Raw genomic sequence first — 144,179 nt, 5'->3', positions numbered from 1 at the left:
GCTGCGCATTACCTTTTACACAATAACTGTGGGGTCAAAATGCTCACTACACCACTAGATGAATGTCTTAAGGGGTGTAGTTTTTAAAATGGGGTCACTTCTCGGGGGTTTCAACTGTACTGGTACCTCAGGAGTTCTGCCTACATGACTTAGCACCAGAAAAGCTCCAGTAGGCTAAATGGTGGTCCTTCCCTTCTGAGCCCTGTCGTGTGCCCAGGCAGCTAATAACAGCCACATGTAGGGTATTGCTGTACCCGGGAGAACCCACATTACAATTTATGGGGTGTATGTCTCCAGTGGCACATGCTGGGCACAATATATCAGACACTGAAATGGCATATATGTATAGGAAATTGCAAATCTCACTTTGCACCATCTGCTGCGCATTACCTTTTACACAATAACTGTGGGGTCAAAATGCTCACTACACCACTAGATGAATGTCTTAAGGGGTGTAGTTTTTAAAATGGGGTCACTTCTCGGGGGTTTCAACTGTACTGGTACCTCAGGGGCTTCTGCATACATGACTTAGCACAAGAAAAGCTCCAGTAGGCCAAATGGTGGTCCTTTCCTTCTGAGTCCTGCCATGGGCCCAAACATCAGTTTATCACCACAAATGGGGTATTGCCGCACTCAGGACAAATTGGGCAACAAAATGGGGTGTTTTATTCCTTGTGAAAATAAGAAATTTTGAACAAAAATTACATCTTAATGGAAAAAATATCATTTTTTTAATTTCACAGCCCAATTCAAATAGGTGCTGTGAAAAAACGGTGTGGTCAAAATGATAACAACAACCATAAATGAATTCCTTGAGGGGTCTAGTTTCCAAAATGGGGTCACTTTTGGTGGGTTTCCATTGCTTTCATACCTCTGGGGCTCTGCAAATGCGACATGGAACCCGAAAACCAATCCAGCAAAATTTGGACTCCAACAAACACATAGCGCTCCTTTCCTTCTGAGTCCTCCCATGGGCCCAAACGGCAGTTTATCACCACAAATGGGGTATTGCCGCACTAAGGACAAATTGGGCAACAAAATGGGGTGTTTTATTCCTTGTGAAAATAAGAAATTTTGAACAAAAATTACATCTTAATGGAAAAAATATCATTTTTTTAATTTCACAGCCCAATTCAAATAGGTGCTGTGAAAAAACGGTGTGGTCAAAATGATAACAACAACCATAAATGAATTCCTTGAGGGGTCTAGTTTCCAAAATGGGGTCACTTTTGGTGGGTTTCCATTGCTTTCATACCTCTGGGGCTCTGCAAATGCGACATGGAACCCGAAAACCAATCCAGCAAAATTTGGACTCCAACAAACACATAGCGCTCCTTTCCTTCTGAGTCCTCCCATGGGCCCAAACGGCAGTTTATCACCACAAATGGGGTATTGCCGCACTAAGGACAAATTGGGCAACAAAATGGGGTGTTTTATTCCTTGTGAAAATAAGAAATTTTGAACAAAAATTACATCTTAATGGAAAAAATATCATTTTTTTAATTTCACAGCCCAATTCAAATAGGTGCTGTGAAAAAACGGTGTGGTCAAAATGATAACAACAACCATAAATGAATTCCTTGAGGGGTCTAGTTTCCAAAATGGGGTCACTTTTGGTGGGTTTCCATTGCTTTCATACCTCTGGGGCTCTGCAAATGCGACATGGAACCCGAAAACCAATCCAGCAAAATTTGGACTCCAACAAACACATAGCGCTCCTTTCCTTCTGAGTCCTCCCATGGGCCCAAACGGCAGTTTATCACCACAAATGGGGTATTGCCGCACTAAGGACAAATTGGGCAACAAAATGGGGTGTTTTATTCCTTGTGAAAATAAGAAATTTTGAACAAAAATTACATCTTAATGGAAAAAATATCATTTTTTTAATTTCACAGCCCAATTCAAATAGGTGCTGTGAAAAAACGGTGTGGTCAAAATGATAACAACAACCATAAATGAATTCCTTGAGGGGTCTAGTTTCCAAAATGGGGTCACTTTTGGTGGGTTTCCATTGCTTTCATACCTCTGGGGCTCTGCAAATGCGACATGGAACCCGAAAACCAATCCAGCAAAATCTGGACTCCAACAAACACATAGCGCTCCTTTCCTTCTGAGTCCTCCCATGGGCCCAAACGGCAGTTTATCACCACAAATGGGGTATTGCCGCACTAAGGACAAATTGGGCAACAAAATGGGGTGTTTTATTCCTTGTGAAAATAAGAAATTTTGAACAAAAATTACATCTTAATGGAAAAAATATCATTTTTTTAATTTCACAGCCCAATTCAAATAGGTGCTGTGAAAAAACGGTGTGGTCAAAATGATAACAACAACCATAAATGAATTCCTTGAGGGGTCTAGTTTCCAAAATGGGGTCACTTTTGGTGGGTTTCCATTGCTTTCATACCTCTGGGGCTCTGCAAATGCGACATGGAACCCGAAAACCAATCCAGCAAAATCTGGACTCCAACAAACACATAGCGCTCCTTTCCTTCTGAGTCCTCCCATGGGCCCAAACGGCAGTTTATCACCACAAATGGGGTATTGCCGCACTAAGGACAAATTGGGCAACAAAATGGGGTGTTTTATTCCTTGTGAAAATAAGAAATTTTGAACAAAAATTACATCTTAATGGAAAAAATATCATTTTTTTAATTTCACAGCCCAATTCAAATAGGTGCGGTGAAAAAACGGTGTGGTCAAAATGATAACAACAACCATAAATGAATTCCTTGAGGGGTCTAGTTTCCAAAATGGGGTCACTTCTGGTGGGTTTCCATTGCTTTCATACCTCAACACCTCTTCAAACCTGGCATGCTGCCTAAAATATATTCTAATAAAAAAGAGGCCTCAAAATGCACTAGGTGCTTCTTTGCTTCTGGGGCTTGTGTTTTATTCCACGAGCGCACTAGAGCCACATGTGGGACATTTCTAAAAACTGCAGAATCTGGACAATACATATTTAGTAGTATTTCTCTGGTAAAACCTTCTGTGTTACAGAAAAAAATGGAATAATATTGAAATTCAGCAAGAAAAATGAAATTTTCAAATTTCACCTCCACTTTGCTTTAATTCCTGTGAAATGCCTGAAGGGTTAAAAAACTTTCTAAATGCTGTTTTGAATACTTTGAGGGGTCTAGTTTTTAAAATGGGGTGTTTTATGGGGGTTTCTAATACATAGGCCCCTCAAAGCCACTTCAGAACTCAAGAGGTACCTTAAAAAAAAGGCTTTTGAAATTTTCTTAAAAATATGAGAAATTGCTGTTTATGTTCTAAGCCTTGCAACGTCCAAGAAAAATAAAATAATGTTCAAAAAACGATGCCAATCTAAAGTAGACATATGGGAAATGTGAACTAGTAACTATTTTGGGTGGTATAACCGTCTGTTTTACAAGCAGATGCATTTAAATTCTGAAAAATGCAATTTTTTCTAAATTTTCTCTAAATTTTGCAATTTTTCACCAATAAACACTGAATATATCGACCAAATTTTACCACGAACATGAAGCCCAAAGTGTCACGAGAAAACAATCTCAGAATCGCTTGGATAGGTTTAAGCATTCCGACGTTATTACCACATAAAGTGAAATATGTCAGATTTGAAAAATGGGCTCTGAGCCTTAAGGCCAAAACTAGGCTGCGTCCTTAAGGGGTTAAAGCTTTAAAACTAGACTTCTAAAAAAAACTTATGACATGTCATAGTGAAATGTCAGAAGTTTTGATCGGTGGGGGTCCGAGCACTGAGAACCCCATGGATCGCTAAAACAAAGTGGCAGAAGCGCTGTGACCGCTGTGCCGCTTAGTTTCTGATCTGTTTCGGATGTACACCACTCCTAGGAATGCCGATCAGAAGCGAAGCGGCGCAGCATTCAATCGTGCCCTTCTGCAGCTTCACTTTAGCAATCGGTGGGGGTCTCAGTGCTCGAACCCTCCACCGATTAAAAGTTTTGACATATCGCTATGACACGTTAAAAGTTTAGTTACACTTTAAAGAGAGGTGTTATAATTTTTTTATTATTATTATTTTTTCTTTAATAAAACAGTGTATCAGTGTGTTTGGTGCAACTTTCTAAATACTTTTTATTAAAAATGATTTGTACTTTTTGAGATACAGCTGCTTTATATCCTGAATACAGAGCAGCTGTATCTAGTGCTAAAACCTGTAAAGGATCTGCCAGGCACAGCTTCGGGGTTAACGCCCATAGGTAATCAGTCGGTACCTGAGTCTATGTCTCTGAGACTGACTCCAGCTTCCACCACTCAGGCTGGCAGGCTTAGGAGTGGGAGAGCCTATCGCAGCCTGGCCAGACTCAGCTAGCTCCCGCCCTCGGTCTATTTATACCTGCCTTTCCTGTTCCTCCTTTGCTTGTGATTCTTCTCATGTGTTTCCTGGCCCAGCTACAGCTTCTGACTATTTGATCCTGCTCCATACTGACCCTGGCTTACTGACTACTCTCCTGCTCTGTGTTTGGTACCTCGTACACTCCTGGTTTGACTCGGCTCGTTCACCTCTCTTGTTGCTCACGGTGTTGCCGTGGGCAACTGCCCCATTTCCCTTAGCTTTGTGTACCCTTGTCTGTTTGTCTCGTGCACTTACTGAGCGTAGGGACCGCCGCCCAGTTGTACCCCTTCGCCTAGGGCGGGTCGTTGCAAGTAGGCAGGGACAGAGTGGCGGGTAGATTAGGGCTCACTTGTCCGTTTCCCTACCCCTATCATTACAAAACCTGTATTCGTCAGGTCAGTGACACTGACGGGTACAGTGTCAGCAGGTTGGGGGGTTGAATTCGGTGTGAGAAGGAAGGAGGGGGCCCAAGTTGTGTCAACAGCCCAGTGGCCCATGGTACACTTAATCCACCACTGTGTATGATGCTGATTGGACAGCGTCATACAGAAAACATTACACTGCCCAGAGTTAAAAGAAAGAGTCACCTCCTGTTTGAAAAGTATAGCCACTTTAGCATATTTAGAAAAATGCTCATAACTTTGGAAATAATAAACGCTTTTGAAAACTCTGTAGTTATCAGCAGCATAGCACCTATTGGATTAGTTAGGAGATAGGGAATTAATAAACTAGTCATAGATCCTCTTTAAGGTGGTTTTACACTGGCAGACATTGCCCATGTTTACAACCTCTAATCAGCGCGATCAACAATACAGCTTGTAGATTAGCGCTTGTTTTCTCCCTTCAAACAGAGCAATGATAGTTTAATATGGGGACGATTGATCATTACTACGATCGTTCGCTCCCATGCTTTTGCATCATGTTCGCAGCACTTTATACAGGGTCATGTGCTGCCGATTAGCAATCGTTTTTGGCTGCATAAAAGATGCGATCAGCCGAAATACGAGAATTTGATCATTCATTGGTGGATTTTTGCCCTGTTTACACAAGGCAATGATCGGAAACAAGCCTGTAAAAGGGATATTAAACATTCAGTCTCTATTTACTGTGCAGTTCAAGGTTATCTTTTGCTGACTGAGGAGACTGACTATAGTGTTCCTCCATTCATATGACAGGTTCTTAGTGTCGGCCGATAAAAGCGGCAGTTTTGGTCCGTTTTTCTTGGCCGTTTTGCATCCGTTCCGTTTCCGTTATATGTTTCCGTTTTTAACGTCTGATTTTGACACGTTTTGCATCCGTTTTTTCCCTGTCCGTTTTAAAAACGGATGAATTTTATTTGTATATTTTCTGCCACACACTTCCCTCTGTAGATAATGCCACATTTCGGGCCATTCTTTACAGGGCCCCATAGACTTCTATGGGAACCGTGCAGCCGAGAGAACGGCCCAAAATAAGGCATGCTCCATTTTTGGATGGCCTGGTTTACCGGGACGTCAAAAAATCAGCTGTGTGAATATCCCCATTTGGGGTATATTGGTCACACGGCCGAGAATCCCTGTCATGTGAATAGGGCCTAACAGCAAGTCCAGACGAATGTCTGCCCTCATCATTCACTATTTTATATTACATATCTCCAATTCTGAAAACCACCAAAAACCATTACAAGCGTACAGTAGCTAGACTTTCCTTCATCTGAGGCAGAGTCAGTTTACTACTCAAGTCCTGTATCTAAATTCACTGACCAAGGCAGAGTGGTTTGTTGGCGCCCCCTGGCACCCATAACCCAGGGCATATGCCCTGCAAGCCCCTCCCCTAGCTGTGCCCCTGCATTCTTATATGTAAATTATAGAAGCAATTCTTTCATTAGCTTTACTTATATAAGATACTGACCTTATATTTAGTGTTATTTTAACCCTTTCCTGGCTTGCGAGCTGCGCCAGCACCATTATTTGCAAGTTTTGACTGTATTAACAAGAAAAAAGTTAATCATTAAAAAAGTTATTCAATAAATTATATGTACCCTAAAATGGTGACAATGAACACCACAGCTCATCCCGCAAAGTAAACTATGTATGGCAAATCGAAGCAAATCTTGTTCAGAAAATTATTGTGTTCTGAAGGCTTAAATTGCTGCCCCCCTGAGGGGGTGATGCCACTGAAACCAGCCATTGCCACCCCAGCTTGCACTATAATCTCAGAAGAGAGCAGGTCTGCATTGCAAGAGAACGGCGTGGGAACGGGCTCAGGTGAGTATGTAAAGTTTTTATTTTTCAGGTAAAAGTGTCAGGGGCTCTATCTACAGGGGGGCTATAGGTGGGGCACTATCTACAGGTGGGGGCTATATGTGCAGCACTATCTACAGGTGGGGGCTATATGTGGGGCCACTAACTACAGGGGGCACTATCTACCAGGGCTCTATGGGGGCAGTATCTACAGGAGGCTCTATAGGGGGCACTATGTATGTGGGGCACGGTCCACAGGGGGCTCAATGTGGGGTACTGTCTACAGGGGGCAGTGCGTGTGTGTGTGTGTGTGTGTGTGTGTGTGTGTGTGTGTGTGTGTATGTGTGTGTGTGTCACAGTGTATGGTGCTATTATAATCAGGGACACAGTGTATGGTTTTCTTATAATTAGAGGTGCAGTGTATGGCACAATTATATTTAGGGGTTGTAGTGTGTGGCACCATGAGAATTTTATCTCATTTATAGCTGCAGAAATGTTTGAAAAGTGAGAAGCTGAAGACATCTGAGAGGAAAACTGCAGAAATGGGCTGTAGCCGGGAGAAGTCATCGTAGAGGTCTGTACCCGATGGAGAAGAATAGAGAATAAGAATCTGAGAAGATGTCACATGTGAGTCACTTAATGTAAATGTTTATTCTGCCCCTAATCAGTACTGTAGTCACTGTATGATCTGCAGCGAGATGATGAGTGGTATTATTTTTTTTTGTTGGTGAAAAAGCAACTCCCAGCCTATCTTTACCATTGTTCTGGCCATGCTGGGAGCTCTAGTTTTACGCCATATAAACCTATACAGCAGGGGTTGCACTGAATTGACCTGTATTTGTGCTGGTGCTGTATTTATGTACTGAGCTTTGTTCTGGTGCTGTATTTATGTGCTGAGCTTAGCTCTGGTGCTATATTTATGTACTCAGATTCGTTTTGGTGCTGTATTTATGTACTAAGCTTGGTTCTGGTGCTATATTTATGTAGAGAGCTTGGTTCTGGTGTTGTATTTATGTCCTGAGCTTGGTTCTGGTGTTGTGTTTATGTACTGAGCTTGGTTCTGGAGCTGTATATATGTACTGAGTTTTTATTTCATTTTTTGTGGGAGATTAGGTGACCAAAAAGTAGACATTCTGGCGTTTACAATTTTTTTTTTTACGGCGTTCACCGTGCGTGTTAAATAATGATATATTGTAATAGTTCAGACTGTTTTGGACGCGGCAATACCAACTATGTTTATTTAAAAAAAATGTGACTATGCTCTAGGGGGAAAATGGGAAAAGGGGGGTTTTTTGAACTTTTAATTCTTAAATTTTTTTTTTACACAAAAAAAACCTTCATTTAACTCATTTTTACTTTTTTTAATTAGTCCCCCTAGGGGACTTCAACCAGCAATTATTAGATCGCTTGCACGATATACTGCAATACTAATGTATTGCAGTATATCGCGATTCTGACAGCCATTTATTAAGCCCTGCCGGAGGCAAGGCTTAATAGGTGTACAAAGATGGCAGGGGGGGCGCGATGAGCTGTTAGAGTGGGTCGCCCCCCACTTTCTGATGATTTAAATGCTGCGGTCGGTATTGACCGCAGCATTTAACGAGTTAAGCTAGCAGGATCGCACTCGAGCTAGTTAATCTGAAGTGTCGGCTGTAACATACAGCTGACACCAGCATCGTATGGAGCAAGCTCACTCCGTGAGCTCGCTCCATACTTCCCCTACCCGACTTTGGCATATGGATATGTCGGGAAGGGGTTAAATGTATGAGCTTGGTTCTGGAGCTGTAATTATATAGAATATAATATTTATAATAACAAAATTGCAAAATTGCTATCTAAAGGGGGATATATGGGGATCACTATCTACAGGTGGCATTATCTACTAGGGCTCTATGGGGCAGTATCTACAGAAGGCTTTATAGGGGGCACTATGTGGGGCTCTGTATTTGTGCTGGTGCTGTATTTATGTACTGAGCTTTGTTCTGGTGCTGTACTTATGTACTGAGCTTTGTTCTGGTGCTGTATTTATGTACTGAGCTTTGTTCCGGTGCTGTATTTATGTACTGAGCTTTGTTCCAGTGCTGTATTTATGTACTGAGCTTTGTTCCGGTGCTGTATTTACGTAGAGAGCTTGGTTCTGATGTTGTATTTATGTACTGAGCTTGGTTCTGGTGTTTTATTTATGTACTGAGCTTGGTTCTGGAGCTGTATATATGTACTGAGCTTTGTTCTGGAGCTGTATATAAGTACTGTGCTTTGTTCCAGAACTATATATATGTACTGATTTTGTTCTGGAGCTTTTTTCTGGTGTATTTATGTACTGAGCTAGGTTCTGGTACTGTATATATGTATGAGCTTGGTTCTGGAGCTGTAATTATATAAAATAGAATATTTATAATAACAAAATTGCAGGGCAGATGGAATTGTTTTCAATTCATTGTATATTTAATGGGAACCTATCAGGCAGTTTTAACCCCTTGAACTGCCACCATGCAGTAATACATGACCTGCCAATATTTCCAAACATTCCCTTGTATGTTTTTTTGATACAGCAAAAATCTATAAAATATATATGCCGCTATCCTGAAGAGTCACATACTCCTGCCTCCAACCCCACCTTTCCATGATTGATTGGCATCCCCCTGGCTGTTATACATCGCTACCAGTCTTCTACAACTTTCTTGGATGCGCCATTGCCTTCTACTACTTGGGCACGCACCTCGCAGCGAGGCATACTCTGCCCGGCTTCATCGCTGCACCGCACATGCCAGGAGAGTACAAGGCAACAGCGCATGCGCAAGAGTTGGAGGAGGCTGCTAGTGATGAGACATGGGGGGCGCCATTTCAATTTTCGCCTCAGGCAGCAGAAAAGCTAGAAACGGCCATGGGTGTCAGGTATAGTGAGGGATATAGCACTGACCACATATAGACACATTTACCACATTATACAGATAACCTAAATCTATAATGTTTATTATACCATATATATTTATACGCATCAGAAATAATTATTTTTATTTGAAATAATAATTTTCTCCTTCGAACTTTGCTTTCGTCAAAGAATTCTCCATTTGCAGCAATTACAGCATTGCAGACCTTTGGCATTCTAGCTGTTAATTTGCTGAGGTAATCGGGAGAAATTTCACCCCATGCTTCCAGAAGGCCCTCCCACAAGTTGGATTGGCTTGATGGGCACTTCTTGCGTACCATACGGTCAAGCTGCTCCCACAACAGCTCTATGGGGTTGAGATCTGGTGACTGCGCTGGTCACTCCATTACAGATAGAATACCAGCTGCCTGCTTCTTCCCTAAATAGATCTTGCATAATTTGGAGGTGTGCTTTGGGTCATTGTCCTGTTGTAGGATGAAATTGGCTCCAATCAAGCGCTGTCCACAGGGTATGGCATGGTGTTGCAAAATGGAGCGATAGCCTTCTTTATTCAAAATCCCTTTTACCTTGTACAAATCTCCCACTTTACCAGCACCAAAGCAACCCCAGACCATCACATTACCTCCACCATGCTTGACAGATGGCGTCAGGCACTCTTCCAGCATCTTTTCAGTTGTTCTGCGTCTCACAAATGTTCTTCTGTGTGATCCAAACACCTCAAACTTCGATTTGTCTGTCTAGAACACTTTTTTCCAATCTTCCTCTGTCCAATGTCTGTGTGCTTTTGCCCATATTAATCTTTTCCTTTTATTAGCCAGTCTCAGATATGGCTTTTTCTTTGCCACTCTGCCCTGAAGGCCAGCATCCCGGAGTCGCCTCCTCACTGTAGACGTTGACACTGGCATTTTGCGGGTACTATTTAATGAAGCTGCCAGTTGAGGACCTGTGAGGCGTCTATTTCTCAAACTAGAGACTCTAATGTACTTGTCTTGTTGCTCAGTTATGCAGCGGGGCCTCCCACTTCTCTTTCTACTCTGGTTAGAGCCTGTGTGTGCTGTCCTCTGAAGGGAGTAGTACACACCATTGTAGGAAATCTTCAGTTTCTTGGCAATTTCTCGCATGGAATAGCCTTCATTTCTAAGAACAAGAATAGACTGTCGAGTTTCACATGAAAGCTCTCTTTTTCTAGCTATTTTGAGAGTTTAATCGAACCCACAAATGTAATGCTCCAGATTCTCAACTAGCTCAAAGGAAGGTCAGTTTTATAGCTCCTCTAAACAGCAAAACTGTTCACAGCGGTGCTAACATAATTGCACAAGGGTTTTCAAGTGTTTTCTAATCATCCATTAGCCTTCTAACACAGTTAGCAAACACATAGTGTACCATTAGAACACTGGAGTGATGGTTGCTGGAAATGGGCCTCTATACACCTATGTAGATATTGCATTAAAAACCAGACGTTTGCAGCTAGAATAGTCATTTAGCACATTAACAATGTATAGAGTGTATTTCTGATTAATTAAATGTTATCTTCATTGAACAAAACTGTGCTTCTCTTTCAAAAATAAGGAAATTTCTAAGTGACCCTAAACTTTTGAACGGTAGTATATATATATATATATATATATATATATATATACATACACACACACACACACACACACATATATACATATATATATATATATATATATATATATATATACAGAAGCATGTGTTGTACTGGAGGCTATAAAACCTACTAGGAAAATCCAGTTCTATCATTTTAATGCACAGCTGCGTGGTCCATTACCATGGATTATTTCTGGTCTGTTGAGTTCTAATACAGCTAATCTGCAGCTACAAGTGCTGCGGTGAGCACAGATCCTATAATATAACCATCTGCAAACACATGAACCTAACTTGTTTATGTTTTTTGCAAGCATGCAGGCCACCCTGCTGAATGCTGACTGCATTTATTTGCATTGTTGATTTCTATTAGATAACATTAGGTACACAATAATTATTATAATTATGTACAAAGCTTAGAATACCCTGCGAATTAACAATCGCATTTTTATTCTCAGTGTATAATTGCTGTAGCTTCACGGTAAAACTAAATCTAATTAGATTTAAAAATCTGACAGTTTTTCTGTTTTGAGCAGAGAGAATATGGAAGGGTTTATTTATTTAGTATTTTAACTAAGCAAATACATTTTATGACGATGTGTGATGATTATAACAGGTAAAATTAGATCATGGTTCACGTACAGCAAAATTCCTTTAATCTGGCATTATAAATATTTGATACGTACTGGATTATCAATTAATCTGGATTATTGGATGGCCATAAAAACAATTCTAAAATGTACATGTCAGGGTAGAGAACCTTCAGGAAGAAAGCCAAAGGCCTCACGCGCACGGCCGTATTATAGCTCTTATGGAGGAGCATGGGACCTTCTGCTTTCATACGGCACATTCTGAGGTGGCATGCTTCATCATATATCATATGCATGGAGCTTCCCCCATACGGCATCGGATGGAGCATGGTACCGCAGCACACAGGTTCCCTGTGACGATTTAGTCTGAGGACTCATTGTGACAGGAACCCGTGTTTAACAGCCCATATTCCGATTAGAACACCTGGGGGTTCCCCCCACGGTTCAACTGAGCCAAGTTTGCAGCATAATTTTAATTCAGTTGGGGAGATGTATCAAAAATAATGCAAAAAAAAAAAAAGTAGAGCAAACACTCTGATTACAAATCTAACTTTTCAGAGGCTCTTTTGGTAGATATTGGAACTCTTGAACTTCCCTTTTCACCAGTTTTCCTTGCTTAAGCGCCCTCTATAAGGAGCTTTAACTGAGTACCCCATTTACAGCCTTTGGCCGATCAATATATACTTTTTTTTTATAGATCGTTGCTTGTCACTTTAAATGGACTGCAAAGTTTTGCTGAGAGACTGCTCACGTGTTTTTGTTCATGCCATGTATATGTTATGTTGCACTGTTTACAGATGTATCCTTCCTTACCTTTACTCTTATGTCAACATATGAGATGGGTGGCACGAGATGAAACAGATTTTAAAAAAACAAACAAATATGATTTCTTGATACTTTGTTACGAGATGCCTATGATATGCTATATTTGTCTATGTGTGGACACCCAGTGGTTGTGATGCTCATTACAGCATTTCAAGGGTTTTAATACTGTGTCACAACATTGTATTCAAATGGTTTCATCAATAATTGGAGTCCGCTTCCGGGGGGCACCGTTCGACCCTCCTATGCTAGGATATAACCGCAAAAGCAAAGCCCCTGAACCAGCCATCTTGCTCTAGACTCCTTGCATACAGTATGTGTGCAACTTCCAAGGGGCAGAACTGATCCAACAGAAAATCCTCCTGTTTGGTTCCATCCGGGTCGACCTCCCTTCTGCTGTCCTCCAACTCGCTCTCCCACCTTCCTTCATGGGACAGCTTGCCCCGATGACTAAATGTTTTGCTTCCCATTGGCTCTCCTCCAGGACTGTTTACATTTGTGGTCTATGCACCAAGAACTCTACCTCTATTCCAGTTGGAAGAAAATGGGGGGACCTAAACATTTCCCATGTCTAAGTTCAGACCTAAGTAAGAATACCTCCCCAGAGGTCTCTGGCAACTTGATGAATTCATAGCCGCTATGAACATTGAACCACCTTATATTTTCTCACTTGATGCAAGCCATCCAATGGTTCTTGGGCTGACTTTCATCCAACAGTTCCATCATAAGCTGCTGTTTACTAGCCTCACCTCTCTTGGGGCCTAAGATAATCAAAGTTGAGTCAACTTTAACATTTCCTTCTGCTCAGCCCCCAGCAATTGGCTACAGATATCCACAGAGCCAATAAAGTCAGGGCGCTGAAGGGGAGGAGCATATCAGCGTATCTGATTGCACCAGTGATGGCAGCTGGGCACAAGGTTAGCAGTCAACTTAATATTATCAGAGTGCAGGATTACAATAATAGGTAGAACCTCATATTATAAAGCTTTAGGCAGAGATCACCAGATCGTAAGTGTAATAATAAATTATATAGACAAAACTCCTAGGCCCTCCGCCTACCTGTATAGTGATTACTTCACTAGTCAAAGAGCATGCTCACAACATTGTCCCATATAAGTCAATGCATCATTCTGCATTATTTTTCGTATTGCTGTAAAGCAAATCACTGCAGCTGCTGTTTATAGCTAAGGCAAGATGTCTGCGTTCACGATCATGTAAAGAATATGGAAAAAAATATGTAATCAAATGAAAACACCACAGTAAAAAAATTATTGTGTTTTAGAATATATTTTTAATTAGTTAAAAAAAAATCTCTTTAAGGTGGCTAAAGGCATTCTATTTTATTTTGCAGATCCTCAAATTTTGACTGGACCTGCTAACAATCTAAGGCTTTGTTCACATCTGCGCCAGGGTCCTGTTCCGACTGAGCTTTCCTTCGGAACGGGACCCTGACTGACACAAACGGAAACCAAAGGTGTGTGTGTGTATGTATGCATATATATATATATATATATATATATGTATATATTGCATCGACTATTTAGGAAAATCAGCTAAAAATAACATTTGCATAATAATTTGGAACGCGGTGTATATGTATATATATATATATATATTTATATATATATATATATATATATATATTGAAAGTTGAAAAAATCTGTCATCGAAGTAATCCTCAAATCAGACACAGTCCAATAACTGAACCTGTAAAAAAACACAAATATATAAAAAAAAACATTAGTAACACAGGCGTAGATACAGGGCCCATGTGTAATACGGTCTGTTAGACCATGTATCTAAGCCTACCACAAGGCAGGCTTAGATACAGGACCCCGGTAGACAGTAATTAAACTGTATTAGATTACGGTCTGCTGGGGCCCTGTATCTAAGCCTATTATGTGGTAGGTTTAGATACAGGGTCCATCAGACAGGATCACACATGGGCCATGTATCTAAGCCTACCATATGGTAGGCTTAGATAAAGGGCCCAGTAGACAGAATCACACCATGTGTGATCATGTCTGATGGGCCCTGTATCTAAGCCTACCACATGTAGGACTGGGGCACTGTATCTAAGCCTACAATGTGGTAGGCTTAGATACAGGGCCCATCAGACAGCATCATACATGGCCATGTATTTAAGCCCACCATGTGGTAGGCTTTGTTACAAGGGTCCATATGTGATACTGTCTATTATACCTTGTATCTAAGTCTATCACAAGGCAGGCTTAGATACAGGATCTCAGTAGGCATAATGTTACTTTTACCCTCCTCTTCGGCTCCGGGTGCAACTGATGTCCCGACACCATTCAGCATCGTAACGTCATGTGCGGCGCAAAGCATCGTGACGCGAGAAGACGTCAGAACTTCTACTGTGCTCTAAAAGGAGGGTAAGTATAGTGGTATTACTATAGTAACAGGGGCCCGTGTATTTTATGATGGGCCCCAGTTACTATAGTAAATATTTATAGACGCAGTGCAGAGGGCCACGGCCCGGTCGCAATTGTGACCGCTGCGACTCCTGTCGCCTGGGGATCCGGGGCTGCGAGCCAGCGATGCCCCTGCTGAACTGTATGAAATTGTAACTTGAAGTTGGGTGGTTTCCCCTTTAAGAAAAACATAATCGCAAACAAATAAACATTGAGAAACACTTTCTAAATTCTCAACTGATTAGCCAGTTGTATAAAAGAATATACTTACTTCCTCTTCATGATGCACAACAAGCGTAATGGTTACAACACTTTCAGCAGCACAGTGCTAAAATGTTACTGAACCCCACCTGAGCTATATTACCTCACAAATATTACTCCGCTCTCATGTCCAGACATCTGTCCCCTTACTATTCGCACTGTCTAGCGCCTCTCTACACCCTTTTGGCCCTTTTCATCCAGGCCTACGCTACCTAGTCTCTTCTGTCCACCCCTCTGGGCCATCTTTTCTAGGAAACCGTAGTCCACTTATTTACAGTACACACCTGATGTGCACTACTTTTTGCTCGGTCACCAGACTTCACCCAGGTCTTCTTAGTACACCTCCTGTCACTCCAGGAAGCTAACTATCCAGGGCCTTATTCTCAAGGGACAACCCCCCTTCTACCTATTTCAGTACCTTCCCCGTAGCCAAGCCTTTCCCAGGACTACAAGCACTAGGCAACGTTTAAGCCCTCCAGGGAACCTAGAACCACTGCAGCTTCCTTATAGACACACCTATAAGGGAACATCTTATCTCCTTTACCAGGCCCGCTACTCTCCCGGGTTTGAATACTGTACCGCTTACTACCAACTGGTTCCCTTTCCTGGGATGAAAATTCCCACAATCATAAATGACTTTTCCAGAATTACCTCGCCAGCAAGGTAATTACTCTACCACAGGCACTACTTCCGGGACCTGTCAGCTCCACTCTCTTCCTCTGACGCTGCTCAATTCATCTTACGCCTGATGATAGCACTGCTGATCACGGCACCGTGGAGGATTGCAGCCCGCTCCTCTGAGATCTGCAAGACAAAACTACTACACAAAAACATATCTAAATCACACCTGGCATTCGGACAGCATCTTAAAGGGCCAGGCCACCAATTTCAAATAATATTTTGTTGTGTAAAGGCTGAATTAGGGGAAAGGGGGCACTTAGTTCACCCTCCCTACAAAATAATTCTCCAAAATCTAATTAAAGCATACAGAACCTATTAGTATATACACCGCAGGGTGTACATTCAAGTTTATAATATTGAATGAAAAAATTTGTTTACTTGCTTCATTCACTTGCACACTCCATTCATTTCAATATAGTGCAGAGTAGGTAGAGACTTGAATTACTGCAGCTCTTTACTTCATTCTAGCTGTGAGAGAGATAGAGCGAGTTACATAAAATAATTTGAATATTTTATCTAAACAGGAAATTGCAAACTGTATGTGCGTGTCTGTAGGGGGAACTTACTAGCCAATAAAGTCTTGTGTTCATATCAACATTGGTATTGATTCAAGCAGGCAGTCTCTTTCTCTCTCTCTCTCTCTCTCTCTCTTTCTCTCTCTCTCTCTCTTTCTCTCTCTCTCTCTTTCTCTCTCTCTTTCTCTCTCTCTCTCTCTCTCTCTCTCTCGCTTTCTCTCTCTCTCTCTCTCTCTTCTGTGTGTTAGGGAACGAGGTGTAATGTAATGTAAGCCAGTAGGATTGTATAAACAGTGACCGTGACCGGGCTTCAGCTCCACTTCAACATGGCAGACAATGATAACTATTTACTGTTTGTGCCACAAGCCTCTCTTTCTTCCTTTCACTAACGGCTGAGCTTTGAAAGAAAAAGCTCCAAAATGTGTAGTACATGGGGATCTAAAAGCACTATACAGTTTTAACTTTTCACTTGAGGTACACTTTAAGAAAGTTAAGTCTTTTTACTACTATACTGGACATATAGTACAGCTATAATATCCAAGTCAGAAGCTAACAAGTACAAGATAACATGTTATATAATATTATATTTTTTGTCATCTTGTGCTTAACTGGTAGGATGTGGATTTTCATCAGCACATCTGTATGAAGTTACCATGTGTAAGTAAACTTAGCATTTTATTAGCACTCCATCTTACTATCAGTTCGATGATGTAATCATTTTGGGATTCATTTTAACATTATCAGCAGATCACTTCCAAATCCAGACAATAACATTCATGTACTGCTGGCTAATCCCACTGACAAAATCAGCTTCAGTATATAACTTATTAACTTTTCCTTAAACTGAAAATTATTAATTGGTTTCAGTATTGAGATGTAGTTCAGTGTGAGCTAAAAGTATTAAAGTAATTTTTTTTTATTCACCCTGAGGATTACATTATTTGAGAAACGATTTCTTCTAGTATACTACACAATCCAGTAGATATAGAAGGGAAGAAAAAAAGAAGACAAAGTGGCGCTCCTCTAAGGTGATATTGTTTCGTGCATGGCATATACATTATGAAGAATCCTCAATAAAATTGACTCACCTAGTGCAGTTGTGTTGTAGTAGGAACAACACCACTGCATTGCATCCGTAAGTATATGTAGTAACAATGATAGCCGGCTGCCATCCACTGCAGTCCCTTGGAGGATAAGTCCTTGGTTCAGGGATGAAGATATATTTACATAGTTAGTACGGTTGAAAAAAGACACATGTCCATCAAGTTCAACCAAGGGATTTGAAAAGGGATGGGAAAAATTTCTACAGATAGGAGCTGAAATTTTTTCGTTCTATGAAATGACCTAAGCCTTTTTTAAAGCGATCTACTGGCCCTGCTGTGACCAGCTTCTGCGGTGACTATTCCATAGATTCACAGTTCTCACAGTAAAGAAGGCTTGTCGTCTCTGCAGACTGAACCTTTTTTTCTCCAGACGGAGGGAGTGCCCCCTTGTTTTTTTAGGGGGTTTTACATGGAACAGGATTTCACCATATTTTTTGTATGTGCCATTCATATATTTATATAGGTTAATCATGTCCCCCCTTAGTCGTCTTTCTTCAAGACTAAATAGGTTTAGTTCTTTTAATCTTTCCTCATAATTTAGATTCTCCATGCCCCTTATTAGCTTTGTTGTTCTTCTTTTTATTTTTTCCAACTCCAGGGCATCCTTTCTATGAACTGGAGCCCAGAACCGAACTGCATATTCTAGATGAGGCCTCACTAATGCTTTGTAAGGAGGTAATATTATATCCCTGTCCCGCGAGTCCATGCCTCTTTTAATACACAACATTATCTTGCTGGCCTTTGAAGCAGCTGATTGACATTGCATGCTGTTATTTAGTTTATGATCTACAAGTACACCCAGATCCTTCTCAACAAGTGACTCTCACAATATAGCTCCCCCTAGGAAATATAATGCATGCAGATTGTTGATACCCAGATGCATAACTTTACATTTATCTACATTAACCCCTTACCGCACCAGGACGCAATGGTACGTCCTGCATTGAAGTGCTTTAAGGCACAGGGACGTACCGGTGCGTCCTGGCTAAAAACTGTCACCCTGTCAAAGGACAAGGTGACAGAACTGTGCCGTCAACTGTTTATGACAGTTGATCGGCACATTAAGATGGCAGGGGACCATTCACAGCGGTCTCCTGCCGGCGATCGCTGTGATTGGTCAGTCAAAGCAGACTGACCAATCACAGCTCCATGACTTAGTGTATGTGATGGCGCTGGCTCAGAAGCTGAGCCAGCGCTATCACCGCCAGGTATCGGCTGTGCAACACCCCGCTGTAACTGCCAGGACCGGAGCTAGGTTCCGATCCGGCCGATTAACCCCTTCGATGCATCGATCAACGCGATCGATGCATCGAAGTGTCTTGTAGCCTGTCGGCAACCACGATGGTTGCCACGGGTGCGGGTGTCAGCTGTTTGTCACAGCTGACATCGTGCCCTAATGGCCAGGAAGGGAGCTAGGCTCCGATCCGGCCGATTAACCCCTTAGATGTAGCTTTGGCTGCATCTAAGTGATTAGATCGTACCCTATGGTTGCTAATGACAACCATCGGCACCCGCGGGTGTTCCGATGGTTGCTATGGCAACCGTAGCCTAACAATCGCTTCCTAGTACGGAAGCCTATTAGGCCCCGCCGGGAGGCGAAGCCTAATAGGCTTGCTGTCAGTGAATAGCTGACAGCTCTAATACACTGCACTATGCAGGTAGTGCAGTGTATTAGAATAGCGATCAGGTCTTCATGCCTTCAAGTTCCCTAGTGGGACAAAAAAAAAGTTAAAATAAGTTAAGAAAAATGTTGTAAAAAAGTAAAAAAAAATACGTTTCATGTTAAAAAACACTATAAGGCCCCATGCACACGACCGTGCCCGCAATCACGGCCCGCGATTGCGGGCACGGCCGGCCGCCGACTGACAGACGCATTTTCGGGCCGTGCTCCCATGCAAAGTATGGGAGCACGGCCCGCAAAATGCAAAAGAACGGACATGTTCCATAATTCCAGGAACATTTCCACGGCACGGACACCCTTCCGTAGTGCTACGGAAAGGTGTCCGCTTTCAATGAAAGTGAATGGGGCCGAACAGCCTTTTTTCCTATAAGTCTTTTATTATAGGAAAAATCAAAAAACATAAAAAAGTACACATATGTGGTATCCCCGTGTCCGTAACGACCCAAACTATAAAAATATCATGCTATTTTACCCGTACGGTGAACACCGTAAAAAAATTAAATAAAGAACTATTCCAGAATCGCTGTTTGTTAGTCACTACCCCTCGCAAAACAGAATAAAAAAAAGGATCTAAAAGTTGCATGTACCCCAAAATTATACCATTAAAAACTGCAGCCCGTCCCGCAAAAAACAAGCCCTTCCACCGCTTTTTTGACGGAAAAATAAAAATTTTTATGGCTCTCAGAATATGGTGACACCAAAAATAAATTATTTGAAACAAAATTGATTTTATCGTGCAGACGCTGCAAAACATAAGAAAAACTATATACATATGGTATCGCCGTAATCGTACTGACCCGCAGAATACATTAAAATTGTCATTAATAGCGCATGGCGAACGCCGTAAAAAAAACAAAAAAAAAACATTAGAATTGCAGGTTTTTGGTCACCTTGCTTGCCCAAAAAATGAAATACAAAGTGATCAAAAAATCGCATGTACCCCAAAATGGTACCAATGAAATCTACGGATTGTCCCGCAACAAATAAGCTCTCACCCAGATCCGGTGGAGAAAAAATAAAGAAGTTTTGGCTCTCAAAATATGCAGAGTGTCCAAAAGCAGATAAGATTGGGCACCATTTATCAGTGCGACACCGGCCACACATCTGTGGATAATTATTATACCCTCTTATTATACCCTGATGTTCTCCGCACAGATTACATGTACCCCCACATCATAAACTGAAATACCAGTAATACCCCAAACAGAACAACTAGCGATCAAAATCCACGCTCAAAAGCCAAATGGCGCTCCCTCCCTTCTGAGCCCTGCAGCGTGCCCAAGCAGCAGTGTACGTCCACATATATGGCATCGCCATACCCGGGAGAACCCGCTTAACAGTTTGAGGTATTTGTCTTCAGTGGCACGAATTGGGCACAAAATATTGTGCACTAAAATGGCACATACCTGTGGAAATTTGCAATTTTCACTTTTCACCATCCACTGAGCATTCATTTCTAATAGAAAAAAACCCTGTGTGGTCAAAATTACTTCAGGGATGCAGTTTACAAACTGGGGGTCACTACTTGGGGGTTTGTTTTACTATTTGACCCCAGAGCTCTGCCATTGTGGGCTAATGCTGTGAAAATCACCAAAATAGGCCTCACATGCGCCTTTCACTCCTAAGCCCTGTCATATGTCCAGGCAAATGATAAATGCCTTTTGGGGTGTAGTTTACAAAATGGGGTCACTACTCATGGTTTTACACTCTACTCTGGTACCTAAGGGCACTCTGCAAATGCGACATGGCGCCCCTACACCAGTCCAGCAAAATCTGTGCTCTAAAAGCCACATGGCACTCCTTCCATTTTGAGCTCTGCCATGTGCCCAAACAGCAGTTTAGGGCCACACATGGGGTATTGCCGTACTCGGGAGAAATTGGGTAACAAATTACGTGTTGTTTTTTCTGCTATTACCACTTGTGGGGAAAAAATGGGTGCAAAACTACATATTTTTGGGAAAAAAAATAATTTTTCATTTTTACTGCATCATTCTAATACAATCTATGAAACACCTGTGGGATCAAAATGCTCAGTACACCTCTATATGATTACCCTAGGGGTAAAGTTTCCAAAATGGAGTCACTTCTCAGGGGTTTCTACTGTACTTCAGGGGCTCTGCAAATGCGACATGGCGCCCAAAAAACAATCAACCAAAATCTACATGCCAAGTAGCAGTCCTTCCTTTCTGAGCCCTGCGGTGTATCCAAGCAGCAGTTTATGACCATATATGGGGTATTGCCGGACTCGGAAGAAATTGCTTTACAATTGTTGGGGCGCTTTTTTTCCTTTATTCCTTGTGAAAATGAAAAAAATGCAACATTTTAGTGGAAAGAATATAGATTTTCATTTTCACTGCATAATCCCAATAATTCAGCAAAAAAACTGTGAGGTCAAAATGCTCACTATACCGCTAAATAAATTCCACGAGGGGTATAGTTTCCCAAATGGGGTCACTTTTGCCAGGTTTGCACTATTTTGGCCCCTCAGTGGCTTTGCAAATGTGACATGGGGCCGCAAACCATTCCAGCAAAATTTGAGCTCCATAAGTCAAATGGCGCCCCCTCCTTTCTAACTTCTGCCATGTGTCCAAACAGCAGTTTATTACCACATATGGGGTATTGCTGTGCTCAGAAGAGTTTGCTTTACAAATATTGGGGTGTTTTTTCTCCTTTATCTGTTGTAAAAATGAAAAAATCTGAGCTAAAACTACATTATATTAGAAAAAATGTAGATTTTCAATTTCACTGCATAATTCCCATAAATTCAGCAAAAACCGTGTAGGGTCAAAATGCTAACTATACCCCTAGAAAAATTCCTTGAGGCGAGTAGTTTCCAAAATGGGGACACTTTTGGGGAGTTTCCACTGTTATGGTCCCTCCAGGGCTTTGCAAACACGACATGGCACCGAAAACCATTCCAGCAAAATCTGTGCTCCAAAATCCAAATAGCCCTCGTTCCCTTCTGAGCCCTGCCGTGGGTCCAAACAGAAGTTTATTACCACATATGGGGTATTGCCGTAATCGTGAGACATTGCTTTACAAATGTTGGGGTGCTTTTTCTCCTTTATTCCTTGTAAAAACTAAAACATTGTATGTTTTTTCAGAAAAAAAGTAGATTTTCATTTTCACAGACCAGTTCCAATAAATTTAGCAAAAAACCTGTGGGCTAAAAATGCTAACTATACCTCTTGAAAAATTCCTTGAGGGGTGTAGTTTCCAAAATTGGGTAACTTTTGGGGGGTTTCCACTGTTTTGGCACCACAAGACCTCTTCAAACCTGACATGGTGCCTAAAATATATTCTAATAAAAAAGAGGCCCCAAAATCCACTGGGTGCTCCTTTGCTTCTGAGGCCTGTGTATCAGTCCATTACCACACTAGGGCCACATGTGGGATATTTCTAAAAATTTCAGAATCTGGGCAATAAATATTGAGTTGCGTTTCTCTGGTAAAACCTTCTGTGTTACAGAAAAAACTGTATTACAAATGAATTTCGTAAAAGAAAATTTGAAAATTGTATATTTCCCCTCTACTTTGCTTTATTTCCTGTGAAATGCCTAAAGGGTTAAAATAATTTCTGAATGCTGTTTTGAATACCTTGAAGTGTGCAGTTTTTAAAATGGGGTGTTTTATAGGGGTTTCTAATATATAAGGCCTTCAAAGCCACTTCAGAACTGAACTGGCCCCTGAAAAAATAGCCTTTTGAAATTTTATTGAAAATGCGAAAAATTGCAGCTAAAGTTCTAAGCCTTGTAACGTCCTAGAAAAATAAAAGCACGTAAAAAAAAGATGCAAACATAAAGTAGACATATAGGAAATGTTAACTAGTAAATATTTTGTGTGGTTTTACAATCAGATACATTACAATTTAGAAAAATGCTGATTTTTGCAAATTTTCACAAAATTTTGGTGTTTTTTACAAATAAATATTGAATTTAACGGCAAAATTTTTTCAGTATCATAAAGTACAACATGTCACGAGAAAACAATCTCAGAATCGCTTGGATAGGCAAAAGCATTCTGGAGTTATTGCCACATAAAGTGACAGATTTCAGATTTGCAAAAATCAGCTGTGTCCACAAGACCAAAATAGGCTGTGTCCTTAAGGGGTTAAACCTTATTTGCCAAGTGGATGCCCAAACACTTAGTTTGTTTAAATCCGCTTGCAAGTTATGAACATCTTCTAAAGACTGAACAATACTACATAGTTTGATGTCATCTGCAAAAATAGAAATAGTGCTATTAATCCCATCCCCTATATCATTAATAAATAAGTTGAATAGCACGGAACCCTGGGGTAAACCACTTATAACCGGGGACCATTCAGAGTAGGAATCATTGACCACAACTCTCAGGATAGGGCCCTTGAGCCAATTCTCAATCCAATTACAAATATACTTTCTAAACCTATATTCCTTAATTTACCCATTAGACGTCTATGAGGGACAGTGTCAAATGCTTTTTCAAAGTCCAAAAACTCTATATCCACAGCGTCGCCTCTGTCTAGGCTTCTACTCACCTCTTCATAAAAACAAATCAGGTTGGTTTGACAACTTGTGTCCTTAGTAAAACCGTGCTGGCAGTCACTTATAATACTATTTTTTGTCACATAATCCTGTATATAGCCCCTCAAACATTTTTCCCCCGATTGATGTAAAGCTTACTGGTCTATAATTACCCAGGGAAGACCTAGAGCCCTTTTTGAAATTAGGGACTACATTTGCCCTGCGCCAGTCCCTTGGCACTATACCAGTCACTAGAGAATCTCTAAATATTATGAACAGGGGGACAGAAATAACTGAACAAAGCTCTTTAAGAACTCTAGGGTGTAACCCACCTGGTCCCGGGGCCTTGTGTACATTTATTTTATGTAACTTGGCATGGACCATATCTACATTCAGCCAATTCAGTATATTAATTGATATATTAACAGCACTGGCATCGGCTACATCAGCTGCTCTTTCTTCTGTTGTATATACAGAGCTAAGGAACCCATTTATTAACTCTGCCTTCTCTTGATCCCCTGTGACCATCTCCCCATTACCACTATCTAGGGGTCCTACATGTTCAGGCCTTGGCTGTTTTGCATTAACATACTTGAATAATTTTTTGGGATTTGTTTTACTATCCTTGGCCACCTGCCTTTCATTTTGTTTTTTTGCTGATTTTATTACTTTTCTGCAGATTTTTATTAAGCTCTTTATAATTTACAAAGGCTACAGCTGTACCCTCAGATTTGTATTTTTCAAATACCCATGGAGAAGGAGACAAATACATGCAGTGTTCTGGTCACGGCACCTGGCTGGTAAGTATTGATTAGACGTAGATTATCATAAACTCGTTTTTTTTACAGACCACTCGTTTTAGGACCGAACTGGTACCTTCATCAGGTCAAAGCAGCTCTTTGACTTAATGAAGGGAACACTTCGGTCCTGAAACTCGTAGTCTGTAAAAATAAACTCTTATGATAATCTAGGTCTAATCAATACTTACCAGCCAGGCGCCGTGACCAGAACACGGCATGCATTTTTCTCCTCTTCTCCGAACTACACTATCCAAGACATTTATATACTACAGTTGTCAGCTCTCATTGTCAATCTATAGGTCATCACATTCTGGATCGCCATTCTAGATTAACCATTGTACTTTAAAGGCAGCATTGATCCTACCAAATATCAAGTTGGATATCTTCTGGACTTCCTATTTCAAACTTGGCCAAGTTAATCTTCACACTGTACGTATAATCCCCCATACCTAGCATACAACTTCCTCCTAACTCCCCAACATTATAGCTGTGACAGGGTGAAGAGAACCCAGAGATGCTTTGTATGTAACTTCGTACTTAATGACTGCCTCTTTTTATCAGAGCTTGTTTCAATTACTTACTGAAAAAGTATGCCTTGGAAATGACTATTCTTGTCCCACTGACGCTGCACTCCAGGGAATGACTTACGGAGTACGGAAACAGCTGAGATCACTGAGCTACTCTGTTTATGTAACTCTCATAGAAGTCAATAGAAGTTACGGAAACAGCGTAGCACTAAAAGCTATGCTTTTCCCGTAGCTCCCAAATTCTGTGCTACGCTGTTTTAGTAACTTCCATTCACCTCTTTGGGAGTTGCAGAAACAGCGTAGCTCAGCAAACTTGTCTGTTTCTGTACTCCCAGACACCTCGTATCTCAGTGGCCAGAAAGCAGGGACAACAGGGCAAGGTAGGATGGGAGTCAGGGGGCCCCATTCTAGAGATAGGTGCGGGTTCCAGAGGTGGGACTTGCATCCATCAGACATTTATAATATATTCTGTCGATATGCCATAAATGTCCGAGATGGGAAGACCCCTTTAAGCCCTATAGTAGACCAACATTTATAGATCTCCACTATTAAGATATAACCAGTTTCCCCAAAGTTTAATATCTGCCACAGAAGTATATAGATTATCAAGTGGCCTAATGCATCACAGTCTCAATGGTTTGCTCTTTTATATAAACCTCCTTAGAATGACATTGTAAAATGCTATATTTGTCACCTAAAGCAGTTAAAAGAACTTATCACAAAGTACTTGTCTAGAAGACTAGAATTTCCTACTGCATCTACCGTACTGCATCTACTTTCTGTAACTGATTTCTTGATTTTCATCATTTATAAAGGGGGAGATTGATTTTATATATATATATATATATATATATATATATATATATATATATACATACAGCGAAGAAAAACAGCAGCACTCACTTCAGGAGGGAAATGTAAATGTATCTGGGTGCCCAGCAAGTAGTCCCGATCATTGGACTAAGTATAGATATGAATAAAGAAAGTCTTGCAGCACTCCAATAAGAAAAATCGTGACGTTTATTCAGTCCACATCAAGCAAAGGTGCAACGTTTCTGTCCTACAATAGGACCTTTCTCAACCATGGTATGATATATATATTTGCTGAGTGTCACAGAGAATGCAATAAAGAAATAACTGCAAAGTAGAATTTTGACCGTATCTCCTATCATAATAAAATGTACAGAGATGTGCTTAAAGGTGTTCTCCAGGACATTAACATTAATGGGCTATACTTAGTGTTTGATTGTTGAGCTACAACTTTTTGGGCCCCGGTCAATGAGCACAGTGAAGGGGCCGCAATGCTGGCATGAATGGGACAAGCTGCAGTACCTATGTAAACAATTAACTGCTGTGCCTATGTAAACAATGAATGGAACCAGAGGTCGAGCCCCCACCAATCAACTATCCAAAGGCCATATTTAATCTCCTTATTCACTACTGATTTACCGTAGCTGTTACAACAGGTATTTGGTGTTTTTCAGCCTTGCTCCTTACTTTTGCTACAGTATCTCTGTCTCTATCGCTGTAATTTCTAGTCTCATCTCTTAATGTGCCCATTCACTCAGGTAGCTGTCGGCCGGAGGGTAATAAGCCGCTGCCAGACACCTATCTCCCAAGGGAACAAAGGATCGGGGATGTTGAAATGTTGAGTTTTACCCAGATATCTGCCATCAGGGGAGAGTCGGGAGACCACTATACACATTAGATAATCGACCAGTCTTGTTAAAAATTGTTAGTTTCAGACGACTTCTAGCTAATGTGTATGGGTGCCTCTACTCTCTACTTCTCACATTTCTTCTGCAGCCATTAACACCAATTTCAGTAGGCACAGACCCTTTACACTATGCTTGCAAGTCACATGACTCAAAAACTATTCCAGTCCGGTTTCCAAGTGGGCAAGCCGGCACTCACTACAATAATCCCTAAGTAATACTGTATCTTAGAACTAATCACTTGGATGTATAAAGCGGCTTGTTCTAAGGTGGTAGAAGGCTACACATTTTTCTTGTTTTTAATAAGTCAAATTTCTCTATAGACACAGTAGGCTTGTGCCTAAAGGCGGCCCTGGGGGAAGGGTGTCTGCTAAAAGAAAGATGTACATATGAATACACTGCACAGTTTGTATCTATATGTAATTTATGTACATGTACAGGTTAGACACTGTGGGGAGGAGGTGGGATGTTGAACATTTTGATTGTCTCATAACTTTTCATGATATTGTTGGAAGGATAAAAGGACATTTTTCCTGTGGGGAGGGGAGGAGGACAACCAGGGAGAGACAAGGGGAAGGCTGCCAGTGGTTCTGGATGTTGTAAGAAATACACCACAATGTTCTAACACTCATGACTTAGAGGTTGTGACAACTTTACATTCATGGCCCATTGCCCTCAAAATTAAATACCAAGAGTATTCACTGCACATGTACACGTACAGTGGTAGTTCCCTATCTAAGTGGTCAGGCATGAAAAGTAAGAGGGGAACTTGGAACAACCCCTTTAAAGTTTTGAAAACATTTTGTAGTGGTAGTGGTGTTTGTTTTTTGTTGTTTTTTTTTTTGTTTTTTTGTGACTATCCACAAGAAAAAGTTAGAAAAATTGAAATTTTCATACTGGCCACGGAAGAGTTGAGTTTATAGCCAGAGACTCACTTGTAAGCTTTGTGGTGTACACTGGGACAGGATGATCATAATAATTGTATTATCATTGATCGGCGCTCGTTTGCTCCTTTCACAGGGAGCTATGATCGGTAATGTATTGGGACGAGCGATCATTACTACGATCGCTCATCCTTATGCATTTCCATCATGTTGGTTACACAGGGAGATCTGCTGCCGACAACAATAATATTTTGTGCTGCACAAACGATGTGATCAGCCAATGAACAAGCAAACGCTCATTCATCGACTGATCGTTGCCCTGTTTACACAGAGCAATGATTGGAAACGAGCATTCATTTGAATGCTCGTTTACCCGATCATTGGCCCGTGTAAAGGGCCTTAATACTATACACAAAGATAAAATGATATGTATATCTTCTGTCATTCTTTTATTTTAAAAATATATGAATACATTTTTAACAGAATTTACAACAAAAGAATGAAGAACAAAAATCTAGTGAACAATAATAAACGCAAGAGCTGTTCCGATGATATCTAATTAATGTACATCCAACCCCCAAAGGACACAGGGAACTATCTGACAATATTTGACACGCTTCCTATTCTGGATACTATAAGAAAATACTACACTTATTCTGGAGATCATTATAATAAAAGATAACACAGTGTGGAGACTACATTTTGTGCTCTATGATAGGTATACAAGAAAAACTGCAGTTTTTTTATCTTCTGTGTCAAGCTCTGCTTAGGCTACATGCACACGTTGCGTATTTTGCTGCAGAAAATACACACCAAAACCGCAGCAATACGGAGGAAATTTGCAGGTAAAAACCACACCAGATCGCGCATTTTTCTTCATAACTTAAGACAAATCCCTTCTTCTTTATTCAAGGCAGACCAGTGGTGTGATAGATGATAGATAGAGAGAGAGAGAGAGAGAGAGAGAGGGAGAGAGAGAGAGAGAGAGAGAGAGAGAGAGAGATAGATAGATAGATAGATAGATAGATAGATAGATAGATAGATAGATAGATAGATAGATAGATAGATAGATAGATAGATAGATAGATAGATGTTAATCACTATGTACATGAAAAGTTCTACAACTTTCTAATATAAATTGGGTTTGAATTTCTCGCCATTTTCAATATATTTGTTTGCGGTCAGTAAATGAGAACACTTGTTTACATTCACGGGCAGCACCCCAATATATACCTAGTCCTGCTCTCAGTTGAGAAATGGATACAACTGCATCCAATCTCAGCAATTATCTGTGGGCTAAAGAGCCTTGGCTCCAGATTGATACATTGTTGCAAACTCCCAGAGATGTTTGTGCAGCTGATGCTAATGTATTTAGCTCACAGAGCAATGCCTAGACTGGATACCAAATGGATAATTGTACCTAATGGATCATTCTTCTCAGCTGAGAGCAGTACTGGGTTTGTATGGGGTTTGCAGCCTGTAAACAAGAGGGTTCTTATTCACTCACAGCAAACTAATATCCTGAAAATGGTTAGGGAATGAAACATAAAAGGGTACAGTATATCAGAAAGTTGTCTATCTTTTCATTTATATAATAATTAAGAATTAATAACCTAAAACTGGAAAACCCCTTTAAAATATATAAAATTATTACGCAACAAGAACCAGTCAAATCCATTAACTCTACCTTGACCAATATAATGACTTAAATTTGGCTCACAAAAATCTGGTATTGTCATTCTTTGAAGGGTTTGTTTAATCAGATTTGCTTCCTTTGACTCACCACATAAGGTTTGTATTAAAATAATCACAGTTTTAGTTTATGGCTCTCTTGCACTGTAATGCAGTTATTTGCTTGATGTTGACTAACCAGTTATTTTGTTAACACTTGGCTGGTCTCTAGTTATTATAGTTTGATTTCTATGGGACCCAATATTGATTCTCAACATGTTGAACCATACAGACTAGAAATCTTCCACCTCAGGTCACACCAGCTCATTTACTCGTGCATGGCGTAGCAGGAACAGCAGCAGTGACTGGGCACTGGGCTACTCCGTCGTGATGAAGTAGCTGCTGGCCAGACAGGTGCAAGACAGTCACTGGCAGATGGTACCTTGGTGGCAGCCAGACACAGTCATGTAGCAGGTAGCGGATTACTGGAAGCAGGTTGGTGCCAAATGTTAATTAATCGCAAGAGGAGCTTTCCCACAATTTACGAGCAGAAAATGTCCAATTGAGAAGTAACTGAAAAGGACTTAAAGGGAATGTGTCGCTAGAATTTTTTTTTTTTTTTGTTAAACTGTTAGTATATAAATGATTACACATTGTTCTAATTTTTTTAATTTTTTCACAAGTCAGGAAATATAAATTAGATTCAAATTTATAACATTTCCATGTGCAGGTCACTAGAGGGAGCAATTCCCAAAATTGCAGCATTGGCATGTGGTAAAGCAACCTCATTGCTTTATGCTGCAAAATTAGAGAAGACACACTCGCTCTAGTGTACTCAAACAATCCCCCCTCCTTTCTCCTGGCTAGTGCCAGGAGAAAGGAGGGGATTGAATGTTCAAACCTCCTACACTGTGTGCCGCCATTTTTTGAGCGAATGCACAGTGTAGGAAGATTGGATACAGTGGTAATCACACAGTATAACACGAACATACACAAACATAACTTACCTGCTCCTGCCGCCGCCTCCGCTCCCTCCGCTCCTAGTCCTTGCTTCTGGACATATGAACGGAAGCCGCGACCGGAAGTAGTCATCTTACTGTCCGGCCGCGGCTTCCGGTCCACATGAGAATGGCGCCGGATGTCGCTCAGCCGAAGACCTTCCGTTTGGACTGTGTGGGAGCGGCGCATGTAAAAGAAAGAAAAAAGTAAAACACAAAAACACAAATAAATTAAATTAATTTTAATAACATACTAAAAGCAAAAACATATAAAAAAAAATTTTTCGTGACACCTTCCCTTTGGAAGAGAACCTGTCACTAGGTCTTATAAGTTGAACTGGTAAGTGACCTGAATAGCACTGTCTTCCTTATTCCAGCACTGTTTTTTATTTCCTGGACCCCCATTCCAGAGATATGGCTCCCTCTATGCTATTTTGTTCTATTAGCCAACAGGGTGTGAATTACCCTCAAGCTGCCTCGCACTGATTAGTCAGCATCAGAGGAAGGGAAACTAGCTCCACCCCGTTGGCTAACTACAGCCAATTAGCATGTGGGGAGCCAACACAACAGTGAAAAGAAAAAAACTTAGCTGGAATCAGGGAGACAGCGCTATTCAGGTCGGTTAACCAGTTCAACTTAAATGACCTAGTGACAGGTCCTATTTTAAATAAGAGTAGGGGAACTCTAGTAATAAAAATAGCCATCATGATAATATAAAAACAAAGAATTTATATTTTCACACAATGCAAGCACTCTGGCACTGAACTGGTAGCCGGTCAGCAGGATACAGGAATCTCACTCCTAAGAGAACTTGTGCCTGCTGATTGGCTGCATAGAATCCATAGCAAATTTTATTTCCATCGTTGTATTACCCTTTTAACACACAAATCTCATTTACAATTTACAGTGTCGTTTTTGTTTTTTCTTACTGGCTTCAAGTTCATTGCTTGGATTCTACCAACTCTTCAGTGGGAGTAAATTTTCATCATGAATTTTAAAATGTATTTTCGAACTAAAATGAAATTGCAAAAATTAAATGGCATTTCCAGTGATCTCGACCAAAGAGATTGATAGTGTCATAGGGTCTCCAAAATAATTTCTATGTTTTGGGTTCTTTTATCTTTTTGGGAATGTCTCATGTACTTATTTCTAGTTTACATGCTTAAATTTAGTTAATGAAACAAAAAAAATGAAAAAAACACATTGTTTTTAATGTTGTAGCTTTTTTATTTTTATGAACTTCTTTGGGGGCAGTCATATTAGATGCACACACTTTCTTTCTGTATTGTCTGTATAGACCACGCAGCAGGGGGTGTGCGCTTTATGGCAGATGAAATGAATGGGAGTTAAAGGGAACTGTCTTCTCTGCAAGCAGCATGTTTTTAGAGCATTGATTGACAGCCTTCCCTGTATAAGTGTGAATACAAATAACCATCAATCACTGAGTAGGACCGACCAATAGAAACTTAAACCCCGACTGAGCAAGGATTTAAATCAGTAAATTACAGGTTATGCTAAATTTCTCACACAACTGGATATTTCTCTATCTACTTAGCTCCTCCTGCTATATAAACATGCTGCCACAGATCACACTGAATGTTTGAGACGACAAGTTCCCTTTAAAACAAAAGCTGTGCCCACGCGATCGACAGCCGGATCCCGGTAGTTTAACTCCTTAGATGCTGCTGTCAAATGCAACTGTGGCATTTAACCCCTTAACACACCATGACGCAACTGTACGTCATTGTTTGGACTGTCCTAAGGCACCATGAAGTACAGTTGCATCATGGTTTAGTTCTGTCACCACGTCAAAAGAAATTGTAATGACGGGGTAGGGAGACAGACAGGTGAGCCCTAATCTACCCGCCACTCAGTCCCTGCCTACTTGCAACGGCCCATCCTAGGCGACTGCGTACAACTGGGCGACGGTCCCTATGCTCAATAAGTGCACGACAGACAAGGGTACACAGAAGGGAAATGGGGCAGTTGCCCACGGCAACACAGTGAGCAACAAGATTAGTGAATGAGCCGAGTCAAACCAGGAGTGCACGAGGTACAAATCGCAGAGCAGGAGCGTAGTCAGTAAAGCCAGGGTAAAAAATGAAGCAAGGCGAATAATCATAGCAGGAGCAGCAGAGCCAGGAAACAGAAAAGAATCACAGGCAAAGGAGGAGCAGGAAATGCAGGTATAAATAGACAGAGGGCGTGAGCTAGCTCTGTCTGGCCAGGCTGTGATAGGCTCTCCCACTCCTCAGCCTCCCAGCCTGACTGGTAGAAGATCGTGCCACTCTCTCAGACTTAGGAGCAGGTGCAGACTGATTACCCACGGGCATCGACACAGAAGCTGTGTCTGGCAGATCCTTTACAGAAATGCTGACAGAACAGTGAATAGTCATTATGATGCGGCGGGGGACCAATCACAGTGCTGCGCTGCCCACGATCGCTGTGATTGGTCAGCCAATAGTGACTGACCAATCAAAGCAATGCAGCATGGTTACCCAACAAAAAGAGCCTGGGAGCAAATTTGATAGCCGATTGGCTGTTTTGGCCTCAGAAGGCCTAGCAATGGCCTCCTGTCTGCCAAGTACAGAGGCCTGTTAGGCTCCGCCCGGAGGTTGGGCCTAAAATGCTTCCATCCGCAAATGGAAGATGGCGGCGGGGTTTAAAAGCTGAGCCTGCGCCATCAGTTTCGGGTGTCTGCTGTGTTACAGCTGACACCCTGCTGTAATGACAGGGAATGGAGCTAGCTCCGATCCCTGCCATTAACCCCTTAGATTCCAGGATCAAAAGCGATCGTGGCATCTTAGTGGTTTCTAGCCGATCAGCATCACTGTGATGTGATCGTGGGGGTGATGATCGTTGCTATAACAACTGGAGGACAACAGTGGCCTCCAGTTCTGCCACGTACGAAAACCTCATTACGCCCCGCTCAGAGGCAGAACCATATGCTTACGGTCAGTGAATAGCTGACAGTTCTAATACATTGCACTACCCGGGTAGTGCAATGTATTTGGACTTGTCCATACGTGACAGAATTTCTTCAGCAATTCACTTGAAAGTAGCAGACATTCCACAGCGGAAACAACGCACCATTTCCTACATTTTTTACTGCAGAAAATGGTGCGTATTTTGCTGCGTTCTTCTCAATGCTGGGAGATATTGACATTTCCTTTGAAAAACGCAGCAATTCAGTCCACTTTCCACAGCAGGAAAGGACATGCTACGGTAGTAAAAATACGCACCACAGGTGAATGCCTGATCGGAAGTTTACGCAGCGCGTGGATGAGATTTGTTAAATCTCACCCACTTTGCTGCTACTGTATTCTGCTGCGTATTTCCTGTCCGCTATTCCGCTACGTGTGGAAAAACCCTTATAAGAAAACGATCAGAGGTGGAGTCCTTTAACTAAAAAAAGTTCTAAAAATGTTGTACAAAAAAAAAAAAGGGTGTAAAAATGAAAGTTCTAAGTTAAAAAAATAAAAATGTCATTTATTATAGGAAAAAAATTTACACATATTTGGTATCACCGCATCCGTAACGACCCAAACCATAAAACTATAATGTTATTTTTTTCCCGCACAGTGAACACCGAAAAAAAACAAAAAACAAATGCCAGAATTGCTATTTTTTTTGGTCACCTCCCCTTAGGGGTGAACCTAGCCCCTCTGCTGCCTGAGGCGAACTATAAAAAGGCACCCCCCCCCAAAACTATCTGAGTTTTCTCATTACTAGCTTTACACATCAAGCACGCAATATATACATTTTTAAATAGGAAAACATTTGATGTTTATTTGTTAAAGTGCTGTTTGAAGTATAGAAAAGATTTCAAGAATTAGTCTTACTACCAATCAGTGCACTGCAAACAGTACAGTCTGCACTGCACAGCCCAATAGCTTTCCTCGGCAGCCAGTCTCATTTGCGGCGTCACTCTCTGCAATTACATTCAGGCCAGTGCAGGACGGATCGCGCTTAGCGCTGTTTTGAAGCGGCACGTCCTGGGCTGGTTTCTTTGCTCTACCTTCTGTATTGTTGTGGTCTGCTTGTGCTGGCTCGATGCCAGTGGTGGATTATTATGATCTTAGGCCCTGGGCTGTACACAAGTTATGGGCCCACATACCACACGTAAGTATCACCTACATGTCAAAGTACATCACATGCCACTCCGCAGACTGTCTCTTAGCCTGATCATCTCACACTTCCCCACAGCCCACACCACAGTAATTTAAATAGATTGTAAGACCAACATTACCAATAATACCCCATACTTTTACTGAATAATACCCCCACACCATAACCATATAGTGGCTTAAAGGGAATGTGTTACTAGAAAAACATGTTGTTTTTTTTTTAGTTAAACAATTAGTGTGTAGGTGATTAAACATTGTTCTAATTTTTTTTATTTTTTCCACGAGTCAGGAAATATTATAAATTGGATTCATTTTATAATATTTCCCAGCACTGGTCACTAGATGGAGCAATTCCAAAAATTGCAGCATTGCATGTGGTAAAGCAACCACATTGCTTTATGCTGCAAAATTGGGAAAAAATCCCTCGCTCTAGTGAGCTCTCAGAATCCCCCCCTCCTTTATCCTGGCTAGTGCCGGGAGAAACGAGGGGTTTGAACGGTCTAGCCTCCTACACTGTGTGTCGCCATTTTTTGAGCTAACACACAGTGTAGAAGGTTTACATACACTAGTAAAACACACTGAAACACGAACATACATAGAAATCACTTACCTGCTCCAGTCGCCGCCGGTCCGTCCGCTCCGTCTGCTGTCGCTGCTCCATGTGCACAAGTCCGGAAGCCGCGACCGGAAGTAGTAATCTTACTGCCCGGCCGCGACTTCCGGTCCACAGGAAAATGGCGCCGGACGGCGCGCATTTCAAATCGGACTGTGTGGGAGCGGCGCATGCGCCGTTCCCACACACACGGCGTACACCAAAGTGGATGGAACGGGTCCCGTTCGCAGTCCCTATGGGACTGGAGCTGCCGTATTCCATGTCTGTATGTGTCGTTAATCGACACATACAAAAATGGAAAAAAAAATGGCAGCCCCCATAGGGAAGAAAAAGTGTAAAAATAGAAAAAAGTAACACACAAACACACAAATAAATATAAACGTTTTTAATAAAACCCTAACATAAAACTGATATTAAAAAAAAAATTTTGGTGACACTGTTCCTTTAATAATACTTCCACACCATGACTGCATATTACCACCACATAGTGTCTGAATAATACCACCACACCATAACCACATAGTGACTGAATAATACCACCACACCATAACCACATAGTGACTGAATAATACCCCCATACTGTTACTGAATAATACCACCACACCATAACCACATAGTGACTGAATAATACCACCATAGTGTTAATGAATAATACCACCACACCATAACCACATAGTGACTGAATAATACCCCCATACTGTTACTGAATAATACCACCACACCATAACCACATAGTGACTGAATAATACCACCATAGTGTTAATGAATAATACCTCCACTCCATAAGAACATATTACTACCACATAGTGACTGAATAATACTCCCATACTGTTTCTGAATAATACCGACACACCATAACCACATAGTGACTGAATAATACCCCCATACTGTTACTGATTAATACCACCACACCATAACCATATAGTGACTGAATAAAACCCCCATATTGATAACGGAAAAAAACAAGATCACATATTACTACAACACAGTGTCAGAAAAAACCCACGATACTGTTAGTGAATAAAACACACTATATATAGACCAATATTACCACCATACAGTGACCATATGAAGGTAGATGCCAGTTATACACAGGAAATCTGCAGACCATATAAGTGATTACAGTATAGTTAAATTTAGTGACTCACAGGTGACGTCTTCTCAGACTGAAGTCGCACACTTTCACCTTTTCTTCTTCATCCAGCCAAGACCGCAATGACAACTTCTCCCGGACACGATTTCCTAAGCCCTGCAGAATATGACACAAATATCTTTGGCTCCTTGCTTTTCCAGCTCACTCCCTAACTATTCTCTACCTCTACACAATCTCCCTATACATACTATACTAGGTGCCCCATACAGTAATAGTACACACATCCGTTTGTTCCCCCAAAGGCCCCACACAGTAAGTGCTACGTTTGTTCCCCTACACAGTGTTAGTGTCCCCTTTATACCTTACTCAGTGATAGAGCCACTTTTAGGGCCCTCACCCAGTAATAGAATTCCCACTCAGTACTAATATCCCCTTTATGTCCCCACAGAAATAATGTCTCCACTCAGTAGTAATGCGGCCTTTTATGTCCCCATGAATTTTAACGGAGTTCAGTGGCCCGGCGTGGACGGCATGATGCAGTGATGTCATCGTGCCGGGCAGTTGACGTCATCAGCGTGCTCCCAATCTCTTGTATGCCTCAGGTCTAAACCAGGCTGTGGCCTAGAAGAGCAAACGGCGGAGTAGGGAACCAATTGCCAGGGGTTGGCTGGCAAAATTTAGTCTGCGGGGCAAGCACACAGCACTGGCCCAAGAGTAGCGGCTCATTCTGGGGGCACTGGGCAATTGGCGAGTTTGCCCCCTAACAAGGCTGCGGAAGAACTCTGCTACCTGTCAACGGAAAGATCATCCGCCAGGAGGAAAAATGTTTCTTGATGGCGGAGTACAAGAAAGCCTGACCTGGGAATTACACTTTTTTGTACTTCGCCATGGGGAAATATTTTTCCCTCTGGCGGATGACTTTTCAGTTGACAGGAAGCCGAGTTACATGAAGGGGAATTATTTTTCCTTGACCTCTAGTTTCTAATGTGGCAAATTTAAGTTTTTAAAATGTTTATATTGCTAACTTTTTTTTGGTAGGTTCCGCTGGACCGTTTGGACTATGTCGTAGATTCATTGGACTGCTTTGATGATCTACTTTTTAAAAAAAATAAATAGTGAAAGAGTGTTGCATGGGGGAGTTTAGATTTCAATAAAAAAATTTTTTCTTATGTCTGTTTTTTTTTAATACTTTATTATCTGGCTGGTTATGAAAAAAAGCGGGAACCCCATTTAAAAAAAAAAAATAATAGAAAAAAAATTACGTAAGATCCCCTCCATTTTTCATAACCAGCCAGATACAATAAAGCAGCATCAGCCTAGCATTACCAGGGTGGGAAGGGCCACTGTTTTTGGCCATTCCAAGCCTGATATTACCAGCCTGCCGCCACCCCAGTACCCGCCCTTCTCTTCAGACAGTCGGGTGCTGGATCGACACTCCAGGTGGCGGTGGGTATGGGGTAATAATAGGGGTTAGTCATAGCCTTATTACTGGCTAACACTAAGCCCTTTCTTAGTAATGGACGCTCTCAATCAGATAGCTGCCATTACTAAGGCGGCAATGAAGTATTAAAAAACAGAGACATAAAGAAATTTATTTTATTGAAATAACTCTTCCACACAATCCACTTTAACCATTTTATTGAAAAAAAAGCTTAAATCAGCAAAGTAGTCCAACGAATCTACGACGTAGTCCAAATGGTCCAGCGGATACTGCAAAACAAAAATGAGCAGTATGAAAAATAAAAATAAAGATGGCTGCCCCTACAAAAGTACAAACATATGAATAAATAGCTACCTTCGGGAACATATTAAAATAATCAGAAAAATTAGGCCCATAAAATAAAACATATCAAATAAAAAATAAAAAAAATTATAACACCTTTCTTTTAAAGAGAACCTTTCACCTCCCCATACATGTGCAGCTGAGTGCAGCATGTAATGGGGAGGGCTGCACAAACTCCGGGGCACTTTACATTTTTTTCCTAGCCTCCTTCGTTATTTAGATATCGGTGCTGTAATATTTGACGCCTGATATTTAAATAAACCCATGAACTGTCAATGGGGAGGTAATTGGCAAGGGGCGTGTAACATTGCTGTGACACTGTCCAATCAGCTACGGACATCGTCACAGCAAGTGTAACAACTTTTTTAAAAACTTTTGACATGTCAAAAGTTTTGATCAGTGGGGTCCGAACACTGAGACCCCCCACTAGTCGCTAAAACTAAGCAGCAGAAGTGCTCTGGTGAGCGGTGTGCCACTTCAATTCTGTTTGGCTTTCCTTGGAGCAGTGAACAGGCTCAATAGAAAGTCTATGAGTCCGTACCCCGCTCACTTGGCTGAAAGTCGATTATAAATGAAGCGGCACATCGCTCACCCGAGCACTTCTGCTGCTTAGTTTTAGCGATCAGTGGGGGTCTCAGTACTCGGTCCCCCACCGATGAAAACTTCGTACATGTCACTATGACATGATAACAGTTTAGTTACAGTTTAAAAGCTATGTACACCTTTAAAAACGTATATAGATATATAGATAGATAGATAGATAGATAGATAGATAGATAGATAGATAGATAGATAGATAGATAGATAGATAGATAGATAGATAGATAGATAGATAGATAGATAGATAGATAGATAGATAGATACCTATCATTGCGATTGGTGCAAGTTTTAATTACTTTTTAATGAAAATTATTGTTACTTTTTGAGATATGGCTGCTTTGTATCCTGTATACAGAGCAGCTGTATATAGCGCTGAGACCTGAATTCATTAGGTCGCCTATTATCGATCACATCTAAGTTATGAACTTAGATGTGATTGGTAACAGCTCGATCCTGCAGGACCTGCTGACACTGAATCAGTCAGTCCCGCTGACCTGACGGATACAGCGCTATATACATTATATATATATATTTGAATTAGCGGGGGCAGGTTTATGGGGAAGGATTAGGGCCTGTTCACATCAGCGTTGGCTTTCTTTTCCGGGGTTCCGTCTGAGGTTTCCGTCGGGTGAACCCCGCAATGGAAAGTCAAACTGAAACCACAGCTTCCGTTTCCGTCACCATTGATATCAATGGTGATGGAAACATTTAGTCACCATTCCGTCAGGTTTCCGTTTTTCAGACGGAATCAAAGGCGCAGTCGACTGCGCTAATGGTGACGGAAACGGAAGCTTTGGTTTCAGTTTGACTTTCCGTTGCGGAGTTCACCTGACGGAAACCTCCGATGGAACCCCGGAACGGAAAGCCAAAGCTGATGTGAACAGGCCCTTATACTGCGCTCAGCTTCCTGCCCCTACTAATTCAAAAGGGGTCGGCCAACGCTGGGGGGCTGGGAGTATACTGCAAGGGGGGGTCTGGGCGTTTTACTGACAGCAGAGAGCTCTATAGGGGGGAATTATCCCCCCACAGAGCCCTGACTAGTTACTATACTGCAAGGTTAAGGGGGTCTGAGCATCTGACTGACTGCTCTAAAGGGGGGGGCAGAATCCCCCCCTATAGAGCCCTCTGCAGCAAGTCAGACGCCCCTATCCTTCCATTATAGTGATGTGAGGGCTCTATGGGGTGGATTATTCCAGCCCCATGGAGCCGTTTGCTGTCGGTAAAATGCCCAGAGCCCCCCCTTGCAGTATACTCCCGGGTCCCAGTCCCAGCATCTTGGGCCAACTGAGTTAAGGCAGGAACGTACCTCGTGCGTCTCGTCACTTCTCGTCGCTCGACCGCTCCTCCTACAGTCCTGCTCCTCTCTGGCGGCACACGCTGCGTACAGCGAGGAGGACGAGTGTTACACACGTTCCCATCATGCGGCACGTCTGCTATGTCTGTATGGCCCCTACACCCGGTTCAGTCCATCCCTGGCTGAAAATGCCGCCCCCCCCGTTTTCGGGTAGGTGGCACCGCCTGAGGCTGTCGGCTCACCTCGCCTCATGGCAGGTGCGGCACTGCCTCCCCTCTCAAAACATAAAATAAAAAGTGATCAGAAAGTCATATGTACCCCAAAATAGTACCAATAAAAACTGCAACCTGTCCCGCAAAAAATAAGCCCTTACACAGCCTTGTCGACACAAAAATAAAAAAAAATTATGGCTCTCAGAATACGGTGACACAAAAAAGAAATGTAAAATAAAAAGTATTTTATTGTGCAAACGCTGCAAAACATGAAAAAACTATATTACACATGGTATCGTCGTAATCGTATCGACCTGCAGAATAAAGTAAAAATTACATTTATAGACCACGGTGAACACTGTAAAAAAAGACAAACATTTTTTTTTTTAAAACGCTGGTTTTTGGTCACTTTGCTTGCCAAAAAAATGGAACAAAAAAATGATCAAAAAATAAAATTAATTAATTTAAAAAAAATCGCATGTACTCCAAAATGGTACCAATAAAAACTACAGATTGTCCCGCAACAATAAGCCCTCACACAGCTCCGGTGGAGAAAAAAATAAAAAAAAGTTCAGGCTCTCAGAATATGGCGACGCATAATGTGCAGAGCGTTCCAAACGCGGATAAGATCGGGCACCATTTATCGGTACGAAACTGGCCACACATATGCGGGTTATTATTTATTTGCCGCATTATTATACATTATTATACATTATTATTATGCCCTGATATACGCCGCACAGCTTACATATAACCTGATGTACTATGCCCAGCTTACATATACAGTGAAGGAAATAAGTATTTGATCCCTTGCTGATTTTGTAAGTTTGCCCACTGTCAAAGACGTGAACAGTCTAGAATTTTTAGGCTAGGTTAATTTTACCAGTGAGAGATAGATTATATTAAAAAAAACAACTGAAAATCACATTGTCAAAATGATATATATTTATTTGCATTGTGCACAGAGAAATAAGTATTTGATCCCTTTGGCAAACAAGACTTAATACTTGGTGGCAAAACCCTTGTTGGCAAGCACAGCAGTCAAACGTTTTTTGTAGTTGATGATGAAGTTTGCACACATGTTAGATGGAATTTTGGCCCACTCCTCTTTGCAGATCATCTGTAAATCATTAAGATTTTGAGGCTGTCGCTTGGCAACTCGGATCTTCAGCTCCCTCCATAAGTTTTCGATGGGATTAAGGTCTGGAGACTGGCTAGGCCACTCCATGACCTTAATGTGCTTCTTTTTGAGCCACTCCTTTGTTGCCTTGGCTGTATGTTTCGGGTCATTGTCGTGCTGGAAGACCCAGCAACGAGCCATTTTTAATGTCCTGGTGGAGGGAAGGAGGTTGTCACTCAGGATTTGACGGTACATGGCTCCATCCATTCTCCCATTGATGTGGTGAAGTAGTCCTGTGCCCTTAGCAGAGAAACACCCCCAAAACATAATGTTTCCACCTCCATGCTTGACAGTGGGGATGGTGTTCTTTGGGTCATAGGCAGCATTTCTCTTCCTCCAAACACGGCGAGTAGAGTTAATGCCAAAGAGCTCAATTTTAGTCTCATCTGACCACAGCACCTTCTCCCAATCACTCTCAGAATCATCCAGATGTTCATTTGCAAACTTCAGACGGGCCTGTACATGTGCCTTCTTGAGCAGGGGGACCTTGCGGGCACTGCAGGATTTTAATCCATTATGGCGTAATGTGTTACCAATGGTTTTCTTGGTGACTGTGGTCCCAGCTGCCTTGAGATCATTAACAAGTTCCCCCCGTGTAGTTTTCGGCTGAGCTCTCACCTTCCTCAGGATCAAGGATACCCCACGAGGTGAGATTTTGCATGGAGCCCCAGATCGATGTCGATTGACAGTCATTTTGTATGTCTTCCATTTTCTTACTATTGCACCAACAGTTGTCTCCTTCTCACCCAGCATCTTACTTATGGTTTTGTAGCCCATTTCAGCCTTGTGCAGGTCTATCATCTTGTCCGTGACATCCTTAGAAAGCTCTTTGGTCTTGCCCATGTTGTAGAGGTTAGAGTCAGACTGATTAATTGAGTCTGTGGACAGGAGTCTTTTATACAGGTGACCATTTAAGACAGCTGTCTTTAATGCAGGCACCAAGTTGATTTGGAGCGTGTAACTGGTCTGGAGGAGGCTGAACTCTTAATGGTTGGTAGGGGATGAAATACTTATTTCTCTGTGCACAATGCAAATAAATATATATAATTTTGACTATGTGATTTTCTTTTTTTTTAAATAAAATCTGTCTCTCACTGGTAAAATTAACCTAGCCTAAAAATTCTAGACTGTTCATGTATTTGACAGTGGGCAAACTTACAAAATCAGCAAGGGATCAAATACTTATTTCCTTCACTGTACCCTGATGTACTCCGCACAGCTTACATATACCCTGATGTACTCCGCACAGCTTACATATACCCTGATTTACTCCGCACAGCTTACATATACCTTGATGTACTCCTCACAGCTTACATATACCCTGATGTACTCTGCACAGCTTACATATTCCTTGATGTACTCCGCACAGCTTACATATGCCCCCACATTATAAACTGAAACACCAATAAAAACCCAAACCGGACTGCTGCCATGCAAAATTTGCGCTCCAAAAGCCAAATGGTGCTCCCTCCTTTCTAATCACTACAGTGTGCCCAAACAGCAGTTTACGTCCACATATATGGCATTCTCATAACCGGGAGAATACGCTTAACAGTTTGAGGTATTTGTCTTCAGTGGCACAAACTGGGCACAAAGTATTGTGCACTAAATCGCATATCAGTGGAAAATTGAAATTTTCACTTTGCACCATCCGCTGCGCATTAATTTCTAACGAAGAAACACTTGTGGGGTAAAAATGCTCACTACACCCCTTAAAATGCCCAAAGCGGTGTAGTTGCCAAAATAGGGGTCACTGCTTGGGGGTATGTTTTACTAATTGCCCTGCAATTGTGGGCCAATGCTGTGAAAATCACCAAAATAGACCTCAAATGTGCATGCTACCCTTCACTTCTGAGCCCTGTCATATGTCCAGGCAAATGATAAATGTCTTGAGGGGTGTAAATTCCAAAATCTGTTTACTTCTTGGGGCTTTCACTGTACTTTGGTACCTCAGGGGTTTTGCAAATGCGACATGGCGCCCAAAAACCAATCCAGCAAAATCTGATTGCCAAATTGAGCTCCTGCCTTTGAGCCCTGCCGTGTGTCCAAACAGCAGTTTATGACGGGGTATTGTCGGGAGAAATTGCTTTACAACTGCTGGGGTGCTTTTTCTCCTTTATCCCTGGTGAAAATTAAAAAATGTTTATAATTTAGTGGAAAAAACTTTAGATTTTAATTTTCACGGCCTAACAGCAGTTTATGACCACATCCCCGTATGTGGTCATAAACTGCTGTTAGGCCGTGAAAATTTAAATTATTGCCGTGCTCAGAAGAGTTTGCTTTACAGATTTTGGGGTAGTTTTTCTCCTTTATCTATTGTGAAAATTGAAAAATCTGAGCTAAAACTACATTATACATATGGGGTACTGCCGTAATTGGTAGAAATTACTTTTCAATTGTTCGGGTGCTTTTTCTACTTTATGCCCTGTAAAAATTTAAAATGTCGACGTTTTATTGGAAAAAAATGTAGATTCCACGGTCTAATTCCACTAAGTTCAGCAAAATACCTCTGGGGTCAAATTCTTACTATACCCCTTGATAAATTACTTGAGGGGTGTAGTATACCAAATATTGTATTTTTGGGGGATTTCCACTGTTTTGGCACCACAAGACCTCTTCAAACCAGACATGGTGCCTAAAATATATTCTAATAAAAAGAAGCCCCCAAACCCACTATGTGCTCCTTTGCTACTGAGGCCTGTGTTTGAGTCCATTACCTCACTAGGGCCACATATGGAATATTTCTAAAACTGCAGAATCTGGGCAATAAATATTGAGTTGTGTTTCTCTAGTAAAACCTTCTGTGTTACAGAAAAAAAATGCATTAAAATAGATTTTTTGCAAAAAAAAAAATGAAATTTGTAAGTTTCACCCCTACTTTGCTTTAATTCATGTGAAACACCCAAAGGGTTAAGAAACTTTCTAAATGCTGTTTTGAATACTTTGAGGGGTTCCGTTTCTAATATTGAGTGATTTATGGGGGTTTCTAATATATAAGGCCCTTAACCCCTTCCCGCTCCTGGACGTACTATTAGGTCATGGTAACCATAGCGTTCGCGCTCCATGACCTAATAGTACGTCACGGGAGTAACGGCCATTTCGGCCGTCCTCCCGACACATACAAGAGCTGTGACAGCTGCTGTCTCGTACAGCGGCTGTCACAGCTCCTACAGCGGGGACCGATCGCTGTGTCCCCGCTGATTAACCCCTGAAAAGCCGCGTTCAATAGCGATCACGGCTTTTTAGGGGTTAAGCTACAATCGCCAGCCTGCTATACGATAGCGGCTGGCGATGGTGACTATGGCAACCGGACACCAAACCATGGCGGCCGGCTATGCCGTCGACGGAAGCCTAGTGGACCCACTATGCTTGCTGTCAGTGAGTAGCTGACAGCTCTAATACACTAATACTAGTGCAGTGTATTAGAATAGCGATCAGGGACTCCTGCCCTCAAGTCCCCTAATGGGACAAAGTAATAAAGTTAAAAAAAAGTTAAAAAATGATGTGTAACAATAAGAAAATAAAAGATTTCAAAGTAATAAAAGTAAAAATCCCCCCTTTTCCCTTATCAGTCCTTTATTATTAATAAAAATATGTAAACAAACAAATAAACTATACATAATTGGTATCGCCGCGTCCGTAACGGCCTGAACTACAAAATAATTTTGTTAACTATTCCGCGCGTTGAACGCCGTAAAAGAAAATAATAATAAACCGTACCAGAATCACAATTTTTTGGTCACTTCACCTCCCAAAAAATGGAATAAAAAGAGATAAAAAAGATGCATGTACCTAAAAATGGTACTGATGGAAACTACAGTTCGTTACGCAAAAAATAAGTCCTCGCACGGCTTTATTGATGGAAAAAATAAAAAAGTTCTGGCTCTTAGAATAAAGTAACACAAAAAGTAAATTATTTTTTACAAAACGTATTTTATTGTGCAAACGCCATAAGACATAAAAAACTATAAACATCTGGTATCGCCGTAATCGTATCGCCCCGCAGAATAAAGTGAATATGTCATTTATAGCGCACGGTGAACGCTGTAAAAAATTTAATAAAAAAACAATGGTAGAATTGCTGTTTTTTAGTCACCGCGTCACTTAAAAATAGAATAAAAACTGATCAAAAAGTCGCATGCAACCCATGAAAACTACAATGAATTCCTCAAGGGGTCTAGTTTTCAAAATGGGGTCACTTTTGGGATGTTTCCACTGTTTTGGCACCACAAGACCTCTTCAAACCGGACATGGTGCCTAATAAAAAGGAGGGCTCAGAATCCACTAGGTGCTCCTTTGCTTCGGAGGCCGGTGCTTCAGTCCATTACCACACTAGGGCCACATGTGGGATATTTCTCAAAACTGCAGTATCTGGGTAATAAGTACTAAGTTGCGTTTCTCTGGTAAAACCTTTTGTGTTATAAAAAAAATGGTATAAAAAGGATTTTCCGACAAAAAAAAATGAACATTTCACCTCTACTTTGCTCTCAATTCCCGTGAAACACCTAAAGGGTTCATAAACTTTCTAAATGCTGTTGTGAATACTTTGAGGGGTCTAGTTTCTAAAATGGGGTGTTTCATAGGGGTTTCTAATATATAGGCCCCTCAAAGCAACTTCAGAACTGAACTGGAACCTAAAAAAATAAATAAATTAGGCAATACTTCGAATATACGAACCTAAAAAAATAAATAAATTAGGCAATACTTCGAATATACGAATAATGAGCCGTGCCCACTCCGAGATGACCCCAGTTTTGACCGTTTGTATAAACGGAGACCCCTATTAGACCGTTTCAGTGCCCGGTTTTCCCAATCATACACCCCCTGGAATTGTATTTCTATTGATGAGTCCTTGGTAGATTTTAAAGGGAGGGTTCAATTCCGCCAGTACCTGCCGGGTAGGAGGGAAAGATATGGCGTGAAGACGTATAAGCTGTGCGAGAGTGCATCAGGGTATACCTACAAATTTAGGATATATGAAGGGAAGGACAGCAGTATTCAGCCCCCAGAATGCTGTCCCCCCCCCCCCTTTACTGGGAGTTAATGCAAAAATTGTGTGGGATTTGGTGCACCCACTGCTGGACCAGGGTTACCAACTCTACCTAGATAATTTTTATACCAGCGTCCCACTTTTCAACTGCCTCGCTTCCAGTCCTGCGGCATGCGGCACTGCTAGTAGTAATCTGAGAGGCCTCCTTAAGACTCTGCAGGGCAAGCACTCAGAAGGAGTGAGAGCAGGGCACATTCTACCAGCAACATATTGTAGGTCAAGTACAAGACAAGAGAGATGCCACACCAGTACCCATGTACCTGTACGAGGTACCAGTACAGAGACCCCCAAACCAGACTGCATCCTGGACTACAATAGGTACATGGGAGGGGTGGACTTGTCAGATCAAGTCCTGAAGCCCTACAGCGCCATGTGGTGTGGTATAAGAAGCTAGCCGGGCACATCATACAGATGGCATTGTACAATGCGTACGTGCTACATCGATGTACAGGCCAGATGGGAACTTTCCTGGAATTTTAAGAGGTGGTTATCAATAAACAAATTTTTAGGGACCAAGAAGGGGGGGCACCCAGTACTTCTGGAAGTGGGGCCACACGCATCGTACCAGGGCAACACTTTCCATGAGAAGTTCCCCAAACTGGCAAGAAGGGCAAAAGTCAAAAGAGTTACAAGGTCTGCTATGAGAGGGGGATAAGGAAGGACACAATATATCAATGTGACACGTGTCCTGAAAAACTAAGGCTCCGTATGAAAGAGTGCTTCAAAATTTATCATAGATCCCTTGATTTTTAATCTACCCCAGTTTTACTTACCCTGATGCCCTCCGCACAGCTTATCCCCCCTCGTCTTTCCCTTCTGAGCCCTGCTGCGTGCCTAGGCAGCTGATAACAGCCACATGTAGGGTATTGATGTACCCGTGAGAACCCACATTACAGTTTATGGGGTGTATGTCTCCGGTCAAAATGCTCACTACACCTCTAGATGAATGCTTCAAGGGTGTAGTTTTTAAAACGGGGTCACTTCTTGGGGGTTTCAACTGTACTGGTACCTCAGGGGCTTCTGCATACATGACTTCGCACCAAAAAATCCCCAGTAGGCCAAATGGTGGTCCTTTCCTTCTGAGCCCTCCCATGGGCTCAAACGGCAGTTTATCACCACAAATGGGGTACTGCTGCACTCAGGACAAATTGGGCAACAAAATTGAGTTTTTTATTTCTTGTGAAAATAAGAAATTTTGAGCTAAAACTACATATTATTGGAAAAAAAAATTTTTTTGTAAATTCCCAGCCCAATTCAAATAAGTTCTGTGAAGAAACTATGGGGTCTAAATAGTCACATTACCAATAAATGAATTGTTTGAAGGGTGTAGTTTCCAAAATGGGGTCACTTCTGGTGGGTTTCCATTGCTTTGATGCCTCTGGGGCTCTGCAAATGCGACATGGCCCCCGAAAACCAATCCAGCAAAATCTGGACTCCAACAAACACATAGCGCTCCTTTCCTTCTGAGCCCTCCCATGGACCCAAACGGCAGTTTATCACCACAAATGGGGTATTGACGCACTCAGGACAAATTGGGCAACAAAATGGGGTATTTTCTTTCCTGTGAAAATAGGAAATTTTGATCACAAATTACATCTTATTGGAAAAAATGAAATGTTTTTCATTTCACAGCCCAATTAAAATAGGGGCTGTGAAAAAACTGTGCGGTCAAAATGATAACAACAACCATAAATTAATTCCTTGAGCGGTGTAGTTTCCAAAGTGGGGTCACTATTGGGGGATTCCTACTGTTTTGGCACCTCAACACCTCTTCAAACCTGGCATGCTGCCTAAAATATATTCTAATAAAAAAGAGGCCTCAAAATGCACTAGGTGCTTCTTTGATTCTGGGGCTTGTGTTTTAGTCCACAAGCGCACTAGAGCCACATGTGGGACATTTCTAAAAACTGCAGAATATGGACAATACATATTTAGTAGTGTTTCTCTGGTAAAACCTTCTGTGTTACACAAAAATATTTTAATAAAATTGAAATTCAGCAAGAAAAATTACATTTGCAAATTTCACCTCCACTTTGCTTTAATTCCTGTGAAATGCCTGAAGGGTTAAAAAACTTTCTAAATGCTGTTTTGAATACTTTGAGGGGTCTAGTTTTTAAAATGGGGTGTTTTATCAGGGTTTCTAATACATAGGCCCCTCAAAGCCACTTCAGAACTGAACAGGTACCTTAAAAATAAGGCTTTTGAAATTTTCTTTAAAAAAAGAGAAATTGCTGCTTATGTTCTAAGCCTTGTAACGTCCAAGAAAAATAAAATAATGTTCAAAAACGATGCCAATCTAAAGTAGACATATGGGAAATGTGAACTAGTAACTATTTTGGGTGGTATAACCGTCTGTTTTACAAGCAGATGCATTAAAATTCTGAAAAATTCTATTTTTTCTAAATTTTCTCTAAATTTTGCAATTTTTCACCAATAAACACTGAATATATCAACCAAATTTTACCACGAACATGAAGCCCAAAGAGTCACGAGAAAACAATCTCAGAATCACTTGGATAGGTTTAAGCATTCCGACGTTATAACCACATAAAGTGAAATATGTCAGATTTCAAAAATGGGCTCTGAGCCTTAAAGAGGCTCTGTCACCATATTTTCAAACTCCTATCTCGTATTGCAGCAGATCGGCGCTGCAATGTAGATAACAGTAACGTTTCTTTTTTTCAAAAACGAGCATTTTTGGCCAAGTTATGACCATTTTTATATTTATGCAAATTAGCCTTTCTTAAGTACAACTGGGTGTGTTTAAAGTTAAGTACAAGTGGGCGTGTATTGTGTGTGTACATCTGGGTGTTTTTACTTGTTTTACTAGCTGGGTGTTGTGAATAGAAGTGTATGATGCTGACGAATCAGCATCATCCACTTCTCTTCGTCAACACCCAGCTTCTGGCAGTGCACAGACACACAGCGTGTTCTCGAGAGATCACGCTGTGACGTCACTTCCTGCCCCAGGTCCTGCATCTTGTCGGACGAGCGAGGACATATCGGCACCAGGCGACAGAAGCTACATCGACTTACCTGCAAACGCCGATGCTGCTGCAGAATCAACTGTAGCCTCTGTCGCCTGGTGCCGATGTGTCCTCGTTCGTCCGACACGATGCAGGACTTGGGGCAGGAAGTGACGTCACAGCGTGATCTCGAGAACACGCTGTGTGTCTGTGCACTGCCAGAAGCTGGGTGTTAACGAAGTGAAGTGGATGATGCTGATTCGTCAGCATCATACACTTCCATTCACAACGCCCAGCTAGTAAAACAAGTAAAAACGCCCAGATGTACACACACAAGACACGCCCACTTGTACTTAACTTTAAACACGCCCAGTTGTACTTAAGAAAGGCTAATTTGCATAAATATAAAAATGCTCATAACTTGGCCAAAAATGCTCGTTTTTGAAAAAAAAAAACGTTACTGTAATCTACATTGCAGCGCCGATCTGCTGCAATACGAGATAGGGGTTTGAAAATCTGGTGACAGAGCCTCTTTAAGGCCCAAACTAGGCTGCATCCTTATGGGGTTAAAGCCACTTCGCAACTGAACTGGTCCCTAATAAAAAGGCTTTTGACATTTTCTTGAAAATGGGAGAAATTGCTGCTAAAGTTCTAAGCCTTGTAACGTCCTAGAAAAATACAAGTATGTTCAAGAAACGATGCCAACATAAAGTAGACATATGGGAAATGTAAACATGTAACTATTTTGTGTGGTATTACTATCTATTTTACAAGCAGATACATGTAAGGGTATGTGCACACACACTAATTACGTCCGTAATTGACGGACGTATTTCGGCCGCAAGTCCCGGACCGAACACAGTGCAGGGAGCTTTTCAGTACGGGACAGTTATCCTGCAGCGAGGCAGGGACTCCTAGCATCGTACATAAGTATGATGCTAGGAGCCCGGCTCCCTGCACTGTGTTCGGTCCGGGACTTGCGGCCGAAATACGTCCGTCAATTACGGACGTAATTAGTGTGTGTGCACATACCCTAAATGTATAAAAATGCAAATTTTTGCACATTTTTTCTAAATGTTCGTGTTTTTCACAAATAAACACTGAATATATTGACCACATTTTTCCACTAACATAGGCCTTATTCACACAAATGTTTCCATTAGGTGCCCGAAAAAAACGGACACGCATTTTATGCGCTGCAGTTCCGTGTGCCATCAGTGTTTCTTCCGTGTGGCATCAGTTGTTGATGTCAGTGTTTCTTTACTTTTATTTTTTTTTCTCTGCATTTCAAGTAACTGGTGCGTGAATCACAGACAGCACACGGATGTGTGTCCGTGTGCTGTCCGTGATTTTCACACACCCATTGACTTCAATGGGTGCATGATCTGCAAAAAGCCTTTAAATACACTCCTGAAAGAAGTTACGAGTCCCAGAGTTGGTCTTGTGGATATGCCATAAATATCTACGATTTAAATACCCAGTTATGGAAACATTAGGGCTAAAAAAAAATAAAAAAAAATAAAAAAAAACGGTCAATGAGAATTTTTGTTGTGAACAATATTAGGTGTTGCAGCATTTTAAAATATTCCTGTAGTGTGGGTAATTACTTTCTCTCTAGTGCATGAGGGACTGGTCATGCTTTTCTTTGCACTGAACTAACCAATGTGTTAAAATGGCACTTGCTAGGCTTGGTTGATGACTGGGTGACCGAGATAAAAGCCCCATGGTAGCCAATATAATGAACAGGAAGTGGCTTCTGTTTCAGAAACTGAAGGCAGTAGAAATCTGTAATATAATGAGTTAAAGAGGCTCTGTCACCAGATTTTGCAGCTATTGTTCTCGAGAGATCACGCTGTGTCGTCACTCACAGGTCCTGCATCGTGTCAGACGAGCGAGGACACCGGCACCAGAGGCTTCAGTTGGTTCTGCAGCAGCATCGGCGTTTGCAGGTAAGTCGATGTAACTACTTACCTGCTAACGCTGATGCTGCTGCAGAATCAACTGAAGCCTCTGGTGCCGGTGTCCTCGCTCGTCTGACACGATGCAGGACCTGTGAGTGACGACACAGCGTGATCTCTAGAGAACACGGCTGTGTCTGCACTGCCAGAAGCTGGGCGTTCTGAAGAGAAGTGGATGATACTTCTCATCAGAACGCCCAGCTAGTAAAAGTATTAAAAACGCCCCGATGTACGCACATAATACACGCCCACTTGTACTTTTACTTTAAACACACCCACTTGGACTTTTGCAAGCCTCATTTGCATAACTACAAAAATGGTCATAACTTGGCCAAAAATGCTCGTTTTTTAAAAATAAAAACGTTACTGTAATCTACATTGCAGCGCCGATCTGCTGCAATAGCAGATAGGGTTTGCAAAATCTGGTGACAGAGCCTCTTTAAGTTAAGTTAAACACAATGTCACTGTTGCCTTGTAGTGCTGGGGTCCTGGTTTCAAATCCAACCAAGGACAACATCTACATGGAGTTGGTATGTTCTCCCTGTGTTTGCATGGCTTTTCCTCCAGGTACTCAGATTTCCTCCATCTCTGTACAGTGCTGCGGAATACGTTGGCATAATATAATTAACAGAAATAAATAATAATACTTCTGGCATGAGATATGCTTTAAATACAGCTTTAATTATCAAGATGTCAAATTCATTCACACGTCTATACAGTGGTTACCCAGGTAAAAGTTTCTGTCCTAAAATGTAAAGAGAACTTTGTGTCTTCTGCACATTTTTGAAGGAAAGTTCCTTAGGGAGTTTTGTTTGTTGACCTTGAGTTTGCTTGTTTGAAGTTGCCATGTTTTCTCAATGGTCGCTCTTTTTTTTAGTGTAAGCAGCGCTTGTATGAAAAGCTTGTTATCGTATGTAAAATCTTACCGTTAATGCATTAGTTTTGTGTCCCGTCTCTGAACTCATTCCAGTTTCAAAATTTATTTTTGTGAGCCTGTGCCCAAAACCATGCTGCATATTAAAAGGGAGGCCTTACTGAGGGCTTAGAGACTAAACATGTTTTTCCCAGGAGTCTGTACCCATTTTGCCAATCATACAAATATCTTCCAGGTTTGGTACTACACGGATCAGAGAACATAGACAGTGCAAGGAAACCTGTAATCCTACTAAATTAATTGTATTATAATCCACCAAACGTTATCAGGATAGTAGTTCTGATGACTACGGCAGAGGTCTACAAACAATAGTACATCAAATACAATATTTAGGGTATGCAAAGACTCAAAAACGAGATGGTAGCCGAGAGAGGATCTGTCCGCTCTCCTGACATGTCTGTTTTCAGTAGAGATAAGGGGGGAAATTTATTAGGGGCTGTGCACCAGAATTGTGGTGGGAAAAAAAAAAAGAAAATAAATTTTTGCGTACGCCTAAAGCTTTGTTCACATCTGTGTAGGGGCCTCCGTCGCAGATCCGGCATGGATTATTGGATATTACAGGAGACAATAGCGTAGCCCGACTGAAAGCCAATGGAACCCATTGAAGTCAATTGGTTACGTCGGCCGCCGACTGGGTCCGTTGTGCAACGGAACCGTTGCTTCCGTTATTCCCTTGTTCTGCTCCTCCGATGGAGCAGAACAAAGGAATGTCACAACGCAGGTGTGAACGAAGCCTTATTTGTGCAAAGATAGGTGACTTTTTTCTTTATACAAAGAGGGAGAGAGAAAAACTTGGACCGCACATTTATATATTGATTTATTGCGGCTAGGCAAAATTTATAAATATAAACACGAGGTTCTTAGTAAACATTTTGATCAAACTGTATAAGCCCACTTGCCACATCACGCCAACCTCTTTTAAATGGTTCCCTACATTATTACGTGAAATATTGCTTAGCCACCAGTCCTGCCGCAACACAGTAACTGCAGGGGGAGCAACCATGGGGCCCAACAGCACCCATGTTGCCACCTTGGCTCTGGGCCACGTCCCCCTACAGGTACAGCACCGCAGCAATGAAAACGACCACACAACAACACAACCAAGTGAACAGATACAAGGATATTTCCATTTGACCTCAATGAACAAACAGAGCAAAACAGGTTGAAAAACGTATGCAGTCTCCTGCTTTTTCATTGCACTCGATACTTTCTATAAAAAAAAAGTGGGTAGGGCTTAGTGGAGGGTGCGTGATCTTTCCATGCCCCAACAAATTCACGATCATTTATACCAGAGAATGGCATAAGTTTTAGGTGTGGAACTACACCAGCTTTCTGGAGCAAAGACTGCTAGAGTTGTGTCTTATTTATTAGGAGACATGCCCCTCTTAATAAAGTAGCAACTCTTACTCCAGTGGGCTTCATACTAAGGCCGAATTTACACGAGCGTGTGCACTTTGCGCGCGCAAAAGACACGGGCGTTTTGCACGCGCAAAAGGTACATAACAGCTCCGTGTGGCAGCAGCATATGATGCGTGGCTGCGTGTTTTTCGCGCAGCCGCCATCATTATGACACTCTGTTTTCATGTTTGTAAACATAAAAGCACGTGGTGCTTTTCTGTTCTCATTCATAGTTTTTACTGCTGTTGTGCGAATCACGCTTCCGTGTGCTGCGCGTGATTTTCACTCACCCATTGACTTCAATGGGTGCGTGATGCACGAAAAACGCACAAATATAGGACATGTCGTGAGTTTTATGCAGCGGACACACGCTGCGTGAAAATCACGGACTATGAACGGCCCCATAGACTAACATAGGTCCGTGCGAGGTGCGTGAAAATCACGCGCGTTGCACGGACAGACGTATTATACGTTCGTCTGAATAAGCCCTAAGACTGGCGAGTCTTTGTGAACACGGAGGTCAGATTTTCTGTGTCAGACTGTGTAAGGATAACTAAAGGTTTATTCTTATAGTAGTCACTGGCACTGCAATACCATTTATGATTAATATTGTAATTCTTGTACATTTTCCCAGTATAAAAGCATTTTAAATGTGAAAAATATTTTTTTGCTTTTTCTTCTTAGGATATTTTATTATTTTTCTTTAAACTTTCTTTAAAATTTTTTTTTTAGACCTTCTATGGGATTTGAAGATCTTATCACTTGTATAATACTTTGCAATTCTTCTGTATTACAATGTATTATGTCTATCTGACAGGGCGGCTAATAGGCTCTCATACATGTCAGAGTTGGGGGTTATTGTTAGGCTGGGTTCACACGACCTATTTTCAGGCGTAAACGAGGCGTATTATGCCTCGATTTATGCCTGAAAACACGGCTCCAATAAGTCGGCAAACATCTGCCCATTCATTTGAATGGGTTTTCCGACGTACTGTGCCGACGACCTGTCATTTACGCGTCGTCGTTTGACAGCTGTCAAACGACGACGTGTAAAATGACTGCCTCGTCAAAGAAGTGCAGGACACTTCTTTGGACGTAATTTGAGCCGTTTTTCATTGAATTCAATGAAGAACAGCTCAAATTTACGGCCGTCAAAGACGCCTCGCATAATGCGAGGAGGAGCAATTACGTCTGAAACGACGGAGCTGTTTTCTCCTGAAAACAGTCTGTAATTTCAGACGTAAAAGGCAGCTATCGTGTGCACATACCCTTAGGCATCGACACCCTGCGATCACATCGTAAGGATATTGACGGGAACAGAGAGAGCCCCCTCCCTTTAAGAAGCCACTTTGGTGCTGTGGTCAAGTCCACAACAAAATCCACATGTAAAACATGCAGATTTTGCCGTGGCTTTGTTTAGAATTTGCAGCAGAATCCACAGACGAAAATATCCAAGTCTGGCTTTATCCTTATGGCGGGAAATATATAGTTTAAAAAAAGAAAAAAAGACATGTGCAAAATGTCCCTCAAAAGGCATTTGTTTAAAAATAAAAAATATAAAAAATTGTAAAAAAGAAAATCTATGAGAAAGCCTCTAATAACCCCCCCTCCCCTCCACATTGTGTCTGAAGCCCAAGACCTGACACAGGTCCTCTAACTAGGCCATGTTATAGGATAACAAACGGTAGACTTGAAATCAAAAGTTATATTTCTGTGTTTCTGTATGTGATTAAAAAACACATTCGCATTTAGGGGGGATTCACACGAGCGTGTATTGGGTCCGTGCGGGCCGCGTGGTTTTCACGCGCCACGCACAGACCAATACAAGTCTATGGGGCAGTACAGACAGTCCGTGCTTTTTGCGCAACGTTTGTCTGCTGCGCAAAAAGCGCGACATGCTCAATATCTCCGCGTATTTCGCGCATCACGCACCCATTGAAGTCGATGGGTGCATGAAAACCACGCAGGTCGCACGGAAGCACTTCTGTGCGAACCGACTGAAACAGCGCACCAGCTGTCAAAAGGATGAATGTAAACAGAAAAGCACCACGTGCTTTTCTGTTTCCAAACATCCAAACGGAGTGTCTTTGAGATGAGCGAACCCGGACAACCGAACCGAACTTCACCGGGTTCGGCCGAACTCGTTTTGGCCGAACCCGGCAAAAAAATTTCCGGTACGCGACGTCAGGAGATAGTCACTGTCCAGGGTGCTGAAAGAGTTAAACTGTTTCAGCACCATGGACAGTGACTTCCGATCCCAATATACATGAACCTGTAAAAAAAAAACGAAGTTCTGACTTACCGATAACTCCCGGCTTCTTCCTCCAGTCTGACCTCCCGGGATGACAATTCAGTCCAAGTGACAGCTCCAGCCAATCACAGGCCAAGCACAGGCTGCAGCGGTCACATGGACTGCCGCGTCATCCAGGGAGGTGGGGCCCGATGTCAAGAGAGGCGCGTCACCAAGGACGCGTCACCAAGGCAACGGCCGGGAGGGAAGTTCTCGGTAAGTACGAACTTTTTCTTTTTTTTTAACAGGTTTCTTGATATTGTGTTCGGCATTCACTGTCGAGGGTGCTGAAAGAGTTACTGCCGATCAGTTAGCTCTTTCAGCACCTTGGACAGTGACGGGCGTCGACTAGCCTCATCTCTATGATGGCGGCTGCGCGAAAATCACGCAGCCGCGCATCATACACGGATGACACACGCAGCTGTCAAGTGGTTTTTGCTAGCGCAAAACGCCGCGTTTTTTGCGCGCGCAAAAACGCAACGTTTGTCTGAATCTGCCCTTAAAGTGTTACTAAACGTTCGACAAACTTCTGACATGTCATAGTGACATGTCAGCAGTTTTTATTGGTGGCGGTCCGAGCACTGAGACCCCCACTAATCGCTAAAACGAAGCTTACACTTTAAGCCCAAAGGAAGAAAAAAAATTACTAAAATGTGGGTAAGAATGGTAAAAAAAAATAAAAATTGAATTTTCCCTCCGCTGCATGAGAAGAAGCGGAATTTCACTGCGGATTTCAGCCTTTGCAATGCAAAAACTGAAATCTGTGGCAAGTCCACTGTGATATCTGCAACGTCTGAATTACCTGTCAAATATGCAAAAGTTGGTGCAGATTCGTTGCGTAATTGCCCCAAATCTGCACCAACATTTGCAGCGGAAAAATTCTGCCACGTCTGGACGTGCCCTTAGGGTGTCTGCGCACGTGCTACATGGCAAAGCCAGGTTTTAGGCCACACGACTTCTTCAGGTAAAACAAGTTGGAAGAACTTGTTTCACCTGTAGAAGCCATGTAGTCAAAAACCGCATTGCAAAACTGTGGCAATTCATGGCAAAAAGAAGGTGCCACGGGCATACATTAAGCCACCCCAATTCACACATAGCGTAAATACTGCAGATTTTCCGCAGCGGATTTCGTTGCGGAAAATCTGCAGCATAATAGAGTAGCAGCAGAGTGGATGAGATTTAAACCAGTCTCATCCACCTGCTGCGTAAATATTGAGCGGAAATATCTCTCAGAAATTGACCTGCGGTGCGGTTTTTAATCCGCAGCATGTCAATTGCATTTGCGTAATCGCTGCTTTTTTGTTGCGGTTTCTCCTCATTGGATTTAATGGGGAGGTAAAACGCACGACAAATAGCAGATGTTGCGATTTTTGCAGTGGAAAAGCTGAGAAAATAAATCTTATACAGATTTAAATAAATAAATAAATCTAAATCCAGAATTCTGTGCTTCTTCGTCCAGGCCGGCCTCCTGGGATGACATTTCATGCCATGTGACCGCTGCAGCCAATCACAAGCTGCAGTGGTCACACGGGATGAAATGTCATCCCAGGAGGCCGGGCTGCATGATGGCATCGCCATGGCTACGGGTAAGTATTAACCTTTTTTATTTTTTATGTGCAGTTTTCTGCAGCGGATATTCCGGCTGAAAAACTTCACCACAATTTGGTATCCGCCCTGTGTGAACATAGCCTTTTTTATGCTAGATTGACACAAGCAGGTTTTTTTAAGCCAAAACTGGAATTGAATCTGAAAAAGAGGAGCTGTATCAGTATATTTACTCTATACGTTTCCTTATGTATCCACTCCGAGGTTAGGCTGAAAAAACTGCATGTGTGAATCCAGCCTTACAGATTAGTGAGGCAGTGCATGCACCATTAACTGCTACCCTTAGGGTATGTTCACACGAGGGCGTCCGTTACGGCTGAAATTACGGGGATGTTTCAGCCTGAAAACATCCCTGTAATTTCAGCCGTACCGGCATGTGCAGGCGCTTGAACGCCGCGTCAATTACGGCCGTAATTGGTGCTGCTATTCATTGGAGTGAATGAATAACGGCTCCAATTACGGCCAAAGAAGTGACAGGTCACTTCTTTGACGCGGGCGTCTATTTACGCGCCGTCATTTGACAGCGGCGCGTAAATATACGCCTCGTGTGAACAGACAAACGTCTGCCCATTGCTTTTAATGGGCAGATGTTTGTCAGCGCTATTGAGGCGCTATTTTCGGGCGTAATTCGGGGCAAAAACGCCCGATTTACGTCCGTAAATAGGCCGTGTGAACATACCCTTAACCAACAAGGAGTAAGGTTTGGGTTTTTTGATACATAGTATGGCCACTTCACGGCAGTATTTCTGTCAATGTTTTGCATTAGTATTTGGAAGCTAAAACCAGGAGTGGAACCCACACACAGAAAAAGCATAATGGAAAGACTTGCAACTCTTCCGGGCTTTGGATCCACTACTAGTACTACAAATGCCGATGAAAAATAGTGACAGAAATACTGCCGTGTGAAAGCAGCTTAAGGCCTTTTTCAGAGGGCGTCACACAGGTGCTTTTTGTGTCCATAATAAAGACGCAACATCTGGACGCTCCCGCTGTTCATCAGAACCGGACATAGGGTGTATTCATATGAAGCAACTTTGCAGCGTTTTTTTGGCACGTGGCCGAAAACCGCATTGGAAAAAAATGAATGCATTTGAATAATCGCTGTAAATCGCGGTAAAAATACATGCGGCTTTCGGCCATGTGGCAAAAGTCTCATCAAAACCGCACCGTGTGAATACACCCAAAGAGCACCTAAATTGCGCTAACTATTTCTAATGAACAGTGGGAAGTCTTGTGTCTATAATATGGGCTCGAAAAGAAAAGGTATGAATCCGGGTTGAAACAATTTTAAATATAAAATATTTTGGTATTTTTTTTTTAGATAAAACCAAAAAAAGAAAATTCTGTTTTTGGGGCACTTGTGCTTTTTAAAAACAAAATGAAGAAAAAAAACAAAAAACACATACAAAGCCCCCTACTCGCTTATTAGGAAAATTTTTTTAAATAAGTAGTGTAGCGTGTATTCTAGTTTGCGCTTTAGTAGAGTTGGTTTTACCAGATCCCACCTCACAGGCCTACCCCTGTGCTGTTGAAACAGATATCACATTGGGCAACTTTCAGCCTTTTTAAATTTGGAAACCGAACACTTTTCAAAGTCACCAGCAGAAACCTATGTTTAGAAGAAGCATTCTGTGCGGTTGCTTTATTAATGCATGTTTTTGATCGATGTAAACGCACCTTTTTTTACCATAACATTGACTCATCCTGAGCTGAAATTCACACCACTTTCTCCAGCAGCCCCTCCACCCTCCACCCAACCTTTTCTTCCCACCAGTTTAAACACTCATACAATTGTGATGGCGCACAAATTTGTCCCATACTGCCACACAGTGGCCATTGTACACAACTGCGGGAATTATTGGCCTGAATGGTGCAATTATGAGTGTGTTCTTTTATTTGCCTAATAATTAACAGAGCATTTATACCCGTGGCAAATCAACGTTAATGTTTATTGTTTGAGCAAGTATGATGGATGCTTTGTAGCTGCAAATTCAGATTAACATGCAGCCATTATCAAGGGATACAGGAGTTGGTTCAATTACAGAGCAATCTCATTAATAGCAGCCTTGTTACACTAACAGGCAGAGACAAGCCTAGAGGCTCAGATTATTAGATATGTATACATATGCTTGGGAAATAATTAGCAGCCAAATAACTCCTGGAGCTACAGTACAATGCTTGATTTAATAATTGCATTTCCACCCATTAATAATCCATAGAACGCTGTTGTACACGTTATTCTGTGTTTAAACCGATTTCACAATTAATAATGTGATATCCATTTCATTCCGCTCCTATGACGGACTATGAATCCACCTGGAGAACTCCGCGCAGGTCTCTACATGTGTTTCCTTAATAAATTCTGTAGTGTAAGGGCTCATAAACACGGCCGTACTATGGCTTCCATAGAGGTGCAGGAGCCCTCTACTATACCGCCATTTGCCAAGATTTTATTTCGAAGACCGTTTGGATCAGATTTCTATGGCATGTTCCATCGGACTCAGTATGACCTAGAAGTATTGCTACAAAGGCCGAATTCAGACGAACGTGGGGAAACTAACGTAAAGAACAGCCGTTTTTCACGTCAGAGTTGCCCCCCCGTGTGGGTCCCGTTTTCACGGATCCCCATAGACTTGAATTTATAGAGTGATCCGTGAAAATGGAACAAAATAGACCACGCCGCTACATACTAGGAGCCATACAGCCTCCGCGTACTGCCATACAGGCTCCGTGGCCACGTGCATGAGCCAAACAAATTTAAAAAAAAAAAAATGAAAAAGGTCCCAGAAGTGTATCAGGGTTTACAAGTCAAGTTTTAAAGGGATATTCTCATAATCTACTATGGCAAGTCAATCAGATTTTCCAGATGGTCAAAAATACCAAACTAGAGGAGAGAGTCCCAAGTCCCTGACTTCAGCAGAAAAGTGCCCATACATACATGCTAAAAATCAATATAAGTTATGACAATTACTGGTATAAACTGAGGAGAGGCATAGCAAAAGTGGGGTCTGGCAAGGCATGTGCACAAAGTCCAGGGTACCAGATGGGAGTGCCAAACAAGCCACTATGTCTTAGGCTAGTGTAGCGAACAGAAGCTTTGCCCCGGGTGAAGGTCAATCTACCAATGATACTGGCCTGAGGTTTGACTTAATTGCAGGAAAACCTGTTTAAAGGGACGTCCACATGTAGCGTAAACACTGCAAAATTTCCGTGGGGAAATTCTGCAGCGTGTTACAGTATCAGCAGGGAAGATGCAGAAAAGATGTGGAAATTGACCTGCGGTATGGATTCTCAATCTAAAGCATGTCAATTTCTCTTGCAAAAACGCTGCAGAATGTCCCCATAGAAATTCCAGACTGAAACCTGCAGTGTTTACGCTACGTATGGACGTACCCTAAAAGGAATTGGCCACTTTTCTATAAGTTAAAGGAACATCAAAACAGAAATGAATGATTCAAGTAAACATGGGGTTATATTTGCCTCACGGTTTGTCAGTCTGCTGGATTTTCTACACGTTACTGAAACAGAAAATCTGCGGAGAACAAACTAGTTAATTTTCCGGTGATCTGTTCCATCTTCGACTGGGTGGCAATATTTTTGACTTACTGCAGACAGGGCAGAGAAGGGAGGCTCCTGCTCCAGACAGTTGTCTTAGGGCGGGTTCACACATGGCGGAATTTCACTTAAATTCCGCTGCGGACACTCCGCAGCGTTATTCCGCAGCGGAGCCGTTTCTCCATTGACTTTCACTTTAATTTAGCAGTGTTCGTTTACACGATGCGTACAATTCCGCTGCGGAGCATAGGCTGCGGAGCGGAATTTGGTGTCCGCAGCATGCTCTGTCTGTTGCGGAGCAGTGGCGGACTCATGGCGGAATTTCTCCATTGACTTCAATGGAGATTCAAAGTTCCGCAATGAAGTCCGCAGCTGTCATGCACATGTCATGTGTGCTGCGGATGCGTCTTGCTTTTTTAACTTGACATTTCTTCATTCTGGCTGGACCTATGTATTTCTAGGTCTACAGCCAGACTGAGGAAGTCAATGGGGCTCCCGTAATGACGGGAGCGTTGCTAGGAGACGTCAGTAAATAGTCACTGTCCAGGGTGCTGAAAGAGTTAAGCGATCGGCAGTAACTGTTTCTGCACCCGGGACAGTGACTACCGATCCCAATATACATGTATCATGTAAAAAAAAATGAAGTTCGTACTTACCGAGAACTCCCTGTTTCTGTCTCCAGTCCGGCCTCCCAGGATGACGTTTCAGTGTAAGTGACGGCTGCAGCCAATCACAGGCCAAGCACAGGCTGCAGCGGTCACATGGACTGGCGCGTCATCCAAGGAGGTCGGGCTGGATGCCGAAGGAGGGACGCGTCATAAAGACAACGGGCGGTAAGTATGAATTTATTTTACTATCACTAGGGAAAGTGCTGTCCCTTCTCTCTATCCTGCACTGAATAGGGAGAAGGGAAGCACTTTTCCCGCAGTCCGCAGCAGCTAGTCCGCATCAATTTTCTGCACATTTTGTGCAGATCCGCAGCCGTAATCCGCAACCCGGATTAGGTGCGGCATTGATGCGGACAGTTGCGGAGGAATTCCGCCATGTGTGGTCATGCCCTTACAGCCCCAGACACAGGATTGTGAGGTGGAGGAGGAGGGGGGAGCATGGCTAATCTCCTGGGACACACAGAGAAGATGCTTTATACATTTTTCAGAATTATAATAGGAGACAAATAGGATTAAAGGAAAAAGGAGATGAAAGGAGGAAGTGCTGGGATTTTTTTTTTTTTTTGTGTGCATTTTATGTGTTTAGTGTTCTTTTAAGCAATGCCACATAGGAATAGCACTTGTTGTTCAATCTGTTTCTACTAAGCCAAAGTTCAAGTGGTACTCGGTAAAGAGCACCGGCATAAAGATGTGCACCCACACTTATGTATTTAGAGAGAAGCCCATGTGCAGATCAGGTTGCACAAGGGGAAAAAGCTATGGACGCAGCGGTCACATAACTACATCATATGATCCTTCTGGATCTTCATGCCCATGCACAGATCACCACCTAGACTTCAGCTCTGTGGAAACAGATTAAACAGCAAGTATTAGGACTATGTGACATTAATTGTTATGTTTTGGACACTTATAGCAAAATGACTAAACCATATACATGAGATTTTTTAGACCGTGCTGCTTTGAGGAGAGGTATTTATCTCCAAAAGAGGCAAACCATGTTGCGGCTATTGGGCTCGTGGAACTCGGGTCCAAGCATCTTGTTGATTGTGTAAAATTTTCATTTTCTCTGATCGCCCACCACCTCCACTTTAGCTTTCCACAGGTCACGGTATTTGTCACAATTTGAATATCATTAAAACAAAGATACAGTTTAACAAAACCAATTTTCTTGGAGCAGCTTTCTAAAAATCACGTTAATAAAATCGTCGGTTTGCAGTAATTTTCACAACGTTGCGGCAAAAACTTACATCTATAGGAAAGGAAGAGTCAATGAACGATCCAGCATAAGTACTTATGTAGATAAAATATTACTTTATATCCGTTTGTTTTTTTGCTTAAATGCAGTCGCCAGACCCCCCCAAAACGCCACAATCAAAACACAATATATCACGACACTATTCATTAACTATTCAGTTACGATAGACTTTTTAGCTGCACAGCAATACGCTGTGTGTAAAGTGTTTCTGGATTATAAGATTAGTGTTCATTTATTTTTTCCCATTCCCGCTCCCTCACAGTTCCGTATTTAGAAACTTGAGGCCAGTGTTGTCCATTTGATGTCAGAATACAGAACCACGGCGGCCAATCCCCATCTGCTGCATAGACATTTTTTCTATGGTGATGTCACTGTGGCAGGTGGTGACTGCCCATCATGGTCAGGTGACATTAAGATAGGAGACCGGGGGCAGTCCGGTTGCGTAAACGGAACAGGTTTGTTAAGGCGAGTACTTTACAATTTTTTTTATTTACCGCTATGTAAACTATGAAAGTAGTTAACGTATGTAATTCATATAACTCCAAAAACTGTTATTTGAATTTATTTATGTACATATATACTCATCACGTCATGTACTATGAGTATTACATATTTTTAAATCCATATATCTTTCAGCTCTGGGATTCACACTTCAATGTAAGCATCACCTAACACAATCCTTGTTGAGCCTCTGACTTTTGAACTCTTTAGGGACAGCATCTCCGGCGTCCAGCTTTTGCATGGGACTGATTTGTTGCAGTATTAGCTATAGGTCGTCTCGGGGGTTGGTGTTGACCTTGGCTGTAATCCTGTTGACCTCACAATGTGACCCCAATCAGCTTTTCTACAACTGTCATGTTCCCTACAGGGCCTCCAGCTGGAGAGGGAGGAAAACAGTGTCAGCAAAATTTGCATGTGTATAATATACGTCAGATCTCTTTGCATTAGTGTCACATGTAATCAGAGGACATCCCGCCCGGTTAGGGAAGGGTGGATAATGGCGGCTGCATCTGATAACGAACATTACCGAGAATACATTTTTTTTATTTTTTTTATTTCAGACCAAATAATCTACTTAATTCAGTAAATTGATGGTCCTTCGTAAACATTCAGTAGTGTGCGCTCCTAACCATCAAGCAGAAGTTCAACTACATTGAGACAATTATCTGCATGAAAACTGTTGTCTCTATGGTCATGAAGATGAGAAAACTCCCGCAGTGCCTGTCCCCTGTTCCCACACTAAACAATCTTTAGCAATAATATACTTTTGTGATGAGATGGGAACGTGAATATCAATCCAGGGCCGCCATCAGGGGGGTATTAGGGGTAGTAGTGTAGGGGGCCCGGCCAAACTTAATTGAAAGGGGGGCCCGGCAACTGCCGCGACTTGCCTTTGGTAGAAAAAAACAGGCCCCTGCAATGGGGCCTGTTTTTTTCACCAAAACAATGTCGTGAGCTGCGGGCCCCCCTCTCGTTTAACACCGCCGTGAGCTGCGGGCCCCCCTCTTATCACCGCCGCGAAACACCGCCCGCTTGCGCGCGTACGAGCGAGCGCGCGAACGACCGCGCGCGAACGACCGCAAGCGCGCGCGTCCAGGCGCGCCGCCGAGAGGGAGGCGGTGCGCCCGCAACACAAGATCTAGGGGGAAGGACAGCACAGCCACACTGGACAGCGGCGCAGTCTACTTACCTGCTGGACCGCCTCCGACTCGTCCTCCTCGTCCTCCTCCTCGTCCGACTCCGCCTCCTCGTCCGACTCCGCCTCCTCCTCCTTCTCCAGAGCGTGGCTGCGTAAGGAGAGGGGGAGGAGTCTAGTTGTTGCGCGGCGGCAGTTCTACGATCCCCGCCATTTTCTGGAGCCTGGAGGTGAAGGTGAAGGACGACATCTGGACCGAAGACATCGCCTGAAGAGGACTGGAGTGGGAGCAGCTCTTCTGACACGGTGAGTAAAGTGTCTCAAAGTGCTGTTTATGTATGGCCCTGTTCACACAGAGTATTTTGTAGGCCGAAAAAATCTGCCTCAAAATTCCTTAAAGAATTTTGAGGCAGATTTTGACCTGCCCACACTATCTTGCCGCGTTTTTTGCTGCGTTTTTTGCCCGCTGTGATTGAGGACAGCAGACAAACGCAGCAAAAAATGCATTTTCTGCCTCCCATTGATTTCGATGGGAGGTCAGAGGCGGAACCGCGGCAAGAAAGGACGTGCTGCTTTTTCTTTTTTCCGCGACTGGCTCCCATTGATTTCAGATTAAATCAATGGGAGGCGGTTTTGGAAGTTTTTTGGTGCTGATTCTGACGCAGTGTCCGAGTCAATATCAAGGCCCAAAAACTGTGTGAACTGGGCCTTATTGTTAGGGCTTATTCAGACGAACGTGTAATACATCCGTGCAACGTGCGTGATTTTCACGCGCCTCGCACGGACCTGTGTTACTCTATGGGGTCGTACAGACGGTCAGTGATTTTCACGCAGCGTGTGTCCGTGTGTCCGCTGCGTAAAACTCACGACATGTCCGATATTTGTGCATTGTTCGCGCATCACGCACCCATTGAAGTCAATGGGTGCGTGAAAATCACGCCCAGCACTTCCGCAGCCGTATAAGCTATGAATGAAAACAGAAAAGCACCACGTGCTACAAACATACAAACAGTGTCATAATGATGGCGGCTGCGTGAAAATCACGCAGCCGCGCATCATACGCTGCTGACACACGGAGCGGTTATGACCTTTTGCATGCACAAAACGCCACGTTTTTGCGCACACAAAAAGCACACGCTCGTGTAAATCCGGCCTCAGGGTAGGAACACACTAGGCATGAACACTGCAGATTTTATGCAACACATTTTATTGTGGAAAATCCGCAGAGTATTACAGTCGCAGCCGAGTGGATGAGATTAGAACAAATAGGCAGTTGGTCCAGTAGAATTTGGAATTATTTTTTTTTGTGAACCAGCTTAAAAAAACACAAAACTTTTGTGTTAGGGCCTGTTCACATCACTGTTCGCTTCCGCTCCGGGGTTCCGTCTGAGGTTTCTGTCGGGTGAACCCCGCAACGGAAAGTGAAAGTGACAGCACAGCTTCCGTTTCAGTCACCATTGATCTCAATGGTGACGGAAACATCGCTAATGGTTTCCGTTCGTCACCGTTCCGGCAGGTTTTCGGACGGAATCAATAGCGTAGTCGACTGCGCTAATGGTGACGGAAACGGAAGCTTTCACTTTCCGTTGCGGGGTTCACCCGACGGAAACCTCAGACGGAACAGAAGCGAACGGTGATGTGAACAGGCCCTAACACAAAAGTTTTGTGTTTTTTTAAGCTGGTTCACAAAAAAAAATAATTCCAAATTCCACTGGACCAACTGCCTATTTAGAGACCGGCAGCAGCTCCAGGAGCGACATCATAAGGGACACACTAGGCGGATATGCTGAGTAAAACGACACAGCTTATCCGCCCCAGTAGCCGCAGGGAATTCCGCCAGCAAAACCGCACCAAATAGTGGCGCAGGTTTCGTGAGGCGTGTCCGCTGCGGGAATCCTGCAGGGAAAAAAAAGTTTCGACTTGCCCCGGCCGTAGTTTAGGTGACGCATCTCTCTCTTCTGAACGTAGCCCCGCCTCCTGGGATGACGCTGTAGACCATGTGACCTGCAGCAGTCACATGGGATGAAACGTCATGACAGGAGGCGGGGCTGCGCTAAGAATAGAGGATCGCGTCACCAGGACTACGGCCGGGGCAAGTCGAAAATTTTTATAAATTTAAAAAAGTGCCTTTTTTATTTTTTCTCATTTGTGATTTTTGCGGCAGAAACACAGCATTTCCGCAACAGAGGAGCAGCGATTCCACAGAATACATTGACACGCTGCGGCTTAAAAAGTCACACTGCAGGTCCATTTTTTTTGCAGCGTGTGGACGAGATTTGTTCAAATCTCATCCACTCGGCTGCGACTGTAATACGCTGCGGATTTTCCACAATAAAATGTGTTGCATAAAATCTGCAGCGTTCATGCCTAGTGTGTTCCTACCCTAAGGCCGGATTCACACAAGCGTGTGCTTTTTGTGTGCGCCAAAACGTGGCGTTTTGTGCATGCAAAAGGTCATAACCGCTCCGTGTGTCAGCAGCGTATGATGCGCGGCTGCGTGATTTTCGCGCAGCCGCCATCATTATGACACTCTGTTTGTAGCACGTGGTGCTTTTCTGTTTTCATTCATAGTTTATACTGCTGCGAAAGTGCTGGGCGTGATTTTCACGCACCCATTGACTTCAATGGGTGCGTGATGCGCGAACAATGCACAAATATCGGACATGTCGTGAGTTTTACGCAGCGGACACACGGACACACGCTGCATGAAAATCACTGACCGTCTGAACGGCCCCATAGAGTAACATAGGTCCGTGCGAGCCGCGTGAAAATCGGATGTATTACACGTTCGTCTGAATAAGCCCTAACAATAAGGCCCAGTTCACAGAGTTTTTGGCCCTTGATATTGACTCGGACACTGCGTCAGAATCAGCACCAAAAAACTTCCAATACCGCCTCCCATTGATTTAGTCTGAAATCAATGGGAGCCAGTCACGGAAAAAAGAAAAAGCAGCACGTCCTTTCTTGCCGCGGTTCTGCCTCTGACCTGCCATCGAAATCAATGGGAGGCAGAAAATGCATTTTTCCCTGCGTTTTTTGTCTGCTGTCCTCAATCGCCGCGGGCAAAAAACGTGGTAAGATAGTGTGGGCAGGTCAAAATCTGCCTCAAAATTCGGTGCGCGGTTCCAGGCGGTCGCGGGTGCGCATGCGCGGGAGTTTGCAGGTGCGCGCGATCGGTCGCACGGGCGGCAGTGTTTGACGGCCCCCATGACGACCCCCATGCTACCCAGGGCCGCCATCAGGGGGGGTATTATGGGTACTGATGTGAGTGGCCCGGCCAAACCTAATTGAAAGGGGGGCCCGCAGCTCACGACATTCTTTTGGTGAAAAAAACGGGCCCCATTGCAGGGGCCTGTTTTTTTTCTACCAAAGGCAAGTCGCGGCAGTTGCCGGGCCCCCCTTTCAATTAGGTTTGGCCGGGCCTCTCACATCAGTACCCCTAACACCTCCCCTGATGGCGGCCCTGGGTACCATGATATAGTGCTGGACGGAGTACCGTTAACAGGCGGTGCCACGGTAGGGGGGCCCAGAAAATTTAGCTGTAGGGGGACCTGAAATTCCTGATGGCGGCCCTGTATCAATCACTCATCAACAAATTGTGTTTACAGAAAAGAAATATAGTTTTACCTTTCACAACTGTGAAAAACTACCATTGACAAGTCAGGGTAAGTATACAAAAAAACAAAAAAAAAACATTGGTCCACACTAATGTGGCTGTTCAACACGTGATGGAATTGCAGACAGAAAATATATGGAATACAGTAGCAGCCAAGTGGTTGAGATTTAACAAGTCTCATCCACACGCTGCGTAACAATTCCGACCAGAAATTGACCTGCAGTGCGTATTTTTCGTACCACAGTCAATTCCTGCTGCGGAAATTGGACTGAATTGCTGCGTTTTTCAGAGGAGATGTCACCATCTTCCAGTATTGAGAAAATTGCAGCAAAAAACGCAGCATTTTTACTCACACAAAATGCGGTTATATATGAAACAGAACCGGACTAGGGTCGGTCTATTCTTCACATACTTAGCCAAAGCAGTAAATTAAAGTCAGTGCATTGAGACAGATAACATAGGTGTCATTTACTCAGCGTCACAGAAATTCTGCTCCAGTCTCTATCTGTGGAGACTCTTTATTGATCTGGCTGCATCAAGAGCCGCTCGCTGGCAGTAGCAGAGGATTCCAATTTATCAGCGGTGGATTTCTAGGTTATATTTGTAAAAAAGGCAAAAATGACACATTACATTCTTAACATTGCAGGTTACCGGAGAAGTCACACTGATAAATGTCAGGGCAATTCAGCCAGTCCACTCCTTTCCCCATCAGACGGGCTAACAGTCCAAAGTCAATCGTAAAAATAAATCCAAACATACAATTATTTGTATTTCTTCTATTCTGTATGCAAAGCTAAAATGTAAGGGTATGTTCACACACTCAAGAAAAAACGGCTGAAAATCACAGAGCTGCTTTCAGAGAAAACAGCCTCTGATTTTCAGCCGTTTTTGAAGCTGAAAATTTTTATTTTTTTTTAGTCGTTTTTGGACAGCTCCAAAAACAGCTCAAGAAGTGACATTACGCAGCGTATTTTTACTAATTATTATTAATCCAAGATATTTGCCATTCCCTAGTAACAATTTGATTACGCAGCGTATTTTTACTAATTATTATTAATCCAAGATATTTGCCATTCCCTAGTAACAATTTGTATTGCTACGAGATGTTACTCTTTACGGGGCCTACACACAGCATTTTTAGTTTTTTTGGCTGCATTTTTTACGTGTTTTTTAGGGCAAAAAACACTGTAGCCAGAAGTTAGTTGGTGAATACTGCATTATTTATTTTTTTTACAACTTTCTTTCACCTTTAGGCATCATTTACATGAGCGTAATATACGCTCGTGCTTTTCACGTGTGTCGTACGCACCTATATTACTCTATGGGGCAGTGCAGACAGTCCGTGGGTTTTGCGCAGTGTGAGTGCGCTGTGTAAAACTCACGACATGTTCTATATTTCAGCGTTTTTCGCGCATCACGCACCCATTGAAGTCAATGGGTGCGTGAAAACCACGCAGGTCGCAAGGAATCACTTCCGTGCGAACTGCGTGATTCGCGCAACAGCTGTCAAACTCTGAATGTAAACAGAAAAGCACCACGTGCTTTTCTGTTTACAAACATCCAAACGGAGTGTCATAATGATGGCGGCTGCGCGAAAATCATGCAGCTGCGCATCATACACTGATGACACACGCAGCTGTTAAGTGCATTTTGCGCACGCAAAACGACGCGTTTTTTGCGTGCGCAAAACGCACACGCTCGTGTAAATCAGGCCTTAAAGGGAATCTGTCACCAGCATTTCATCTATTGAACTTTACTTCTCCCTCACTGGCCGCTGCTATCAAAAGTTCATTGCCGTTATCCCCTCTCCCAAACTCTTCCTCCGACTGTAAATAACGGTCTGCAAACATTTTGCGCTTTTTATCAGAATAATCCAGTTTCCCGTTGTGCACACACCTGAAGAGAACATCCATGCACAAGCGAGGAGCTGTCAATCAAAAGTAAGGAGGCGGGGTAAACTCGGAAAGACTTGAGGAATGAAGATATGACTCTTTTCAAACAAAGATTTGACTCTTTTATGCTCATTAGCATACGGTGTGGGAACACTAAATAACTGAATACTAAAAAGGTACAGAGCGGACTAAGAAGACAATTAGGGTATGTTCACACCGACTATTTTCGGACGTTTTTCGGGCCGTAAACGGCCAAAAAATCTGAAGCAGAACGCCTCCAAACATCTGCCCATTGATTGCAATGGGAAAAACGGCGTTCTGTTCTGATGGGCCATTTTTTAACGCGGCCGTTTTGAAAAATGGCCTCGTATAAAAACGGCCGCGAAAAAGTGCAGGACACTTCTTGGGACGTTTTTGGAGCCGTTTTTCATTCACTCTAACAGCTCCTGATTTTCAGACTTTTTTTAGGCCACTCGCGATTTTCGCTGCGTTTTTCGCTGCATTTTTTACAGCGGTTTTTGCAGCTGTTTTCAATAGAGTCTATGAAAAATGGCTCCAAAAACGTCCCAAGAAGTGACCTGCACTTCTTTTTCGGGGCGTTTTTTTTTTTACGCGGCTGTTTTTCAAAACAGGCGCGTAAAAAAACGGCCTATTTGAACAGAACACCGTTTTTCCCATTGAAATCAATGGGCAGATGTTTGGAGGCATTCTGCTTCCAATTTTTCGGCCGTTTTTCGGAAATAGGCCGTGTGAACATACCCGAACAGGTTATATAGAAATTATTTTTCACCCACTAACACCAGGTATTGCTGTTTAATAGGTGAAATTCTGGTGACAGGTTTCCTTTATGTAATAAAATAATCGCCTTTTTCCCTTATTAAGTCCCTTATTAATGAAAAAAAAAATAAAATAACATATTTGGTATCGCAGCGTCCATAACTGCCTTAACTACGGATGTAGCCATCTTTATCTGGAATCTGATAACTTGCTGCAGCGTGACATCACACAACATAAGCCATTGAAAAGTCATTGAAAAAGTACAGATAAAGGATCTTTCCACTGTATTTAATGCATTAAAAGTCAAGATAAAGACGGCTACATCTGTATAAAAATATTGTTATTTATCCCGCGCGGTCAACGCTGTACAAAAAATAAAAAAGTAAACAATGATGCCAACATTTTTTTTTGGTCACCTAGCCTTCCAAAAATGTGAAACATTTTTATTTTATTGTGCAAAAAGTTGTAAAACATAAAAAGTGTTACAAATTTGGCATCTGCGGAAAATACTGACCCGCAGAATAAAGTTAACATGTAATTTATAATGCATGGTGAACGCTGTATAAAAAAAAACCTTAAAAAACTATGCCAAAATTGCTGCTTTTTGGCTACCTTGCCTTCCAAAACAATAGGCTAAAAAGAAAAGATAAGAAAAACAATTCAGGTATTTGTTTATATTTTTTTGGTGCCTGCACAACCGCTTTTTAATGTATTATCTGGCCACACAAAAAAAAATGTATAAAAAAAAAGTTGCAAAAGGCGCCATGAAAAACGCACAAAAATGCTGTGTGTGTGAATCCAGCCTAACACTAGCAACAAAAATGCAATCTAACATCATCTAATTAACATGATAAACGTGAGTTCAATACCCCTCCCGAATTGATTTTCCCTCACCCCCTCCACTATGTTTGTTTTGATCTACTAGATCCGATTTTGTTATTACCAGTTTTAGGTTTATATTGAGTAAAATATACAAATGTAATTTCTTGTATCTGATATAAACTTAAATTTATTTTTTTATTTTTTTTTAAAGTGAGCAAAAAGTTGCATATAACCCAATTGTACCAATTCTACAATTGTACCAATAAAAACTACAGCTCGTCCCACAAAAAAAAAACAGCCCTCATACCACTACGTCTATCAAAAAATAAAATAAGTTAAAGGGGTTTTCCCATCATGGACATTTATGACATATCCACAGGATATGTCATAAATGTCAGAAAGATGCGGGTCCCAGCTCTGGGGCCCGCACCCATCTCTAGAACGGGGCCCCCTAAACCCTGGCCTACCTTTTTCTGCTTCCGCTGCCTCCCGGCCACTTCCAGATTACATGGTCGGGAGTTACAAAAACAGAGCAGCTCCCTGAGCTACGCTGTTTCCTTAACTCCCATAGGAGTGAATGGCAGCTACGGAAGCAGCGTAGCATGCGAGCTACGCTTTTTCCGTAACTGCCATTCAGTTCTATTGGACTTATGGAAACAGCGTAGCACAGGGAGCGCAGAGAGATCAGAAAGGACACCATTTATCAGTGTGACACTGGCCTGTGCATAAAGGATTACTTTATAGATTTGCCACTGACATTACATATCTTTGGAAAAATTTACATTTTTACTTTGCACCACCCGCAGCGCAATCATTTGTGGAAAATGCTCACTACACCCCTTAATAAATGCATTGAGGGGTGTAGTTTCCAAAATGGGGTCACTTCTCAGGAGTTTCTTTTATTATTTCCCATCAGAGCCTCTGCAATTGTAAACCAATACTTTGTAAATCGCCAAATCAGGCCTCAATTTTGCATGGTGCTCTTTCATTCCTGAGCCCTGTTGAATGTCCTGGCAAAAAATTATTGCCACAGGTAGGGTGTTTCTAAAACCGGAAAAGAAGCATAATAATTAGAGAGCTGTCTTTTTATGGTGGCACAGCTTGGGCACCACATATTGGACACAAATGGCATATCCATGGAAAAATTTCCATTTTCACTCATTTCTGGAAAACACCTGTAGGGTCAAAATTGTTGCTACACCCCTAGATGAATTCCTCAAGGAGTGTAGTTTCAAAAATGGAGTACATTTTGGGGTGTTTCCACTGTACTGGTACCTTAGGGGCTTTGCAAGAGCAACATGGTGCAGAGAAACCAATCCAGCAAAATCTGCACTCCAAAAGCCAAAATGGGCACTCCTTCCCTTCTGAGCCCTTCCGTGTGCCTAAACAGCCGTTTATTACCACATATGAGGTCTTTCTGTACTCCGGAGAAGTTGTTTTACAACTGTTGGAGTGCTTTTTCTCCTTTAATCCTTGTGGAAATAGTTTTTTTGTTTGGTTTTGTTTTTTTTTAAGCTAAAACGACATCTTATTGGGAAAAATTACAATTTCATGTCCAAATTCTAATAAAATCTATGAAACACCTTTGGGGTCAAAATGTTCACTACACCCCTAGATTAATTCCTTTTGATGTGTATTTTAATGGTGTCTTTTTTGGGGTGTTTCCTTCATTTTGGCACCACAAGACCTCTTCAAACCTGACATGATGCCTAAAATATATTCTAATAAAAAGGAGGCCCCAAAATCCACAAGGTACTCCTTTGCTTCTGAGGTCGGTGTTTCAATCAATTAGCCACATGTTACTAGACAAAAGTTTAAAAAAAAAAGCAACAAAGCGCAAATAGTACATGAAAGTAAAAAACTTGACTATATTAGGTTCAAGTTATGCTAACCTTGTATAGTTATGCTGGGAGCATAACATCCAATATTGTGTGATCCAGTATTCCTCTGGGGCATCTGTATTTTGGTCTGGGTGCAGCCTGAGATACGATTCGAGAGCTGGATCAGTCTCGATGTTTTAACAAGAGAAGTACAAAGGAAAAAGGCGGATATCTCTCCGGCTGCGCCAGAGAGATATCCCGCCTTTTTCCTTTGTACTTTTCTTGCAATTAGCCACATGTGGGCCACATGTGGGCTATTTCTAAAAAGTGCAGAATGTGGGCAAGAAATATTGATTTGTATTTCTCTGGTAAAACCTTCTGTATTACGGATTGAAATGGGATTTTTGCAAAAAAAACCAAAACACATTTGTAAATTTGTGAAATGCCTAAAGGGTTAAGAAACGTTCTAAATGCTGTTTTGAATACTTTGAGGAGTGCAGTTTTTAAAATGTGGTGATTTATGGGGGTTTCTAATATATAGGCCCCACAAAGTCATTTCAGAACTAAACTATATATATAAAAGACATATTGGAAATGTTAATTAGTAACTATTGTGTGTGCTTTAACTATCTGTTAACTAAATTTAGAGAAATGCTTATTTTTGTTTCAAAGAAGCGGTTAGAAGTGGGACCGAGAACCAGTCCCCATTACTCAATTGTATCCGCATGCATTCTTAGGTCTCAATGAGGGGCACTATCTACAGCAGGCATTGTGAATGGCACTATCTACAGGGGGCTCCCTGTTTGGCACTATTTAAAGGGGCAATCTGTGTAACACTACAGGGGGCATTGTGAGTGGCGCCATCTACAGGGGCATTGTGAGTGGCACTATCTACAGGTGGCACAGTGTGTGGTGCTTTACTATACTTTTTGTTTGACACAATTGTATTCAGGGGCACAGTGTATGGCACAATTATATTCACAAAGAAATACAGATTTGCTAAAATTGAGACTCATTTGGCTTGAAATACAATACTGTATGTGCAGACATTTCTTGAGAATCGTTTAGTGGCTTAGTCTTTTAGTTTCTAATCATGTTATTATCTTTGCTCTCCATTCACTGACCCTGGTTATAGCATGGGGGACTTGTGCTTCTACACAGCAGCTAATCTGAAGCAATGTAAATCATGGGGGAAGGACAGAGCAGTAACCTGAGCCTCTGATAGCACAGTAGATCAATTCTAGACTATCAAAGCTGTAGTTCTGTCATCGATCACAGCATTCCCCCCTAACAGCCAACACTTAAAAAAATAAAAATAAATAAATAAATATATATATATATATATATATATATATATATATATCAGGCAAGTGCCGCCCAGGAAGTGACTCACAGTATATAATAACTAATATCATTAGAATTAAGTCCATTTAAGTGTAGTCCTATTGGAAACTTCACATTAAGTTGTGGCTATAACAAACTCAGAAATTCTGTATAGATAAACTCGGCTTTGCTACATCTGTACTTTACCACAAAAATCACATGGATAGGCATGACTTAAGGATAGTAGATTCCTACCGTGAACCTCTCACCATACTCCTACTTACCAATAAAAACACAGTCGTTACTTTGGTGGAAAGGCCACAGCAGCCAGTTTATTAAACACATTTTATATTCAACAGTTCACGTATATAAAAAAACCATTATTATTATATATAACATTATAGATAATATTATAATAACTTTATAATTAACATTATAACCACTTCGCTTAAATGATGAGGAGTCCTTGAAGGCATTCACACTTCCTGAAATCCATTAACAGGCCTATGGTCCCTGTCCTCAGCCGTGCTGCACCTAGCCTGAGGACCCATTATCTTCCAGACCTGCACCCTTCCTGGGGACCCTGCCCAAAAGGAATTTAACCAACGGGCTGGGTAAAAACTTCCCCAAACCCAAATTGCCACCATCATTATTCCAATTTCCTTTACCTCTACCTTCAAGAACTCCTCATACTCCTGTTGCTATTACTAGTAGTAACGTATCCTATCAACCTCATCCAGTCTACCTAGGATTAAATCTAGGGCAGGTGGGCAGGAAATTCTTCTTCAGGGTCTTCTTCTGCCAGAAAGTGACCCACCCTAACTATTTCTTTATACCTTCTAAAACTCCTCCTACCCTTATTTAAAAAAGTTAATTTTCATTTTTCTAGGGCAGTTTAAAAGTGAACATGTCAGCTGTTTTGAGGCCTCAAAACTGCTGACAGGGTAATAATGGGGAGGGCATTTCAAACATACCTTTAAACAATATTTATTTCCCCTGCTGCCAATTGCAAGTTTCATTGAGGCGGGACTTGATGTGCAAGGGCTCCTGCACTGCACGCTACAAGCCCCACCCCTCTACTCTAAGTGATGGCTTCAGCGATCTCCTGATTGGCCACTAGAGTTGTTACTCAGAGCAGAGAGTGGCACATGCAACCGCCGATTTGGGTGAATCAAATGTTGGGTGAATCTTTCATGTAACTTGCGTGATCGAAAAAAAAGGTAAGTTGAAAAATAATCTTCTCCTCCCCTATGTGACCCTGTCTGCAGTTTTGAGGACCCCCCAATTTTTATGAAGTTCCTCTGATCATCTGACTGCTAATGTTGCCACAGAAATAAGTACATGGAATAAAATGGAAATTGATCTCTTGTATGATCATTCATCAACAGATCCAAAGTTCTAGAAATTATTAGAATTGGGAGCATGGGTTTCAAGGATTACGGATTTAGCATCATGCACACCCACTATGCTGCGGTGTTGACTATGGCAGGTATGCACAGATTCCGTTCCAACATGAAGTAGAGAAGGCCCACGTGACCACTTTATGCCCACACTTGACCAATGGCGTGTATCATATTCAGTTCTATATGGAATTGATATTTATCTATCTTCCATATAGAGCCCATGTTCTGTATTGTGCTACAAACACTATGTTGGGATTTGTTCCGTGCTCCCCTTCCATATTTTACTTGATTTCAGATAATGGAAGGCACATCTTATGTTATACAAATATATATGTTTGTCTAAAAATATTTGGTAGAAGCTGTATTTCCGAGAGGCCCCGAGGGATTCTAATTCATATGCATGAAATAGAGTGGGTGGCTTAGTGTGTCTGCTTAAAAAATGATTGATGATGTGCAGGCTATTAGTAGTCTAAGAAGACAGCTGCAACCCTCTACCTGCCACAGAATGGTGTTTTTACATTTGGTTTTGCTTTTTTCAACAGGGTGTCCTCATTATGTTCATTGTTTTCATGTAATAGCAATACAATGGGTTTAAATACTTAGCGAATAATAGGTTTATCTGCACAAATGTGGGTGTAAAATGGTAAAATGTGTCAGTATATTGGTGTATATGAAGATGGGTGAAAGATATAAACACAAATACACACAACCACTATATGGACAAAAGTATTGGGACACCTACACATTACATCTACAGGAGCTTTTATGACATCCCTTTCTAAATCCATAAGCATTAATATGGAGTCGGTCCCCCCTTTGCAGCTTTGGAGTGTGAGAATTTTTGTGTCTGAGAACTTTTGCCGATTTATCCAGAAGAGCATTTTTGAGGTCATTGATGTTGGAGGAGATGGCCCGGCTCGCAATCTCTGTTCTAGTTCATCCCAAAGTTGTTCAATGCGGTTGAGGTCAGGGCTCTGTGTGGGCCAGTCAAGTTCTTCTACACCAAACTCACCAAACTATGTCTTGATGGACCTCGCTGTATACACAGTGGCACAGCCATGCTGGAATAGAAAAGGGATGAAGCCCAAACTGTTCCCACAAAGTTGGAAGCTACAATTGTCCAAATGTCTTAATATTCTGATGCATTAAGATTTACCTTCACTTGAACTAAGAGGCCTATGCCGAGCCCTGGAAAACAACCCTATAGCATTATCCCTCCTCCACCAAATTCTACAGTTGGCACAATACAGTCAGACAGGTAACGTTCTCCTGGCATTCGCCAAACCCAGACTCGTCCATCAGACTGCCAGATAGAGAAGCGTGATTCGCGACTTTTATGCACCTCAGCACTTGACTTGCTTGCTCTGTAACTTTACGTGGTCTGCACCTCGTGACTGAGTTGCTGTGGTTCCTAAACGCTACCACTTTGTAATAATATCACTCACAGTTGATGGTGGAATATCTAGGAGGGAAGACATTTCCGGATCTGACTTGTTACAACAGTGGCGTCCCATTACAGTACCACGCTCGAATACAGTGATCTCTTTACTAACATTTGTGAAAGAATGGGCCGTTCTAAGGACAGACTGCATGGCTAGGTGCCTGATTTTATACACCGGTGGAAATGGAACTGAATGAAAGACCTAAAGTCAATAATTAAGAGGTTTTTCTTAATATTTTTCTCCATATAGTGTGAACAAATACACATTGGCTTGCCATAGCATTAAAACCACCTGCCTAATGTTGTGTAGGTCCCCCTCGTGCCACCAAAAGAGCTCTGATCCATTGAGACATGGGGAATTTGGAGGCCAAGACAACAACTTGAACTGTGTTCAGGAATGGTTTGAGAAATATGACAAGTTTTGCAGTGTGGCAGGGCGCATTATCCTTCTAAAAGAGGTAACTGCCATTAGGGAATACCGTTGCCATGAAGAGGTGTACTTGGTCTGAAACAATGTTTAGGGACATAGGTGGGATGGGTCAAAGTAACATCCACATGAATGACAGGACTGAGGTTTTCCAGCAGAACATTTCCCAGAGTATTGTACTGACTCCGCCAGCTTGCTTTCCTATTATACTGCATCCTGGTGCCATCTCTTCTCCAGGTAAGCAATGCACACACATCCCTCTGGTACGGGACATTATCTATGTACATACAGCGCCCAAAAGCAGACTATACAGGCCCCATTCACATGGCAGTATTATGGATTCTCGTTGCATGGATCCATAATACATCAACCATAGCATGCTATGAGCCCATATTGTACCTCCAGGTGTCTCCTGTTTTATATTTAAAAAAATCATTTGGCATGCTCCCTCGCATGCTGTATTATTGAGTTCGTGAGATACCTACCGTATTGTTCCCTAGAAACAGGGACTGTTGCTATGTGCATGAGTGATTGAAAGAAAACACATTCTGCGACAAACACAATCCAGCATGTCTTCCGACACTAATTTTTAATACATCACATTGATTTAAATTGCATTAGCAGCAACTATGGTCAAATAAAAAAAATACTACTTGAAGTCATTGACACAGTGATTCAAAGTCCTCATGTGGAGCTACAGTAGCGGGCCATGGACTTCCATGCGTGAAATTACAGGTTGGTACTGCTCAGAGATTTATGAAGCCACAACACGGCCACGTGCAGGAATACTGAAGACGGTTTTAGTTTGAAATAAAATAGAGCATCAAAACGTTTCTATTTTTTCATAGATATAGCAGTATGAGCGCTTGTTTTTTGCGGGATGAGTTGTAGTTTTTCACAGCACCATTTATTGTTCTTATATTATGTATTGGAAAAACTAGAAAAAAAAATATTTGTGGGGTGCAATTCTACTGTATTGTAGTATATCATGATTTTTACAGGCGTCTATTAAAAAGGCTCTGTCACCAGTTTAATACTTCTCTATCTCCTACCTAATCTAATAAACGCTTTGATGCTGATAACTACTGTGTTTTGTTTTTTTAATTATTATTGACAAACTTTTGATCATTTTTAGATTTATGCAAATTTTTTCTAAATGCCCAACTGGGCGTCTTTTTTCGTTTAACCAAGTGGGCGTTGTAAAGAAAAGTGTATGATGCGGACCAATCAGCATCATACATGTTTCTTGATTTGTGGCCAGATTTATTCACAGCACAACGTGATCTCGCGAGAGCACGCTGTGATGTGACTTCCTCCCGCAGGTCCTTCACCGGAGCGACGGAAGAATTACCAGGCATTGCCTCCAGCTTTGTCAGGACTGCCGCTGAGGAGGATAATTGTCCTGGCATGGCTGGAGGCGACGTCTGGTCATTCTCCCGTCGCTTCGTTGAAGGGCCTGCGGGAGGAAGTCACGTCACAGAATAATCTCGTGAAAACTCGCTGTGCTATGAATAAAGCTGGGCATGAACGAAGAGAAAAGTTTATGATGCTGATTGGTCAGCGTCATACACTTTTCTTTACAATGCCCACTTGGTTAATCGAAAAAAAAATGCCCAGTTGGGCATTTAGGAAAAATTTGCATAAATCTATAAATGATCATAACTTTCTCAATAATAAACGTTTGTTTTTGGTTTTTTTAAAACAACACAGTAGTTATCAGCATCAAAAGTGTTTATTAGATTAGGTGGGAAATAGAGAAGTATTAAACTGGTGACAGAGCCTCTTTAAGCCTTGTCTCTGGCAGGGCTTAATAGGAGCACAGAACTGACAGATCTGGGGGGGCCTTCATTAGGTCCCCAAACTGCCATAACTATTGGCACCCCGTAATTGCTTTGCAGGGGTGCCTATGGGACGTCAGAAGGGGCCACCCCCTTCCTTCTAACGGCTTAGATGCCACGGTCGCTCTGATCCCTGACATCTAAGGGAATAAACACTGCTGTGAATTGTCGGCTATGCCATACAGCCGACACGCTCAACTTGTAGACTGGGCTCTGCCTGTGATCTCAAATCATATACCAACCAACCCCCCCCCCCCCCCCCAGTCAGAAAGTGATCAATCCAAAATTCTCTAAATTAAATTGTGATACTACACGTCAAGCTGATTTACATCTGGAAATACTTAGCAACTTTTGAAGAAGACTGGGCTGAAATTATTAATAGATTAGAATTTCTCCCTTCCAATGACCGTGTTCGCTTATTCTTTAAAATCAGAAATGGAGTTCCTTCTATGATAAAACATCACGTAGAATAAAATGTCTCCAACCTCTAGAAAAGCTAAGCTGTCAATCAAGCTTGCGCTTCTGGAAATCATGAAACCTTTCATGGAGATGAACTTGCATCTGTCAGCTGCACAACGTACCACTGCCAGTGAACTATTTCACGGAAATGACATTTAATGATGGTTTATATTGCGAAAATTACCAGCCCTGTTACACCCTACCTGTGCATGAAGGGAATGAAATATTGAAAGATAAGCAAGTCCCGATGATTCTAACAGATGACAGAATTTACTGGTGGCATTGATAGAAACCAGGGGGAAATTGATGACAATCCCTTCTATTGTATTTCTAAGATGCCTTTTCCACAATAACTATATAATTATTTATTGAGGAAAGCTATCAAAGGGAATTGCTTTGCAACCTCTCGGCTACATGTAGTAATTGATGTGAAGTGAGGCGTCACATCCCCTTCTGACCCAGACCTGGTAAAGTCAGATGGATGACAACACTCTCTATTATAATTGATATTATCACCTCCTAGAATGCACAATATCTCGCACGAAGACTGCTGGCCCGGCCATTGATTGGCTTTCCTTTGTCAATGGGTCTCTTGGTAGATCTTCAGAATTATGCATTAAAGATTGTCTTGTTGACAAATCCCAATGCTCCTGCCCTCAACTCAAATATGATACAAGCCTACATATTGGTTCTATTGAACCGCTAGAAAATGAGTGGGCTAATGCAGTTTTCTTGATGGTTATTAAGTACTTGGCTTGGCTGTATGGCAGCATCTTATCAATTCTTTTTTTAATAAAAGTATATACTTTTTTCTTTCTACAATAGAATGTATAGGTTTTTTTTTTTGGTTTTTTTTGCAACGGTCCCAAATTGGGTCAATGCCAGTTGAAAGCATAGAACTATATGTAAAATATGGGGTGTAGTAAGGCATTGCCTGGTTTGCAAGCATGATCAAAAATCCTATTATTTAACCCTTTCCAGTCGCTGATCTGTAGATTTATGTCGGGAAAGGGTCTTTAAATATGGCACACGCTCAGAATCATGGCAGGCGCCATAGCTGCCAGATCTCCGCTGTGTTACACAGCAGGGACCCAGCGGCAGTGCATGCGATCAGAAAAATTTCTGATCGCAAGCATTTAACCCTTGAGATGCCGGTGTCAGATTTGACCACCGGCTTCTGAGGGATTTTTACTGCCCCTTTTGCTTTGGGGTCGGTCACTGGCTCCCGTTCAGCGAGATTGCTGGAGCCGGTGTACTCCTATAGCAGCTGGGAGCCTTGTGAACACGTCCAGCCCTGGCTATAGGAAGATTGCTATTGAGGTCTGCCTGTGGTAGGTCTCAATAGCAATGCACTGATTTTACCATAGACTGTGATATTGCAGTCTATGGCATAAGCGATCCAATGATCGCAGGTTCATGCCCCCTTGGGGGGCTAAATAAAAGTAAAAAAATATATATGAAAATTGAAATCACTCCCCTTTCCCTAGATCAAATATAAAAATAAACAATAATAAACATAAACACATCAGGTATCACCACGTCCGAAAATGGCAGAACTATAAAAATATTTATCCAATACGGTGAACGTCATAGCGGGAAAAAATGTAAAGATGGCCGAATCGCTGTTTTTTTGCCACTTCAACTCCCCAGATTTTTTTTTATAAAAAGTGATCAAATTGCTCGATATTTCCCAAAATGGTATTAATAAAAACGACATCTTTCCACATACAAAAAGACACCATAGCCAGCTCTGTACACAGAAATATATAAAAAAAGTCACACTATATCCATGCAAAAATTATATAAAATTTGGTATGACTGGTTGTACTGACCCGCAGAATAAAGATAACTTATCATTTTTACCGTACATTTTTTACCCAGCTTCCCAGTACATCGCACATAATATTAAATAGTGCCATTAGAAAGTACAACTTGTCCCGTAAAAATTAAGCTCTCATATTTCTGTGTAAACGAAAAAAAATAAAAAAAGAGAAAAGCATAAAAACTAAAATTAATCTGGTCCTGAAATGGTTAATACCCTTGTATGAACAGCAATCTTGATGTCAAAACATGCCTACCACACTGAAGTCTTGATAGTAGTGAAATGGTCAAGAGACACACATATTTATTGCTTCTATAGCCAACGTACCACACTGCTAAAACAATGTATTTAGTAACACAAAAACACAAAAAATTCTGTTACCTAATATTTCCCAGAAACGAATGGATGTTTAAAGAGACTCTGTCACCACATTATAAGTGCCCTATCTCCTACATAAGGAGATCGGCGCTATAATGTAGGTGACAGTGATGCTTTTTATTTAGAAAAACAATCTATTTTAAACCACTTTATTAGCTATTTTTAGCTTTATGCTAATGAGTTTCTTAATGCCCAAGTGGGCGTGTTTTTACTTTCGACCAAGTGGGCGTTGTACAGAGGAGTGTATGACGCTGACCAATCAGTGACCAGTCAGCGTCATACACTTCTCCCCATTCATTTACACAGCAGCATCGCGTTCTTACTAGAACACGATGTGCAGCCACATACAAACACATTAACATTAATCAAGTGTCCTGATAATGAATATACATTACCTCCAGCCAAGACATGATGTGTATTCAGAATCCTGACACTTCTGAATCTTTTCTATGAGATTCCGGCAAGCCACGCGTATTCTCGCGAGATTACGATGTAAACGAGATTTCGTTTCCCTTGCTGGAAATCTCACAGAAAAGATTCAGAAGTGTCAGGATTCTGAATACACATGACGTCCTGGCTGGAGGTAATGTATATTCATTATCAGGACACTTAATTAATGTTAATGTCTGTGTATGTGGCTGCACAGCGTGTTCTAGTAAGAATGTGATGCTGCTGTGTAAATGAATGGAGAGGAGTGCATGACGCTGATTGGTCAGCGTCATACACTCCTCTGTACAACGGCCACTTGGTCGAAAGTAAATACACGCCTACTTGGGCATTAAGAAACACATTAGCATAAAGCTAAAAATCGCTAATAAAGTGGTTTAAAATAGATTGTTTTTCTAAATAAAAAGCATCACTGTCACCTACATTATAGCGCCGATCTCCTTATATAGGAGATAGGGCACTTATAATGTGGTGACAGAGCCTCTTTAAGCCTTAATTTATTGGGTGACCATGTAATGCATAGCCATGTCAAGTCCACCAGAGCAGGAGCCAGCTCTTATCGTGGCTTTCCGTTTGGCTAATAGAGAGAGTAGTCTTAAGTGGGGACCTCCTACAATGATGCCCAATGCCCTAACATGTTCAAATTGTTCATGCATTATTGTACACCAATCAAATTTGTGAGGAAGCAGAGTATACCAAGCCATACCTTTAAAGTTACAAGAAATGCCACTTGTTTTAGGGATTGTTATATAGGCATTACATAGTTACATAGTTACATAGTTTGTACGGTTGAAAAAAGACACATGTCCATCAAGTTCAACCAAGGGATAGGAAAGGGGAAGTAAAAAATTTCTACACATAGGAGTTGATATTTTTTTGTTCTAGGAAATTATCTAAGCCTTTTTTAAAGCCATCTACTGTCCCTGCTGTGACCAGCTCCTGCGGTAGGCTATTCCATAAATTCACCGTTCTCACAGTAAAGAAGGCTTGTCGCCTCTGCAGGTTGAACCTTTTTTTCTCCAGACGGAGGGAGTGCCCCCTTGTTTTTTGAGGGGGTTTTACATGGAACAGGATTTCACCATATTTTTTGTATGTGCCATTCATATATTTATATAAGTTAATCATGTCCCCCCTTAGTCTTCTTTTCTCAAGGCTAAATAGGTTTAGTTCTTTTAATCTTTCTTCATAACTTAGATTCTCCATGCCCCTTATTAGCTTCGTTGCTCTTCTTTGTATTTTTTCCAACTCCAGGGCATCCTTTCTATGAACTGGAGCCCAGAACTGGACTGCATATTCTAGATGAGGCCTCACTAATGCTTTGTAAAGTGGTAATATTACATCCCTGTCCCGCGAGTCCATGCCTCTTTTGATACACGACAATATTTTGCTGGCCTTTGAAGCAGCTGATTGACACTGCATGCTGTTATTTAGTTTATGATTTACAAGTACACCCAGATCCTTCTCAACAAGTGACTCCCCCAGTGTAGCTCCCCCTAGGACATATGATGCATGCAGGTTGTTCGTACCCAGGTGCATAACTTTACATTTATCTACATTAAACTTCAAATATGTAATATTTTTGCTTTCTGTAAGATGAAGCTTCTCTGTTAGAATGTCCGGTCTAGTCTATACAACTTATTCTCCTATATTTTATTAGATAAAGTTGAACTGATCGAGGGGGGCCCTTGATGAAAGACATCCCCTATTAGCTACAGTCAGGCCAATAAGATTCTTAGGTTAAATTCCGGTAATTGTAAACAGAGCAAACCTTTAAAGGGTAACTAAACCGTCAACAACCTTCTGACATGTTATAGTGACCTGTTAGAAGATTTGATTAGTGGGGGTCCGAGTACTGAGACGCACACCAATTAGCTCCTTAGTTTCTGTTTGGCTTTTTCTAGAAATCAATGTATCAGAGCATGGGCTATGAGCCCATTTATGAGTCTATGAGCCCTTACTCCAATACATCGGCTTTCTGGAAAAAGTCGATCAGAAACAAAGCGGCTGAGCGCTCACATGAGCAATTCTGCCGCTTAGTTTTAGCGATTGGTGGTGTCTCAATACTCAGACCCCCACCAGTGACAGGTCAGAAGTTTGTTGAACGTTTAGTTACCCTTCAAGTATCTAGCTCATCTCTATATATTATATATTCTTGCAAAACAACTAAATGAAGTGGTAGTACATAATACTGGGTTTGCATGGAGCTTTTACATACTGTATTAGTTATAAATGGCTCCTTAACAAAAGTTCAGCCTATATACTGACAGGCAAACATTAATAGTCACCTCCCAGTCAATGGCTGCCTCCTGCTCCTGTGCAGATCTTCTACTCTCCAAGGGTACCATCCAGATATCTGTTCCCAAGAGCATGTAGTATCTATGGCAATCAGTGCGGCTCGATGACATCATCTAGAGCGACATCATTAAAGAGAAATCATCCTCCAGACCCTGCCTGAACCTCAGGTTAGTGACCCACAACTGCTTGCAGCCAATGTTCCCTCTAAGTCTTGCCAGCTCCTGTGCGGGGCAGTTAGGGAGCAGGGCAAGATCTGATGACCAAAAGTAATACCCCCAGTAAACGCTAATATAGCGACTGAATAAGAGAATAAGAAAAAACTTATTTTAAATTAGTTTTAATTACTTTTTTACATACTATAATATTATAAGTCCAGCAGTAAAATAGACAGTTATGAACACCAATTATAGGCATCAATGAAAGAATCTTTCATTACACCACTGACCTTATAGATAGCGCCACACAGACCGCCTGTAGATAGTGCCAGAGAGACCCCCTGTAGATAGCGCCACACACAGCCGCCAGTAGATAGTGCCACACAGACCCCCTGTAGATAGTGCCAGACAGACCCCCTGTAGATAGTGTCTTCCCCTTGTAGATAGCGCCACACACAGCCGCCCCCCTATAGATAGCGCCACACATCCCTCCCTGTAGATAGTGCCACACACAGTCCCCCCTTGTAGATAGCCACACACAGCCCTCCTACTAGATATCACCCCCCTTCTAGATATCGCCCCCATTTCCTTCTAAGTAGCGCCGCACAGCCTCCCCCCTTCCCTTGTACTTAGTGCAAACAGAGCGGAGACCGGTAGCCTACCGCTACCATTCTCCGCTCTGCCTGACACGACCGTGAACATGCTGTTGCTCAAAAGCTCCTCTGGAGGTCGCATCCTGGTCATGAAAATGGGAAAGTCCATACTTCCAAGAGGGGGTAAAGAATAAAGATCAGGAAGATTTAGTCAGTGCGAAACCAGTTGCGGCATTAAGGTTCCACCATCTTGGGGATTTCTGAAATACAGTTTTCATAAGAGCAATGGATGCAGTTACATCTGCTAAAAGTTAACTTATAAAAGGATTTCAGGGATTTGTTGACAGATTAAAAACCATTTGCGGAGATATACATACACACCTATACATACATATTTTACATAAACACAAAAGTTTTAAACCGCACATTCCAGCAAAATGAAACAAAACGTGTATACAGGTGCAAGAACGCAGGTGACTGCAAATTAATACAGCACACAAGAAAATGGTGACAGCACACTGTGAATACTAATGTCACCTAATAGTGAAGTTCTTAGTGCATATTAAGTTCAAATTGTGTGAGCCCACCTGCCATGACAAGGCAACCTCTATGGATGTGGGTTCCTACGCTGCACATACACCAAGAACTTGTAGTCACAGGCATTCTTTCACCTGAATACATGTTTTGTTTTATTTTGTTGGAATGTGCTGTTCAAACTGTGTTTATGGAAGTCATATATGTGGGGTTAGTGACTGCCTCAATTTTTTGATCTTGCACTCTTCCCATTCTACCCAGGGTAATTTTAATTCGTTTATTGCTGGTTCCTACCATTCCCAGATATATGTAGGCTTAGTCCCAGTTCTGGGTGTATGTGCAGCATAGGTACCCACCTTATAGAAGTCACCTTGTTGTGGCAGGTGGGCTCACACAAAATGTGCGCTAAGAGCCTCCCTATTGTAAGTAGATTTTGCAATAATGCATATTTATTTATATTTAGTGGCTTAGGTGGAATTATTGTTCGCAGAGTGCGGTCACCATTATCTTGTGTGCTAGATATATATATAGTCAAGGAGGACACAGCACCGCAGTCCTCCTTGACCATATAGATGCTGGATTAGCTATCCCATTGACAGCGTGCACACTGGAGCTCACCAGCGTGCTGTTTTTTTGTCTATGAGAGATTATATATATATATATATATATATATATATATATATATATATATATATATATATATAGATAGATATATATATATATATATATATATATATATATATATATATATATAAAAAAGTCCAAATACAATGTCAGCCGCACAGCCTTGTAAATCGTAGGTGGGTGCCGACCTGCCCAGGTCAGGGCTAACAGACCTGCTGTAGTAGAATCCAAAAATCAGGCAGCACTCCAAGGTATAAGCAAGGTAGAAAAAGGTGCTTTATTGGTCCATATACACACGACGTTTCAGCTCAACACAGGAGCCTTTCTCAAGTTCACTTGAGAAAGGCTCCTGTGTTGAGCGGAAACGTCGTGTGTATATGGACCAATAAAGCACCTTTTTCTACCTTGCTTATACCTTGGAGTGCTGCCTGATTTTTGGATTATATATATATATATATATATATATATATTTACATACATATATAGACATATAGACATATACCAACATATATACACACACACGCACACACACACACACAAAACAACTTACCAGGTGTAGAATTCGATGAACTGAAATGCATGGATCATTCCGAAATCCAAGGCAACTGTCCCATATTGGAAAATGACAGACTGGCTCCTGTTACTGGAATTTAATGAGATCTTGCTATGGAGTACAAGCAGATTAAAATGAAAAACGGACCACATTACAATCTGTTTCGACAATTATTATCAGTCGCCTGTAATATAAATATGCAAATTCCTCAGTGTGAACTTTAGCATCCTTTGTAGAGGCAATTCATCTCTTTAAGGTATTAATTTAAGTTGTAAAAAGGATCCATACATCACTTTGTGTCATTTTGAAAACAAATATTAATCAATTTTACACTCGGAATCAACACTGTGCTGGCGTAATGTGCATTATTTGGGAAGTGGCAAGAAATTTACATATTCACCCTAATCATATGATAACGCAAGAACAAGGCTCAGCCGTGGAGACCTTATCATGGCTTGTGGAACAGCAATACAGGCTGCTGCTGGATTTCCAATGTGCTGCTATGCAGATGAAGTGTATATATATTCTATGTCGCTATCACAATAACCTTGAATATGATGACAGTGGAGACAGAAGTGGGCTTAAGATACTAAACTAAAAGTTAAACTGAAACCGGGATAGTATTTCTGCTGTCAGATCAACAGAAATAGCAAATTTTACTGTTCCTAGGACATATCCAAAAACAGAAGGGAAAACTATTTTGACTACAAGTCTATAAAAGCATTGTAGCCAGTACTCCTACCAGCCATCCGGAGTGCCAAAAAACGCATGACATGTTTATGTAAAGTTTAGAAAATATATTACAGAACTGCAAAACCACCAGTCCCTTGGTATATTGCTAAATGGCAGTAATCCGATAGTAACTAATGGGGCTCAGGGCGTTTCATGCGATTTACGCTTGTCCTAGAAACTTCTCAGTAAATCAAACTTACAGCCTACGGTTGATAAAATAAAAAAATAAATAAAAAATAAAAAGGTGGAAGAGGCATATGTCCATTATACTCAATGAGGGAAAGATGTATGATGTATAATATAAGTATAGAAGTCCTGTTTGTTGAAGGACACAAGCTAAATGTCCACATACTTCAGGGCAAAGATGGTAAGAACATGGCAACTTCACACGTGTTCATATTAAATCAACATCTAGCCCTATTTTCCACCTAACCCCATTAATCTGTGTATTGGAGGATGGAATGGATAGAGAATCTAGGATTCCCCTGGCTGGGACCATTAACATCAGTGCGCCCAGACTAGTGAAGCTTTTAAGATGGCCAAACATTAGATGTCATCCGAACCCGCAGGATCGGTCAACCATCTAATGAGTATGGCGGCATACTGAATCTCCCCCGATGGCAGATGTTGGAAGAGCGAAAGGCATTTCAACATGAAGTGAAGTTTAACATGCCCAATGCTTTTATCTGTAGCAGATAAGCTGCTGCCAGAGGAGTCTAGCAACAGCTCTCTCCCTTCTCCCTATTGATAAGCCGGCATGTGTTAAGGGGAGTTGGGAGTCAGGGTATGTTCACGTCTCAAAAACTGCCTGAAAAAACGGAAACTGAACACCTCCAAACATCTGCCCATTCAATGGGAAAAATGGCGTTTCGTTCAGGCGGGGCGTTTTTTTATGCGGCCGTTAAAATAAAAGGCGCATAAAAAAATGCCCCATAAAAGAAGTGCATGTCACTTTTTGAGCCGTTATTCATTGCATCAATAGAAAAACAGCTGCAAAAACGGCTCCAAAAGACGCATCACAAAACGTTTGATGCTTTAAAAATGTCTGAAAATCAGATGATGTTTTCCCTTGAAAAAAGCTCCGTATTTTACAGCCGTATTTACTTTAGCGTGTGAACATAGCCTAAAGTGTATGGCCAGCTTTAGGCCCAGTTCACAGAGCGTTTTTTGCCTCTGATTTGGTTTCCGCATTAAAATCGTAATCCATGCAAAATTTTTTTTTTAAAAAAGCACCCCATATCTCCCTCCATCGATTTCAATGGGAGGTAGAGGAGTTGTTCTTTTTCCCAGGCAGTTTGTTTGCTTGTGGAGAAAAAAAAAAGCATCATGCCCTATTTTGGAGTGGTTTCTGCTGCTGAACCTCCATTAAAATCAATGGGAGGTAAAAAATGCTGCAAATGAACGGAGCATATTTTGTCTAACCTGGTTTTAACCAAAAAACGCCCGCGGTTCTTGTATCTGCTTATCTAAAAAATAAATGTAAAAAAAAACAATAACAAAACACCTCAAGAAATGAGTCCAAAAAAACCAAATAGCTTGCATTTCAAATCTGCCTCAAAAATCCTTTTTAGGCAGATTTTTTCTGCTGGGCAAAAAAACGGCATGTGCACAAACGCTTAGGCCCTGTTCAGTTTTTTGGCACGGATTTTGACACAGAAACAGAGTTGGAATCAGCGTCGGAAAACTTCCGAAATTGCTCCCTATTGATTTCAATTAGAGGCAGAGACTTTTTTTTCCCCAGACGGCTTTTAGCCGCTCGCGGAGAAAAGAAAGCGGCATGTCCTTTCTTGCCACAATTTCCACCTCTGACCTCCCATTGAAATCAATAAGAGGCAGAAAAAAACTTGCGGCACTCGTTTGAGCGTTTTCAATGGCCGTTGCAAAAAAGCACAGGCAGGTCAAAATCTGCCTCAACATTCCTGAAGGAATTCCGAGACAGATTTTTTTTCTGCCTGCACAAAATTCAGTGTGAACCAAGCCTTAGGCTGGATTCACACGAGCATGTTCGATCCGTAAAGGACGGAATGTATTTCGGCCGCAAGTCCCGGACCGAACACACTGCAGGGAACCGGGCTCCTGGCATCATAGTTATGTACGACGCTAGGAGTCCCTGCCTCGCTGCGGGACAACTGTCCTGTACTGTAATCATGTTTTCAGTACAGGACAGTAGTTCCACGGAGAGGCAGGGACTCCTAGTGTCGTACATAACTATGATGCAAGGAGGCCGGCTCCCTGCAGTGTGTTCGGTCCGGGACTTGCGGCAGAAATACGTTCTGTCCTTTACAGACCGAACATGCTCGTGTGAATCTAGCCTTACTGTGCAACACTCATCCAATCAACCAAGTTTACTGAATGCAGACTTGGACTTGGAGTGCCCTGGGCTTGGACCAGTGACAGTGTGCAAAGAATGATGGGATTCACATCTAATAATACATCATTTCATAAAAAGCAATCAGTGACCTTGAGCAATCCACTGCGCTGACCGCTTCAACACTGCGCCAGGAGAGACGTAAAATTCATGGGACAGAAGTGGGGCCCCTCACCCCCCAGTAGCCACTCAGACAATGACACATTTCCCAGTTGCAGACTGGGTTTCGGATTGTATGATCCGCAGTCGGATAAAATCTGAATCAATGGTCATACATAAAACTATTTGAAATTAACTCGGTTTAAAACAGACGTTTTCCATATCTAGGGCTCAGAGAGTACAGAGACGAATGAGTAGTAGCTATCGCAGAGACTTTGTTATCCTAGTAACCGTGTATGTAATCTTTAGGGTCAATGTATAATTAAACAATGCAGACCAAAATATATCATCTCAATTATGGTTAATGTGCAAACTAATTTCCCAGTGTGTAATCCTGAGTTTTACCTCGGTCTCTTAAGCTTCCCCACTACGAATCTCCCATGGGCTGCTTATTCTTTTATTGCTATTATCCCCTAAATCGGAATTGTATTAGAACCATCAACAGTGTCATTGTGAGAACATCCAGCCATTGATACCAGTCCATCATCACATACACAATCCCCCATGCATACAATTAGCATACTGGGAGTACACAATGCCAAACCCATTATGCAATTACCTCAGGGAACTTGGAATCCTAGGCTTAAGCTCAAAAGACGATGAAGTTATGACAGCCGACAGACCCAAGAGGAATCAAAGCCAAATACGAACTGTCTTAGCACCAGATAAATGATGATAAAGTGATTTTCTTAGCTCAGAGTCAATGGAAATTGACATGGTTGAACCTACCTCTTAATAAATGGGTAAACCTTTGCTACCAAAGCAATATGGTGGAGCTTTAATCTTTATGTACATCAAAAATAAATGTACTCCAAGTTTTTCTACCTTTAAATAAAACTATAGACTGACACATTCCAAGTCAATATTCTTCCTGTCCACAGGTAGACAAAATTACATTGACAGCACCAAATAATTTTTCGATTTTTATTTCCTCGCTTGTCTTGAATTGTAATCTTTTTCCCTTCACACATCATGTAAAAGTGAAACAAATAAAAATAAAGATGCTGAATGATGTTTGAATGATCCAAGACGATTTTTCATAAGAAAAAAAAGTCAGTGTTTTTCAGTCAGCGTCAACACTTAGCCTTGAAAGAAAGATTCTTATACAATAGGACAGCTGCACATTAATAAATATCACAAGTTTGATTAAAAATATGGATAGTCATTTTTGTTTCCTTTTCTTCCAAAAAAAAAAAAATCCACACAAAAACGTATGTTCAGACAGAAGATGTGATCTGGCTTTCGCTCATGTTTACTGCTTGCAAAATACAGAGTAAAATGTGTGTCTTGCCCAGCTGTTAGCTATTGTTCCTGTTTATCAGCTCTAAGGACTGAGGAGCCGAATAAAAAGATACGCTTGAGTTTGAAATGTGCCAGTCACTCTATTGTTAGAGCAACAAAGGCTAATTGTCTGAGCTGGCAAAACTCTGCTTTTGGTAAAAGTCCAGTTTTTTGTTAAGAAAAGCTATTGAGGCATGCAATTTATTTAATATGTGCAGAGAAAAGAATCTGATTTCACCCTAAAAAAAAAAGAAAAAAAATGTTACGCCATTCATACATGCTGGTCAGGCTCCGGATTCATTGCTTGGTAAAGAGAGAAACAATTATTTAAGCCTAATTCAATGCTTGTCAGTCATTAAATATAGCTGTGCAGATGTAGTGAAGGTCTATTGGCAAGAAGCTTCCCACTTGCAGAAGATGACTTATTAGGTAAATGGCAAACTGGAATTCAGATGGGGTTAAAACATTTCCATAATAATTTTAGGGGAAACCTGTTGTGCAGATAAATCTGGTCATATATCTGTTCTCTAGCTTTAACTTTGTATCCATATCCGTCTCGAAATCCATTCATGAACACCCACAGGGTCGGGATTCTTTACAAATTCAAAAACATGGAAGTGAAAATTCAAGAAAATATAAATCGACAGTAGGATTGTTCCCAAATTTTCCGGTTTGCATTTATAAATTCTTGAAAAACTGTTGGGAATCCAACAGATTTTCTAGAAGGATACTGATCCGGTAGAGCATTATAATACATATTTAACCTATTGCAGAATACAGTAACATTGTTGTACATTTATTTGTATAGCTTAACCCAATAAACACGTTCTTAAAATTGAACACACTTTTGGCTTGTAGTGTTGTTGCTAGAAGACGACCATGAACAGTTTGTTACACACTGTATCTTATCGGGTCAATATAAGTGAAAATTAGACCAGCAATGTTGACAGGAACGCACCTGGTTTCACCACTTATATGGTATACATCTAAGACTGGATTGACACGAGCATGTTCGGTCCGTAAAATACGGAACGTATTTCGGCCGCAGATCCCGGACCTAACACACTGCATGGAGCCGGGCTCCTAGCATTATAGTTATCTATGACGCTAGGAGTCCCTGTCTCTCCGTTAAACAACTGTCCCATACTGAAAACCTGATTACAGTACGGGACAGTAGTTCCATGAAGAGGCAGTGACATCTAGCGTCATAGATAACTATGATGCTAGGAGCCCGGCTCCCGGCAGTGTGTTCGGTCCGGGATCTGCGGCCGAAATACGTTCCGTATTTTACGGGCCGAACATGCTCGTGTGAATCCAGCCTAAATGTGAGACCCTGGTCAGAAAGAACATAAGCATTAAAATTTCCATTATATATACAAATATACTAAGGTCTGCTAAAGTCTAGTACTTCCAAGAGGATGGGCTGATCAGAACATATTTTTATGGTCGTCTAACTATTACCACTATTGGCCCACACTACCAGGAAGAACACGTTGAGGATTTCAAGATAATGTATTGTTAAAGCCAGGAAGTCAGAGGCAAATGTTACGAAGATGCTGGATATCAACGCATAAGCCAACAAGTTGCAGCATTACTGAAATACTGGAGTAAAGGCCCTATTACACCAGCCGATTTTGGCCGGTGCATTGGGCGCCGATCAACGAGACATCTCGTTGATCGGCGCTCGTTTGCTCCTGTCACAAAGAGCTATGGATGGGGACGAGCAGTCATTACTCCGATCACTCGTCCCCATACATTATCATCATGTCGGCAGCGCGTCTCCCTGTTCACACACCAAGATGAGCTGCCGACAACGATTCTATCAGCAGATGAATGAGCGTTTGCTCATTCATTTGCTGATCGCTGACCTGTTTACACAGGGCAATTATCGGCAACAAGCATTCTATGAACGATCGTTTGCCCGATTGCCCAGTGTAAAACCCCCTTAAGACCTCATGCATACAGCCATATAAAAATAAGAAATAAAAAAAGACCAAAAAAAATGTATAATGCAAAGATTTGCACCTCTTCTATATTTTGGATGCATCTAAATGCAGCCGCGTGAAAGTGGCCAAAATTTGTAAACATGTAATACAGGTCACCCAGCTTCAGTATGTAATCAGAATTGCTTCCATATTACGGATCCATAATACTGTTGAACCGTCTTCTAGGGGGGGGAATTGAATTACAAGACAGACCCTTCGAAATAAGAATGAGAAACCGATGCTCCCATATTTTGAACAATCTCAATAAACTTCAATGGGCATTTGCAAAATTAACATTAAGCTGGCCATACATATTAGATGCATGTCAGCTGAACGCACAAATTTCGGTGGGACCGGTCGACCATCTAATGTGTATGGCGAGGGCTTCCTGACTCTCTCCCAATGGCAGATGTCAGGGGATAGAAGGATCAGGCATGTTGAATTTCAACATGCCCGATCCTTTTGTTAGTAAGGAGATAAGCCATTGCCAGAGTTGTCTGGCAGTGGCTTTCTTCATTTTTTCCTATTAAAAATACATGCACGCTCGGCCATGTGTATGGGATAGTCAGGAGGAATAGAAGTCGGACAAAAAAAACATTTGCCCAACAACTATCTAATATGTATGGCCATGCCAGCCTTAGCTCCGGATTACATACCCGACAAAAAATAAATAAAATACTGATTAAAAATACACTCATATACACTCATGTGAATGTAGCCTAAAGGAATGAATGACAGATGTTTTTGGTTGTCTAGTCCATGAGAGTCAGTGAAGCAGTCTTCAGCACTGCACCTATTACGACTAATAGATAAATAGATAAGATGCTATGGGCTGTCCGGCTGCCATTTTGGGTGTGATTGTTGAAATGCAGATGGCAGAAGCTATAAGACACACCAAAAGGCTAAGGCTATGTTCACATGCTTAATAAACAAAGGGAAAACAGCTCCTGATTTTCAGCCATTTTTTAATTAAACTCGCGTTTTTGGCGGATTTTTCACAGCCGTTTTTGGAGCTGTTTTTCTGAGTCAATGAAAAACGGCTCCAAACGTCCCAAGAAGTGATATGCACTTCTTTTTGGCGGGCGTCTTTTTATGTGCCGTTTTTGGAAAATGGCCATGTAAAAAACGCCCTGTCGGAACAGAACGCCGTATTTCCCATTGAAACCAATGGGCAGATGTTTGTAGATGTTCTGCTTCCGATTTTTTTAGCCGTTTTTCGAGACGTTCACGGCCCGAAAAATGGCTGAAAACAATGTGTGTGAACATACCGTTAGAATGATGAAAGTGAATTGAATGACTTTTCAGTTGACAGGTTCACACGGCGTGTATTTGCCCCGTTTTGTTTTTTTTGCGCATTTTACATTCCTCTCCTGCTAAATGTCTTTATCCTTCTATCCTGCTGACAGTCTCCTCCAGGATTACCACCCAATACTGCTGACAGTCTCCTCCAGCGTCCCCACCCAATCTTGCTGACAGTCTCCTCCATCATCACCACCCAATCTTGCTGACAGTCTCCTCCAGAGTCACCATACAATCCTGCTGACAGTCTTCCCCACAGTCACCATACAATCCTGCTGACAGTCTCCTCCATAGTCACCACCCAATCTTGCTGACAGTCTCCTCCCTCATCACCACCCAATCTTGCTGACAGTCTCCTCCAGAGTCACCATACAATCCTGCTGACAGTCTCCTCCATAGTCACCACCCAATCTTGCTGACAGTCTCCTCCAGCATCACTGTCAGCCACATTGGGTGGTGATGATGGAGGAGACTGTCAGCAAGATTGTTTGATGACGCTGGAGGAGACTGTCGGCAAGATTGGGTCGGGGACGCATCACCATACAATCTTGCTGACAGTCTCCTCCAGCATCACCACCCAATACTGCTGACAGTCTCCTCCATCGTCCCCATACAATCTTGCTGAGCGTCTCCTCCCCAGTAGTGGAGACTGTCACACCACTCTGTGATAGGAATAACCATCTGCTGCTGACAGTCTCCTCCCCGACCTGCTGCTGATGGATACCTCACCTCCTCACCCGATCACAGTCCGCACACCGTCCACACTTACAATACATCTAGCGACGGGGGTTACCGTCGGGGGGGGCCTGCCAGGGGTCACGAGAGCGGGGGTCTGTGAGAGAGAGAGAGAGGGACAGACAGACACAAACACACCTTACCTGCAATGCAGCCGGTCTTCATAATGGCGCCTGCTATCTCCCTACTAACCGACTTCTCTGCTGTGTGACTATGAACTGCGGCTGCGCAGTACAGAGCCAGATAGCAGAGGCAATGGACGGCTCCTGTTCATTGTGTCCTATGCCCTGTGCTGCCGTATTCCATCTGTGTATGTGTCTTTAAGAGACACATACAAATATAAAATAAAATATGGCAGCCCCCAGTACAGTAAGAAAGTGTCAATAAAAAAAAACTTTGTGTGTGAAAAATGAAATAGTCAATATAATATTTTATTAAATAAAAACGCATAAATTAATAAAAAAAACAAAACATGACACTGTTCCTTTAACTTCAATGGCTTTTATTGTGTGATATGACTGCAGCAAGTTATTGGAGTCAAGATAAACTTGGCTACATCTGTATGTCATTGTTATGCCTCGATAGTATATAGTAGATTTATGATACTATATAATGTACAGTGTATTACCATTGTGGAATATATGACTGAAAGACAATCACTGACCAAATGGTGCCCCATAGCAAAAGTCAAAAAGAGTCTATTTCTAGTTTACTCCACCAAACTTAATTCTGTAAAAAAGGAGGGCACAACACTCGTCGGCCCCCCGGCGTTCTTCACTCTTGTAGTAGAGTAGGGCGGTGTGATGTGTCTGCCAACATTACTGAGCCTATGGAAAGGAGGCATCATGCAGAATGAGATCCAATGAGCTGGGATCCCACACTCCATGGGTCCATATAATCCACAGGGGCTGCTTCTATATTTGCTTTTGACCATAAGGCTGGGTTCACACGACCTATTTTCAGACGTAAACGAGGCGTATTATGCCTCGTTTTACGTCTGAAAATACGGCTACTATACATTTGAATGGGTTTGCCGACGTACTGTGCCGGCGACCTGTCATTTACGCGACGACGCGTAAATTGACTGCCTCGGCAAAGAAGTGCAGGACACTTCTTTGCAACGTAATTTGAGCCGTTCTTCATTGAAGTCAATGAAGAGCAGCTCAAGATTACGGGCGTCAAAGACGCCTCGCAAAATGCGAGGAGGAGCTTTTACGTCTGAAACGACGCAGCTGTTTTCTCCTGAAAACAGTCTGTCTTTTCAGACGTAAAATACAGTTCCCGTGTGCACATACCCTTAGAGTCTGGGAATTTCTGATCTCAAAGTTTTACAGTTGAAGAACGGGATCTCTGCCAAACTCAGTTGACAGAGTTACAAAAAACTTTGCAAATAATTTTTGTTTCTATTGGTGGAGGGAGATTTAGAAAACTATTTGCAAATATTGAGAGATTGCAAGGTTATATAGTATCCTATAGGATTGTATCGAGGAAAAAGCCATTCTGATTGTTGATTTGAGGCTTTTAAATACCAGCATCTGATCTGTAATAAATGCAAAGCCTTCAATGAGATCAGTGCAGCGAAATTACAACATTAGGCCGCAGCCTGCAGAATGTGCTGTTCACCCCCCCCCCCTTACTCCGTACAGAACGGATTCCTTTGTTAATTACAGATACAGCACGCTGAGATATTGAATTGCTCAGATCGCTAACATATGCTTACTTTTTCCTATCTCAGGTAATGAAATGTCAGCATAGTTCTTTTTTCTGGTTTTGTAGCATGTTGATCAAAATGACCTTTATTTTTATACCAGACACAGATCAATAAGCAACTCTGCAGCGTTTGACAGAAAAGGGTCCAATATAAAAGAGATGACAGGACAGGCGGTCGTGGAAGCCTGCAAGTTCATTTTTGCCTGGTATTTCCAGACAATGTAGCATGTTTCCTCTCAAAATGAAAATTCATTTTGTCCATTTAATAGAAGGTGAGGATATTAAAAGAGTCCATTTTGTTAAAGTAATGTTTCAGGTTCCAGGAATAATTTACACACCAGTCACCATCTGTGCCGATGCGACATTTATTACATTTTGATAAGATGTAGTAACATTCAGACAGTAGATTAAAAATAAATAATAACAATAAGAGGGACGTTTCTTTGCTTGTGTGAACAAACTTAAATATATCGGTTTAATTCTGGGTTTTTAAATTAAACAGATTTAATATTCTGGAGTTTTTTTTCTACATTTTAATAAAAGTCTGAAGTATATTCATTATACTGAATACATTGATAAAAAATGAAGGACTTTGTCTACTGTTTATTTACCCCTTGTTAAAGGGGTTGTCCAGATTAGAAAATAAAAAACTGGTGCTTTTTGTTTCAGAAAATGCACTAGATTAGGCCACAGTTTGTGTCAGGTATTGCAATTCAGCCTCCATTCCCTTGAATCTGAACAACCCCTTTAAAAAAGGGAACCAGTCACTAGGTTTGGAGTCCCTAAACCATCAGCATGTTGTTGTGCAGTTGGGGCTTAGTGTTCCAAACCTGACTTATTCAACACCAGTCGTTGAGGCAAAAGTTAGTGAAATAACTTACAAGTTACGGAGATCAGTCCGGGAGTGGAATCAGATGCATGGGCAAAGAACACATAAAGCCAAGGTCTATACACTGCGCATGCCCCTGATACCACGAGACGGATCTCCGTAACTTGTAACTTATTTTACTAACTGTTGCCTAAATGACCAAATTCGACATAGGACGGTTTGGTTTGGTTTAGTGGTGGTTTAGTGGCTTCAAAGCAAGTGAGAGGTTTCCTTTAACGCTAGGTAACAGAATGGCTGCTATTGGAGCTATGGCTTGACTACAATAGAATTCTGCCATCTTGGGGTTGCCTACTAATTATTCAATATTAAGACTCGGTGGGATTTGTATTTATATCTATATTTGATTTAAAGATGATCAGTTTATTTATGGTGCAATCATTGGGTCCCCTTAATGTTTATTTGCCTGACAAACGTTCCACTTCTGACCTCAGGTCGTTTGACTTCTGAATGGTGCATAAACATGGATTGATCTCAGTGACTATCTCTGCCCGCTCCTTTGGTGACGGTGGGCGAGCAACAATGCTCCCAGAACTTGCCACTGCCTTTAATCTACCCATCCTTAAGTGGAAGTGAGCGGCGGAAAACACAGCTGACTGGGCAGTTAGAATACTAGGCACTCTTTTTAAATTCTATACAAGCTTCAGTGCCAGTTACTGATTAGTTTCCCTAACCTGGTTTTGCTACTTAAACCTTGAGTTGTCCTTTACTACTCCCTCAAATTAACACTGTACCGCATACTAGGCTTGCTACATCACCGTTACTAAACCCTGGATTGCCTGACTACCCTCCTGACTAATGTGTCTGTACCATACACCCGACTCTGCTACATTTAGCCAACCAGAACGCTGAACTTCTTAACCCTGCTACATTATCTTGGTACGTAAGACTTTTAATGGTGTTATCCATAGCAACCTTAGCTCCAACCTCCCAATCATTTGTCTGATTCCAATTTTTCTGTTATCCAGTGAATCAACCAGCTGGTTAGCCCGAGCCACCGACATACTGTACCTTCCAAGTGCCTTTTACCCTAAAGGAAGTTGTGGGGAAAGCAATGTGCTATAGGTCAATTGTGCCACCCAGTTAGTTCCTTCTTTGGTTAACATAGGAACCATGACAAGTAAAAGGTCGATTGAGCCCAAGGGCGACAGTATACTTACCCTCCTGGCTCCACTTCAGCTCCATGTCTGAATTTGTGTTGCTATAGAGGGTGGGATGGCATGCAGAAGCAAACTGCTGTAGATATCTGGCAGGAAACTCGGCAGTCTTTGGGAGAAGTGGTCATGGCAATCTGGAAAAGAAAAACAACTACCATCAGAGAAGACGTCACCTTTGAGTCACTGGATTTAGAGTAATAGTCATGTATTCTTCCTGTAGCTGACTGATTAGTACTGGATTCTCTTTGTAGTCTACAGTGTGACGATATTCTCCTTAGTGTTGACAATGTGGCTTACATATTAAAATAAATTTGTTAAAATTCAAGTGAATACAGTCTAAAAAGTGTGCTTTTACAAGAACACATGCGTTTTTCAGATGTGTTGCTGTTGGTAGGTGTTTGAAAACACAAAAAAAGCACAAAAATTTGAGCCCAGCCTTAGCTATCCAAAATCATTCAGGTGCTGTCAAATACTGAACTCCTCACCTGGAGCTTATAATTCAAGTTTGGTTTTTTTTTTGTGTGGGGAGGAGGGCTGCGGAAGATTTAATAGTGCCAGTACCCCTGGATTTACTCTATTTCCTTCCCAGACTCCTTCAGGCTCAGAAAAAAAGCTCCCATATGTAATTCTAACTACCTGGTCAATCCCTTACTATATGTTGCTCTACTACTGTAGTCATCTGCAATGTTATGGTTTATGAGCCTTATACATAATTCAGCCTATAAAAATCAAAACCTACTGAGATGCATCTAGGCTCTTTCAATATATCTATTTAGAGAGCTGTACACATTATAAGAAGATCGGCCATTATGCAGCTATACAAAGAGTATGCCGAATCGTTTGTATGAAATATTCAACCATCCACACACTGGAGTAAAATGGCAGACCAAAACGCGCTTGTGCAAAACGGTGTACAATGACATCATACAGTTTATACCGACCAGCCAAAAAATCCAACATGACTGATCGCTTTTCAGCAGACATCAGTTGGGCGTCAGACTTTGTGAACAGTTTTCCATGTTGGGTGAAAAGGTTGAAACAAGCCATTTTTGACAACTTTCACCCAAAGTGTATGGCCAGCTTAAATCATACTAGTCCTGTAGATCTTTCAGCTTTTATACAGTGGCCAGCAATACAGAATGATCAGGACATTGGCAGATTCTCTAGGCAAAATTCTGGACTAAATAGGCAGAGCAAATTAAAAAACGGTGGAAAGTTGTGTAATCAAATATATTGACTAAATTGATCAACACAAAGTTCAGAACATCTTCTAAAAGCTGCTTTATAAACTCTTGCGAATAAATATCACTTAGAACTTTTGAAATCTCTCCTTTTAAAAAAAAAAGTATACAAACATTTTAGGGCTCATTCACACATTTTCGGATCTCTGATCCGCATTAATTCTGTTTTTGTAATTGAAAAATATGTTGCGAATAAATTTAAAATGGTTTCATTCATATTTCAGGTTTTTTTGAGAATATATAAGAAAAAATATAATCATGGCACGCACCTATTCCAAAACATCTTCACTATCTTTATTTCCAGGTGCATGAGATTAAACACATGGGCAGTACGGGCAGACGCAGTACTCCTGGTCTACAAACCGGCACAACAGCCGGCTTCATCCTGGTGCCTTGTGTGTGTGTGTGTGTGTGTGTGTGTGTGTGTGTGTGTGTGTGTGTGCGTGCGTATATATATCTATATATATATATATATCTATACATATATATATATATATATATATATATATATATATATATATATATATATATATATATATATAATCAGTCACATGACCGCAAAGAGGTTTTGAAGTCGGTGAGAGCCATGCTTGTATTTCTTCTTGTATAAAAGTGAAAAGACATTTTCATGAGGAATATAGGATATAGCACTGAGCACAACCATCAACTACGGAATAGTTTGACGTCATAAGGCCAGCGCCACACTCCAAGCCTGATACGAATATGTATGTGCCAATTGAATCTTCTATGATCATACATTAAATTTTAACCCTCTACTATCTATATTTCCCCTCAACGTTTGTAATTTTTCCCCGGAACTAGGCCGTGTCTACAGTCCCAATCTGTAAACAGTTAATAGAGTAAAAGAGCACAACTACCTGACATAACTAATTGCTGAAATAGTGACATTTCCCATATAGTATTATAGACAATAGTGAATTATGGGCCTAGGCGACCTTCTCAGTCTGTTGATAAATGCGCTAGCTTGAGGTCAGCCTGGCAACATCTATTAGAAATATTGTTTTTTTTAAGCATTACATTGATTTGATTTAACCCCAATCAATTTAAAATGGTTCTGACAATTAGCAAAAGCTTCAAATTTGACCTTAAGGTAATAGGATTCATTAGCGATGTTTAGGATTAAATTTAGTTTAATAAGGTGATTTTTCTTTCCGTGTGCATGAAATGGTGGTCAGCGAAACACAAATCAATTATTATAAATTATACAATTTGAGTTGATTATGTAGAGACTGCTAATTTGTATAATTAATGACTTCAGAAAATAGGAGCAATTTATTAATAACTATCTGTACACATGGTCTGTATGACACTATTTTACAGCTGCCGGATCATCTGTTAAACATGAGGTATTATATACTCGGATGCCAGACGTGTATGCTAATTAAACCCATAATTAATTGAAACAGTTATAGTTAAAGTCAGAACGCTGACAGCCTCCGTGTCTTATTGTTCATGGTAATCAACTAATTCAAAAGGCAAATTCAATCAGCAATTCATAACCAAACCAGAGGTTTGTAATATGCCCTGCGAAGCTCTGACAGCTGCCGACTGCAGGTCTATTCAAACAATAAAAGTATAACCTCCCCTAAGACATTCACCACTGCTACTTGATATGATCCTATTGTAAGGGAGCAGGAGGACAAGCCCAATAATTTACTCAGGCAGTGTTGCTGATGCGGCTTACACACTACAGCCGCAAAAACCTGTTATTCTCCAAACAAAGAATTTTTTAATTTTTTTAAATTTTTTTTTGTTACAATAACAAATATATCTACATTTGCAGTATTATCTCAGAATCGGAGACGGCATGATGCATTTCTACAGAGTTCTATAAAAAGACAACAACAATGTGGTAGCAAGGCCAAGACATTACATGTTTAACGAATAAAAATGCATTGACCTATTAAAGTTACTTTTTAAACCTTAAAAGGTGTTGTCTGATGTGGGAAATCTCATATTCAAAATACCCTATTAGGGTTTTAAAAAGTAAAAGAGGGTGAGATTACGGTTTAGCACGGTCATTAAATGGTCAGAATGGATATAAAGAGCATTCCTCGCTCTGGAGGACCAGACATATACGTGTATTACATAGACAGGCCATTGATCATAATGTGTGCCATGTAATGCCTCATTTCCCCTGTGGCGGCACTGCAGGGTAATTGAACACTTGGTGCCAGATTCCCCAACAGATTTAGGTACATTGTTGGGGGTCCTAGTAGCAAGACCCTGGTAATCAGCTTAAAGTTAGGGGATTGTTCCAACAGAAAGGGATTGCACAAAGTGGATGACCTCTTTGATACAAATATTTTTTTCTCATTAATATTAAAGCTAATAACGTTATTGACTTGAGGTTTTAGCGCTAGCTGGCTATACACATTATGATCAGGCTAACACCAACTTTTTATTCCCAGCAGATACGGCCTTCAACATGAATGCCAAATCGGCAGAAATGTTTTATTTGCAAAAATTACTATAAAATGTAAGTTGTGCAACACCAGTGGGACCTGCCCAGCCAAACAACAAGCGCTGAAATGGGGAGGGGGAAAATTTGCCCTGGGTCCCAGTAGCCGCGGTCTCGCCTGTGTGCAGTTCCACCTAGCTGGTGTTCAGTAGCCGCCACAGATGGATAGTCTTTGCAGAGAAAGTCAGGGACAAGGGTTAAACTGAAATGCAAGTTTAATTAACTGATTAACTTGTCACATACATGGTAATAGTTGGTCTTATATGACTTTCAGGTTTGCATCGCACACAGTGTACTTAAAGAGGCTCTGTCACCAAATTATAAGTGGCCTATCTTGTACGTGATGTGATCGGCGCTGTAATGTAGATTACAGCAGTGTTTTTTCTTTAGAAAAACTATCATTTTTGACGGAGTTATGACCTATATTAGCTTTATGCTAATGAGTTTCTTAATGAACAACTGGGTGGGTTTTACTTTTTGGCCAAGTGGGCGTTGTACAGAGGAGTGTATGACGCTGACCAATCAGTGACCAATCAGCGTCATACACTTCTCCCCATTCATTTGCACAGCACATAGCCATATAGTTATATCCCTATGTGCTGCCACATAAACACACTATAACATTACTGCAGTCTCCTGATAATGAATATACATTACCTCCAGCCAGGACGTGATGTGTATTCAGAATCCTGTCACTTCGCTAATACAATCCCGACACTACAGCACAGGAAGCGTAATCTCGTTTGAAATGACAGTTTACAGCGTAATCTCGCGAGATTACTCTTCCTGTGCTGTAGTGTCGGGATTGTGTTAGCGAAGTGACAGGATTGTGAATACACATCACGTCCTGGCTGGAGGTAATGTACATTCATTATCAGGACACTGCAGTAACGTTATAGTGTGTTTATGTGGCTGCACATAGCGCTATAGCTATATCACTATGTGCTGTGCAAATGAATGGGGAGATGTGTATGACGCTGATTGGTCACTGATTGGTCAGCGTCATACACTCCTCTGTACAACGCCCACTTGGCCAAAAAGTAAAACACGCCCAGTTGTTCATTAAGAAACTCATTAGCATAAAGCTAATATAGGTCATAACTCCATCAAAAATGATCGTTTTTCTAAATAAAAAACACTGCTGTAATCTCCATTACAGCGCCGATCATATAATGTACAATATAGGCCACTTATGTGGTGACAGAGCCTCTTTAAATCACTGACTTTATAGTCACTCGATACAAAAAAAGGTTGCCTACCGCTGATCTAGTCACTGCCTGAATGAACGATTAAAATTTCTTTATTTGTATATCAAATTAACAATGGGCCCTGTGGCCAATTTCCTTCTAACAGGCTTAAGCAGTATGAACAGAAAATAAATCAAAGGTGTCAGGAAAGCGTATGGTCACTGTATCCCTAACTGTTTAGAGGCACCTAATTTATCTAAACCAAATATATTGAAAGATGTCTGATCTACTGCGACAATCTTTCATATGTGTCCCTACGCATTTCTGCACCCTACAAAGAGCAGGGGACTTCCTTAGGGGTCACACATTAAGAAATATGTGCCGGTCAGCACAGTTAACATGCGGTTAGTGTCTCCCCGAGGTGCAACTCATACATGTGTGATGTCAAGTGTGCAAATAATTTTGACCATATAGGGTTTGTAATAAATTTTCCCTTACAAAAAACAATTACAACTGCCTCATAGACAGGGGCATAACCATTAGCCCCAGACGAGCCCTGCTTTCTATGGTGGATCTATGGCAAATTTCTAACAGGGTGCCCCGCCTACAATGTGCCATTTTATACCAGTCATATATATTGTGTTATAGCTTTTGGTATAGATATTGTTTGTGTGGAAAGAATTCTAAAAAAAATTTAGGGATCATTTGAGGTACATATAAAATGTAACATTAAAATCATAATTTTTTTATAATGGCGCCATTTTTTTTTTTATGTTTACCGAACACCAGTAAAACACTTTATAGCATGGGTTGCTATGGTTACAGGTATTCCAATTATGTAGGTTTTATTATTTTTGGATTTATTTGTATTGTTTGTTTTTTCACTTTGAGTCCCACTAGGGGACTTTACTGTTAAACATTTTTAAAGTTAATGTATTAGAATATTAGTAATGTATTGGAACATTCAGTCTTTGCATAGAAAATGCACACATTAGTCTGTTGGGTAAAACCAAAAAGGTATGTTCAAACAAATAATATTACGGGACAACCCTGAGCAGGGGCGGATTATAATGAGGGCAATCTGGGCACGTGCCCAGGGCCCGAGGCTGAAAGGGGACGCAGTTCGCCCCGGTTCTCCTAAACTGGTTGTTAAAGTTACAGCTGCTTCAAAGAATCGGGGTGACGCGGGACCACCCACCCAATTGTATCCATGTCCTTAGGAGGGATACAGCTTCCATTCCACATTGTGAAACTAAAGCTGGAGGTAAGGGAGATCACTTCAAGCAGCCATATGTCTGTTCTGTGGTTCTGGTGGCATATGAAAGAAGAGATTCTAATCTTTTACATGACACCAGGACATAAACCATCACAGTTCTAGCTATGACACAACGGAGATCTTGCTAGTTAAATACACAGTCGTGAATGGAAGCTGTATACTATATGATCCCACTGTGTTGCTGGGGAGGGGAGGGGGAGAAGCTGTATTCTGATTGAACAGCGTCATTCAGAAAACATTACACCGCCCAGAGTGAAAAGACTCACCTCCTATTTGGCTATTAGAGCCACATCAGTATAGTTAGAAAAAATGTTCATAACTTTGTGATTTGTTTTAAAAAGCTTTTATTATTGGCAATGTATTTATTGGCAGCAAAGCACCTATTAGATTAGTTAGGGGATAAGGAATTGATAAACTGGTGACAGATCCTCTTTAAGGGCCTGTTCACATCGGCGTTGCTTTCCGTCGGGGCAACCCCTCAACGGAAAGGCAAACGGAAACCTTAGCTTCCGTTTGCATCACCATTGATCTCAATGGTGACGAAAACTTTGCTAATGGTTTCCGTTTCTCACCGTTGTGAACAGGTTCCATTGTTTTTGACGGAATGAATAGCGCAGTCGACTATGGTATGGATTCCTTACATAATTGTGACAAACGGAAACCATTTGCACCAGATCAATCACCATTGAGATCAATGGTGATGCAAACGGAAACCTATGATTTCCGTTTGTTTCAGTTTGTATTCCATTCATGGGTTCCCCTGACGGAAGGTCCGACGGAGCCCATGAACGGAGTCCTGGCGCAGATGTTAACGAAGCCTTAACTGTACTACCCTCAATCCTTCTCAAGTCATGACACCAAAATAACCTTTTCAAATGTACAACGTGACTTGATAAAGCTAGGTGGGAAGGAAGGAACCGGCTTTCCCAGCGAAACATGCGTCGGCAATTCTTTGTAGCTCATCTTTTTTTGCCCACTGCCCGAAAGGATTATATATCTTCTCACTAATATAGAAAAAACACCCGCCTCTACCTAACGTAGGGCGTTCGGGACAAGTACCAGTTTTGTTTGGTAGATGCAGTGGGATGCACAGTGATGCTTTGTTTGAGCACGAGCACATATCCTGCACTGGAGATGCCACAGGGGTACAGTTGTTTTCGATCCAAGATCATATTCAATCCACTGACCGGGAAACATCCAGCAGCATTGTTATTACTTATTGTGGGACAACAGAGCTTCTTTTTTACAGAGTACCACTTAAGTAAAAGTGACACTTTAGTGCAGTCCAACTGGTGGCGTAGCTATAGGGGTCGCTGCGGTCGCTGCCGCACAGCGCGCTAATGTTTTAATAAACTTTCGGCGCCGTAGCCCCGGCACCTCCTGGTTATGGGCTGGGCTCCTCAGACGTCATTTACACATGCTACACTCAGTGTACCATTTGATTGTGACGTCACGTGAGGGGCGTTCCAGCCAGCGTGGAGGAGCCGATGCGGAAGATCCTGGAAGACTCCAGGTGAGCTGCAGAGGGAGCCCGTATTGTATTGTGCCGTCTGTGTCTGCGGTGGAGAGGGGAGGGGGAGCGTTAAATTATAGCCCCCCCTCCTCTTTCCACCGCAAACTGCACAATACATTACAAACTGGGGGTCATGTGATGACCTCCGGGGGGTCGCGAGTCATTCACCGAGGACACTGTTCCATTCAATGCTGGAGCAAGAAGCTGACGGCTCCTTGCTCCAGCATTCACTGTGCCCTGATCGGCTCAACGCAGACAGGCGTTATGTAGTGATGTCATCATGCCAGTATGAGCCGAGTCACTCATAGCACAGACCAAAGGAGGAGAAGGATCCTCTAACCGGCGTGGGAACGGGGATAGGAAAGTAATTTTCTTGTTTTTCTATTATGCACATATGGGGGCATTATGCTGCATGGGGGGGCCGATATTGCGGCGTTGGGGCAATATACTGTATGGGGAGCTGATATGGGGGGCATTATACTGTTATGGGGGGCTGATATGGCGGGGCATTATACTGTATGGGGAGCGGATATGGCGGGGGCATTATACTGTATGGGGCGCATTGAACTGTGTGGAGGCATTATACTGCGGTGGTCAGCTATGGGGAGCATTATATGGTGTGGGGGTAGCTATGGGGAGCATTATACGGTGTAGGAGCATTATACTGTGGAGGAAGCTATGGGGGAGCATTATACCGTGGGGACATCCATGGGGGCTGTTGGGCAAGGCAGCTAGGCATAGGCGCGTGCAGGGGTCTGGTGGTGTTGGGGAGGGGTAGGGGGCCCAAGCTGAATTCTTGTATCAGGGCCCAAGAGCCATTAGCTACGCCCCTGGGTCCAACTACAGATTATTTCATGCTCCCCTGACTGATTTTCACAATGACTGGATGAATATCTCATTATGTGAGGTCACTAATGGTGACATCACTAATGTCCCTCAGTGGACCCTACTGTTCAAGTGCTCTCCATTGTAGAATATTGTGTTGCCAAAGAAAACGTATGAATCCATCTGGTTATTTCAATATATTTAAACATCCTGTACAATGTTATATAGAAACCCTGCATACGGTATTTTTTTCTCTTCTGGGATTGTAGATTGTCTGTCTGCAGCAAAGCCCAAGTCCCTGGTTTTGTCTAAAACAAGATATCTTTACCCGTACAGTTAACTTTACATGTATCTGTGGAACTTATGGAGCAAATGCTTTAACTACAATGAACTTTGTCATGCTCTGGGTACAAATCAGCCTTCACTGGGTTTGTCTCTGATCCAAGCAAGTCACTTGTATCCTTCACTACAGCTACAAAAACATTAGATTTTTTTTCTTCTTTGTAGCTTCCCGGAGGCCATCGAGTTGAAGTTAATGACAGGCTAAAAAGTATTAGTTACTCAACAGCTGGCAGACAACACTTCCCTGTAGCTTTATGTCACAGCATATGCCAACCACTCCGAACATGTTATAATTCATACTCTATCTCCTACCACAAAAGCAGATGGGTTGAAGTATTGTTATTCTCACTCCAGTTCCCAGCCCTTGAGGGATCACTAAATAAAATCAAAGCAGATGGGCCATTACAGGCTCATTTATGCTTGTTACAATGTAATGTACCCGAATATTAAACGACATAAAGCAAAACAAAGACCAGGCATAGTGGGCAACGTGTAAGTCAGAGGGGTGCGAGTGGGGGAATTTAGTGTAGTTCTATTTATCACCGCATTATCTCTTTGAAAAGAGTTATTCTTCATTCACTGGTTATATGATCCCTGTGCGCTGCTTGGAGAGCATTGAAGCTTAACAAGTGTCTGCATCTGTACAAATGGAAGATGTCATATCCTACTTAGAGGCAGATTAAACACTGGTATGGGAAGCTGGTGAATTGGCAAGAACGCGTCTATGTCTGCTTATCACTTTTCCTGCCAAAGGACAAAATCGCTCTGCATGCTAAGGAATGAAGACACATTGAGCTTTGTTTTTTCTTAGAGAATTTCAGTTCAAATGGTTCCAGCTGAAATCTTCCAAAACCATTAGGGCTTGTCCACACGTAGCGAAATTGCTGCTTATTTTCCCTCCGATATTGGACGGAAAACACGCAGCAGAATACAGTAGCAGCAAAGTGGGTGAGATTTAACAAATCTCATCTACACCGCGTAAATTTTCTGAACAGAAATTAACCTGCGGTGCATATTTTTCGTACCGCAGCATATCTGTTCCCGATATGGAAAGTGGATATAATTGCTGTTTTTTTTTGTAGGACACATCACCATCTCCCAGCATTGAGAAAAACGCAGCAAAATCCACATCATTTTCTGCAGTAAAAAAAAACGCAGGAAATGGTGCGGTTTTTCCGCAGCGGAATAACTGCTAGTTTTAACGGAATTGCTGCAGAAATTTTCTGCAGCAATTCTGTTATGTGTGGACAAGCCCTTATATGTACAACACAATCATTATGGGGAAAAATTACGTACAGAGGTGTCAATAAAGCTAAATATGGCAGAACTTTGGACCAAAAAGTACACCAAATCTATAGTAATAGATCGTAAATGCACACTAGTAATCTTACAAAAATCTTCTTGGGAGGGCTACTATAATATATTGGTGGGAAAACCATGTAAAAAGTGACCTAGGGCTAAGTAACGAAACTGGGGCAGAATGGAGGGAGGCTTTAGAATAGTTAATAGTAGGAAGAACCAAACAAACATGGAAAAAAAAAAACTACACAAAATTGTACATAATAATGCAAGAAGCCACAAACAAGACAATGAATTATAAAAGTTAATGTTAGAAGAGAAATGTGACAAAGTGGGAATAAGTGAGATGTGACTAGCTGATCGCTATCACAGGCCTGTTAATTTGGAGGGTCAGTTAAGAAATATTCGTACTAAGGGTATGTTCACTCAGGCAAAAAGAAAAGGCAGAACATTTCGAGCCTCTGAAAAAATGTTTTGAATTCTAGCTTTAAAAAACGCCTTGAATTCAATTTTAAGTGTATTTTGAGCCTTTATTTTTTTTTTACAATATAGCCAACTAGAGGTACTACTATTCCATCACTAGAAAAAACTCCTAATCTCCTCCAGGTGCCATTTTGTACGTTGTAACTGGTTGTGGTGAGGAGCAAAGCTCCCTGTGAAAAAATCAATACATTATATAATATATTTTTATTTTAATTTTTTTCTCTTAAAAATTCCCTCAAATGAGTAGCTGAGCGGTGCAGGGGACATCTATAAAACAACAGAGGGCAACTGAGCCGGCCGGAAGGCGCATTAAAGTTAGGAGACCGCACATGCGTGTGGAAATATAGTATTCGTAAATCATATAAGACACCCAATGACACTCTCGTGTGTCCCTTACATTCACATCCCAAAGTTTGACATGGCGCACCGGGGGGCATGTATACTCACATAGCCCGGGGTCTGACATCAGTTGCCGAGACAGGGCAGTTTCTCTAATGTGCACCATCACTACGCCCTCTGGTGGGTAAGTTGGAAGGGGGGCCTTATAAGACTTGATTCACGCTGCTCATCACCATGGGAGCGTGTTCTCACCTTATGGTTCTTCTGTAAGCCTAGCTGCCTTTATTTGACCTGTGGTATCATGCAACCCACCATTGAGGGAAAGCATGGTCGTTCTTTTGTTTATGACTATTTGACCCCTGCTTTATGCTCATTTTGTTAAACTAGATATGAGCCAGCTTATACTGTATTTTATTGCCTTTGACCCCAGCTGCATTTGAAATATATCTTAACCCTTTCAAGACCGAGCTCAAGAAGAAATGCTAGCACAGGCTTCCAGTATCCGTAGTTTCAGTTGCTGCACATCTCGTATCTTCACAGCATAGACAATTGCCTTCAGATGACCCCAAAGATAAAAGTCTAAGGGGGTCAGATCGGGAGGCATTTCTTCTGCGGTGTTGTTATCAGTGTGTGAAGAGTGGGAGAAGAGGGTTGCATTGACAATCCAATACAATGGGCAGCACTTTGAACACATTTTATAAGTGGTCAGAAACTTGTAAATAACTCATGAAAGAATAAAGTAATGTTAAAACCAAGCACACCATTGTTTTTCTTGTGCCACATTTTCTTGTCTTCCCATTGAAAAAACTAAAGTTGGATACAAAATGGCCGACTTCAAAATGGCCGCCATGGTCAACACCCAGCTTGAAAAGTTTCCCCCCTCCCATATACTAATGTGCCACAAACAGGAAGTTAATATCACCAACCATTCCCATTTTATTTAGGTATATCCATATAAATGGCCCACCCTGTATTGCAGTATACTGTCATTTTACAGGCTCCTGTAACAGCGCGATCGCTGTTCCTGTCCGTTAGTCCTGGGTGTCAGCTGTAATACACAGCTGACACCTGCAGAATATGGAGCGGGCGCAGCGCGTGAGCCCGCTCCATATATAACACCTCGCACCACGACATGCTATTAAGTCGTGGTGCGCGAAGGCGTTAATGCGCAGCGGATGGTGCAAATTGAAAATTAAAATTTTCCACTGATATGCCATTTTAATGCACAATACGTTGTGCCCAGTTTGTGCCACTGAAGACAAATACCTCATACAATGTTAAGTAGGTTCTCCCGGATATAAAATATCATATATATGGACGTAAGCTGGTGCTTGGGCACGCTGTGGGGCTCAGAAGGGAGGGAACGCCATTTGGCTTTTGGAGCGCAGAGTTTGCTTGGTAACTGTTCTGTTTGGGGTTTTGCTGGTATTTCAATTTATAATGTGGGGGTATATGTAACCTGTGCGGAGAACATCAGGGCATAATAACAGGGTACATAAATAATAATCTGCAGATATGTGGCAGGTGTCGCACTGATAAATGGTCACCCGATCTTATCTGCTTTTGGAACACTCTGCACATTTTGCATCACCATATTCTGAGAGCCAGAACTGTTTTATTTTTTTCTCCACCGGAGCCGTGCGAGGACTTATTTGTTGCAGGACAATCTGTACTTTTCATTGGTACCATTTTAGGGTTCATGTGATTTTTTTATTATCACTATTTATTAGATTTTTTTGGCAAGCAAAGTGACAAATAAACATAAATTCTGACAATGTTTTTTGTATTTTTTTTTTACAGTGTTCACCCTGCGGTATAAATGACATTTTACTTTATTCTGCGGGTCGGTACGATTACGGCGATACCATATGTATATGTTTTTTTTATGTTTTGTGGCAATTGCGCAATAAAATCACTTTTCTATAAAATAATTTATTTTTTGTGTCACCATATTCTGAGAGCCATAATTTATTTTTCCGTCAAAAAAGCGGTGTAAGGGCTTGTTTTTTGCGGGACGGGTTGTAGTTTTTATTGGTACTGTTTTAGGGTACATGCGACTTTTTGATCACTTTTTATTCTATATTTTGGGAGGGTTGATGACCAAAAAATAGTGATTCTGACATTGTTTTTTAATTATTTTTTTTGCGGTGTTCACCGTGCGGGAAAAATAATATTATAGTTTTATAGTTTGGGTCGTTATGAACGCGGTGATACCAAATATGTGTACTTTTTTTAAAATTTTCATTTTTTTCCTATAATAAAAGACTTATAGGAAAAAAAGCATTTTTTGTTTTTGTAACTGTTATAACTTGTTTTTACACTTTTATAAAACATTTTTATTACTTTATTTTTTACTTTTTACTTGAAGACTGGCAACACTGATCGTTGCTATAATACATTACACTACCTACTAGGTAGTGTAACGTATTATAAACTGTCAGTGTGACGCTGAGAGTCACACTGACAGGACCTGCTTCCGGCTGGTTCTCATAGGCTGTCGTGCATGGCAGACACGGGGGCTGTTGTATGGCCCCCGGTTTTTCCTTATAACCGACTGCAGCACCCACAATCGGTCCCCGGGAAAGTTTGTTGTAGCAACAAACTTTCCAGTTTGTTGTAGCAACAAACTTTCCAGTTCGTTGCTACAACACACTTTCCCTGCGATCACATGACCGGGACCTGAACTAATCAGGTCCCGATCATATCTCCGGGACCAGAGGCAGGTGATAACAGCGCAATCCGGGTGTCAGCGCTACTCTGAGACACCCGGATCGTGCTTTTAACACCCACCGTGAATTCACGTCGGCACTGCACAGAGCCCAGCAAGTGCCGTCGTGAATATACAGTGGGCGGTCGGGAAGCGGTTAACTCCTTCCTGCTGGGCCACTTTTGACCTTCCTAACAGACCCCTCAAAGTATACAAAACAGCTTTTAGAAAGCTTCTTAACCCTTTAGTCATTTCACAGGAATTAAAGCAAATTAGAGGTCACATTTTCAAATTTCATTTTTTTTGCAGAATTTTTTTTTTTTAATTGATTTTTTTAGGGACAGAAGAAGGTTTTAACAGACATTCAGCTTAATATTTATTGCTCAAATTTTGCGGTTTTTAAAAATATCCCACATGTGGCCCTAGTGTGCTAATGGACAGAAGCCCAGGCCTCAGAATTAAGGGAGCACCTAGTGGATTTTGGGGCCTCCTTATTAGATTATTTTGTATTGGCATCACAAGACCTCTTCAAACCTGACATGGTGCCTAAAATATAAAACACCCCAGAAAAGACCCCATTTTGCAAACTACACCCCACAAGGATTTTATTAGAATTGGGCAGTGAAAATAATAAAAAAAAATACAAACAACCATAAGATGTAGCTTTAGCACAACATTTTTCATTTTTCTCAACAAAGGAAAAAAAAAAAAAAAAAAAGAGCCCCAACACTTGTAAAGCAACTTCTCCGGAGTACGGAAATACCCCATATGTGGTCATAAACTGCTGTTTGGGCACATGGCAAGGATCAGAAGAGAAGGAGCGCCTTTTGGCGCACAGATTTTGCTGGATTGGTTTCTTGGGACCATGTCGCTTTTGAAAAGCCCCTGTGAGACCAAAACAGTGAAAACTCCCCAAAAGTGACTTCATTTGGGAAAATACTCTCCTTGAGGAATTAATATAGGGGTGCAGTGAGCATTTTTACTCCACAGGTGTTTCATAAGTTTAATTAGAATCAGGCAGTGGAAATAAAAAATTACACTTTTTTTTCCAATAAGACCGCTTTAACGCAAAATTTTTGAACAAATAAAAACGAGAAAAAGCCTTCAACATTTTTAAAGCAATTTCTCCCGAGCACGGCAATACCAGATATGTGGTTATAAACGGCTGTTTGGGCACACAGTAGGGCTCAGAAGGGAAGGAGCACCATTTGGCTTTTGTAGTGCAGATTTTGCTGGATTGGTTTCTGGTCACTATGTCACATTAGCAAATCCCCTTTGCAACCAAAACAGTGGAAACCCCCCAGAAGTGACCCCACTTTGGAAACTGCACTCAAGGTATTCACCTAGGGGTGTAGTGAGCATGTTTACCCCACATGCGTTTTCCAGAAATTAGTGTACACTCAATGTTGTAGAGTGACAATAGTAATTTTTCTATAGATATGCCAATATGTGGTGCCCAGCTTGTGTCACCATGAAAGGCGGCTCTCCAATTATTATGCTGTGTTTCCCGGTTTTAGAAACACCCTACATGTGGCCCTAATCTTTTGCCTGGACGATCAACAGAGCTCAGGAGTGAAAGAGTACAATGCGAAATGGAGACCTAATTTGGCAATTTACTAAGTATTGGTTCACAATTGCATATGCTCGGATGTCAAATAATAAAAGTAACCCCTGAGAAGTGACCCCATTTTGGAAACGACACCCCTCAAGGCATATATTAATGGGTGTACTGAGCATTTTCAGCCCACAGGTCTTTTCCATAAATGATCGTGTTGCGGATGGTGCAAAGTACAAATTGCCACTGAAATGGCATATCTAGGGAAAAATTGCAAATATGTCGTGCCCAGCTTGTGCGGCTGGGGAGACACCCCAAAAATTGGTAAAGGGGTTCTCCCTGATTTGGTGATGCCATATATGTGGAAGTAAACTGCTGTTTGGACACACCATAGGGCTCAGAAGGGAGGGAGCACCATTTGGCTTTCAAGGTGTGGATTTTGCTTGGTTGTAGTTTTGTTTAGCGTTTTACTGGAATTTCAGTTTATAATGTGGGGGCACATAAGCTGAGCAAAGTATTTCAGGGGCATAGTCCGGTGGTATAATGGGGTAAAAAAAACGAACATTAAAATAATCCATAGATGTGTGTTACGCTGTGACACAATCCTTTCTGCACAGGCCAGTGTTGCACTGATAAATGTCCTTCCTTATCCCCATTTGGTCCACACTCCGCACCTGTCCAGTTTAGTGAATTTTGATGGGAAGGGTTATCCTGGTATAATACGGGCGCCCTCGCTTCCAGCAGATATGTTTGGGCCCTCCCCTTCCTGGCTCCCTAATTTTAGGGCCTTGATAAATCACCTCCTGAGATAGAAGAAATGTTCCCCTCAGGCCTGCAATACTGCATCATTTTTCTTTCCTGACTTATTTGAGCCTTAACTTATTTTATTTTTTCATAAACGTAGTGGTATGAGGGCTGTTTTTTTACGGGATGAGCTGTAGTTTATTGGTACCTATTTGGGGTGCATGTGAATTTTTGAGCACTTTTTATCCTTTGTTTTGGGAGGCAAAGTCACCCAAAAAAGCAGCAATTCTGGCAGTTTATTTTATACAAAGTTCACCATGCGTTATGAATTGCACGTTAACGTTATTCTGCAGGTCAGTATGATTCTGTCAATACCAAATTTATAGCACTTTGTTTTACAACTTTTTTCACAATAAAAAGAATGTATTTTTTCTGTTGCCGTGTTCTGAAAACCATAATTTTTTAATTTTTTTGTCGATCGAGCTGTACGAGTGCTTGTTTTTTTGCAAAACGAGCTATAGTTTATATAGGTACCACTTTTGGATACATGCAATTTTTTGATCACTTTTTATTTCAATTTTTGGCAGCCAAAAAAAACAGGAGTTTTTTTTTTATGGGTTTTTTTTTTTTTACGCCATTCCCATGCGGGATAAATATTTTTATAGTTCAGGCAGTTACCGATGTGGCAGTACCAAATATGTATGTTTTACTTTTTTTTACATTTTATTTTAATCCCACTAGGGGACTTGAAGGTCCAACTGTTTGATTGCACTACCTATGTAGTGCAATGTATTATAACCGCGATGTATTAGACCTATCAATCGTTCACTGACATCAAGCCGATTTAGCTCCGCCTCCAGGCAGGGTCTAATCAGCTTCTGTAATCGGCAGAGCAGGGGGCTTTTGTTAGGCCTCCTGTTGCCATAGTAGCAGTCCGCAGCCCTGCGATTGCATTGCAGGGCTGACGATTTGCTACAAAGCACTAAGATGTAGCGATCACTTTCGATCCTTGCATCTAAGGGGTTGACGGCATGGATCGGAGATAGCACTGGCCACTGCCATTACAGGAGGGCGTCAACCGTAACATACAGCTGACACCCACCACCGATTACGCCGGCTCAGCTCCTATTTTTCATGCCCCCCCCCCCAAAAAAGTTAGCTATTGTTCTATGCATTTTAAACTTACACCGTCCACCACGTGGCACAAATATCACGCTACCTTTATTCTATGGGTTGGTATGATTACGATACCAAATGTGTTTTTTTAACAACTTTTGCAGAATACAATTTTTTAACTAAAATTATTTTACTTTGCATCGCCGCTTAACCATAACTTTATTTTTCAGTCGATGTCACCACATGAGGGCTTGTTTGTTTTTTTTTGCAGGACTTCATTGCCACCATTTTGTGTTACATGGGACATTAACATTTATTTATTTTATTTTTTGGGGGGGACGGGACTGTTCACCTTGCTAATTAAAAGATAAAATGGGCGTACTATTTAGAGTCCTTACGATTACGGCGATACAATATATGTGGAGTTTATTTTTTTACACTTAATAAAGCCACTTTTTCTTTTGTACCTTTATTAATAATTTTTATTTCACATTAATTTTTCAGTCACACTAGGGGACTTCACTGTGCAATCTTTTGATCGCTTATATAATGCTTTAGTATACCAAAAGCATGACTGCCTGGAAGCATAAAACTGACAGGCATGGAATGGCCTGATAGACACCCAAAAGGCATATAGCCAGGGCAGGCCTGGGGAACCCCAGCTGCCACGGCAACACATCAGCAGACTTCAATCAGATTTGCAGGCCACCGATGGGTGGCAGAGGGAGCACCCTCTAAACAATTCAAATGCAGCAATCACTAATGACCGCAGTATCTGAGGGGTTAAACGGTCACAACGGAAGGAAACCTTGACAGCTACTTCCCTACCTCACCGGTAGCGATCGAACAGCCTAGCACCAGCTCCAGCCTGCACGGGACACCTGTGTAGGGCTTATTCTAGGCCTCTGCCTTTTCAATCTTAGGCCTCTTAATGACCACCGTGAAAAAGGCGTATTGGCGGATATTAACCCTTTCAGAGCAGTCTGTTCAGCCTTAAAGACTAAGCAGATTTTTTTCAGATCTGACATGTATCTGCTTGTAAAACAGATAGTAACACAACAAAAAAGAATTGCTATTCCACATATCCCATATGTCTGCTTTATGTTGGCACAAATCTTTAGTGGGGTTTTTTTTCTAGCATGTTACAAGGCTTAGAACTTTAGCTTTTTGACATTTTCATGAATATGAGAAATTTCTGCTATTTTTTTTCAGGGACCAGTTCGGTTGTAAAGTGGCTTTGAAGGGCCCATACAATACAAACCCCCATAAATCCCCCCATTTTCTTAATTGTTTAGAATTCTTTGAGGGGTGCAGTTTTGTAAAGCTTCTTAACCCTTTAGGCGTTTCATAAGAATAAAAAGCAAAGTAGGGGTAACCTTTACAAAAAAAAAATTTTTGTTGCAGAAACTCATTTAATCTTTTCTGAGGGTTTTACCAGAGAAATGCAACTCCATATTTATTGTCCAGATTCTGCAGTTTTTAGAAATACCCCACATGTGGCCCTAATGTGGCCTAGAACACAGGCTTCAGAAGAAAAAGGAGCACCTAGATGATTTGGGGGCCTTTTTATTAGAACATATTTTAGGCACAATGTCAGCTTTGAAGAGGTCTTGTGAGGCCAAAACAGTGGAAACACCCCTAAAAAGACACCACTTTGCAAACTACACCCCTCAAGAAATTTCTCATCAAGGAGTATAGTGGGCATTCTGACCCCACAGCTTTTTTTTTTTTGCTGAACTTAGTGGAATGAGGCGATGAAAATTAAAATAATTTTTTCCAATAAAACCTAGAATTTTTTACAAGGTATAAAAGGACAAGAAACACCAACATTCGAAAAGCAATGTCTCCCGATTACAGCAATACCCCATATGTGGTAATAAACTGCTGTTTGATCACGGCAGGGCTCAGAAGGGAAGGAGCACCATTTGGGTTTTGGAGCTCAAGTTTTGCTGCTGCCCTGGTTTTCAGGTGCCATGTCCCATTTGCAAAGTTCCTGTGGGACCAAACCAGTTAAAAACCCCCAAAAAGTGACCCATTTGGGAAACTATACTCCTTAATAAATTCCTTGAGGGGTGTAGTGAGAATTTTGTCCCCATTAGGTTTTCTGCTGACTTTAGTGAAATTAGGCCGTGAAAATTAAAACCTACTTTTTTCTAATAAAATGTATTTTTTGCTCAGTTTTCTATTTTCACAATAAAGGAGAAAAAGCACCCCAAAATGTGTAACGCAACCTCATATGTGCACAGCAATACCCCATATGTGGCAATAAACTGCTGTTTGGACCTACAGCATGGCTTAGAAGGGAAGGAGCACCATTTGGCTTTGAGCTCAAATTTTGCTGAAATGGTTTAGGGCGCCATGCCACATTTGCAAAGCCCCCTGAGGGACCAAATCAGTGGAATTAGTTTTAACACAAAGTTGCTTTGAGCTAAGTTACCAGTACACTGGAAAGCCCTGAAAAATCACCTCTAGATTAATTTCTTCATGGATGTATTGTGAGCATTTTAACCCCACAAGTGTTTCAGAAATGAGCGCACAGTGGATGTTGCAGCTTGAAAATTGCTATCTTTCCACTGATATGCCATTTCAGTGACCAATATGTTGTGCCCCTGGAGACCCCATAAATTGTTAAACGGGTTCTCCAGAATACAGTAATACCCTATATGTGGTCATAAACTGCTATTTGGGCACACTGTCAGGCTCAGAAGGGCTGCCGTTTGGCTTTTGGAGAGCAGATTTTGCTTGGTAGTAATTGTGTGGGGCTTTACTGGTATTTCAGCTTATAACGTGGGGGCACATGTAAGCCGGGTGGAGTGCATCGGGGGTATACATAAGCTGGGCAGAGTGCAACGGGGCATAATAGGATGATGCAATAATGGGGTCAATGAATAATAAAATTAATATAACATGGATTGGTGTGGTACGCTTTGAACCAATCCTTTATGCACAGGCCGGGTTTTTGGGGTATTGCACAAAATATCTGCGCTCCAGTATTGCCTAATCTTTGACTTCACTAGCCCTATAAGCAGCACAAGGCCCTAAAGTTTCCTCATCTATGCTGCATGTACAGGGTCCACCTGTGGGGTCTAGCAAATGTGAGTTTTTTAGTGAAAGACTAATGGACCTCAAAAATGTGTCTGGGCCGTCATGTAGCATCATTGCCTTCTGAGAGCCATAACGCTTTATTTTTCTGTTGATGGAGCTGTGTGGGGGCTTGTTTTTTGTGGAACAAGCTGTAATTTTTATTGGTTCCATTTTGTGGTACATGTGATTTTTTTTTTTATCACTATTTATTCAATTTTTTAGGAGATGAGGAAACCAAAAACCAGCAATTCTACCATTGTTTTGTTTTTCTTTTTTACAGTGTTCACCGTGCAGTATAAACATGTTAATTCTAGTCTGTGGGGCGATAAGATTACAGCGATTTACGTCTTAATCTTTACAACTTTTTCCACAATAAAAACACTTAAAGAAAAAGGAAACGCTAAAACATAATTATTATTTTTTTGGACAGCCATAACTTTCAGTTGATATCGCTGTGGGAGAGCTTGTTTTTTGCGTGACAAATTGTAGTTTCCTTGGGTACTTGCTAGTTTTTGATAACTTAAATTTTTTTCAGAGACGATACCAAAAAGTAGTTTTTTTAATTTTTTACGGCGTTCACTGTGCAGTAAAAATAACGTGATCATTTTATAGTTCATGCTGTTCCGAACACTGCTACACCTATTATGTATAGTTTGTGTTTTGTTTTTTTTTTTCGTTTTTTTCAAATTATAGAGGGCTTGATCAAGGAAATTGGGACATTAGTGTTTATTACTTTGAAAAATATTTTTATTTTTTTTTACACATACTAGCAGACTTGTACAGGGGATCAGAAGATCAGATCTTTAATAGAGTGCACTACTTATGTAGTGCAGTGTATTGTAACTAATTTTTCATCTGACAGTTAAGCCCATTAGGTCCTGCCTTGTGCCAGACCCGTCAATTTGCAGGAAGGAGTTAAGGGTTTAATATTAGGTGGTGTCGAGCCACAATTGTCCTAAGTAGAAGTGGCTCATCTAATGCAGATATTCCCAAACTTTTTTGTAGGTCATGGTGGTGTCTTGTTTTTTGATACATGAGAAAACTAATATATAAAGATGGATACTGTACAAAAGTAAACAAATGAAATACATTAACACGTCACACCTATTTGCCCATTTCACAACTGTACATTTTTTTATGCCATCGAATAAAGCACCATGTGTGCGTGTACTAGAAAAACGTTATAAATGTTTGTGTAGTGACTGTGAGGGTATGTTCACTCGCTCTATTTACGGACATAATTTGGCCGTTTTACGCCTCGAATTACGTCCGAAAATACGGCTCCAAACATCTGCCCATTGAATTCAATGGGGTTACGATTTTCTGTGCACACAGATTGATAATACATCAATATATTGATAAAGTTCAGGATGTGATGTTGGGATGACAGCTGTTTCAAGGGCAGCAGGTGTAGCTGCTGCTTTGCTTGCCACCCATGAAGATCGCCAGATGTTCAGAGCCCCCCCCCCCCACTGCTGCTGTTCGTGTTCATTAGGCGATTTTGATTCTGATAATTTCCTTCAGATCTATGACGAAATAAAAAAAAATAAAGAATATTGTTTTAACACATTAAAGATGTAGTCACAACATTTTTATAATTGCAAATAGTCTGCAACTGAAACGCTGTTCCATTCATGTGAATGGGGTTGTTACCGCAGCAGGTATGTGGATTTCTGCAAGTTCTATTCTGATGAATGGAACTGGTATTCAGTCACAGCGTGTGAATCCACCACTACGAAAAAAAAGAAAGTGTGCTTGAAATACTTACAGGCGGGGTTCCCTGGTGGGCAGAAGGAACAGCATCTGCTCATGGTAATCCTCTAATATATATCTTTACATTTTTCGCACTAATACTTGGTTCATGGTAAGGCATTAGTGGTTCAGAAGAGGACCCATTCCTCTGCCACCTTGCAGGTTCTCTGGAAGTGGCCCTGTACACTTCCATTGCTTGAAGATTTTTATAAAATAAAAATTGTGATAATTGCCACACAAACATTTAAAAATTTGTCACACTGATTCATTTGAAGGAACAAATGTGCCATACAAAACAGAACCTAAATTTATAAATGGAACGCCTTGCCTGCTCTTCAAAGCGTGCTGTCAGGGCATCATCGGACAGGGCACATCACTCCAACAAGTGAAAGGCGGCACTTCGCTGGCTCTTCTGCTCTGCCTGTGTTTCTGAAGCTCCCAGGCCCGGCAACTCTGCAGCAGCCTTTCCACCCGGGCGCTCCTTCTCTGCTCTTGCGCCAGCGATGCACCGTTACTGGCACATTACGTGTCACGTGACATTGCACCATGCGTCACAGTGCAGCGCCAGGGCCAAAGCAGAGAATGATTCCGGAGCGCACCGAAGCTATGAGAGGAGAGTAAAAAAGAAATAAAATCAACCACTGCTCTGTTCCCAGGTCTCGAGGCTGGAAAGCAGCCACTATTTCCACACAATTGTTTGCACATTATTAAATCTTAATTGCTATGTGGCACAGTGGGGGGGGGCATAAGGGAGCTGTATACTGTTAGTGGGGGCATAATTATACTGGGTGACAGTGGGGGCATATGATAGTATAAATAAAGCTCCCTTATGCCACCCCATACAGTATAAATAATGCTGTGTGGGGCTCACTAAAAGGGACATTACAATAGAGCTGAAAAATAAGGGGCATTATACTCTGGGGGCAGTAAAGTAGGCACCGTGGGGGGGGTTATACTTTATTACGACACTTTTTTTATGATGGGGTAAGGTGCCGAAAGAAAATTTTGCACAGGGCACCGACTATCCTAAGGCTGGCCCTGCGTGCAATTCTGCAAGGTCATCAGAACTTCATGGTGTTGCCGTGCAACACTGATGCTTGTGTTTAGCATCTTCCAGTTGGAGTAAAACAAAATATAAAATTTGCACCAGAAAATAAATAAACCTAAATCTCCCCCTGCTCGTTGATGCTATACCCAGTCTGGGTGGACAGCACAGAAGTAGATTGCTTCCCAGGCCAGCTGCTGCTGTAAAGGATCTGCCAGGCACAGCTTCGGGGTTAACTCCCATAATTAATCAGTCAGCACCTGAATCTACATCCCTGAGACTGACTCCAGCTTCCACCACTCAGGCTGGCAGGCTTAGGAGTGGGAGAGCCTATCGCAACCTGGCCAGACTCAGCTAGCTCCCGCCCTCGGTCTATTTAAGCCTGCCCTTCCTGTCCCTCGGTGCTTGTGATTATTTTCGTGTGGTTTCCTGGCCCAGCTACAGCTCCTTCTATTTTGATCCTGCTCCATACAGACCCTGGCTTACTGACTACTCTTCTGCTCTTCGTTTGGTACCTCGCACACTCCTGGCTTGACTCGGCTCGTTCACCACTCTGGTTGCTCACGGTGTTGCCGTGGGCAACTGCCCCTTTCCCTTGCTTGTATTCCCTTGTATGTTTGTCGTGTTTGTCGTGCACTTACTGAGCGCAGGGACCGCCGCCCAGTTGTACCCCGTCGCCTAGGGCGGGTCGTTGCAAGTAGGCAGGGACAGAGTGGCGGGTAGACTAGGGCTCACTTGTCCGTTTCCCTACCCCCCGTCATTACATAATAACAAGCCCATACCTAGTCTACCCTGGTCCCTGAGACCACTATGGACCCCCGTGAGACCCTGGCTCAGCAAATGCAGGGTCTCTCCCTACAGGTCCAGGCCCTGGCTCAGAGGGTCAAACAGCCTGATGCTACCATGGTAGTTCCCCTCACCTTACCTCTTGAACCCCACCTCAAGTTGCCCGACCAGTTCTCAGGGGACCGGAGGGCTTTTCTCTCCTTTCGGGAGAGTTGTAGGCTTTACTTTCGTTTAAAGCCCCATTCCTCAGGTTCTGAGAGCCAGCGGGTGGGTATAATTATGTCCCGGCTCCAGGAAGGGCCCCAAGAGTGGGCCTTCTCCTTGGCTCCTGACGCCCCTGAACTTTCCTCCGTTGATTGTTTATTTTCTGCTCTCGGACTTATTTATGACGAGACTGACAGGACTGCCTTTGCCGAGAGTCAGCTGGTGACCTTACGTCAGGGTAAGAGACCTGTTGAGGAGTATTGTTCTGACTTTAGGAAGTGGTGCGTAGCTTCTCGGTGGAATGACCCTGCCTTAAGGTGCCAGTTTAGGTTGGGTCTGTCGAATGCCCTGAAAGACCTGCTAGTTAGCTATCCCTCTTCTGACTCCCTAGACCAGGTTATGGCTTTAGCGGTACGACTTGACCGACGTCTCAGGGAACGACAACGTGAACGTTTATGTGTTTTCTCCTCCGACTCCCCCATGATGCCTCCCGAAGTTCCGTTGCTTCGTTCCGCCCCAAAAGACTCAGAGATACCTATGCAACTCGGGGCCTCCGTGTCCCCCCAACAACGTAGAGAATTCCGCAGGAAGAATGGTCTCTGCTTCTACTGTGGCGATGACAAGCATCAAGTGAACAACTGTCCTAAGCGTAAGAATGCAGCCAGAGAACTTCCGCGCCTAAGTGATCATCGGGGAGGTCACTTGGGCGCACAGGTATTTCCCGTAAATAGGAAACGTACTAAGATCTTGCTTCCCTTTCAGGTCTCTTTTGGTGGTAGGTCTGCTACCGGCAGTGCCTTCGTGGATTCAGGGTCCTCTACTAATATCATGTCTGTGGAATTTGCTATGTCTCTTGCTATGCCTCTGATTGACTTGCCTTTGTTCAGGACTTCGCTGATGTTTTCTCTAAGGAGGCCTCCGAAGTGTTACCTCCTCATAGAGAATACGATTGCGCTATCGAATTGGTACCAGGAGCTAAGCTTCCTAAGGGTAGGATATTTAATCTTTCTTGTCCCGAACGTGAAGCCATGATAGAGTATATCCAGGAATGCCTGGCCAAGGGTTACATTCGTCCCTCTACTTCTCCGGTAGGTGCTGGCTTCTTCTTCGTAGGGAAGAAGGATGGTGGTCTTAGGCCATGCATTGACTACCGTAGCCTGAATAAGGTCACGGTAAGGAACCAGTATCCCCTTCCTATGATTCCTGATCTCTTCAATCAGGTTCAGGGGGCCCAATGGTTCTCTAAGTTGGATCTACGGGGGGCGTATAACCTTATCCGCATCAAAGAGGGGGATGAGTGGAAGACTGCGTTTAACATGCCCGAAGGCCATTTCGAATACCTCGTCATGCCCTTTTGGGTTGTGTAATGCCCCTGCGGTCTTCCAGAATTTCATAAATGAGATTTTGAGAAATTACCTGGGGATATTTCTTGTAGTGTACCTTGATGACATACTGGTGTTTTCCAAGGACTGGTCCTCCCACATTGAGCATGTCAGGAAGGTGCTCCAGGTCCTTCGGGAAAACAAACTGTTTGCCAAAACCGAAAAATGTGTGTTTGGGGTACAGGAAATACCATTTTTGGGTCAAATCCTCACTCCTCATGAATTCCGCATGGACCCCGCCAAGGTTCAGGCTGTGGCGGAATGGGTTCAACCTGCCTCCCTGAAGGCGTTACAGTGTTTTTTGGGGTTCGCTAATTATTACAGGAGATTTATTGCTAACTTCTCGGTCATCGCTAAGCCTCTTACGGACCTCACTCGCAAAGGAGCTGATCTCCTCCACTGGCCTCCTGAGGCTGTCCAGGCTTTTGACGTCCTTAAGAGGTGCTTTATCTCGGCCCCGGTGCTGGTTCAGCCCAACCAAATGGAGCCATTTATCGTGGAAGTTGACGCATCTGAGGTGGGAGTGGGGGCTGTCTTGTCCCAGGGTACCAGGTCCCTCACACATCTCCACCCCTGTGCCTACTTCTCCAGGAAGTTTTCGCCAACTGAGAGTAACTATGATATTGGCAACGCGAACTCTTAGCCATTAAATGGGCATTTGAAGAGTGGCGCCACTTCCTGGAGGGGGCTAGGCACCAGGTAACGGTCCTTACCGACCACAAGTATCTGATTTTCCTAGAATCTGCCCGGAGGCTAAACCCGAGACAAGCTCGATGGGCGTTATTTTTTACCACATTAAATTTTTTGGTTACCTATAGGGCTGGGTCTAAAAATATTAAGGCTGATGCACTGTCACGTAGCTTCATGGCCAGCCCTCCTTCGGAGGAAGATCCTGCTTGTATTTTGCCTCCAGGTATAATCATTTCCTCGATCAATTCTGATTTAGTCTCTGAAATTGCTGCTGATCAAGGTTCAGCTCCCGGGAACCTTCCTGAGAACAAGCTGTTTGTTCCCCTGCAATTCCGGCTAAGGGTACTTAGGGAAAATCATGACTCCGCACTATCTGGTCATCCAGGCATCCTGGGTATCAAACACCTCATTACTAGAAACTATTGGTGGCCTGGGTTGCCTAAAGACGTTAAGGCCTACGTCGCCACTTGTGAGGTTTGTGCTAGGTCCAAGACTCCCAGGTCCCGACCAGCGGGCTTACTGCGTTCGTTGCCCATTCCCCAGAGACCCTGGACACATAGCTCCATGGATTTTATCACCGATTTGCCTCCATCCCAAGGCAAGTCGGTGGTGTGGGTGGTAGTAGACCGCTTCAGTAAGATGTGCCACTTTGTGCCCCTCAAGAAACTACCCAACGCCAAGACGTTGGCTACCTTGTTTGTCAAACACATCCTGCGTCTCCATGGGGTCCCTGTCAATATTGTTTCGGACAGAGGGGTACAATTTGTTTCATTGTTTTGGAGAGCCTTCTGTATGAAGTTGGAGATTGATCTGTCCTTCTCCTCTGCCTTCCATCCTGAAACCAATGGCCAAACTGAGAGGACTAATCAATCTCTAGAACAATACTTAAGGTGTTTTGTCTCTGACTGTCAATATGATTGGGTCTCATTCATTCCCCTCGCCGAATTTTCCCTTAATAACCGGGTCAGTAACTCGTCAGGGGTCTCCCCCTTTTTCTGTAATTTTGGGTTTAATCCACGGTTCTCCTCCGTTTCACCTGGTAGTTCCAACAATCCCGAGGTAGAGGTCATTCATCGGGAACTGTGCACAGTCTGGGCCCAGGTTCAGAAGAACCTAGAGGCGTCCCAGAGCGTACAAAAAACTCAGGCTGATAGAAAACGTTCTGCTAACCCCCTGTGTATGGTCGGGGATCTGGTGTGGTTGTCGTCTAGGAACTTGCGTCTCAAGGTTCCGTCCAAGAAGTTTGCTCCCCGGTTTATTGGGCCGTATAAGGTCATTGAGGTCCTCAATCCTGTCTCCTTCCGGCTGGAGTTACCCCCGTCTTTTCGGATACACGACGTGTTTCATGCCTCCCTCCTTAAATGCTGCTCCCCGTCCTTGGCTCCCTCGAGGAGACCTCCTGTTCCCGTCCTCACCCCTGAGGGGGTGGAATTCGAGGTGGCCAAGATTGTGGACAGCAAGATGGTCCAAGGCTCCCTCCAGTACCTGGTCCATTGGAGAGGATACGGGCCCGAGGAGAGGACTTGGGTACCCGCCCGGGATGTTCCCGCTGGGGTATTGGTCAGGAGGTTCCACCTGCGTTTCCCCAGTAAGCCAGGTCCACTTAGAAAGGGTCCGGTGGCCCCTCATAAAAGGGAGGGTACTGTAAAGGATCTGCCAGGCACAGCTTCGGGGTTAACTCCCATAATTAATCAGTCAGCACCTGAATCTACATCCCTGAGACTGACTCCAGCTTCCACCACTTAGGCTGGCAGGCTTAGGAGTGGGAGAGCCTATCGCAACCTGGCCAGACTCAGCTAGCTCCCGCCCTCGGTCTATTTAAGCCTGCCCTTCCTGTCCCTCGGTGCTTGTGATTATTTTCGTGTGGTTTCCTGGCCCAGCTACAGCTCCTTCTATTTTGATCCTGCTCCATACAGACCCTGGCTTACTGACTATTTTTCTGCTCTTCGTTTGGTACCTCGCACACTCCTGGCTTGACTCGGCTCGTTCACCACTCTGGTTGCTCACGGTGTTGCCGTGGGCAACTGCCCCTTTCCCTTGCTTGTATTCCCTTGTATGTTTGTCGTGTTTGTCGTGCACTTACTGAGCGCAGGGACCGCCGCCCAGTTGTACCCCGTCGCCTAGGGCGGGTCGTTGCAAGTAGGCAGGGACAGAGTGGCGGGTAGACTAGGGCTCACTTGTCCGTTTACCTACCCCCCGTCATTACAGCTGCCTTCCTGGTGGTTCCAGTTGCTGTACCTAGACGCTTTTTTTGCCCTAGAGAATGGGCCGAACCTGCACAAAAAAGCAAAACAAAAAAAAAAAACAACCTCTAAATTTATTTAAAAAAAAATAATTAAGTAGTAATATCAGATCTAAAACAAGACTGAGTGCAAGATTTATTTTATTTTGTGATACTCCTTAAATTTACAGCCCCACAAAAAAATTATATATAAAAAAATAGTGGATTATAAATTTAAATTGTGTGCATGGCCATTTGAGCAAATTATTATAAACCTCTCCATGCTGCACATAAAAAAACAAAAAAATATATAGGGTATGAACAGACAGGGGCCCTAGCTATAGGGGTGGACTGGTAGCAGTTGAACATAGGCACTATTGTCTGTCTGAGGAGTCCCCAATATCTTACATATGAAAACACTAGTAATATAAAAAGGACACGGTAGGTGGGTCCCGCAATACACCTGCAATTTGCCAGTGTAAACATTCCCTAATAAGAAAGCGGGAGGAGTTTGCTTATATGTAAAATACTGTGATTATAATCTGTGAGGGAATTTATGTGGAGTAATGTGTAGGCATAAGGTGGAGACAAAATACACTGATGGGTTTTTTAGCAGGTCTCCAAGTATGATTTGCTGTCTTATAATGGAAGCAGAAAAAAATATTTTAACAAAATTATGGGGCTTCAACTATCCAGATATAAAAATAGTGAGCCGAAACATGCAGGTCCAACAAAGGAAACTTTTTTGTGACAATAAGAGACTACTATCTTCCACAACTGGTGCAAGACCCAAGAGTGAGGCACTTCTAGAACTAATTTTAACCAATAGGCCGGACTAGATATCAAAATTACATGTTAGGCGGGGGGGGGGGGGGTACGGTCACCTAGGTGATCGAGGATACTGAACTATTAGATTAATATCTTATCTAATGACCGGATTATTCCATAGGACTGGTGCATAGCAAATATTGAGAATATTTAATAAGCGGTCAAAGAGTTAGCCCAGAAACCATAGGCCTAAAGGTTTAAGCAAAAAATGTTAATGGTTTTCTAAGATGCTATCCTGTAGTATCTCAATGAAAAGAAATGTATAATTCTATAACAGCACGGAGGGATCGGTCCTGTCAAACTAATCTGATCAGCTTCTATGAGGTGGTAAGTTCTAGACTGGACCTAGGTAAGGCTGTGGTTATTTCTAGACTAGATCGGATTTTGAAAAAGTCGTTTGGCAATGTGCCACAAAAGTTTGGTATAAAAAAAATTGGGATTGGGAGAAAATATGTATAATTGGGTTAATGACTGGTGAATACAGAGGGTGGTTATTTATGGCAAAATACTCAGGTTGGGTCAGTTACTAGTTGAGTTCCACAGTGGTCACTATTGGGCCCTCTTTTTGGTTAAGTTCATTACTTTAATAAACGGTTTACTTTACTCGGTAAACCTTAATCAGAGGATAATATAAAACTACAGAGGGATTTGGGGGAAGATGGAGGTTTAGGCAGAGAAATGGCAAATAAAGTTTAATGCGGATAAATGTAAGGTTATGCCCCTTTGCCAACAAATGTTTTACAAAGTATAGGTAATACTGCCACAGATTTTGGGACATTGGAACTGGGTACTAAAGTTGTCCAAGTATAATGTCCACAGACAACTGCTGTTATGGTTTGCTAATCTGCTTAAAAACGGCTTCCGCAGTCAGGCTTTGCACTGGCCACTCTGGTTAGCAGAGTCTAAGGGACTCCCAGGTTTTCACCCTTTAACCCCTACAGGGATGTGGCCTTCGCTGCTAGGAGCCCCCAGGTTGCATCTGCAGAGTAGACGCCGACCAGCAGAGCAAGCAGGAGCTAGTAGTGGTCAGAGTTGGAACCGGAACAATAACCATGGAAAGGCAGGTGGTATTCTGAAGAGGGTAGCAATCCAAGGTCAATATCCAGCAACAGTACCACATAAGCAGTCTCAGGTGCACGTGTCTGTGCCAGGTATTAGATTAGGCTACTTGGTTCTGCTCTGAGATTAAAGTAGAGCCCTCAACGATGGTTGGCCAGAACACCAAGCCTCCTAGTTGGACTACCAACTAAGTTCTCACATATGAGCTAGGTGAACGTCCGTATTGCATCTACACCAGAGTCTATTGCATGGAGCTGGAGGTCCAACGAGGTAAGTACATAACACTGAAGGCAAATAAAAATCATAGGATGCATCAAGAAGAGGCACTGACGCGCGTGGCAAGAAAATAGTTTTTCCTTTGTATAAATCACTAGTCAGGCCACACATTGAGTAATGGGACAGATTTACCGATACAGTCTTAAATTCAGACAGCTAAGAATTAGACTAAATGCACCAGATTCAACAAAGTGGCTCATGCTGGATAATACCTTTGGTATGACTAACTTTATGACTAACTTTATACTTCCACTTGGTTGGCTTATATAAGGCCACTTTTATTGCATCAAATTTGACATCTTAACCCACCACCCACTTGTCGGGAGAGTCAGTTTGTAGAAGAAATCATCAATGAATTGTGACAATCATTTATGCCAAAAATGTGCAACTTAGTGTTGTGCATGAATTCTGGCCTAATAGGAATCTGCCACGTGGTGTAGAATGTTGGCCTCTTGCATATTATAAGTTGGACATCGCACACTCCAGCAGAAATTGAGAAGGGGCAGCAAACGTAAAAAAAAAATTAAAAAAAAAGGAAGAGGAAGGGGAAGAAGAGGAAATACTTTACCAGGAAAGGTAATCAAAGTTTGGGGGGGAGGGGGGGATAAGAGGCTATGAGCAAATTATACATTGTGGTTAGATTGCTTCTCTGTATATCTGCAGGCAGTGTGGTATGGTATTTGGCTACTTCATTAAAGTTAAGGTCCATCTTTATCTAAATAACGTACAGGTATTTTTACAGGGCCCGACCTCGGCCGTGTAAATGCACTCCGATCAACGAGACAGCACTTTAAAAATCTGTGCTAGTTTGCGCCTTTACAAGTAGCTAGCATGGAGAAGAGCTGTCTTTACACAGATCGTTCGTCCCCATACATTATGATCATGTTGGTAGCGCATCTCCCTGTTTACATAGGGAGATGTGCTGCCGACAATATATGTTCAGTATTTAAAACGATATGATCAGCTGATGAACAAGCTTTAGGACAATCAGCCGATGAATGAGCAGTTTATGCAGGGCATTTGTCAGGAATGGGTGTTCTGTGAACGCTCGTTTTCCCAATTGGCCAGTGTAAAAGGGCCTTAATGGAGACCTGACAGAAGATAAGATAAGTGGGGTCGATAAGTTGTGTCCTCAGGGATTGCTACAACAGAGTGGCCGTCACGCCATCAAACAGAGCAAAACTGAAAGTGCTTGAGATCTCGGCATCTCCAATGTTGCTCTTAGACCTCATGCACACGGCCTTGCCCGTAAATCAAAGCCAGTGATTGGACAGGGCCAGCCGCCGACGCCCACATTTGTGCCGTGCTCCCATACAAAGTATGGGAGCATGGCCCGTAAGAGTCAGAAGAGTAGGACATGCTCCATATTTCCCGGAACGGTTCTATGGCACGGACAACTTTCCGTAGTGCTACAGAAAGGAGTCACCGGCCAATAGAACCGGACGGGTCCGTAATTGCTGACCATATTGCGGTCCGCAATTATGGAGTTTAACGGTCGTGTGCATGGGGCCTTAATGCCAGAAATGTGAGGGACGAAATCGCAACTGAACACCAATTGGTGCCTCAGTCTACAGACGTTTCTATGATAAAGGAAAATTGCCACTAATGCGGGGAGGAAGTTAGCATCACTCTTCAATCTATTTCAGTGCGTCTGAAGGTAGTGACTGCCTTCAGTTTGGCCCAGCACTCCTTCCACCCAGGCATAGGCTTAAAGGGGTCATGTCCTTGCAACATTAGACCATATGGACATCAGTGAGAGCAGCTCTCCCACTAAAGGCTCCCCTGTAAGATGGAACAGAGGGCCGATAGAGAAACATCTGGCAAACTCATGAATTACATGGTGGGCCATTCATGTAATATTTTACTGCAGCGATTGCAAGTTCTCCCGGTTTCATTTAAAAAAGGGATGGTCTTGAGACAACTCCTTTAAACCTGAACAGATACGTCTCATTCCACAGCCATAATCGGACACCAATTTTACATAAAAGCACTCATTAATGTCTCATGTCCTTGTACCATTATCCCATACATTTTGTATTAATATCAGTACTATATTGGTTTATGTGATAAACCAGTCTTTTGTGGGAAGGGGGGGGGTAGAATTTTTTTCAAATTATTGTTTGCTATTTAGGTTTGGTAAGCCAAGGTTTGTAAGCATATGCTTGGAAACTTGGCCAGTGTCTCTAGGAGACCCATATGGAGTTGACAGGTAACTGTGTCCGTCAAATTTCCCTGTTTTGCATGTAATTATCCCTCCTCCTGGTCATGAGGAGGACGGCTGAGGGGTATTGTTGGGACCCTTTAAAAATGGCATATCAAGAAACCACATCAGACCACAACTGTGACCACATTGCCGTTCTGTCCAACTTCCAGATGTTCTCCGCAGGGTCTCACCGATCTATTTAGTAAGAGGTCTGTTATTCTTTATTCGTTTATTTTTCTAACGCTTTTGCTTTTTTGCGGTTGTCATTTTATTCTTCCATTTTTTAGCCTTTAAGCACTGTACTTTCGTATATTAAACCTTAAAATTAATACGTTTGCTCCTTGTTGCTCTAAACCTACCCACAACCTCAACACGTAAAAGCATAAACTGTTTAAGTCTTTCGATTCAGTGCGTGCTTGTGTGAACCAGAAATGGGCTCTTGTTGGCAGTGGCGTAGCTATAGGGGTCGCAGCCACGACCCTTAGCCTGGGGGGTCCATGGGCCCCCCCATTGCCACACGGCACTTACTGTACAATTGATTTTAATACTTTACAGGCCGGGAGGAGGGCCCCTCACTGTGTACCATGTGACATCACGTGAGCTTAGTTCCGGCCATTCATGGAGAACGCAACGAAGTACGGACGTGAGCGAGAGCCTGGATGCCCTGGAGGTTGGAGCTGATCGGACTGCTCAGGAAACAAGGCGAGTTGCAGAAGGGGTCCGTGATGTGATTGTAATGAATGGTGCTCTCCACAATGCAATACATCACAAACTGTGGGTTGCGACTCCCTGGGGGGGGGGTTCATGTGAAGATCTCCGGGGGGGGGGGTCACGAGCCAGCCGCCGGGGTTCCTGTTCCAACTGTATCTGCTTCGTCAGGATTCAGATACAGTTGAATTCCGGGCTGGAGCAAGGAGCTGACGGCTCCTTGCTCCATCATTCACTGTGCCGTGAGCGGCTCAGAGTAGGCAGGCGCGATGTAGTGCCGTCATCGCGCCTGCCTGCACCGAGTCACTCACAGCACAGACCGGAGAAGAAAGATCTCCTCCACCCGTCGGGGGAACGGGGATATGTAAGTATTTTTCTATTTGGCACATATGGGGCATGATATTGGGTATGGGAGGGTGGCTGTTTTTTATGGTGGCAGCTATGGGGGTGAATTATACCGTGTGGGGCAGCTATGGGGGGCATTATACTGTATGGGGGCATTATACAGTGGGGGCTGTTGGGCAAGGCGGCTGGGCACAGGTGCTGCAGGGTTCTTGGTGTTTGGGAGGGGTAGGGGGGCCCAAGCTGAATTCTTGCACCAGGGCCCATGAGCCTTTAGCTACGCCCCTGTCTGCGCACACAAATTCACAAACAGGTTCCCCTTTGAAAGAGGAAGGTTCTTTCAAAGATTTATTTCAAGATACAAATTTGCCACTTTACTCACCACCAATACTTGAGCAGGAATATTTTATGCAGGGAAAACTCTCTCCTGAAACAGACGCCTCACCCTTAACTCCAACTCCATCTTCACTAAGACAGATGGTCTACTATACCAGGTGACCAAGTACAAAAAATGATCTTTCAATGGGTTATGGTTCAGTAGCCTCATCTCTACCACTTTCTTCTGATGAACCATTTAGTTTTCAGACAAGGGTAGTAAAAGAACCCTCAGTTTTGCATAACACAAACCCCTTTGCTTATTCAGCAGATATTGATCACAGGAATAACATGTGAAGGTTATAGCTATTCCAGTGAAATGAATGATAGATTGTGTCTGACAAGTCACCTTTTGCTGAGAACCGACAAGAAGTTGATTTGTGACTTGTTTCTGCATGTGTGTAAAAGCACCCCAAAACCGAGCGGTCACCTTCTTTCATTAACCCAAATCCTTTAGAATGGTTTGCAAGTGAAGAGCAAACTCAAGAGCAAGACAAGCCTTAAACCTCTTAACACTGAAGGACGGATATATCAGTCCTCTGCAGCTGCTAGATCACGCAGGAAGACGGATATATCCGTCCTCTGATCGCGCAGGTACTGACAGTGTACACGTGATCAGCGGCAGGAGCACAGCTGTTACACAGCCTAGCTCCTGCTGGAATCGAAGCGCGCTCCGATTCCGGCAGTTTAACCCATTAAATGCCACTGTCAATAACGACAGCGACATCTAATGTGTTTGACAGAGGGAGGGAGCTCCCTCTGTCACCACATCGGCACCCCCGCAAAGAAATCACGGGGGGCCGTCGGGTTTCCATGGCAGCCAGGGGCCTAACAAAGGCCCCCAGGTCTGTCTTCAGCAAATGCCTGTTAGGGCATGACCACACATGGCGGAATTCCTCCGCAACTGTCCGCATCAATGCCGCACAGAATCTGCGTTGCAGATTCTGCAGCGGATCTGCACAAAATGTGCAGAAAATTGATGCGGACTGGCCGCTGCGGACTGCAGGAAAAGTGCTTCTCTTCTCCCTATTCAGTGCAGGATAGAGAGAAGGGACAGCACTTTCCCTAGTGAAAGTCAAAGAATTTCATACTTACCGCCCGTTGTCTTGGTGACGCGTCCCTCTTTCGGCATCCGGCCCGACCTCCCTGGATGACGCTCCAGTCCATGTGACCGCTGCAGCCTGTGCTTGGCCTGTGATTGGCTGCAGCCGTCACTTACACTGAAACGTCATCCTGGGAGGCCGGACTGGAGACAGACGCAGGGAGTTCTCGGTAAGTATGAACTTATATTTTTTTTTACAGATACATGTATATTGAGATCGGTAGTCACTGTCCCGGGTGCAGAAACAGTTACTGCTGATCGCGTAACTCTTTCAGCACCCTGGACAGTGACTATTTACAGACGTCTCCTAGCAACGCTCCCGTCATTACGGGAGCCCCATTGACTTCCTCAGTCTGGCTGTAGACCTAGAAATACATAGGTCCAGCCAGAATGAAGAAATGTCATGGTAGTAAAAACAATACGCTCCGCAGCACACATAAGATCTGCGGACTTCATTGCGGAATTTTGACTCTCCATTGAAGTCAATGGAGAAATTCCGCCATGAGTCCGCAACCAGTCCGCCACTGCTCCGCAACAGACAGAGCATGCTGCGGACACCAAATTCCGCTCCGCAGCCTATGCTCCGCAGCGGAATTGTACGCATCGTGTAAACGAACACTGCTAAATTAAAGTGAAAGTCAATGGAGAAACGGCTCCGCTGCGGATTAACGCTGCGGAGTGTCCGCAGCGGAATTTAAGTGAAATTCCGCTATGTGTGAACCCGCCCTTAGTATATCAAAGCTTTATTGCTCAAGTATAACAAAGCAGCATATATGCGATCAGCAGATCACATAGTGAAGTCCCCTGGCGGGAATAAAAAAAAAAAAAAAAAGCTGTTAGTGAAAATAAAAAAATTTACATGTAAAAAAATTATTGTTTTGACACTTTTAATAAATAAAAATGTTAATACATACACATATGTTATCCCCGCGATCGTAACGACTTGAATAAAATATACACATTAATTAAACCGCCGGATGAACTGCGTCAAAAAATCCACAAAAAAAAAAAAACGGGCAAAAATTCCTCTTTACTCCCTTTCCCCCCCCATAAAAAAAAATAAATATAAAACTTAATCTATAAGTCCTATGTACCCCAAGATAGTACTAATGAAAACTACACCTTGGCCCGCAGAAAAAAAAAAAAAGCCCACATACGGCCTCGACAGAAAAACAAAAAAAATAAAAAATAAGTTACGGCTCTTGGAATGTGGCGATGCAAAAACAAGTAATTTTTTCTCTTAAAGGGTTTTTATTGTGCAAACGTAGGAAAACATAAAACCTTTACATATTTGGGATCCCCTTAATCGTGCCGACCCATAGAATAAAGTTAGTTATTAACGCTGCATAGTAAACTGTATAAATTTATAACGTGAAAATCAATGCTGGAATAGCTGCTTATTTTTCATTCTCTCCTAAAATAACGTTAATAAAAGTTAATCGATATATTATAAACATCTAAAAATGGTACAATTACAAAATACAACTCGTCCCGCAAAAAACAAGCCCTTATACAGCTATGTTGACGGAATAAAAAAAAAAGTTACGATTCATGGAATACAACCGTGAAAAAAAACAAAAATAACCCTTGGTCATTAACGCGCAAAATGGCCTGGTCATTAAGGGGTTAACTCAACTTGGAGGCCAGCCACCTTCAGGAGGAAAACAAAGGACGTCAATGTAATGAAACACCACCAACCTCAGTTAGTGAATCAGCCCCATCTCAGACCGATTCAGATGTCCCAGAAACTGAGGAATTTCCTTCTATAACTGCAGATGCAAACAGATTCTGAAGATGAATCAGAGACTATCCCTACTGATAAAACAGTAACTTATAAACATATGGACCCCTGCAGGATCCAAGCCCATCTCCTAGGCACCCAGATGTCTCAATGATGGATCCAGAAACTATGCCTGTTGACCCGAGTTTAGGAAAGCCTATGAAAAAAAAATATGAAAAAGATAAAAAGGAAAAAACCAAGAGAGCAGAAGGGAAAACAAAATCTTCTCCAGCTAGAAAAAGTGATGGCAAATCAAAAATGTCAGCTGCTTCACCAAAACCTGGACCAATCAAAGAAACTTTCGAGAAAAGTTCCAAGAGTGTAGCACCAAAAAAAGAAAGATTCGGTAGAAAAGGGTCCAAAAAGCAGATCAATTACAGATTCCAAAGCAGCAAAGGTGGAAGAGAAAGATAAAGAAACCAAGAATTCAACGAATACAAGTGCAACAAAATCAACTAAAACTGGATCCACAGGTCAGTCAAGTACATTATTTTAAATTGGCACATTGGGCATCATTTATCAAACAGTAAAACTGACCTAGTTATTGTGCTTCTGAACACTCCTCTTTGGCAGGTTAAGCACTTACTGCTTTTTAAAGACCTGAATAGATCACTCAAAGGCTTGTTTAAGAAATGAATGCAAATAAAAAAAGGAACCACCTAACCATACTACGAGGGACATGATTAGAATTTATAGAATCCCTTAGCAAACAGCAGCATTACTATGAGCAGCAGCTGGATGCTGATTAAGCAAGTTGTGTACCAGATTTTAAGCCTTTAAATATTAACCAAGATATTTAAATTCACTGACTGCAATAAAGAGATCTCCAAAATATGCAATTTTTTGTATGAAATTCCCCTCAGAAAATCTGCAACATAGTGCAGTACAATGAAAGGGAATGGAGTTTTACAAAACCCATTCACACAAACAAATCCGCTTGGATTTTAGGCCATGCTGGAGATATTTTTTTTATACTTCATTTATATAAAATTATAGGACCTTTTAGGGAAAATTCACTTGAATTCCACGCTGGTTTTCCCCCCCTTAACATAGTCTTTATGATTTGTCAGATGAATAAATGTATAAACTTTTGTTTCCAGGAGGAGGATCTACCAAGACAACAAAGTCAGCCGCCGTGCCCCCAGGACCTCCAGTCTACCTGGACCTGGTGTATATACCGAACCACAGCAGCAACAAAAATGTTGTAGAGTTTTTCAAACGAGTGCGATCCTCATATTATGTAGTGAGTGGAAATGCAGCAGCTGGAGAACCGAGCCGGGTCGTCCTGGATGCTCTTCTGGAGGGGAAAGCTCAGTGGGGAGGCAATATGCAGGTAGAATATGTTTTTATAGTCGCTGGCTATGTTCTACATCACATTGTTAACTTGCTTCACATTTAATACAATAAAACTATACTGCTAATGTAACTATCCAATATAGAAAATAGGGATTGCCAGAAACAAAGATCAGAATATTACGTTTGTTTGTGGATTCTGCTGTAGATCTACAGATTTAGTATTTTTTTGCATTTGTAAAGACATCTTTTATGTTGCCTTTAATAGGAACCAGTACTTACTGATAATTATTGTTTTGATATTCGGCACCATAAATCGGGTCCTGTGCAGGTCTGTAAGAACAGCATTTATGGTTTATTAAATTCCTCAGTTTATAACAAAGGTTATTTTGTAATCTGTCATCTATCACAAATACAAACTCTCCTCCCTTTGTTACCTATTAAGTATATAATAAGCAATGTTGTAACAAAGTCAATTATAAGTGCATACATTTAGATGAGTATGTTTTTCCCTATTAGAATACACTGGTGATGTTAATGATTGTAAGCAATCCAACTTCCCTTTCCATGATAGAAATGTTCATGGACTTCTACATGTAGTTTAGTGTAAGAGCGTTTCCCCCAGCTTCATTGGTATTAAGAGAAAATAGCTTTGTTAGATGCAACTGATTGGCTGGATGTCATTCACCTGCTGATTCATGCATGAAATTATGCTGGAACTTACTGCTGAGAGAGGGGAAGGGAAAACTGGTTCCTCCACAGTCTAAACAAAAATGTTGTTTACATAGCTACTGCAGAGAACAAAAACACATTCAAATACAGACAGAAATAAAAAAGTAAAACCTGCCAACTTTGTATGGGCTTAGAATAGAACAAATGATATATATATTTGGTTGGAGTCAGTCATGTATTTAAAAGAGATAAGGCCTCATAGCAAAGATCAGTATGGGCCCCCATTATGGCGCTTGGTTTTGCCACCCAGAACAAAAGCACCTGGTATATTTTTCTTCTACTACACCCTTTCCATGACCCTTTGGGCAAAATTCGCCACCCCCTTTGCTAAAAATGCTCTAGAAAGGGGAATCCGGCACAGAGTTTCTGCCCAATTGCATGGGATGGAACAAAGGAGAACTGGGCTCCTCACTTCTAGGGCCCCAAAACAGCCGCATGGGTTCCACCTATTCTGAATTTACTCTTAGGGTGGTAAAGGGGAGGACAGTTTATGTTTTTTAACCCCTTTAAGTGAGAGAACTCTCCGTTTCTGTACAACCAATTTGAATGTTAGATTATGACTTCTGTAATTAATAATGTTCACATTTCTTGAAATTGCAGGTCACACTAATTCCAACCCATGATTCAGAAGTGATGTGGGAATGGTACCAGGAGACACATGAAAAACAGCAGGACCTCAATATTATGGTATTAGCAAGTAGCAGCACAGTGGTTATGCAAGACGAATCCTTCCCAGCATGCAAAATTGAACTGTGAGGAAATCACTGCCCACTTCTTCACCCTAAGGCCTCGTGCACACTTCCGACAGTTTTCACGGCTGTTTTTGACGGATCCGTGTGCCCGTTTTAGCGGCCGTGTGCACTCCGTGTTTCCGTTTCAGAGCATGGTACTGTCCAGGGTGCTGAGTTAATGGGCTGCACTGATCGGCAGTAACTCTTTCAGCACCCTGGACAGTACCAAGCTCGGCGCTTGAAAAATACAATTTTAATGTAATTAAAATAAAATAAAAAATAAGTTCATACTTACTTTCCTCCTGTCTGGCCTCCAGCGATGACGTTTCATCCATGTCGCCGCTGCAGCCAATCACAGGCTGCCACGTCAGAAAGGAAGGTCGGACTGGAGGAAGAAGTGGGACTCGAACACCAAGACAACGACCGGGTACGTATGAACTGCTTTTTATTTTATTTTTAAATCAGCAGCCTCTTTTCTCTATCAGTGATTGATAGAGACAAGTGGCTGCCGATTAGTGTAATATTTCTGTAATGTATTTCTGCCCGCCCGGCCGTTGCTAGGCAATGGCTCAGTCACGGATGCCTTCAGGTTTTTTTTGACAGCCCCATTGAGGGTATGTTCACACGGCCTATTTACGGACGTAATTCTGGCGTTTTTGCCCCGAATTACGTCTGAAAATAGCGCCTCAATAGCGCTGACAAACACCTGCCCATTGAAAGCAATGGGCAGACGTTTGTCTGTTCACACGAGGCGTAAATTTACGCGCCGCTGTCAAATGACGGCGCGTAAATAGACGCCCGCGTCAAAGAAGTGACCTGTCACTTCTTTGGCCGTAATTGGAGCCGTTATTCATTGACTCCAATGAATAGCAGCGCTAATTACGGCCGTAGTGGACGCGGCGTTCAAGCGCCTGCACATGCCGGTACGGCTGAAATTACGGGGATGTTTTCAGGCTGAAACATCCCCGTAATTTCAGCCGTAACGGACGCCCTCGTGTGAACATACCCTGACTTGCATGGGCCGCTCGGTCACGGAATCTCGGACCAAAGTAGGACATGCTCTACTTTGGATCGGAACGGGGCAACGGGACAGTCAAAAAAACTGAAGTGTGCATGGTCCCATTCAAATGAATGGGTCAGGGTGCTAGCCGTCAGAAAAACGGATAGCACCCTGAAGGAAATAAAAACTGAAGTGGGCATGGGGCCTAACACAGCGATTACTAGAAATGTCTCCTACAGATTATAACTAAGTTCAGAACTATATATTGCCCACTGCTATTCTGTGTCATAGCAACACAGATGTCAGTAATATATTATCTCCATGGCAAACTATAAAGTTCACGTCACTGCAAGCTCTGCTGTCCAGGTTTAATAAACCGGTTTGTAGGACATGCTCTTGTATACATTCATTCACATTAGTCCAGGATGGGAACTCTTCATGACTAGGACAATAAGAGAGACCAGGAGAAGGACCTGTGTGATGGTTCATGATTGTGGCATCTCTCCGTCAGTAGTAACAGGCTAATTTCTACATTACTTTTTATAATACAATACCGTCATTTGCAAGTACACAACTTGGGATCTGCAAAATGGAGCCCGGACAGTTAGTCTTTCAGTGTTTGGTGTCCTAGTCACAGTAACAGGGTCTGAGTTTTGTTCCCTCCTTCCTTAAAAAAAAATTCACCAATTTCCAGCATAGGTTTTGATTTATTTTTTTTTAAAAGTACAGCGCAACCACTTTTAAGATAGAAGTGTTATATGTTTAAGTAGTATACCTGCTATAGTCATGCCATGATAAAAAAAATAACTGTACAGGGTGGAAAAAATAAGCTGTGTCTAAGGCATACTCCCGTTAAATTCATCTTACCAAATCTCAACATTTCGCACATTGGTATTTTGCTTCTATGTACCGACGAATTCACAAAGCACTCGGGAATACTTTTGGTAGATGATTTGCCTTAGGAAGTGACTTCAATGTATAAAGATACTTAATGCTCTTATTTTTTTTTACTTCAGTCAGCAAGTGTATAAATGTATGCGAGTTCGTAAATTCAGAAGGGTTTGCATGCTTGTAGGGTGGCATGAGCTGACGGAACACGCCAGGATGAGCATTATTCTACTGCAACTGCATTAATCCACAATGAGTGTCTGATGATTGCTTTGCCAGGCGAGTTAAAAAGTTCTTTTTAAAAAAAATAAAATAAATTATGTTGTCTTGACCTCTGTTACGTTTGTGGTTTTTAGAATTCCTAAAAGATGTACAGACCCTTTATTGTATGTATAAAAAACAAACTTCATATTAGTTTTTGATTTTACAAGCAAAGTTGTTTTTTTACTTGCTTTAGCTGTGTGATGATTAATGTTCCTTTGAGGAGTAAGGAAGAAAAAAAAATAAAAAAAATGTAAGAGTAGTTACTGATAATTTCATCCTATCACTTAAAACTTTTATTCCCAGTAGTGAATATCAGTTGATGGCAAAGTAATTGCATATAATTCTTTCAAATATCATTGGGATTGAATTAGTTTAATCTTCAGAATTAAAGGGGTTGTCCAAGATTAGAAAAAAAAAATTATTTCCAGAAATAATGCTACGCATGTCCATAACATGTGTCGGGGATTGCTGTTCATTCCCATTCACTTGTATGGTGTGGAGCTACAGTACCAGAAACAACACATGGACGACAGGCGCTGTTTCTGGAAAAAGAAGAACCATTTTTTAAATTATTTTTTAAACCTGTACAATTCCTTTTATTGTATTGTCATTTTATCACAGTGGAGGCAGACATTTTTTCAGTTGAGGAGAATACGAGAATATGCCTCATGCTTTGGTTGTGTCATTACTACCTAGAAACTTGTAAAGCAGTGATCACCAGTGGCGTAGCTATGGGGTCGCAGCCGCGACTGGGCCCCTTGCCACACGGCACTAACTGTACAATTGATTTTTTTAATACTTTACTGGCCGGGCTGAGGGCCCCTCATGTGACGTCACGATCACATGGTACACTCAGCCAGACACCGGGGTTCCTGTTCCAACTGTATCTGCTTCGTCAGGATTCAGATACAGTTGAATTCAGGCCTGGAGCAAGGAGCTGTCGGCTCCTTGCTCCATCATTCACTGTGCCGTGAGCGGCTCAGAGTAGGCAGGCGTGATGTAGTGCCGTCATCGCGCCTGCCTGCACCGAGTCACTCACAGCACAGAGCGGAGCAGAAAGATCTCCTCCACCCGTCAGGGGAATGGGGATATGTAAGTATTTTTCTATTCGGCACATATGGGGCATAATATTGGGTATGGGAGGGGGGCAGTCTTATATGGTGGCAGCTATGGGGGGTGCATTATACTGTGTGGGGCAGCTATGTGGGAGTGCATTATACTGTGTGGGGTATTATACTGTGGGGCTTCCATGGGTTGCATTATAATGTATGGGTTCTGCTATGCAGGCATTATACTGTGTAGGGCAGCTTTCGGGGCATTATACTGTGTGGGGCAGCTATTGGGGCATTATACTGTATGGGGCAGCTATGGGGAGCATTATACTGTATGGGGCAGCTATGGGGAGCATTATACAGTGGGGGGCTGTTGGGCAAGGTGGCTGGGCATAGGCGCTGCAGGGTTCGTGGTGTTTGGGGGGCCCAAGCGGAATTCTTGCACCAGGGCCCATGAGCCTTTAGCTACACCTCTGCTTGTTGGCCTAACATGGCAAGTGGTGGTAGTGTTGTGTGAATTGGTTTTGGGGTGCACATAACTCGGACTCTTACACACCCCTATCGTAACAGACTAAGTGGAAAAGTGAAGTACGCCTTTACAGTAGCACCCAAGTTACGTGTGCAGCGAGTGATTTTTGGTGGATTTACACGTCACGGACACCAAATGTTGAGCTATAAAGACACATTGCAATAAAGGGAAGCAGCAGCGTGTAAAGCCATAAAACGAATGTTATAAATATGAAGTATATAAACAGTTACATAACAGATCAGTCATGGTTTCTTATTAAAATCATGGAAAGGGATCATACAGCACCAGTAGAGAATAAAAGAGCATAAGAAACAGTTCTAGCCCAGTCACAGTACCTGGCCAATCTGCCACTTGAGGGCCCAATAGCCCAAAATGAGTGCTTTTTTCTTTTTTTCTTCAGACTTTGTGAAAATATCCAGACACTACCAAAATTAAATACACCCTATTCCTATCTAAAGCCGGATAGTCCGATAAGGGCAATCCCACTCAGGAACCTAGACTGAGAACCCTGGATGGTCCCTTTCAAAAGGGGATGTAAACCTATAGCACAGTGATTGTGATTTGGTTACTACCCAAACCATTTTACGATATATTAATGCCATTTACTACGTAACAAATGGTGCACGTCTTGCCAAAGTTGCCACTCCACAACGCTTAATATTGCTCAGCCGATTAAGATGAAGTGGTCAGAGTTTAAGAATTGTGAATTTATGAATCCAACTTAAAGGGAATGTGTCGCTATAAAAACTT

The 144,179-nt window shown here is 42.1% G+C and overlaps 1 pseudogene; it reads left to right on the top strand.

Moving 5' to 3' along the window:
• The first annotated feature begins 136,935 nt into the window (after nucleotides 1-136,935).
• On the top strand, nucleotides 136,936-139,846 carry LOC142660161 (microtubule-associated protein 1B-like; annotated as a pseudogene).
• The last annotated feature ends 4,333 nt before the right edge of the window (nucleotides 139,847-144,179 follow it).

The sequence above is a fragment of the Rhinoderma darwinii genome, chromosome 9 (genome assembly GCF_050947455.1).
Source record: "Rhinoderma darwinii isolate aRhiDar2 chromosome 9, aRhiDar2.hap1, whole genome shotgun sequence".
In the NCBI taxonomy this organism is placed as follows: Eukaryota; Metazoa; Chordata; class Amphibia; order Anura; family Rhinodermatidae; genus Rhinoderma; species Rhinoderma darwinii.
Note: the sequence above shows the minus strand (reverse complement) of the source record. Positions and strands in the feature narration are given on the sequence as shown.